General features: G+C 44.6%; 1 protein-coding gene across 2 annotated transcripts; it reads right to left on the bottom strand.

Annotated features, from left to right (window-relative positions):
- Window positions 1-45,382: 45,382 nt before the first annotated feature.
- On the bottom strand, window positions 45,383-117,199 carry GLCAK (glucuronokinase G). 2 transcript variants are annotated; one of them, XM_086493913.1, is made up of 6 exons: window positions 116,927-117,199; window positions 65,319-65,468; window positions 47,090-47,278; window positions 46,884-47,000; window positions 46,651-46,811; window positions 45,383-45,943 (listed from the first exon to the last, which is right to left on the bottom strand). In XM_086493913.1, the coding sequence occupies exons 1-6, from the start codon at window positions 117,128-117,130 to the stop codon at window positions 45,718-45,720; spliced, it is 1,047 nt and encodes a 348-aa protein (XP_086350039.1). In that variant the 5' UTR covers window positions 117,131-117,199; the 3' UTR covers window positions 45,383-45,717. The 2 variants fall into 2 exon arrangements, with proteins under 2 accessions (XP_086350039.1, XP_086350040.1); XM_086493914.1 differs by lacking the exon at window positions 65,319-65,468.
- Between the last annotated feature and the right edge of the window lie 4,697 nt (window positions 117,200-121,896).

Raw genomic sequence — 121,896 nt, forward strand, 5'->3', positions numbered from 1 at the left:
TCCAACGGTCACGATCAACCGGTGATCGTGAGCCATTGATCCCACCTCCAAATGGAGGTGTCAATTAGTAACGAGGGGTGGCCTACACCTTCGAAACCAAGCCAGGCTTGCAACTCGTCAGGCGTGTCAGGTTGGTGAGTAGGAACCCTGTGTGAATGGTCATGCAAGTGTGTTCTACAGCTTCGAAACCAAGCCAGGTTTGTAGCTCGTCGTCAGATGCGCATCGTGTTGCTTGCCTATTGGTGCTGCACGTCAGGTTGTTGCTTGGGTGGGGACATGTTGAGAAGCTAATGCTCCCCCCCACAGGGGTACCCCTCCCCTCAGGGGGGACTGTCCAGGAAGGCAAAAGGTTAGGGCTAGGGCTTGAAGGGGGGGGGGGGGGGGGGGGAGAGAGAGAGAGAGAGAGAGAGAGAGAGAGAGAGAGAGAGAGAGAGAGAGAGAGAGAGAGAGAGAGAGAGAGAGAGAGAGAGATGGATGTAGTGAGCACATGCATTAGATCTGCTCATATCGTTGGCCTCTTCCAAACGTTAGAGAACGAAGAACATCTTGCACAATGCGGACAACTTAGAGCATGGTCACGCGAGGCTTAGTTTTCCGTAAGCCTTGACCACTGCTGAGCATGGCAGGTACGGATCCGCAGAGGTTGACGGGCAGCAGTGGGTAGAGAGAGAGAGGTTGACGGGCAACAGCAGGAGAGAGAACTGGAGTAGTGACCGACAACTAACCGGCATAGTTTTGAAACTATGCCTAAAAAGGCATAGTTACAAAAGTGAGCCGGTGAAAACCTGCATAAGGCTGCTTTGTCAGAGGCCTGGTCGAGCTGTGTTCCTCGAAACTAAGCCTCGCGTGACCATAGCCTTACAAGCATCTACACTTGTCCACAAGCTTGCTAAAGCCTGACGTACGTTGCAGCTTTTGACAGAGCTCACAGAGGGATGTTGTAGAGTAGGTGCAGCCACTAGGATCGTCACAGCGAACGCAGGTGTCCAATCGAACGATTCCTTGAGAAGGTTGAGGAGTCGTTCACTTGAAACAGAAGGTGACTGCAATAAAGCCAAAAATATGGCGGGCCTCAGCACTTTTCGAACGTCAAACTGAACAAACACCTTTCACGTGCGCACTGCGCGCGCGCGTGCGCGCACACACACACACACACACACAGCTAATTTTTTTTCCGAGAAAACGATCCTTCTATTTGTTAATAGAATTGCCCATAGGGCTACAACCACCTCTACTAGAGAGGGCTACATCAACCATAAGGGGAGACTCTCCCAATAAAAAACAACATATATAAATGAGGGCTAAATCAAGAGATGGGAGGCGGGAAAAGCCACACAAGTGAAAGGTAGTGCCATCTGAGCTCACCCCGGATTACGGTGAAGAAAGGCCCAGGGTGCCAGAGTTGAAGGAACTCCTCTTTGCGCTCCCGCATGCGGTCGGAGCTACCCTGAAGTCTCTCGAACTGGCCCCTGAGAGTATGAATCAACTCCATCCAAAAATCTCAAACAGTCTCCGCTGGTGGCACAAGGCGAGCCTCGAAGATGCGGAAGCAGGGGACCCGCCAAATGAACTAGAGTGTCAGGCCACAAATGAGCTCCCAACACACACCTCTCTCACTACACCACTCCTATGGGGTAAGCTCTATAGCAGGCTAGAGTGCAAGTCGACCCCCCTGTATCACTATCATCCTGCTGGTGGAGGATAACTCAAACTGTAGTGCAGGACCCGTGAGAGTAGACCAAGCAGCTACTCCCCAAGTGTACTGTTGTGTTGTGGAAAGAGTTGGCATCAGCCGAAGGACCCAAAGCCATAGGGCAAACCTAATGTGCCATAAGGCAGTCCCACAAATAGTGACGATGAGTCTCTAAAGGATGGTCACAAGCTGCACATGCTTCCAAAAGGCCACTATGTATTAGCCAGCTCCCCACTGTTGTAGCTCTGTGTACAACTAGCCACTGGAACAAAGTGACTCGCCGCGGCTGTCTGGCGTCCCACAACCTTGCCCAAAAGGCTGACAAGAACTCAGTTGTGAGACCCTCCTCTTGCCAATGAGGTGCTACAGCAGGACGAGCCTCTCTCTGTGCTGTTAGTATGTGACCGTCCCAATCGAACAGTGTACTGAAAGAAAGGGACCCCTGGATGGTCGGTTGAGGAGAAAGGGTCCCTCCAAAACCACCTCCAGGATCCCATTGCACTTGCGCTAGTGGACAGCTCTCCCAAGCCCAAAGCCTCCAATGGCCCGTCTCAACAGCTGCTAGGTTAGGATCGATGACACAAGTCCTCCCGTGGATGCCCACTACTCGGATCCTCTAAAAACAACACTCTACAACCTCTGGAGCCTCTACTGAGACTCTGTGTAGTCGACCATTGCCCTGTATCTTGAAGAACATGGATGGCACAGTCTCTGAGTAAGCTCGAACTACGATGAGGACCTCCAGTCGCGTGAAGGCCCCCATCCATATGGGAGCTATTGTCTCTAGAGGTGTGAGCCACTCAGCTGGTACTACCTCTATGATGTCCTGACACATGCTTTGCATCCCTCTCATGCCGTGCAGCTGGATGCTCTGTAACTTTTCTGGCAAACGTGAGAATTGAAGCCAGTCACCTAGAGTGCGTGTTGGACCCTTTGCCATGGGACCCCAAAAAACATGAGGCCTACTACCAACCAAGTGGCCTCTCTGAGTGCTCACCATGGGGTTCCAAACAAGGGGCTATCTCAAGCGCTCCTCCGTGCAGGTGGGCTGGTGTTGTTCCAGGTCTCTCCACAGCTGCTCCCAAGAGCGAAGCAGGCTCACAACAAAATGGTCCTCTAGTCTCCTGCTCATACCAACTATGCGCATCTCTGTAAAGATCCATCTAATGGAAGGTCTCCAAGAGCCTCCTGCCTGAGGCACTCAAGCTCTAAGCCGCTGAAGCAAAAACTCCTTCCAAGGCTCCTCCCCTGGAAGCAGTCCTATGACAACAAACAGAAGGGGATCGGGGAGCACCACAGACGGAGAGTGAGAGAGAGAGAGAAGGAGACACACACACACACGATGTGGGTGGGGAGACTCCAAAGAGTGAGCAGCCCCCTATACACTTATGCTATGTATAAGGTATACAAGTCAGTGGGCGCCCAGACTCTGGGCGACCGGTCAAGGCACATAGGCCTTAACCCCAACAACCTCCCACTTAAAGGCCAATGTGCCTTTAAGCAAGATCTACTAGTGTACAACTAATAGAAGGTGAGATATTCTCTCAACCTATGCCCACTGACTCTCGATGAGCTAGTGCATCCAGCTCTACTGATAGACAAACATCCCGCTGCGGAAGCCACACAGAGCTAGCTCCAAGCTCTGCAAAGAGTCTACAAGAGCTCATGCACTCCTGCAAGTATCGGTCCAATACCTGCAAACCTCCCCTATGCTCTATGCCGAGATCAGTCATCGAACAACTAATCAACCCTGCTGCAAATGCTCCCACTACAGCTGCTATGTCGGGCCTCGAGATCAGCATCTCGTACATGAGGACACCGAACGTTGATGCAACCCTGGCAACCTCTGCCACCTCCAACTCAGAACTCAACTCATGGCAATCGTGTCCCCTATCATAGAGACCATGGCACTCTGACTACGAGCTTTGGAGTGACTCCTCGTGCCTACCACATATCACATGTGTACCAAGAGTATCCATATGTCCTGAATCTGCATCAAGCTTTGGCATAAGCATATCAAGAAATGACTCCACAATAGCTGACATCTCAGCATCCATGTGAGTCATCTCTGTCATCACCTCTGATGACTCATCCTGCTGTGACTCACTAGAGCTGTCCCGCTCTACCTGTGCATCCGTAGACGAAACATGCACAACAAGGTCACTGCTCTGCACTCCATGCAAAGCATCCTGCATGATCACAGAGACAACACCGTCCCTCCCGTGATCCACATGCAATGGGTAACCTGTACCACTCCTGGCACCTCTCGCAATCACTAGCGAACCCAAATGCATCACAAAATCTCGCTCTCGTAGAGAAATCTGACATCCACAATCTCTAAGCTGACCAATCGAGATCAAACTCACTGTCAAATCTGGTACATAGCGCACATGTCGTAACAAGTAAGATGCACCACTCGGTAATGACAGTCTCACATCTCCTGCACCTGCTATCGCATGCACCGATCCATCGGTCAAACGTACACTGCCAAGCATCCCGCTAGAATGGCTACAAAACCATGCACGATGCGGCATGACATGAAACATAGCATCTGCGTCTAGCAACCACTGCGAAGGGAGTGCACTATCCACATGTATAGCATCTCGTGCATAGCTCGAGGTAAAAGTGACATCCCCGTCACTAGTATACTCCGACACTACATGTGCCTCAACTGTCAAAGCAACTGAGTCCATGGCATCACTACATACATCTCTGAGACTTCCATGTCTCCTACGATGTCGCATACGATGAAAACAACGCCGTCTAACGTGTCCAGAATGACCACAATACCAACATATCACCTGTCGGCATACTCGTGAATGTACATGTCTCACACGAGTCCTTGATGACTCAGATCTATCATACATATCATGTAATCTGCGCCAAAGTGCTCTCGAAGTAGCCTCATACATAACAAGAGTATATACAGATTCCACAAGGTGCAAAGAGAGCATAGATAGTGCCATCTCCTCTAGCTCCTGCCACTGATCGTCAGACATGTTTGAAGGTCTACCTGCATCACCACTCAATGGTCGATGCAACCCTCGCTGTGTCAATGCATCAAGCATACACTCTCTCCATGCCGCAAAGTCTGAGCCATCAAACACGCGCATCTGTGAGAGGTCACAATCTGATCGATCACCTGTCTCTGCCATGAGCACAATGTAGCAAACCAGAAAGCAAAACCACCTCACCAACAACACCTGGAAATTGTCTACAAATATGGCCAGAAACACAATGTAAAACCTGTGAGACACACTCCAAAATAGAGCTCCCGCAATGTCAACCAAATCAGCCCTAAACTGGCTCGAATCGCATCAACAAAAGTCTGCAAATATGGCTCAAAACCTGATGCAAAGTTGCACCAATAACCGTGCAAAACCTTGCACAAAATCACAAGTCAATATGACTTAATCGCGCATAAATATCTGACAAAATTTTGGCAGAGTCTCCTTTGTAACTGGAGCAAAATCTCAACAGTAAACCTCAAAGAGACAATAATATATGCCACGATGGCCAATCCAGGAATAAACTCGACCGGAATCACCTCACAAAGTCATACATATGAGCATACGCGCTCTTGCCGGAGTACCACTCAAATAATCTCAGCCATAAACAAATACACAAATCCATATATGGCATACATAAACCGCCAAGACCATGGCAACATAGCTCACTCTCGCATGAGTGGCTCTCTAAAAAAATGCATATCCAAAAACCTGTGTGCACCTATGAATTTGCTGGTTGTTGCAGAAAATACTCCGTGTGTGTGAGATATACCAAAAACAGTGTTTTTGGGACCCGAAAGTGCACAAATAAACCTGCTGCTGTACCTGCTGTAATTCAAAGCATAATTTCAGCAAATAGACATCACCATCGCGTCCGGAGCGTGCCAAAACCTTGACCTAGACTCCTGGATCATGTAGATCTGACTCTGCGTGACGGAGCTACGCAAAAAACTGCGTTTTAGAGCCCGAAAATGGCAAAAACGAGCTGCACACAGTTTTGAACCTGCTCCTGCTCCACTCTGCGTGATGCAATGTCCTCTCAATGCAAGCTCCAACGCAAGAGCTCTGCCACAACAGCATCCAAGCACTCGAATGTCAAGCTCTCCTCCGTCGAGCACTTCTCTAACGAGCTCCACTGAGCTCAAAAGCTCCTCTCACCAAGGAAGCCACAACCGCCTCCTCGACCAAGCTTGACCACACCAAGCTCCTAAGCTCCAAAGACAATGCTCCTCAAGCTAAAATCACTCTCCGTGAAACTCCGCGATCGAACTCCACCGTCGAGAGCGAGCGAGCTATCGCCTCGAAGCTCTCAAAGCCGTCGTGCTCTCCGCGGTCACCATAGCTTTGATACCAATAGAAGGGGATCGGGGAGCACCACAGACAGAGAGTGAGAGAGAGAGAGAAGGAGACACACACACGATGTGGGTGGGGAGACTCCAAAGAGTGAGCAGCCCCCTATACACTTATGCTATGTATAAGGTATACAAGTCAGTGGGCGCCAAGACTCTGGGCGACCGGTCAAGGCACATAGGCCTTAACCCCAACACAAACTTCCCAAGCAGGGATCTACTCTGCTGTGTTGGGTCTATGATCCCCAACCAGTTCTTGATCAGCCTCTCTACCTGAGTGAAGTAGGAACTCGAAAAGAGCTAGCAAGATGTAATGTACCACATAGTAGCCAACAACACCTGGTTGGCCACTACAACTTTGCCTGCCAAAGAGAGTCGTGCCGAACTACAATGTAGCAACTTCCTCTTGATGGACAAGAGGAGGGAAGCAATTTGCGGCTCGGGAGACAAGTCCAGGCTAACCTGATAGCCCAAGTATCTAATTGCAGTCCCTGGTGGAATCCATCTAAAACCCTCACTTAGAAGCCAATCAAGCGTAGGAGCACTGCCAACTCAGAAAGCCACTATCTGCCTCCAGTTGATCAGTGTGCCTGATGCACAACAAAACGTCTGTAGAGCCTGCTCACACCTATGCAAGTTGGCCTCCTCGCCCTCCAAGTACAAAGTTGAGTCATCTGCAACCTCAGCATCCAATAGCTCATCGCCCTAAATAGGGAGCGCTAAGGCACGTAGACCAACCTATTGTGAAACCAAGAATCAGCTTATCACCTCAGCATAGAACAAAAAGAGCAAGGGGGCTAGAGGACAACCCTATCTAAGCGAGCGTGTGAGCATGAAACGATCTCCTCTACCTCCTACCAAAAGCACCTGACTATGTGCACGTTTGTAGAGAGCTAACACACCTCTAATCCAAGTATCTGAGAAGCCCATCCTGCGTAAAGTTCCCTATAAGAAATTCCAGTCAACTCTGTCGTACGCCTTCTCAGAATCGAGAAGAATTATCACCAGATCCTCACCTTGGAGGCACGCGAGGGCAGACACCTCCCAAAACGTGAGGATGTTGTCAAGAATACTGCACTCCTTGACAAAACTTGTCTAGGTCCCAGGTATAATGCTCTCTAGAAGTGGTTGAATCCTCAAACTCAGAGTCTTGGCTAGAATTTTGTAGGCACGGTTGAGGATGGTGATGGGCCGCCACTGCCGAATCTCATCCAAGGAGCCACCCTCCTTGGAAATGATGTAGATCAAGCCCTCACTGATGTTGTTAGGCATCTCTCCTATGTGCAAGATGTACTAAAAAGTGTTGCAAAGGTCTAAGCCAAGCAAGTCCCAATACTCCAAGAAAAAACTGGGAGTCAAACCATCCTCATCACGACAACTGTCTGGGGAAGTGCTCTGAGGGCCGCATGGAGCTCCTCTAGCTGAAGAGGCAGCTCAAGTCTCTGGCGCATCTCCTCAGTCACAAAACAAGGCATCTTTGCCCAAATCAGCTCTCTACATGCATCCTGATGCTCTGAGTGAGGCTTTGCTGACAACAAGTCACGGTAAAAGTCAATACCAACTGCACGCATATCCTCTCGCTCTGAAGAAATTGACCCACCAGGTCTCCTCAAATGGCTGACACTGGTGTGCACATGATGGGGTCCCACTGCCTCAAAGAACACCCCAGTCACTCTGGCACCCACCTGGGTCCACTGAGGTGCATGTCGATGGAAAGCAAACTCATCACGACTCTCCTCTATGCTGGCAAGCTCCTGGCGAGCCTGATGCAGCTGCTCCTCCAACCAAGGATTGTCTCGGCGTTCCTGCATCGTCTGCAAGGAAGTAACACCCCATTGGAGACACTGCTCCTCCTCCCTCGCTGTAGCTAGGCATGCTGTAGACTCTTGGAGAAAGAAACGACTAAGCTAAGCAATTCTAGAGGCCACTCTATCAATAGGAGAGTCCTATGTGTCCAAGCCCTCTGTCCAAAGATCTAGTACTCGCTCTCTGAGCTCTGAGTCCAACAAGATCCTCTCAGTGTAGCATTGTACTCCCCCTCCTCCGTTTATCGATCACAGTATCATTGGTGCATGGCCCAAAAAAGATGTCCTAGCCAAAATGCAAACTGACCCACCCAAGTCACAAATGTGGTCACTAGTGTCGAAGCTATCTATCCAAGATAGATTCACTCTTTCCACTTTGCGGTCCGAGAAAAAGAAGGCCAAGCTGTGTGGGGGCCTCACAAAACCAGAGTGCTGCCAAACATCTGAAACCCTCAAAAGTCATACATAGCCTGAGAGAGAGCTATTGTGAGCAGCCCTGCATAAAAATGGATCCAATTAAGTGCACTGTGGGCATCATGTGCACTGGGGCAGTTGGTGGGCATAGGCGTGCTCTACTCAACATTCTTCTCTTCCACGCCTTTTGCATTTCTTCCCTCCTCATTGCCTTAGGGGCGTGCACTACTACTGCAGCCTTTCATGACAATGGCATTTACCAGCTACATACATGTGCTCTAATTTCCATATGCCCTCTTAAAAGTGAGTACTTCATTGCACTTTCGATGTAAGAGTCTTTGCAGGGGTCACATGGGTCAAAGTGTGTGTGAGAGAGGCATACATACATACATACATACACACGTGTATTTATATGTATGTATGTGTATGTAGAGTAAACCTCCCATGAATGTGAGGGTACAACTTGCTCTCAGCAGCTTACATTGATGGGCCATCCTACCAATGTCTCCAGTGTCATTCTTTGGGACATGTGGTTAGGGATTGCCATAAGCTTGCTTAGAGGAAATCTTTTCAATTGTCATGAATCACTTCTAGAACAAGGATGATATGGTCATCTTCAATTTCTGGCACATATGAAGAAAAATCTGGAATAGGTGAATCTCCTTGAACATACAATTTGAGCCAAGAAATATGAAAAGTGGGATGAACGTTTCCCCATGAAGGTGGAAGTTCCAAGTGATAATTGACAGTTGAATTCCCATTGAGAATTTTAAAAGGTCCATAGAAAAAGGCCAGAACTTTGAAAAAGCTTTCACATTTTTGTAGCAATGAGGTGTCACATACAACAAAGCCAAACAGCAATGAGACGTTACATACAACAAAGCCAAATCTCCTTCTTGAAAATCTGCATGTTGACGATGTTTGTTGGCCTATTTTTGATACTTCCGTTGCACATGGAGCAATTTATCTTGAATTTGCACAAGCACATCTTGCTTCTCTTGACCCAGTTGATCTGCCAAAGCCACTTTGTGATGCAAAGCAAAGTTTGACTCACAAGAAATGTTCTTTTTATCTTGTGAGAGCTCACAAAAGACCTGTGAACACAGGAGCTTAGTGAGCTCTTAGAGCAAACCTACATTACAAATATAAATAAAATAAAATTTCTTGTGTGAGCTTGCAAAGCACACACATGTTAACACTATATATCAACAAATACAACATTTTAAGTGTATTCTCATAGCTCACAATTATTATGTGAGGTTTTTTAACACAATAACATATCATGGAAGAGGACCAATCAACATGTAATACGTACACACAAGTTAGAGGACCTTTTGTTACATGAATAACATTTAAAAAAATTAGATGGTCTGGCAATTGAAATTTTTTTTGAAATTAATGCTAAGAAAATAGAAACTAAAAAATACAAAATCAAAGAAAACATGAAGTAAATAAATTGTAAACATGTATATGTGTATTTCAAGTCAAAACCTATGACTACATACATGTGTTTGTGTGTGTAAGTGGTGCACAAAGAAAGTGAGAGTCTAGAGAGCAGAGAGTTGAAATCCAAGAAGACAAAATCATGGGCTCACTAAATATCACATAAGTAACCGAATGTCCGAGTTTGAAATTAAACAGGAGTCAATAAAATATATCTCTAACCAGTGCAAGGAGTTGTGGGAATGATGAATTTCTCCGAGATAAAAGCATGAAACCAAATACAAGTGCCTTGCGAATGCAAGTTGGGATTGTATATGCGCACGCTATAAAAAATGTGCATTTTCTCTCTCTCTCCCTCTCTCTCTCTCTCTCTCTCTCTTTCCTAGTGAAGATGATTCTTAAGTGCAAATTTAAATGTAATACTCAAAAGGGAGACTTGTTACACAATGTTGTTAAAGTTTGTCTCGTTGTATGGGTTGCCTATTCATGCATACAAAGAGCTCTTGGCATGGATTTCCTATTCATGCTTCGTATAGCAACCGATGCGAACTTAAAACAATATTGTGGAACAAGTTGCTCTTTGGAGTTATACATTTAGATTTGCATTTGAGAATCATCTTCACTAGGAAAGTTAGAGCACGCGCGCGCGCACACAAACACAGAGAGAGAAAGAGAGAGAGAGAGATGCATGTTTTTGATAGCGTACACATATACAATCCCAACTTGCATTTGCTTTTTTGGGCTACCAGTTGGCAAGGCATTTGTGTTTGGTTTCATGTTTTTATCTCAAAGAAAATTCATCATTGTTATGACTCCTTGGCTTTTCTCATCACTAATTAGAGATATATTTTATTGACTCCGGTTTATTTTGAAAGTCGGACAATCAATTACTGATGTGATATTTGAGTGAACACATGATTTGTTTTTCTTGATTTTCATTCTCCTCTCTCTAGACTCACTTCTTTTGTGCATTATTTACACACACTTACACAACGAACACGCATATGTAGTCATAGGTTTTGATTTGAAATATGCACACATACATGTTTGCAATTTGTTTACTTCATGTTTTCTTTATTTTATTTTTTTAGCTTTTATTTTCTTCACATTCATTTCATTTCTTTTTGTTTTAATCAACAAATAATTTCATTTCTTTTAAATGTTATTCAAGTAACAAAAGACCCTCTAATTTGTGTCTATTTGTCACATGTTGATTGGTCCTCTTCCATGATATGCTATTGTACTAAGAAAGCTCACAGAACAATTGCGCGCACAGGCCGTGCGATGTGATCTATGAGAAAATACACTTGAAATGTTGTATCTGTTGTTGTTGTTGTATGGTGTTGATATGTGTGTGCTTTGCAAGCTCACACAAGGAATTTCATTGTAGAATATTCTCATGGGTATGCTCTAGGAGCTCACTGAGCTCTCACATGCACAAGTCCTTTGTGTGTATGGATTTAGACGGAACCTCCTAACTTCATAGAGTCGATGCTAGCTTTAATTTTTATTAGCAACCCTTGGTTATGCTAGGTGTAGTTGTAGTCCCTCCCGTGTGACAAAGGTCTCAAAAGAAGTGTGCTCTCTCTTTTATTATTTTTAAAAAGTGCTTATGGGCATGGGCAACGGACATAATTAAAGCATAAGAAAGACTTGCAAACCCAATAAACCTTTGTGCTTACTTAAATTGAAAGAATCATCAGGAGTTCAATTGTAGCTAAAAAAAAATCATTGACATTTTTAGTTTGAAGTCTTCTAAAATAGGGGTTAAACAAATCATTAAGGGTTAGCTCTAGTTTAGGCTATATTGTGTTTGTGACGCATGGCTTCTCTCTCTACAGAATTGCATCGTCTTTCCTATACACAATCAAGAATATGATGTAATCTCCTAAGACATTCTATTGGAGTGGATCTTTTGCTTAAATTTATACATGCAGACAATGTTGTGGGAATGAACAGGGAGGATAGAGGTGGTGCTGCAGTAAGGGTGTGTGTGTGTTGTTACCATATACATGTGGTAGCGATGTGCGCACTTAGGACTGCTGGGGCATTTTTTCCCTCACTAGGTCTGTAGGGAGTTGATGCTTTGTAAGACCGAGTGTGCCAAAGAAGTAGGTGTAAAACTCCTTGCGACTCCAAAGTGCCGGTATACTAACCAAAGCTATGCTACATTGAAAGCAATGAGTTATTACTTTTTCAATGCTAGCTTATCGATTGTTTACGAGTTTTTAGTGTTTAATTTGTCTGTTGCCTTTTCTTCTTTTAGAAGAATTTTGTAACACAGCTAATGCAGAGGATGTGAGGTAATTTTATAACTATTTTTGCTCCATCTGTGCTATGTTTATTTTGTTCTCTTTTGAATTTCTTTTTTGGCTTTTGTAAATAATTAAAATATGGTCAATTTCTCGTTACATTCGATTAGGGCTCTTTGCATCTGCTGCAATAAATTTACTTGCAAATGCTGAAAATACTTCAGTAGACGTTGTTGGAATAAATTTACTTGCAAATGCTAAAAGTACTTCAGTAGAGACGTTGTTGAAGGACATACGCATATTTGGCACTCATGTGTTTTCTTCGCTGCTCAAAAATCATGTGCACGGTCTCTTTGATGCCTCGATTTCCTTCTAGCTTACCTACCGGTAAAAGATGAAAGCTTTGACTTCAGTAATATGAGAGATTTCCTGTACATGGTTGTTAAAGCATTGATTTTGAAAGCTACGGAGGAGGAAATGGGAAATGATAGGCTTCAAGGTGATTCAAAAGTAATCCATGAAATTGCTTTCAAGCTTGTCAAGAAGTTGTTCTCTGAGAAAGTTTCATTCTCTTTCAAGGTCGTATGTGGAATGTTTTCTTCTCAAGCCATTCATAGTGAAAAAACAAAAGAGGATGTCATTGATTTAAATTGATTTAAGTACCCATTTATGAGAAAGAGCTTTTAGTTGTTCTACATGCGCTAAACACATGGAAGCACTATTTATTGGGAACTCCATTTATTCTACGAACCGACCATCAAAATCTCAAATACTTCATGACGCAAACCAAGCTTTCCTCATTGCCCTTGGCTATGGTGATTGTTTGAATCTTTGTACTTCAACTTTATTGGCTTTTTTGGAAGATCGTACCTTTGTTCTTGAAGAAGGACGATGCTGTAAATTTTATTTATTGCCAAAGGATATATCTTTAATGAGAAGTTAATATTAATATGGTATTTTTTTCTTGTTCATTGTTTTAGATATGTGTTTATTTTAATATAATCTTAGTGAATGTGCTTGGAATGACGTGAAGCTTTATTCTTCACTAGTAAGGCCGCCCGCCTCCCTCCCTCTCTCTCTCTCTCTCTCTCTCTCTCTCTCTCTTTGCGTCGCTGTGCTCTTAGAGCTGTAGGCCACACCCACTGCTTGAAGGAGCTTCTGACACGTGGCAGTGGGAGGGAGCCGGAATTCCCTCCCCCATTATCCTTAGTATAGATACTTTAAATGGGAGGTGAGATGCAATCTGGTCGAAAAAATCATTTTTCTCAACAATAAAGGTGATATGGCTCTGAGAATCTTTGTACTGCTAGATATGGTCCTTCAAGCAGATTCATAATGGATGTTTTTTACGTAGTTTTTGTTTTCATCGAGTCTTATTCAAGATATGGCATAAACAAACAAAGCAAAGCTTTGAAGTGTATATTGTGCATGTGTTATTGCATATTCTCAATAACGCTATCTATCTTTTCACACATGCTTACATGCATGTGTGCATGCCCGAGCTTGCCCGCATACATACATTTGCTAAAACACATAAATATGTGTGTGTTATGTACGTTTATTGGTCTAATCATGTTGTGAATTTTAACGGTTTCAATCCATGCTAGCTGGATGTAAGGCTCTTGCATCATCAACATCTGCAATCATAAATCAAGTTGCTTTTTCTGATCATAAATCAGGTTGTTTGTCCTAATTGCCTCAAGGGTTTCTATATCTGCAACAAAATTTATGGTCAAATTTTCATATTAGAATGATATACATGAATTTTCTACTATGTTTAGCCATCGCTCGTGGATAAAGAGCTACGACCATGGCTTGGTTCCCTTTTTTTGTGATGAAAAGTGAGGGGAATAATGCAATTTATTAGAATGATCTCTGGAAATTTCATGATCGGTGCTTCAGTTCGTATTGTTTTCGCTTTGTTATTGTTTGGTACAAGATAAGATTTTCGGATTCTTTTTAGTCATACTTACATGTTAATTGCAATAGAAGTATTTCCAAGTCATTTAGGTTCTATTTTCCTTACGTGTCCCTATAATTCTTAACATCATGAGCATGTGCAGATGATAGCTAGATCACATACCTGGCTAGATTCAGTGGGAGGCAGAGGGTTGTCGATCCCCTCCTTCAGGGCCAACAACCCTAGATATGCCATGCCTCATCTATAGGACCTCATGATGTCATTGTAATCTGCAATGTGCGAATCATAGGCAAGATATGTCTAAATTGTCTTGTGATTGGCACTTTGATGTCCACTCATACTAACATGACAGATTGCACCTTAGACAAGTTAGCACCACATGTTGGTAGAGACCATTAGGTAAGTAGTCTTGGTTAGTGGGCATTGCTATAGAACATCCCTAGAACTTGTGTGCGTGTGTGTGTGTGTGTGTGTGTGTGTGTGTGTGTGTGTGTGTGTGTGTGTGTGTGAGAGAGAGAGAGAGAGAGAGAATTATGTTCTATGTCAGAGTCGGAGGGAGCAAAGAGTCTTAGTTGATCACAGAACGTGATGCAAAACATACCTAACGAGGAAAAGACTGGGATAAAGTGTTGTTCTCGTACTACAGAACGGTTATGCAGAGGACATACATAGATTCACATCAACCACCTAGGAATAAACTAAACATGTACAAAGTGCATTGGGTATTGTAATATATAAGTTGAATTGTTGAAATGTGAGAGAACAAGTGTGTGTCTATTTGATATATAGATTCGATGATTGAGATTGAGCATACACTAGTGAATAAAACATGTGTCTAAACTAAACTAAAGGAAGCACTGAAAAACTCAAAAAATACAGAAAGAATCAACAGACTATAAAAATTGAATTGCACTACCGACCTAGTAATTGTGTACGAGTGTGGTCGAATTGTCCAAGCCAGAGCACAATGTTTGAATCAAGTTACATAAAAAGTAATGTGAATAGTTAAATATTTCGTTGTGCAATTAAGCGCAAAGTGAAAATGCCAATATATAGTGCACGTCATGTAGAAGTGCCATACAAAAATATGGTGAAGAGTTGGCACTATGATCTCTCCAAAAATTATAAGAAACATGCCCTAACCCGTAGCATTTATGTATTGGCCAAGCAAACACATAGGCATGGGAAATTGGATGTAGATATCACACCTTATAGTGTTGTCGAACTTGAGTCGTGATTGTGTAGTCAAAACGTCCATTGTTATGAATATATGTCCTACTTGTCACACACAAAACATGAGTTAACAAAAATGCTAAAGATGCAAAATATACATTAAACTTAAAGAGAAACAGAGCTAACAAGCTAAGGACATACATATTGAACCTCCTTCAGTATAATGTTTCTATGATACAAGGTCATCATTTTGATTTTCTCTTACAATTGTCTTCTGAAAATTGTAATCTATATCTACATTGTGTTAGAAACTAGAGAGTTGTATGGGGTGTTTTGTCCCAAGTAATATAGCTTGTCTGTTTTATATCTACTAAGTATGGTTCACAGCTAGCTACTTTGGCTATATATTTTGATCAAAGGTTGACACTTGATTTTCTCCTCTATGGGGAATTGGGGGTTTGGTAACTCACTCTACTCTACTCATAAATAATAGTTTCCTTGGCACCTAAAGGGGTAGGTATACCATGTTCTCTTCATGTGTATTACTGTTCCCATAAGGACAAGAATACAATATATAAGTGTGTTTTTAAACTTTACATGTGTGTAAACCTTATAGCTTTCTCTAGAAAGAACAAGTTGACACTGTGGTGCGTATGGATTTTTACATACTTTTTATGTCGAGGAGATGGATTTGTTCTTCTTCTATTTGCGACATTGATAATAAATATGCTATCATGTTGATACCTGTCTTCCACTAGATCGATCTAGTTTTCACTGACACGTTCCTTTGGATGGTGGCAAGTAAAGCGGTCGCAGATAAAATATTGGCTTCAACTTTGAAGTTTTTTTTTGAAGTGTGTAAGAAATTTTTTGACTATTGTCTTTCATTAAACAAAATCAAGACAATTATACACAAGCTTAATTTGTCACATCATATATTGCATTTGAGAACGAATATGTTATGTGCTAATCACCCTCAAATCCTTTTTTATAGATATATCCTCAACCATTTATATTTCTAAACAAATATAGTAATATTCTTAACCCATTACTTTTATAGATGTACGCTCAACCATATATATTGTTTAAGCATCTAGTGCAAATTGCATGTAAAATTAATTAAAAAATATAAACCTTGTCATGTGAAAGTGGCATTTATATTAGTCGATTGTCCATAATACTTTGAATCACATTGCTCATGAGGCGATGCATTCTCTCTCTCTCTCTCTCTCTCTCTCTCTCTCTCTCTCTCTCACACACACACACACACACACACACACACACACACACACATATTGTAGACTTATTTCCAAAATTCAACTAAGTTGGTGTAAACACACGCTAAAACCTCACGCCCTCACTTTATATATACATTTTTTTTTTTTTGCTTATTTCATGAAGATTTCTTACTCGATTTTACACATTTGCTCACCCTCCTACACGGTGGCTTTCTTGAAGCTTAGAAGAAGCACTTTTTTGCATGCACATTTTAATTGGTTTAAACATGGAGGCTGAATGGCACTTACAAGATCAAGTGCATACTGGCAAGATGCAACCCAGTAATGGGTGAATGGGTGGTTGTGGTATTGCACTATTTAGAGATAAGTGATTTGATTAATCACTTAATGGATCTAAGCTATTATACATCATGTCATTAATGCTATCGCTATCGACACCAAGCACCCCTCTTTCCCCTACACATGTGCTCTTTTTGTGCTTTCTCAAGTATGGACACTTGTAAATTCACAAGAAGATTTAGAAATTTTCTCATGTAGGAAAACTGAGTCTTTCTCAATGTTTTTCATACAATGCATAACATCATGAGCTTCTGCTCCAGAGGCACCACATACCTAGCTAGGTACGATTGGGGGCAGTGGACACCCCCCCCCCCCCCGGGCCGGCGGTCCCTTGCCCCCAATCGTGCCTAGCTAGGTATGCGGTGCCTCCCTCACAGAAGCTCATGATGTTGACATAAGTCGCAATGTGGGAAATATTGTGAGAATTTGTCCAAAACTTCTTGTGATGCATGCATGTCTTGGTATATTTGATTAGAAATAAATAAATAAATATATATATATGCAAAAAGCTTGGTATACATACACCTATGTGTAGAATAGCAATAGTATATTGTGGCTACTTGGCTTGCACTTTGTGATAACTCTATCATTTGAAGGTGAGAATGTAGCATTTGCCCTATGTATGGTTTGAATGTTTGGCTTGGACACTTTAAAGAGTGGTGTAAAACTAGTCATACACGCACTGGTAATATTTCTCACTATATGGGTTGTGTAATTTGGGCCATGGATGGATGGTGCTTTGGCTTTCTATGCTTGGCTTACATAACAAGGTACTCTTCTGAGCTGCTCTTTCTAGATGGCATGTCTGAAAGAATAGCTTGTCTAGTTGCTACTACTTTTTGATTGAGCTTTGAATGAAGCGAGAATTGGATTGTTCTAGTGTATTTTGGTTAGCTAATCATTGAGTGTGTTACATTAATGTACATAAAATATTAACTAGGGATGAACTTTGTAGTGGATCAAAACACATATGCATAAGTGCGTCTAGTTTTGGATTAGTTTAAATGAGTTTTGAAATGGACAAGATAGATAGTGTTTTGACATGTATATATGGGCTCATTATGGCACTATCTAGGAATGATAGGTAGGTACCACTAGCTTGTTAATGTTTTTATGGCAAAGGAGGTCGCACACATACTCTCTCTCCTTGTTTGAATTTCTTTGGGACAATGGAGAGCAGACACATAATGTCTTTGAATTTATGTGGTCTTCTTAGTTAAGAGAGAGAACACACACATATTCTCTCTATATTTTTCAAAGTAACTTAACATCTCTATGATAGAGGGTGTGCTAGAAGAAAATGTGTAATGAAAATGGCCTATGAACTTTGAGCATAGCGAAATTAAGAAATTAGGTGAAGCACTTTTGAGAGATTACTTTGTGAGCATATCACGTGAACTTAATTGATGGTAGCAACATATGTTAGGAAATAAGATGTAGCTAAATAGATAATTGAGTAGATTACTTAATGGAGAGAGACATATTTACATACACGAGATTAGAGAGAGAGAGAGAGAGAGAGAGAGAGAGAGAGAGAGAGAGAGTACACACGATATACGTGGTTCATCCAATGTGGGCTACGTCCACGGGAAAGCAGCCACTCAATGGCTTTAGTACTTCAAAACAAGAAGTAGTTTACGAAGGGATTATACCCTTAATGGAGCTCCCGCCTTGCTTCACTCTCACCACCTCACACTCACCATGTTGCATCAACTTCACACTATATGAAATGTGTGTAGAAATGGCCTCCTTTTATAGGCCAAAAGGGCTACCCTCTCTTATGAGAGGCAGCCATGTGTAGCCGCCCTTATGCGAATAACTCCAAATTGGACCCTCCAATCCGTCCATGTGTGGCCACCCTTGAGAAGACAAGTCTGCTTTTGAATTCGGCCACCGGCCACCGGCCATTGACTTCCGACCAGCGGCCACCGGCCATTGACTACCGGCCACCGACCAACCGACCGGTTGTTTTCCGACCACTTTCCGGCCGCCGTCCGGCCATAATATTCCGGCGAGGGAAAAAAAATCTCGCCCCCGAGGCCCCTAAAGTTGCCCCCGGTTTTTGACTGTGAAAATTTTGGTTTCCGGTGAGTGATTTACCTTCACGCACAATGGCTTCTCCTCATAATGGGGGCCTTACAAATGTGCGCTTTTACCACAGAAAATTACAAGGGTAAATCAGGCTCCATACTTAACAATCTCCCACTTGGAGACTGATCTCCAAACCAAACCTGTGAACTGCTTTCCATCCTGGCTTCTTATCCTTGAATGCCGATTGAAGATGAGCAAAAGCTCAACTTCTCCTTGTTGACCACCTTTGTGAACATGTCTGCAGGATTTTCACTTGTATGCACCTTTTCTAGCTTTAGCTGTCCCTCTTCCAAAAGAGTGCGTATGAAGTGATATCTCACCTCAATGTGCTTTGTCCTTGAATGAAAGGCTGAGTTCTTCGCAAGATGGATAGCGCTTTGGCTATCACTATACAAAACACAATTGTCTTGTTTGAATCCAAGCTCTTCTAAGAATCTGTGAAGCCACAAAATTTCTTTGCTTGCCTCCGTCATTGCTACATACTCTGCTTCCGTGGTAGAAAGTGAGACCACTTTCTGCAGCTTTGAAGCCCAGCTTACTATTGTGCCTCCAATCGTGAACACATAGCCAGTAGTGCTCCTTCGAGTATCTTTGTCACCTGTCATATCTGCATCAGTATACCCTTCTAGAAAAATATCAGTTCCTCCAAAACACAAAGCATTTGTTGTTGTCCCTTTTAGATACCTAAGTATCCACTTCACAGCTTGCCAATGCTCTTTACCTGGGTTGTCCATGAACCTACTCACAACTCCCACTGCATGTACAATGTCTGGCCTTGTCCAGACCATAGCATACATTAGAGAACCTACCGCTGCAGCATATGGAACTTTAGACATATAGGCTATCTCCTCTTGTGTCTTTGGAAACATATCCTTCGTTAGTTTAAAATGACCAGCCAAAGGTGTAGAAACTGGTTTTGCATTTTGCATTGCAAACCTTTCTAGTACCTTCTTGATGTAATCTGCTTGAGATAGCTTTATTGTCTTCTTCGTCCTGTCCCTTGATATTTTCATACCAAGTATCCTCTTTGCAGCACCTAAATCTTTCATTGAAAAAGATTTAGACAGCTCCTCTTTTAGGTCTTTGATGTCCTGCATGTTAGCACTTGCAATCAACATGTCATGAACATACAACATTAGGATGATGAATTTCCCATCTCCCAAATTCTTCGTGTAGACGCAGTGATCCGAGTTGCATCTTGTGAATCCATGATCCAACATCCATCGATCAAACTTCAAGTACCATTGTCTTGATGCTTGCTTTAAACCATACAAGCTCTTCTTTAATCTGCAAACCATTTTCTCCTTACCTTTTACTTCATACCCCTTTGGTTGAAGCATGTAGATTTTCTCCTCTAAATCACCGTGAGGGAATGCCGTATTTACATCCATTTGCTTGAGATTTAGATCATGAGCAGCCACAAGGCTTAAGACAAGCTTAATTGAGTTCATTTTTACAACAGGAGAAAATATTTCATTGAAGTCAATACCTTTCTTTTGAGAAAAACCTTTTACCACAAGCCTAGACTTGTACCTTTTCTTCCCACCTTCTTCTTCCTTCACCTTGTACACCCATTTGTTCTAAAGTGCCTGCTTACCTTTAGGAAACTCAACCAACTCCCATGTTTGGTTGCGATGTAGTGAGTCCATCTCCACTTGCATGCTCTTTGTCCATTCTTCTTTGGATTCATGTTGCATAGCTTCTTCATATGATTCCGGCTCTCCAGAATCTGAGATCAAGAGATGGTTGAAGGAAGGAACAAACCTTTCTGGAGGTCTACTTGCTCTTGTAGATCTTCGGGGAATAGGTTGAGGCTCCTCATTTGGTTGACGTTGTTGCACATTGTCACCGTTTGCAGTCTTTGAGTCTTCACTGTCCTCAAGCTCCATGTACTCATTACCTGTTTCTTTTGTTTGTTTTCTTTCCAAGTAATCTTTGTACATATTTTGTTCGTTAAAAATTACATTCCTACTCCTTAAGATTTTACCATCTTCAGGATTCCATAGACGATGCCCAAAGTCACCTTCTTCATAGCCAATGAAGAAACACTTTTTGGACTTTGCATATGGCTTTGATCTTAGGCTTCTATCTATGTGCATGAAAGACTCACACCCAAACACTTTGATAAATGCATAATTCACCGGTTTACCTGTCCATGCCTCTTCTGGAACTCCCCCATCCAATGCCGTTGAGGGTGACCGATTGATTAAGTACATAGATGTACTTACAGCTTCCGCCCAAAGCTCAAGCGGTAGGCCTGTATGTAGCCGCATGCTTCGTGCTCGCTCCATGATTGTCCTGTTCATCCTTTCCGAAATCCCATTTTGTTGAAGTGTCCTTGGGGTTGTCCTTTGCCTCCGAATGCCATTGCTAGCACAAAAGCTTTCAAAAGCTTGGGTGCAATATTCACCTCCATTGTCGGATCTGAGGCATTTAACTTTGGTTCCTGATTTATTCTCCACAAAGGCTTTCCACCTTTGAAATATGGAAAACACATCGGACTTATTCTTCATGACATAAACCCATGTTTTTCTAGTCGCATCGTCTATGAATGTTACATAGTACAATGAGCCACCAAGTGATGGTGTACTTGCAAGACCCCAAACATCAGAATGAACCAACTCAAGTTTTTACTTTTTTCTTTCATTTCCTGATTTTTGAAATTTTACCCTCTTTTGTTTACCATAAACACAATCTTCACAGAACTCTAAGTCCACTTCTTTCAAACCTGGTAGAAGCTTCTTCGTTTGAAGGATTTGCATTCCTTTGGCACTCAGATGCCCAAGCCGGTAGTGCCACACCGCACTGTCAACTTCTGTAGTTGTTGCACAAGCTGAAGGCTGCATGCTGATAGTACACAAGTAAAGTGTACCGACCTTTTCTCCCTTGGCAACCACCAAAGATCCCTTTGAGATCTTCCACCGTTTGTTTCCGAATGCAATCTTGTGACCTTCATCATCCAATTGTCCTGTAGAGATCAATTTTTTTTGAAGAGAAGGAACATGTTTAACATCTTTAAGCTTCCATTCATTTCCGTTAGTAGTTTTGACAGAAACTGTACCTTTGCCGACAATCTCACAAGCTTCATCATCTCCCAAGTATACATACCCAAAATTACCTTTGATGTAATCTTGGAAATGTTGCCTGTGTGGTGTCACATGGAATGAAGCCCCGGAATCTACTATCCAGGAATTAGACACATTGTCTAATGAGAGAATTAGAGCATCTTGCTCTACTTTACCTGCCACATTGGCCTCCGATGTTGGCTTGTTGTCTTGAGACTCAGTCTCCTTCTTCTTCTTAGACCAGAAATCCTTCTTGACGTGGCCCTTCTTGCCGCAGTTCCAACATTCAAGAATTGACTTTGTGCGTGACTTGCTCCGCCTTGAGCAATTACGACCCTTTTGGTTTTTGAACCTCTCCTTAGGCCTTCCTCTTGTTTCCACTGACAGTGCAGCACTTGATGATTCTCCTGTGCTTCTCCTTCGTATTTCCTCGCTTAGGAGAACACCCACAACATCATCAAACTTAAGAGTATTAGTGCTAGAAATAGAATTACTTACAACCATCACAAGGCTGTCCCAACTATCCGGTAGAGATGATAGTATAAGGAGAGCTCGCACTTTGTCATCGAAATTGATTTTCACCGATCGAATTTGACTTATGTTTGTGTTAAAGTCATTTAGGTGTTCTGCAACTGAACCATTCTCTACCATCTTTAGATTGAACAAGCGCTTCATAAGAAATACCTTATTGGATGCCGATGGTTTCTCGTAGAAGTCGTCAAGTGACTTCATCAAGTCCTCCGTGGTCTTCATCTCCGCAACATTGAAGGCCACCGTTGACGCCAAGCTTAACCGGATTGTTCCTAGTGCCTTTAGATCAAGGACAATCCATGCTTCATTTCCCATTGTTGCGGGCTTCTTCGCAAGACCGCCTAGTGGCAAATAGAGGACCTTCTGGTCGAGATAGTCTTCAATTTGCATCTTCCAATGTTGGTAGTTTTTGCCGTTGAACTTCTCAATCTTGAGCTTCCCTTCCTCCCCCATAACTCCCACTCAATTCAAGGAATCCTTTCCTTGAGATAATTTAGCTACGAGCAAACCTTGCTCTGATACCAGTTGTTAGGAAATAAGACGTAGCTAAATAGATAATTGAGTAGATTACTTAATGGAGAGAGACAGATTTATATACACGAGATTATAGAGTAGAGAGAGAGAGAGAGAGAGTACACACGATATACGTGGTTCACCCAATGTGGGCTACGTCCACGGGAAAGCAGCCACTCAATGTCTTTAGTACTTCAAAACAAGAAGTAGTTTACAAAGGGATTATACCCTTAATGGAGCTCCTGCCTTGCTTCACTCTCACCACCTCACATTCACCATGTTGCATCAACTTCACACTATATGAAATGTGTGTAGAAATGGCCTCCTTTTATAGGCCAAAAGGGCTGCCCTCTCTTATGAGAGGCAGCCATGTGTAGCCACCCTTGTGCGAATAAGTTCAAATCGGACCCTCCAATCCACCCATGTGTGGCCGCCGTTGAGAAGTCAAGTCCGATTTTGAATTCGGCCACCGGCCATTGACTTCCGACCACCGGCCACCAGCCACCGACCTACCGGCCGGTTGTTTTCCGACCACTTTCCGATCGTCGTCTAGCCATAATATTCCGGCGAAAAGGAATATTCCGGCGAGGGAAAAAAACATCGGGGGCTTCCGGCCCCGAGGCCCCTAAAGTTGTCCCTGGTTTTTTACTGTGAAAATTTTGGTTTTCGGTGAGTGATTTACTTTCACGCACGATGGCTTCTCCTCATAATGGGGGCCTTACAAATGTGCGCTTTTACCACAAAAATTTACAAGGGTAAATCAGGCTCCATACTTAACAACATAAACATGGTACTTAGTTAACTTGGCATAAACAATACTTTTGCAAGAGAGAGAGTTTAGAGAACATGACAATAGTTGAGGACCGGATTCATATGGAGCCGGTCCCCCCTCCAATAGGCATTTGTATTATAGTTTCTCCCACCAAGAGAGACTTGGTACAATATAATTTTTGTGTTTCTTGTGACCTACGTGATGCAATGAACATGGAAAGCTTCATGCATCACAAGCATAACATAAACTTGTAGAAAGCATTAACTATCCCAAGCCTTAGTCCCAAGGCCTCAAACACATTCAAAGATGGAGAGAGCTAGCGGGGAATGAGGGTAAGGAAGAGGAAGAAGAAACATTATATAGGAGAAAGAAATAGTTCCTCACTTATCATTACTCTTCTTACTAGCATACATAATAGAATAGTAATGGAGAGGGAGAAGATAACAAGCTTAAGCATTGAATCATGGCTCTTGGTTGGATTTGCATTCCATAGCCAAGAGTGTTGATGTAGGCTCTCACTTCTCACAAGCTTGGAGAAGGAGGTGGTGTTCCTCAACTTTCACCAAGTGAGAATGCCCTTGAAAATGAGTGTGTGTGTGTGTGGAGTATATCCCTCTAGCACCCCCCTTCCTTGCTTTGGGCGAGTGGTGACTTTTCTACATGTTTCAAGCTCATTGGACCCCTCTACCCCTAGCCAATCACATGCAGTCAAGTACAAGGGTAGTCTTTTGACAAGTGTCCTCCTTACCCCTTAGAGAGAGAGCTTGAAAATATCTAGATATTTGTTGGATGGAAGTAGAAGCTCATTGGACCCCTCTTTAGCCCAACCAATAGCATTCAAGCACACCATGTGCTTAAGCTTAGTGAGAGTCTGACATGTGTTCCATGTGCCCTTTTAGAAAAGGGGTGCCCCTTGGGTGAGTGGAAGGTTAGGTCAAAGATTCCCCTAACTTTGGGACTTTGATGCATAGGAAGCTTCTGAAGCAACTTCCTCATTAAGTGTGTAGGGTCTCTTTTTGACTCAAGCATCTTACCCCTCATGCATAGGAAGCTTCTCAAGCAACTTCCTCATTAAGTATTACAAGTACCTCAAGTACCTTAGTCATCAACCATGACAAGCACCTTAGGTGGAGTTCCCACCTCAAGCTCATCCCTAGCTTGCCTAAAGTCAAAGACAAGTTTAGGTCGGGTTCCCACCTCAAGCACAGCTCTAGCTTGCTTAAGGTCAAAGACAAGTTTAGGTCGGGTTCCCACCTCAAGCTCAGTCCTAGTTTGCTTAAGGTCAAAGGACTTTTAACACTAACCATTGGAGGTCTTTAATGAAGTTAACTCTAAGGTCTTTTAAGCTCCATTGGTTAACCTTGCTCATTGATAGACCATCTCTCATTGTGGGCCCCTTTACCATTGGCCCCGTGTTGAGATAGATCCGTAAGCACATGTCTATATTCTAACCCTTGTTCCCGTTTATTATCCCACATTAAATAATCAGTTTAATATGAGAAAATCATTTGGGTTGGTTAGATATTAGATATTTAATTACAAAAGGAATGTTGGGGTATTTCTATCAAGATTATATTAATGATGTGCTCTTTGCTCTACCTCTACTAATATGGCTTGGTAGAGTGGACGATATAATGAAAAGATAGATTATGATTGATGCTAAGATGGTACCCATTATAGTCTTAGGGTGTTCACCAGTTCAGTACCCCCTTATATAACGTGCATTCGCGACGTATTAAAAACCCTTCTTTTATCATTTTTAAATTAATAAAATGACCTTTTATTTTAGATTTTTTTTTCAAAATTGAATATAAAAACCCCTTATTTTAACGTATCTCTCTTAAATTGCCTAATTTTTTTTCATTTTAAAATTCCTCCTTTCGAACTCACGTTATACATTAACATGATTACATAGTGCACCCCCAAGAATATAGGATACATGGATGTTGATTCATCACGGCCAAGTGGTCTAGTTGAGTCTCTGATATGCAAGGATACTTTGTCCTTGCTTCTCACCTCAACTGAGAAATAATTGGGCTTGTTGGAAAGATAGCCCTTCCAAGCAGTACTTGCTTAACCTACTTCCTTTCTAATACATTTTTCCCTTCCTTCTAAGAAATACTTGCTTAACTTACTTCCTTTCTAATACATTTTTCTCTTCATAAAATGTCTCCAAGTTCATAAATAAGAAAAGGGGGGTAAGTTATAGATTGGATACTATCTCTTAACCTTGGGGGCATGAAACCACCCATACATGAGATCTCTCAAGTCTAGCTAAGGAGTGTCTCTTAGATACGTTGATGCTCATGGTGTGCATACTCATATAAAGCAGGAATTATTTGTGGGCCAAGGGAAGTGGTACGTGCAACTTTATGATGATGATGACATGGTGATTAGAGTAGTATTAACAATCTCCTTTCTCATTTGGTTTTTCAAGAACAAGGTATGTCAGAGGGCATCTTGTGTAGCATATAGATTGGGTCCTTGATCTATTTAGGTACCTAATACTTGTTTTTCTTTAGTAGTCTAAATAACATAGCCATTGAATGATGTACAAGGGACTCTAGAGGCAATAGTGATATGGTGTGCATGGATACTTCCTTTGTCTGATTTATATTGCTACATTAGTATATATGGAAAAAGGGGCTATATGCCCTCTTGCTTGGTTTCTTGTACATTAGAATGCAAGCCTCGATGGAATTTTGGAAAATCTACCCCATATCATGGGCTTTTGACCTATGGTAGTGAGACTTGGTATGTTCAAGTACCTAGTACTTATTTTTGCGATATTTAGATAACTTGTTATTTAAATGATATATAGGAGGGTTGAGGGTATGAGAGCTATCTATTGATTATATAGCATAGATATCACCTATCTTTGACTTATATTGCTGGATTATAAATGGAAAATGGGACCCATGTGCCCCTTTTGCTTGGACATTGAATAGTTCACATGTCCATGAATCAAGGGCATGGGTAACTACTGGCATGGACATGTGGGTCATTGACCCCCAAACCTTTGGAATAAACCATGATCTTTGCGTAGATGACTTATGGGCATATATGCATAAAGTATGGATGATGGTAGGTGAGGGAATCTGACTTAGCACACCATTTTTTGGTAGAATGGTTGAGAGCATTTTTCTTCTGATGTTGTTGTAGTGCTCTAGGACTCATTTTAGCTCAGTACTGTTGATTGAAAGAGGGTACAACCTTGACTAGTTTTTAGTCACGTTCTCTCTCTTAACTGCTACTTTTGTGTCTCTCTATCTCTCTGTTTTTCTTTGATGTTGATGGAAGTCTTGGATTTTCTATATGATGCATGATGGATTATGCTTCTCACCTTATGTAGGTTGTCTCTTGGTGATTGATTGTTATCTCTATAGGCAGTTTTGGCCTAGTAAAATGACCCTCATATATTCTTACAAATGTATAAATAATTATATTTTAGCATGTGAAAGGTTCTTGGGCCTTTATGACTTCTTTTTTGTTTTATTTACTTTTTGCTTTCTTTCCAATGTGTCAAAAATTGATCACTTGTATGATGGACATCTATGATATGTGGATGAGATCGTAAAATGCATTAGAGCTAACATCTTTGTTTAGTCGTTTAGTCTATAGGTAACAGGGCTCTCCTTACCGGATAGATTTTCAAATGTTTGATGAGACAATGGCAACCCCTAATTTCTTAGGAAGCTTATTATTTTTCACCATTTGTGGAACAACATTCCTTTATTTTTCATCACTTGTATGTACTGGGTCTAGTCGCACTTTCGTTAATTAATTAAGGCTCAAGATTCGTTCGCGACTAAAAACTTAAGTGATTTTGCGTGCCACTTCCGCTTCGAGCCTGCGTCCGCCCCTTCCCTCCCCCCCTTCCTTCACCTGCGGCAGTCTTGTCAACACACACACACACACACACACAAAGACTCACATAAACACGCTGCGCCATCTCGGCTCCATGCTGTTGGAATTAGGGTTGCAGAGAAACACACACAGCTTGGAGAAGACGAAGGAAGCTCAAGGCACACAATAGAGAGTGTATTCCTTAGTGTGCAATGGAAAGATAGATAGCCCTAGAGTGATGGGCGTATATACAATGCACGGGGGAAAAAACCTCCTAAAGAGGGAAAAAATGCCCCGGCGGTCCTAGTGTGTTCACACACATCACTACCACATGTATATGGTAACAAATCCCCCCTGGAGTGATGCGGTGAACGAGAGCTGGCACATGAGTAAAGGGAAGTGCCATGCCCTGAGGACAGGATCAGTCCACAAAGGGGAGTAAGCCCAAAGCTTTGCGGAAAGCTTCAAGCTTCTCACGAGACAATGCCTTTGTGAAAAGATCTGCAAGGTTGTCCTGTGTTGGCACATAAGCCAAGCTGATCTCTCCTGCTGAGAGCCTCTCCCTGACATAGTGGTAATGCACCTCAATGTGCTTTGTGCGAGCATGAAAAACTGGGTTCCTCGCAACTGCCAATGCGCTCTGACTGTCAGTGTAGATAGTGTTGGCAGTGTCCTGTCCAACACCCAAGTCAGCCATAAGGCGTCTGAGCCATACACACTCAACCGTAGCTGTGAAGACTGCCCTGTACTCAGCCTCACAACTCGAAGTGGCCACAGTAGGTTGCTTCTTGCTCAACCATGATATACATGAACTACCAAGCATGAAACAAAAACCACTTGTGGACACTCGCGTGTCAAAACAACCAGCCCAATCTGAGTCCGAAAAAGCATGTAAGTCTGGCGGCAATGATCCCCCCTTGGGATAAAACAAGCCAAGATGTAAAGTGCCACTAAGGTAGCGGAAAATCCTCTTGACAGCCTGCCAATGCTTAGACCCTGGGCTATGCATAAATCTGCTGACCTGCGAGACTGCAAACTGAATATCTGGCCTCGTGTTGCATACATAAATGAGGCAGCCAACAGCAGTTTGGTAAAGAGTGACATCAGCAGGATCGCCAGCATCATGTAGACTCAACTTCAAACCTGTTTCCATGGGAGTGGCAATAGGTTTGCAATCCTCAAGTCCAAACTTACATAGCAATGTCTCTATGTAACTTTTCTGACACAAGGCAATACCACCATCACACTGCTTAAACTGTATACCCAAGTAATGATGCAACAGCCCCAAATCTTTCATCTTGAAAGTAGCATTCAAATCAGCCTTAAATTCAGCAATATGTCTCTCATTTGGTCCAGTGATCAACAAATCATCAACATAAAGAACCACAATGAGAAATACATCATCCTCACGCTTTACATACAATGTGCTTTCTGTTGGACTGTTACGAAAGCCTCGTTTAACCAAATGAGTGTCAGCTTTCTCATACCAAGCACGAGGAGATTGCTTCAACCCATACAAAGCCTTCTTACATTTGCACACTTTGTCCTCTTGTCCTTTTATGACAAAACCGCGAGGCTGCGTTACATAAACTTCCTCAAATATGTCACCATTCAAGAAAGCAGTAACAATGTCTGATTGATGTACATCCCAACCAAAATGAGCTGCCAATGCACATAGAAAACGCACAGTAGTCATACGACAAGTGGGAGCAAAAGTCTCTTCATAATCTATGCCTTTTTGTTGTGCATAACCCTTTGCAACAAGTCGAGCCTTATGGCGATCGATCTCACCATCCGGCTTGCGTTTCAACTTGTAAACCCACTTCGTACCAATGGCCTTTTTGCCAGGAGGCAAATCACATAAAGTCCATGTGTCATTCTCTATAAGTGCATCATATTCTGATTTCATGGCAGCAATCCAATTTTCTGAATTCTGTGCTTCATCAAAAGACAGAGGCTCCTCAACATCATGTAAACTAGACACAGCCAAAGCATAACAATCTGATGCATAAGATGCATGGCGAGAGCCTGAACGAGTACGACTAGATAAAGGTGCATCCAATTTACTGTCACGCAAAGTGTGCACCAGCCATTTTGGCATACCTCTAGCCTGCTCATTTTCAGCCCTTTCCTCATCAAGTACATCATGTACATCTGCATCAGTAATAGGCTGTTCTAAAACATTTTCAGAAACCCCCATAGGCTGTACATTTGCCTCATTGGAACTTACATTCGTATTTCCACCACTGAAAAGAGGCAACAAAGTGTCATAAATGTCCTGTGAGCTTACATTACTGTCTCTAGTACATGACAGCAAGGGTTGAACAGAATCTTCCACAAACACTACATCCCGTGAAACCAAAATACGTTTTGTTTGCGGATGATACAACCTGTAACCTTTGCTTTCAGCACTATAACCAACAAAAATACATTTGACAGCCTTATCATCCAATTTTCTGCGCTGCACTTGTGGCACCAAAGCATATGCCAAACAGCCAAAAACACGCATGTGCTCAATAGAAGGTTTTCTATCATGCCATGCTTCATATGGAGTAATAGACTGCAAAGCTTTCGTAGGACACCTGTTAAGTACATAAGTGGCACACATGATGGCCTCAAGCCAAAAAGAATGCGGTAAAGCTTGACTTTTGACCATACATCGTGCCATTTCCGTTAGTGACCTGTTTTTCCTCTCAGCAACACCATTTTGCTGAGGTGTATAAGGCACTGTACATTGGTGTTTTATCCCACGACTAGCCAGAAATGCATTAAATTCATGAGACATATACTCCCCCCCTCGATCGGAACGGAGGGTGCCCATAGTACATTTTGAGACATTTTCAGCCATAGCCAAAAATTGTTTGAAGCACATAAAAACTTCGGACTTCGCTTTAAGCGGAAATACCCACGCATGCCTGGAGTAATCATCAATGAAAGTCACGAAGTACAGGTAATTGCCCAAGGACGGAGTTTGCATGGGCCCACAAACGTCACTATGCACAAGCTGCAACCTGCATGTGGCCCTAACTGAACCATCCTTTGGAAACTTAGAACGCTGCATTTTACCCAGAATACAGCCTTCACAAACATGTTTGATAGGTGCTTCAAGAGGCGGCAAAGAAGCAACCATATCAGATTTCTGCAAACGCAGCAAACTGGCAAAATTCAGATGACCAAAACGTGCATGCCAAAGTTTTGCATCTGAAATAGCCCTTGAATCTGCAACAGCATTTGCAAAATTTTGTCCACACTTGTCATACAAAGTGAGCTTATACAGCCCACGGCACAAAAGCCCAGATGCAACAATTTCATCACCAAAACTGAGATCATGAACTGTACATCTGTCATCCACAAATTTGACTACAAGTCCAAGTCTAGCAAGTGCGGATACAGACAAGAGATTCTTCTTGATCCCAGGTACATAAAGTGCATCAACAAGTGTGAAGGAACTGCCATTAGCAGCAGTGAGCACAATCTTTCCAACTCCCTGAACTGGATAAGAGGCGTTGTTGGCACAAGTGACTGAATTCCCATGAGGGATAGACTCGAGAGAGGTAAACAATTCACGATGTGAGGTAATGTGCTTTGTAGCACCACTGTCGAAATACCACACATGTGAATCTGCAGCAACTGACAAGCATGCATCATGGACAGCAGGATTGTAAGTGCACTCTGCGCTAAAAGCCCATTCTGCATCAACATCAGCATCACAATCTCCTTTCACAGAAGACTCAACAATGGCTGCATTTGTAGTGGAACCAGCATTTGCAGTGGAACCACCCTCTTTCTTCTTAGCCTCTTTGGCCTTCAACTTAGGACACGACTTGATCAAGTGATCATTGGCTTTACAATAATGGCAACGCATCTTCTTTTTGCCCTTATCACCAGAATTGCCAGACGAAGTGCTGCCAGCAGAAGCATTAGGAACAGAATTTTTGCCACTCGCAGCAGAACCATAAGAAGTGGCTGCATTACTGTTACCACCCTTTCTTTGAGAAGCAATAAAAGCCTGTTCAACTGCACGCTGCCTAGTCCTGTTTTTTCTAGAAAGTGACTCTTGCAACAGCAATGTGCATAATGCATCAAACTTGACAACTTCAGGATTTCCTTGGGTCATCAGTCTCCAAGTACTAGCAAAAGTCTGGTAGGAATCTGGTAAGGCATCAAGAACAGTCTGCACAAGGGAACTGTCAGAAATGACTTCACCTGCAGAAATGAGTTGCTCATTGATATCCTTGACACTAGCAAGGAAAGTGTCCATATCATCTTCCTCATGCATAATCTTCGACTCTAGCTCTTTACGCAGCAAAGCAATTTTAGCCTCATTGCGGCTTGCATAAAGACCTGCTAGAATATCCCAAGCCTGTTTTGCAGATTTTGCTGAACGGATGTGAGGAATAATGGTGCGCTTCACAGACAACGCAATCAATGCATGAGCCTGCGCATCCTTAACATCCCAACGAGCTTGTTCTGCTGTAGGCAAAACAACTCTAACAGCTGCAATCCTTGCAGCAAGACCTGCAACATCCTCAATATCGCCTACATCTTCAGAACCAGGACGTACATCAATGCCCTGCACAATGTTCCAGACACCTTTTGACACAAGAACGTGTTGCATCATATAAGCCCACATAGGGTAGTTGTCCCCATCCAACCTGTCCTCAGCAGCAAACATCTTGAACACATCTGTGTTGTTGTTGTCAGCCATGGTAAATGCTGCACCTGATGTGAAAACTGCCCGAAAATAGGAGAAATGGAGCGGGAACAACTTGTGCTATATAGCACAAACCGTAGAAGACTATAAGGCACCTGTTATGCAGAAAACGGCACTGACAGAAAATCTGCACAAAATGACGAAATAACCTGTGCAGTACTGCCCGTAGTGGAAACGGTGGCCGAAATGAGCCCAAATCAAAATTCTGAGCAGACCGAGCTCTTCGAGCTCACCCAAAATATTTGTCGACCTGCGAATGCTTGCCAAAGCTCACTGAAATCGGAGAAAGTGAGCAGGCGTGTGCTGGAGCAGCTGGCGACTAAGCCCGGGAGGACGTGACCTGCTCTGATACCAATTGTTGGAATTAGGGTTGCAGAGAAACACACACAGCTTGGAGAAGACGAAGGAAGCTCAAGGCACACAATAGAGAGTGTATTCCTTAGTGTGCAATGGAAAGATAGATAGCCCTAGAGTGATGGGCGTATATACAATGCACGGGGGAAAAAACCTCCTAAAGAGGGAAAAAATGCCCCGGCGGTCCTAGTGTGTTCACACACATCACTACCACATGTATATGGTAACACATGCCCGCCGCAGAACTAATATGCGCAGATTTCCGTCTCAAAACTAGAGATAGAGGCACAGAGACAGAGAGAGAAAGAGAGAGAAAGAGAGAGAGGCCTGCGCATTCTGCTCTGCACTATGATTCTCCTTCGCCTCCCTGATTTTGCACTTGATCGTCCATCTTTGCAGTTGAACACCACCCTTCGCCCGTCTGCATGCACTGCCCTACGATGTCCTCCTGTTGGCACCTCTCCTCGCCTGCACCCTCCCTGCCTGGACGCGATAGCGCAACGGCAATATATATATATCTCTCTCTCTCTCTCTCTCGTGCCTTTTTCCCTCTCGTCCGCGTGGCATGCGCCTGCTTTTTCACTTCCTAGTTATGCAACGGATCTCTGAAGATCCCCCTTAACTTGACCTGCTTACAAAATCGTAGCAACATAGTGACAATTATTAATGTACAAAATTTGACCAGTTATTTGTCTGTATTGTTTGGTTTATGATTTAATGTCATCTATGTATAAAATTAGGTGATTAGTTAAACAAGGACACACACACACACAAAGCACAAGAAGGTGTACACATGATATAAATTTCTTAAATGCTACCTTATGACTTTTCTGAAATATTGTAGTAGGAAGGTCATGAACAACCTACACCCACAGATCAGTGTTCGGGAAGGTCTTTTTCCATAGATGGCCATGTTTCTTCTTCTTGAAGATGAAAATTGGAAGTACTAGAAACATAATTACTAAGAAGATGAATACTTCGTAATTTATCTTCCTGCTCCTTGGTTTCAAACCGGCTAGCCTAGATTTTGAATCGGCTCTAGGCTAAGTTGAGGCAAACCTTTCCCGTACTAGCCCGATAGTACTTCACAAGAAGGAAGTAGCGACAATAACTGCTACTACAAATCCACACTTTGCTAGTCAAATTGACACCTCTAGTAGAGGTACAATAGGGATTGAATCAATGTATTTTTGGGAGCATTCCCTAGCTTGATTAATTGGCTATAAAATATTTTGAGTAAAATTTTCAAATGTGTGCCAAATTTATAATAAATTTGTGATCTGCCAAATTTATAGTAAATTTGTGATCAAAATTACTTTCACAAATCCAGTCTAAGCCAAAATTTTCAATGAATTGCAAATAAATTGAGGTATTTTCCTAGATTTCTACATGGTTTCATTGATTTATAAGAAGTTTTTTGGAGAAAAAAGTTTTAAATTTGGCTACAAAACTATAAATTTATTTATATATTGGCAATACCCTCACCAACAAGGGTTAATAAATTATGTTGATACAGAAAATAAAAGCTACATATACCTTAGCGATCATATATGTGGAATTCTATCCCTAATTATAACCAAAAACTATGGGTTAAAATTATGTTTTTAGCCAAATTGGCAATACATAGCCACAAAAAATCAAGGCTTAAATTAGATTTAACCTAGGCGCGGCAAATGGCAATATATAGCCAAAGAAAATTAGATTTAACTTGGGGCACGGCAAGTGGCGATATATAACCCGAGGCACAACAACTGGCTATATGTGACCCAGGGCAACATTCATATGTTGTATATGTATGGATAGTCCCACACTTAGCAAATTCAAGAATGTTTGTTTAAGGAGAATCAACCAGGATTCTGAGGGAAGGGGAAGGAAATGAAAGCCAAGAAGCTAATGCAAGGGTGAGGGCACATGGCGACAATGTCAGCGCATGGATTGGGAAGCCGCGAAAGATGTTGAGCACAACAACGTACGCATTGCAAGCACGCGCTACACAGATTCTTTGAACAAGAGATGCATGTGTCTGTGGTGATCATGGTGAAAGAGCGAGCCATGGAAGAGTACAAAAAGTGTTGTTTTTTAAATGAGCGTGTTACTATTTCGTCAGCAATGAGGTGGTGTGGTTAGCGCAGTAACCTATATATCTTGAGGTCTAGAGATTGATTGCCAAAATGATTTTGCTTTGCGTGCACTACTCTTAAGAGAGAGGAAATCAAGGAATCTCAAGAGATTCCTCCTAATGAAATGTGAGATAGAAGAGCCAGTAGTAGCTGTAGCTACTATGATCAAATAGCATGGATATGCTCAAACTAGCTTTCAACATGCACATGTATCATATGCAAATGAATGTGACACCTCTAGTAGAGGTACAATATGGATTGAATCAATGTATTTTTTGGGAGCATTCCGTAGCTTGATTAATTGGCTGTAAAATATTTTGAGTAAAATTTTCAAATGTGTGCCAAATTTATAATAAATTGTGATCAAAATTACTTTCACAAATCCAATCTAAGTCAAAATTTTCAATGAATTGCAAATAAATTTTATTTTAACGAGGTATTTTCCTAGATTTCGACATGGTTTCATTGATTTATAAGAAGGTTTTTAGAGAAAAAAAGATTTGAATTTGGCTACAAAACTACTTATTTATTTATTTATTGGCAATACCCTCACCAACAAGGGTTAACAAATTATGTTGACCACCACAAAATAAAACCTACATATACCTTACATAATGCTTACATGTTTGGCGATAAAAAAATATAACAAAAAACTATGGGTTAAAATTATGTTTTTAGCCAAATTGGCAATACATAGCCACAAAAAAACAGGGCTTAAATTAGATTTAACTTGGGGCGCGGCAATTGGCAATATATAGCCAAAAATAATTAGATTTAACTTGGGGCACAACAAGTGGGGATATATAACCCTGAGGCACAACAACTGGCTATATGTGACCCAGGGCAACATTCATATGTTGTATATGTAACCCAGGGCCATGAATTGGATTTGACCCAGGGCAACATTCATATGTTGTATATGTATGGATAGTTCCACACTTAGCAAATTCATGAATGTTTGTTTAAGGGGAATTAACAAGGATTCTGAGCCCAAATACAATGCTGCTTTGTTTCAACAAGGGTCCAACAATATTACTTGGAACCTACTCCCAATTTTTCTATCACCATTTTTAGATAGAGATTATCCAAATCATAGTCATAGCCCCCAAGGCATTATTCTAGTTATATTATACTCGGTCTCCTATATTTGCAGATTTCCTAATTCTTTTCTTTCGTAGGGAAGATAAGGTAGAAAAAGTTATTTATCATGTCCTCTTTCTTTTCTTCATTCTTTTCTACAATTGCTATCTCCAATTATTTTTACACAACTAGAGAACTTTCTCTTCTTGATATTCCCATGCCATTTTTGTCAATACCTTACTCTCTTCCTACAAAAGTTCATACAAAAAATCTATATCTGGCCAAGGATAGAAACTACGCTCGCATACCACTTGTGAGGGCCATGTCAGGGACCACCGGCTGTACCATCTCCCAATGGATACACCATGATCTCCGACATCCCTCCTGCTTGAGACCGACACCAAGACGAGATTCGTCCTGCTCTTCAATGCCAATTCAAGGAGGTGATAACATTCACTTTCTCATGTATGGATCCCTTAGCTCCGAATCACCTTTGCTTACCAGTCCAACTTTTCAATGAAAGTCATCAGACTAAATTCAAAGTCAACCTTTCAGGGTCAACTGGTGGGAGTTCTCTAGTTCACCCTTGGTTCAAGGTCATTGACACTTTTTTTCGGTTATGACCGTACAAAGCTATCAGTGCGTTCCCGTAAGATGAGTGTATATATTAACCACACACATTCCTCGTTCTCAAGTTTGATTCCCGCTCCGTAAATCAAAATCCCTTTTCCCGTTCTTGACTTAACTTTATGGATAACATAAAAACTAGGTTCAACTTTTCGGCCAACAAATTAACCCTCCGAAATCCAACCACCCACCGAACCATTTGATAAATACACCTTCCTAAGGTAGTACTAGGATACTAAAAAACAATATTTCAATCATATCAAACCAAGAATACATTTCAAGCATTTGAAAGCAACATGCAAACTGTTGCACACCCTTGCAAGTGTGCATTTATCATATCATTCCCATCTTTTTTCTTTTTTACAATATTTTAATTTTCTTTTTTTTTAGTATTATCAAAGTTATCTAGTTATCTCTCAAGCAATCACATATACTTCTCCACGCCAACAAGCCCAACAACCCCCTCCCCCCCCAATAAAAACAAACCCAAAATAAAAAACCAACCCCACCGCACCCATTATCACAAAAAAAAATAAAAATGGTGATACCATTGGGTTACATCTCTCTATTGTTATCCTCACTTTGTCGTGTTTTTGTCTTGGGGCTTGTGCCAATTGAGAATATAAAGATCCTTTTAGAAACAAGGTGAAAACTCACTATGGCTTACATAAGACTATTGAGAAGTGTTTCATAATAAAGGCCTCTTTGTGAGAGGAAAGAATAGAAAGTGACACTAGTATTTGAAAACACGCGGTATCAAATTAAAAGATTATGTTTTTTGGAAAAGAAAGTGTAACAACAACCAACTATTTAGTTTACAATATATTACAAAAGCATAGAAAATAATGTTTGACACAATACCTAATGCCCCTCTTTAAAGAGAGGTACACAAATGTCAACACTCTCTCACAAGTGCATAAAAGAAATAATTTAAAATAAAGTTTCTCATCATTAACTTGCCATGTGGCATTAATCGACAAGCTTTTTCCAAGGTCCATATTTGCACCCAAAAATCCACCCTTTACTAAGGACTACTTATGTAGTCCAAAAAGAAACCCATAAAGTTTCACATTCATTTACATATGATACATGTCCATGTTGAAAGCTAGTTTGAGCATATCCATGCTATTTGACCCTAGTAGCTACAACTACTGGCTCTTCTATCTCACATTTCATTAGGAGGAATCTCTCGAGATTCCTTGACTTCCTCTCTCTTAAGAGTAGACTAGTGCACGCAAAGAAAAACCATTTCGGCAATCGATCTCTAGACCTAAAGATATACAGGTTACTGCACTAAGCACACCTCCTCATTGGTCTTGCTAATGAAATAGTAACACGCTCATTTAAAAAACAATTTTCGTACTCTTCCATGGCTCATTCTTTCACCATGATCACCACGGACACATGCATCTCTTGTTCAAAGAATTTGCGTAGATCGTGCTTGCAATGCGTATGTTGTTGTGCTTGACATCTTTAGCGGCTTCCCAGTCCATGCGCTGACATTGTCGCCGTGTGTCCCCACCCTTGCATTCGCTTCTTGGCTTTCATTTCCATTCCCCATTCTCGAGCCTAAAGAAGAGTATGAGGATGGAGTTAGAGAAAATTTTAGACATGAAGGAACCAAAGCTGCTACATAGAGAATAGTTTAGGAGGTTTTGGTCCAATGGGAGGGCTATCCCACTGAAGGTACTTCCTAGGAAGATCCCGAACATATTATTTCACAGTTTTCTCATCTTTTTGTAATGAGATTTTTCCTAGAATATAAGGATAAGGATGAGGTGAGTAAGTAGCTTGTTGAGAAAGTTTTAATAAGTAAGATAAGTTATCAAAATAAGTTATCAAGATAAGTGAAAGCACTTATCAAAAATGTGCATAAAAAGAGGGCTTCTCTTCTCATTTTTAAAAATGCACGCTTAAGATTAAGCTTGCGAAAGCCATAGCCAAAGCTTTTTCACACACACCTTCTACACACACACACACCTCCAACAGAAACCATGGCCAAAATCCTAATCAAGTTTGTCAAAACTTGATCTTCTTCTTCACATTACTCTCTCCCTCTCCTCTCTCCTAATTCTCAATCTTTCCATAGCTTGAATACTTTTGTCTCTTGCCATTCTCTCATTCCAAGTGGTTTCCAAGTGGTCTAATTAATTGGTGGTCTCCAAGTAAGGTGAAAGAGTCATCTACATCAACATACTTCTTCAATACTCTAGGAGAAGAATCTACCATATACACAAGGTAATGTTTTTCTTGTTCTCTTCATGCTATTCTACTTTCTTGGAAGAGATTTATTCTCATGCTTACTATATTCATGTTTAAGCTCTCATATTTTTCATAAGCAAGCCTTTTGTTTGGGAAGAAGAAATAACTTCTTGATTTTGTTTTCCTTCTAATTATGATTCATTAATAATCATAATTAACCACCTTGCTAACAACTAACCACGATGTTATTTCAAGTTCCGTTATTTCAAGTTGCTTAGACTACCAGAATAATATGGCATAGAGAGAATAGAAAGCACTCTCTTTAACCCATAGGTGACTGCAGGTCATAACTATTTAAATAGTATGCATGAAGAATGGTTATTAATATCTTAAATTATCCCTTAATCTCCCGCATAAACCTTTTTATTGATTTTTAAGTTACTTTTATACTCTTACCTAAATAATTCAAAGGCAACTAAGTAAAGAAATTGTTTTTGGAACTAACTTTATTTTCACAAAAAAAATTTATAATTTTTCCAAAAGAAATGCTCTCATGAAAGACTCACAACTTTTTCTTAATTTTGTATTAATTATGTGTGTAAAAGTATAGTGACCTACTTAAGATTAATATTTAATTCTTCCAAGAAGGAGTTGAGTTTTTAAGGGTAATTTATTCATAACCAAAGGAGTTCTCTTTGAAAGAGGATTTTCCTTCCAAGTAAGGTTATCCTCCCTTCCCTCTTGTCAATTGGAACACCCCAAATAAACCTCTCCTAGCTACAAAAATAATCCTCTCCATGGTAGCGAGGTATGCCTAAATCCCATTTCAAAGAGAAATTTTTAATCATTCGTACTTCATTGCATGTGCATTTTTCACTACAATAACATATCCACTCTTAGGAATATCGCATTCTCACTCTTGCACTACCATTCATTGATGGGTTCTACTCTTACACAATCAAGCATCGACTCTTGCATAATCATTTAAAAGAAGTTACGATTGTAACTTGGTGCACTCTAAAGTTCTATGTTTGCAATTCATGGTCCACACTAGAGCAAGAATCATCTTGAAGAGCATATGCATTGCTCTTTTCAAGTTCGTATTCTTTCCAATTTGTTTTGCAATTGCGATATGGGGGGACTCCCCGTAAGGAAATAAATTCCTGGAAGTGACGATAATGTTGCTTGAACATAAAACTCCCATCGCTTCCATGAAGATGCCCCATGGATGGCAAATGATGCAAAGAGACCAAAATGAAATTCGTCAAAGTTGGGATTAACTTGAAACTTACGTCAAGACAAAACCTAAAACTCCCAAGAGACTCATTGTATTTCTTAAGGTCTTGTTTGAGTAGACATTAAAAGAAAATAGGAACTAAGGGATTATAACTTAAGGAGCTCACTCTAAATTTCAACTAGGACTAAAAACTTTACCGAGAAGATTTGATGTGGATAGCCCCAGCATAACATAGAAGATTTAAGTATGAACTTTGTCTTATATATTTGGAAAAGGTCGGTACAAGTGTTTACTTGTGGGATGCAACGGGAGATTGTCCTCTTCGGCTAGAACTGATAAATGTTGGTCTATGTTTCGAGCTCGGGTTTATTCATTGCCCTAGAAATAGGATATAATGGGGGTGAGTTCCGGTCGAGTGATAGGAACCTGCGGATATGTTTGAAAATCGGCCTAGTCCAGGTAGGCCTGATGCCAACGAGAAAAGGAAGAAGGAAATTGAATCCATGGAGGGATCACGATAATAGAGGAGGATGTGATTTAATTAAGAAACTCTTTTAATTGTTTGGTAAAAAAGAACCGAAAAGGCTAGGAACCTAAATGGGCTATTCCGCAATTTTCCTCATCAGTCGGACCTTTGCCCTGCTTCTCGGATTATTGATTTAATAAGAATCTAGAGTAGATTATTTTTGTAAGCCTTTCCCACACAAGATAAAGAAAAATAAAAATTGGAAATTGTATCAGGGCGTCGCCTCCATACGTAGCGGAGAAGACAGAATACCCAAGTCCTGGGCGAAGATAGGGATATGCAAGTATATGTGATTGCTTGAGAGAGAACTAGATAACTTTAATAATACTAAAGGAAAAAAAAAGAAAATATTATAAGAAGGAAAAAGGTGGGAACGACCTGATAAACGCACACTTGCAAAGGTATGCAACAATTTGCATGTTGCTTTCAAATGCTTGAAATATATTCTTGGTTTGACATGATTGGAATATTGTTTTTTAGTATCCTGGTACTACCTTGGGAAGGTGCATTTATCAAACCGTTCGGTGGATGGGTGGATTCCGGAGGGTTAATTTGTTGGCCGGAAAGTTGAACCTAATTTTTATGTTATCCCTTAAGTTAAGTCAAGAACAGAAAAAGGGATTCCGATTTATGAAGCGGGATCAAACTTGGGAACGAGGAATTTGTGTAGTTAATAAATAGACTCATCTTAGGGGGAACGCACTGATGGTCGTGCAAGGTCATAACCGGAAAAAAAGCGTCAACTCCCACTAGTCGACCCTGGAAGGTTGAGTTCGAATTTAGTCTAATGATTTCGATTGGAAAGTTGGACCGGTAAGCAAAGGTGCTTCAAAGCTAAGGGATCCATACATGAGAAAGTAAATATTATCACCCCCTTGAATTGGCATTGAAGAGCAGTTTAACCCTCACGGCTCACGGACATCATGTCACCTACGATGGATGTTGTATTAATTACTTGGTAGAGTCAGGTATCGGGCTTGTCGGTCCAATAGAAAAAGGGTAAGAGTGATCGCCGATGAGAGGCGCACTCTAACTGGAACATTCAAGGGATTAGTTGGCTAAGCATGGGCGTCCAAGTGTGAATGGGGTTAAAAGTCAACTAAACCAAAAATTCACTCATTCTCTCATTTGTGCAATTGAAGAGTGCTTTTGCTCCATCTCCATCTTCTTCTTCTTCATCTCCTTGTGTGTGTGTGTGTGTATGTGTGAGAGAGTGAGAGAGGGAGATAGAGGGAGTGTGTGTGCGATCGAGCATTACGAAGGCACGACAGCGGGTGAAGCGGTTGAGCGCGGCATAGCGACGTCTCCCTCTTCTTCGCGACGAGGAATCCTCCACGACAGGAAGCGTAGAGCGGTGAGTGACACACCAACGCCATCTTTGAGCTTACTAGTTTAAGCTTGTTGTGTGCTTGGAGCCATTTGTGGCTCGCGCACGGTGTATCGGCAAGTTCCTTGCATTGACACGTTACTCCGATTTAGGCATCTCCTTGTGTGTGTGTGTGTGTGTGTGTGTGTGTGTGTGTGTGTGCGTGAGAGAGAGTGAGGGAGAGAGAGAGAGAGAGAGAGAGAGAGAGAGAGAGTGCGATCGAGCATTGCAGCGGCACGACGGCGGCGAGGCGGTTGAGCGCGGCGTAGCGGCATCTCCCTCTTCTTCGTGGCGAGGAATCCTCCACGACAGGAAGCGTAGAGCGGTGAGTGACACACTAACGTCATCTTTGAGCTTACTAGTTTAGGCATGTGTGTGCTTGGAGCCATTTGTGGCTCGCACACGGTGTATCGGCATGTTCCTTGCATTGACACGTGCGACATACGCGCACAAGCAGGAGGAGTCATGTCTTGGTATCGGTCTCAAGTAGGAGGGATGTGAGAGATCACGGTGTATCCATTTGGAGATGGTATAGACATTGGTCCCTGGCATGGCCCTCACAGGTACAATGTTCCCGTGGTGGCAACATGTCACTCACGGAAAAACTACCCCAATGCGGGAAAATCTCCAACGGGTACTCCTTAGACATCTTGTTCCCCCCAATGTGGACTACCACGTTCTAACTCATTTTTTTCACTTCCCCAAACTGGCCTCATTGGCTGTAGATATATCCCAATCCACTCATTTGATACTAGAGATTCCCTCATTAAATCTTGAAGACTAGCTACATTACTCCACCAAAAGGATTAATCCTCTTTGTTTGAGAGGATGTTCCCAAATAAAACCCAAAAAGTCCCCAAAGGGCTGGTCTAATGGTAAGGCTTTGGCCTCTCAACCTATAGGTTGTGGGTTCAAATCCCTCGGTGGGTCACAAATCTAGAGGGACACCTTCTGCTCACCTGGTGTTCACATTGTTGGGGATCTTGCCTCTGGACACTTGAGTGCGTCCTCCTCCTGGGTGAGTCTCCCAAGGAGGAGGTTCCTAGCTGGTTGTTATTTCTCTCCGTTGTTCCCAGCACATGGTGCATCAAATAGGTAGCCATGGTGATTCCTACGCACGGCTCTTGCCCAATGGTACGCTACCCTTGCCCGACCATGTAACATGGCTAATATTTGGAAGGGATAAGCACCTCCCACTGTGGGCCTCTGGTGTTTCAAAAAAAAAAAACAATCCAACGAAATAGTCTCCATGAGAAGCCCTCGACCAATGATCATGCAACTATGATCACGTAGGGCTAATATGAAGCCAACATCATTAATCTTGTTCAAAGCTAAACCATGCCATGATTATCTACCTAGTATACCTTCTATGCAAAAAAAAAAAAAAGTAGCCATCAATCAAGAAGTAGAGGATGGATATAACATATAAAGTCCACCTTTTTTAGAACATTTTTTTTAGGTTGGGTTTTTTGGGGTGTGGGGGGGGGGGGGGGGGGGGGGGTGAGTTGTTTATTATAATTGAAATTTTTGGACAAGTTTAATGTAGCAAGTGAGCTTCCTCTCTAATTCTTAACACTGGAACTTGTAGATCTTCTCAAAATGTTGGGACTCTCAACACTAGGGTTTTGTTAGAGGGGCAAGTATCCAAGGGTGCCTTTATGGCTTGTGCAAAGGAACTTCTATTGATGATATTGTTCAACGTCCAAAAGGAATCATTCAGTGTTATGAGCTTGTGGCATGGTCTTTCAACCAACATTACGAGATTATATCCTAGCCTGTGATCAGAATCCTCAAATGGACAACCACATTATTGTTAAGAGTCAAGGCCTTCTAGGGTTGCAAGGTGAATAGAGTCATGGTTTCCAGCTCCAATGGGATTGCTTCTCCATTGGACATCCTCAAAGTATATACTCCCTAAACAAGCCTTACAAGGCCATTGCAAGAACAAGCACTTAAGGGGACGGTTACGGAGCAAGCTCAACAAAGCGAGATTTTTTTTTTCATCCCACCACCACTCCCATTGCCGCCCCTTAGCACCCATCACCACTCCACCCTAGCCCGCCGATGGTGGTTAGTGGTGCCAGTAAGAGCTTACTGCCACCATGTGCTGACCCCACTCCTACCACCACCCCACCCATTGCCGCCCCTCCCTCCAGTGGAGTAGCCAAGGACCTCCTCTCTCTCTCTCTCTCTCTCTCTCTCTCTCTCTCTCTCTCTCTCTCTCTTATTCTCTCTCTCTGTTTGGCTCTCTGTGTGAAAGAGAGAGAGAGAGAGAGAGAGAGAGAGAGAGAGAGAGAGAGAGAGAGAGAGGTGGAGGGGGGGAAAGGGTTGGGGGAGGGGCAAAAATTGTGAGAGGGAGAGAGTGGTGTTTTTTTTTTTTTTAAAAGAGGGAAAGAGAGCGAGTGCAAAGGAAGCTTAAACCAAAAATTAAAAATTAAAAAAAATCCTCCCAAAAGTAGTCATATCGCTAGTGCTTTTGGAAGGATTGTTTTTCTTTTTCTTTATTAAGCCTCCCTTGCACTCCCTCTTTTTTTTTCACCAAAAAAAAAACTCCACTCTCTCTCTCTCTCCTTGCCTCCTCCTCCTCCTCTCTCTCTCTCTCTCTCCCCCCCCTGCCCGCAACCCCTCTTCCCCTTATCTCTCTCTCTTTCTCCCCCTCTCGCTATCGCTCTCTCTTTCTCTCTCCCTCTCTCTCTTTTCCAAAAAACAAGAGGCACTAGTGATACCGCAAGTGCCTCCTTAAAAAAAAAACACTCCCTCCTCCTACTCAAGGGCGGGAAGAGAAAGAGGGATAGGGGGGGGGGGGGGGGGGGGGGGGGCAGCTCACTGTGGAAGGGATGGTGAGGGGCAGATGGAAGAAGGGAGGGCGGTTGCTAGAGGAGGAGATGGAGGAAGGGAGGGCGGTTAGAGAGGTACATGGAGAGAGGAGGTGGAGGAGAGGGAGGATGTTGGGGGAGGAGGAGCAAGGGAAGAGGAGGAAGCACATGGGCGACAAGAGGAGGAAGGGGAGGTAGGGAGGGCGGCCCTCCAAAAGCACTCATAATTTCTTCCCCTAAATACAAAAGGCCATGTGGCCCCCTTGTAAAGACCTTCCATTGCTGCAAGCTCTTTTTCATAGTACTCATGTTTCCTTCACCTTCATGGAAGACGCCATGTCCTTTCTCATAACCATTTTTTATCGACTAACTCCATAACAAGAGCATGCACAACCATGCGAGGCTACAAAATCACCAACTAATAGCATAAGTTATACTGATTATGTGGAATAAATAAGCAAGTGTTGCGTATCTTACATTCAAGAAACAAAGAATTGCTGGAAGTTTCCACATGCTGTACGAATGCCCTTGTACATCGTACAGCCGTATGGATATATATACATAGAGTCCACCTTTTTTAGACGACCAATTTTGTAGGTTGTGGCATGAGTCTTTGGTCTTTGTGCCACCTAGGTCATTTTTCACAAGTTTTTAGACCCCTTTTGACCTTAGCCTTACATTTAGTCTAGATGTTTTAATGGATTTAAAGAGTTCTTTTAGAAAACACATCATACTTATCAAATTGTAAGATATAATTTGAAATACACTATCTTTCCATATGGTTTCATACCGTAGTTTACCATACGGTGACAACTACGCAGGTTATTCCCTTGCTTAGAAGAAAGAAACTACAACCTTTGGAACAACTAATCAGCAAGAATCTCATGAGCAATAACTTCCCATGATCACCTCTTCAAGAAGTAATCCAAATTCTATAGATAGTTGTTCAACCAAAATCTTATTCCAGAAATAATGATGGCTACAAAACTTTGCTCAAAAATAATCTTATTCCTGAAATGATGATGGCTACAAAACTTTCAAGGTCTTACTTTCATGGTTACATGTGAAAAGAGTTCTGTAAGTACGATGACAGCTATGAGAGCTTCATGCAAAAAGACTCATGACCACAATAACGAAGAAGATTATCAACAAAAGATGAGGTTGTTTGTGGCTGCTTGATTCTGGGAAAAAAACAACACAGAAGGTCGATTCTGGCTGAAACCTAACTACTTGGCTCAAAAAAAGCTGGAGCCACCAGTGCTTTCTCCATGGTAAATTCAGCTACCCTGCATGCCTCTTCTAACCTTTTGACCTGATCTGGTCCATCTGGGCAGAATGCTATAACTGCACCTCCGCTTCCAGTGAACTTACAGGCTGCCCCTACGCTGCGTGCCACCTCAACCATTCGAATGTTTATGGCTCCAAGTACATCATCACCAAACATTTGCCTGTACAACCAGCCGAAAAAAATGACACACAAAACTTATTTTCTCAAAAAGACACCTACCGCAACAAAACAGGTAGTGCACTCTTCTTTAGTGACAAAAAGCATACAGGCTTGCCCACCATACACTAATAGATTCAATCTCCTTCACTTTGACAGAGGAGTATTTTAAGTGCTCGTCTTGAAGCAAGTCCAATTTGTATCATACATCAATGGTCAGTTTCTAGTAATGCTACTTGCCCCTTTCAAAAAAGGGCCATTGGTACTATGTGGGTTTCCATGCTGAAATGTGAGCCTGATGGCAATGTTGATTGCTGTAAGGCTAGACCTGTGGTGAAAGGCTAAGCTCAAAAGAAGGGCATTGATTTTGATGAGACTTGTGCTGCCACTTAATGTATGCCTACCATTTGTAGCATTTGAGCATTGGCAACTCAGAATGATTAGGATGTCCTTGTCATTTCGTTCAAAAACAAACTTGTGTAGGACCGCACATTGGTCCACCCTCTTTTTCATTCTGTAGGTATGCGAAGTGCACATATATACAAACGTCTCAAACGTGAAGCGAGTTCAAGTTCGCTGTGCCAACCATGTCCTTATGCCCATCTTTCAAAGTAGCCTATAACTGAATGTTACACCAGAGATGGACATCTAAATTAAAAAAACCTTGAAACATCAATACGTAAGAACAAAGGATTGGAACAAGAGAACCACCTGCGCAAGTCAAAGTTCAAGTTCATAAGCCTAGCAAGCTCCTGACAGTCATGATTTTGCAGAACGGATCGACCTTGAAGCGCTAATTCAGCTACCTGCTCCATGCAGTGCCTGATAGACTTGTCTCCATCCACCCATCTTCGTCTTACCGTGCTATGAACCTGGCATTTTCACAAGCTCTATAAGGAAGAAAAAAGGAACTTTAATGAAAAGAAGAGAAGAAATAACAATGCCTTGCCAGAGTCGCTTGGATTTGCAGTATGGATTAAGTAGAGCACTGGAAGCAGAGATACATCCATGGGTGTATATAGCCCGTGTCCTGTTCTCTCCATGACATGCTTGTCGAAATCCTAGAATACAATCGAAAATAATAAATTCCTCGGTACACAAAAAGAGACTTCACCCTGTTGTCGAATTCCAAGAAACAAGAATTACTGACCATATAGACAAGGCCACCATAGACCTGTACTACACGATCTTGCAAGCCTGCTACAATTCCAATTTCCTCCTCAGCGCTCAAAATCAAGGTTGGTCGTTCTTGAACTTTCACCATGTTGTTTATATTGTAGAACTCCAGCATGCAGTTCAAAGCAGCACACACAATGGCACTGGACCCAGATAGACCAGCCTGGAGTAAATACAACCAACCACATTTATTGGTCACCGCAAAAGTTATCCTAACAAACTGAGACAACCGTTATCACTTGATAATTATCCTCAACAAATATACCTTCCACGGCTGGACTAATCTGGGCAATGAGAATGTTAAATAAGTTCGATGCAACATTTCGTCCAGACAATTCATGATCATTGTAGAAAGGTGTATAGATTAGATCAAGCTCGCTGTTGCGCCCAACCCCCAGAATTGCCTTCACGATACCCTCCTCCCACACCCATCTCCTCTTTTGCGCTGATCCCCCCTTCTGCTGAACTTTCGCTTTGCCTTCTGTTGCTTTCCAACTCGTCGCCCTTAACTTCGACTCGCCCTTTCTCTACAGCAGCAAACACAGAATGGCGGCCCCTGCTCCACCTCAGAGGGACTCTACTGCAACCCCTCGTCCCCGACACCACGGAGCCGACCCTTCAATTTGCTCTTTCGCCAGAAGAGCCAGCGAGCTTGATGGCCAGCTTCAGATGTGCTTGAGGAGGAGGCAGATCTTCCGATCTCAATTTGCTTCCCATGCCTGAGGTGGGAGCACCTTCACTTACTTTCAAGGATCGGTTTCATGATTGGGACAGTTTTGGAGACCCCGCCCACTCCAGCATCAGTTGTGGCCAAGGCCGCAGAGTTACCCACTGTGCGGGTTCTTGTTCGGGACACACACTCTCCTAAAGGTTCTCGGGTGAGTGGTGGTTGGATTAGACAAAGTGTGAGGTATTTGGGCCTCCCGAAACAGTGCTTCATTTGCAAACAGATGGGCCACCTTGCAAGGGCCTGTCCATGCAGGAGTACATGGCCCTCCATCGAGCTCCAAGGTCCCCCCAACCAGGGCTTCAGAGACGCCCAAAGATTTAGTTTCAACAAGGACAGATGGCCAAACTCAGAAGGGTTGACACCAGGTCTGTGGCCCCCATCGACGGGCCGAGCACCTAGCCCTAGTGGCCGTTTCACTGTTCCTCGTTAGGAGTGGGTTCATACGGGAAACCACTTCGAACCTCTACAGTAAGAGACCGCCTCAGACCTTCCAACTCCACCTCCTTTGTGCGGGAGGATCCACCCCACCCTTTCCAATGCTCCCACCTCCTTTCTCCTCCTCCAGCTGCTGCATCTGAGCACATTCCTGATGCACGCCATTCCTTGGAAGCTCTTTTGGCATTCAGAGAGGTGTATGTATGACTACTGCCAACTCATGGAAGCAGGCCATTGTGGGCAAAGGTATTATTGTGCCAGGAAGGGCCCAATGGGTCACCATGCAGGTAGCCTTGTGGGCTTCTTGAACATCTACACGCCTAATCATACGAGTGCACGGGCTCAGCTTTGGTCACATATTGTGGAGTCCTTGCCGCACGCAGAGCAATGGTGCATTGGGGGAGACTTCAACATTTTGGAGGACCCCTCAGATAGGATGGGGGACAGCCATGCTACAGTTCACGGGGCTGAGTTGGCTGGAGCGTCTATGTATGACTTTGACGATTTTGGATGTATGGCAGTATGCAGGATTTGTATGGCCCTCAGATAGCCTCTCTTTCTCTCGCTTTGACTGCACAGGAGGGGCCGTGAATCTATCTAGGATAGATCGTTTTTACGCCAGTGACCGCATCCGTGACATGGGAGGATCAATTTGCGTTTTGGGAGGGACTACTTTCTCCGATCATTCGTCAGTGCTTCTTACTAAGTCAAATAGATAGAGGATGGGCAGTGTCATGCTGTACATCCTAGAGAGGATTTTGTTGGATACAAAGCTCATAGAGAAATCATGAATCAAGTGAAAGACCTTCTTGAAAAGGTCTCATCCAGCCTAGTACATCACCTTACAGTTCTCCGGTTTTACTAGTACTAAAGAAAGACGGATCTTGGAGAATGTGCATTGACTATAGAGCTCTCGATAAAATCACCATCAAGAACAGATTCCCGATTTCAAGGAGCGATGATATTCTTGACAGACTTCAAGGGTCCTCTTGTTTCGGTAGGATTGATTTGAAAAGCAGATATCATCAGATCAGAATCGCTCCGAGAGATGTCTACAAGACAGCCTTTCGGACAAGCTTTGGTTTGTACGAATTTTTGGCGATGCCCTTTGGACTTACAAATGCTCCCGGCTCCCACAACTTTCAATCGAACGATGGATAGGATTTTTCGAGTGTATCGATCGTTTGTAGACACTTTCTTTGATGCCATTATAGTTTTCTTCAAGAATGAAGCAGAGCACCGACACCATCTGCTACAGGTCTTTCAGGCATTGCGTGATCATAGAGTGGTTATTAATGCCAAAAAGAGTAAGCTTTTCTCGCCGGATATACATTTCTTGGGACACATCATCTCAGCAACAGGAGTACAGATGGACCCGGCCAAAATTGAGACTATCCGCGATTGGCCTGACTTGAAGAATGTTCATGAAGTTCGAAGCTTTTTGGGCTTGTGCTCTTATTATCGGCGGTTCATCCGGAAGTTGAAGAGATAGCTTCACCTTTGCAATTATTGACTCAAAAAGGAGTCCCTTTCGCGTGGGGACCAATAGAGGTGACTGCTTTTCAAACACTCAAGGAAAAATTGACTATTGAACCAATGTTGGCTTTGCCAGATTTGCAAAAGCCGTTCAAAGTTTATTGTGATGCTTGTGGTCATAGTTTGGGAGCGGTCTTGATGCAAGAAGGCCATGTGATTGCTTATGAAAGCAGAATGTTTTCAAGGCCACAATTAGTAGCACAGATCTATGAGAAAGAGCTATTGGCAGTGATCCATGCTCTTACACAGTGGCGACACTGTCTACTTGGAGCCGATTTCACAGTTTTTACAAATCATCAAAGTCTACGCTACTACTTGTCACAGAAGCAGCTTTTGGAAAAGCAGGTGCGGTGGGCTAACATCTTGTCACAGTTCCACTTCCAGATAGTCCATGTTCAGGGACATAAAAATTTAGTGGAAGATGCTTTGTCTTGGAAGCTCCTAGTCTTGGCTATTTCCACGATTCATCGCAGAAGCTTTGAGGATGTGATTGACCAATACGCCACAGATCCTGACTTTACCGATATTTTTTACTTGGATACAGAATGGGGAGACACTTCCAAGGTATTCCATACGGGATGGCTATTTGACGAAGAAAACGATGTTGTGTGTTACACTGCCTTTGAGAGAAAAAATCTTGACAAAGTGCCATTGTCCACCTATTACGGGTCACCACGGCATCGATACCACCTTGAAGGGTGTGGAGCATTACTTTTATTGACCGAGACTCAAAAAGGATGTGGGCGACTTTGTTCGTAGTTGTTTAATATGCACACTGGTCAAGTTTGACAAGCATAAGGCACAGGGATTACTCCAATCTTTACCCATTCCCACTCGCCCCTCGGAAAGTATTGCAATGGATTTCATCTTTGATCTCCCGAAGACACAAAGTGGGCACGATGGCACCTGGACTGTCATTGACAGATTTAGCAAGCAAGCTCACTCATTCTAGTAAAGAAAACAGTCAAGCTGGACCATTTAGCGAGACTGTTCATTACTCAAATATTTCGGTTACATGGCATGCCTGAGACCATAGTCTCCGACAAAGATCCCCGGATCATGAGTTTGTTTTGTAAGGCTATTTGGGAAAACATTGACACGCACTTGCAATTCTCGTCATCATTCCGTCCGCAGACAGATGGGCAATCTGAGATAGCTAATTCAGTGGTTTTGGATTTATTGAAGTCTTACATCTCTGATCAAAAGACTCGATGGGAAAATTATTTACCTTTGGTGGAATTTGCCTACAATAACACGGTTCGCTCTTCGACGGGGAAGGCGCTATTTGAGGTAATCTAAGGTGCTAAGAAGGTCCCTCCTTTTCTAAGCACTAAAGACAAGATTTTTGAAGCCGATCAGTATACGGGGGACATGGACACTGCATTTGCCAAGATTCGAGAGGCTCTAGAGAAGTCTCAAGCACGGCACAAGAAGGCAGCGGATCGACATCGACGCGACTTGAAGTTGAACAAAAATGATTGGGTGCTTTTACGCTTTTATGTGCCTAAGGAAACGAAAGGGAAAGGAGCGGCTTTTTCCAAAGTTTAGCATGAGATATTGTGGCCCTTTCCAGATTAAAGAAAAGATAAATGATGTATTCTCACGTGACACATCCAACCCTATGTGTCCGTGGACAAGCTACACCACAGCAGGCTTCAGTCAGTCCTGTCAAGTCTAGATTAGCACTGATCTGGCACTTTTGTGAGTCTATTCGTAGACCGTGCATGCCCAGTCACTTAGCATAGATGCATATCCTCTGGTTGCACACAGCATGATCAACAGTATTCCCTTCAGAATCCATCAGATTCAGTTAGGGGATTTTTCCAGTGCATTTAGCCTATTTTCCCTATTTTTGGTTATTTTCACTTATTATTTTTAAGTGACTTTCCAACAAAAGTAGGTACGGCAATTTTGCTAAGTTAATATATAAGCAAACCCAAGTTAGCACTTTCTGGCAGAAGAGGCAGCAGGAGCTTCTCGCTCAACAGGCAACTTCTCAGCACTACCCCCTCAACAGCCCCCAACGTTTTCTAGCGCTAGACCAACTCCCCCTTTCTTGGCGTTTTTTCCCAGTCTTGCATGATCGTCAACATCATCAACATCCCAGTTGTTTGCAGATTCCTCCCATCGCCACCAATGGACAGCCCTAGCGTTTTTCAGCCAACAACGCTGTAGCCATCATTAGCGTTTTTCAGCCAAAAACGCCAACAAGCCTCTGTAAGTTCTTAGTGTTTTCAGCCAGCAACATCAGCCCTAAAACGCAGATCTGCAGCAGTCAAAAACGCAGATTTCAACAGATAGAAAAACGCAGCAGATTCAGCCTAAGTGATTGCAGAAGTTCCCCCAATTTCAGCCCATAAAAACGCAGCCAAAACAGTCATTTTCAGCCACCGAAACAGTCCCGAAATTCAGCAGTTAGAAGATCTCAGATTTCAGCCATCAAGTCGTCGTCGGCGGCGGCATAGTCCAATTGCATCAGTCCATTGCATACGCATTGTACCACTTGGTGCAATCAAAAAGTAGACCACTCTCGCCGACGAGAGTGGGGCCTTCGGAGGAGGGTTTTACAACGTCTCCGGTGTCGTATCTCTCTTCTCTCTCTATCTCTCACTCTCATACACTTGCACGCACCGTGTCCATTCACTTTGTTCATGATCATAGCACTTTCCATTACGAACGGAAGGCTCTCCCTTCCATAAGAATTAAAAGGAACCTTGAGCACAGTTCGGAGCACTCATCTTGAGCAAAGCGCAAACAATCATTCCGTTGCACCTAAAATTGGTATCAGAGCTTTGGCAGTGTTCTGTATCACTTAAGGAAAGAACCATAAGAACCACAAGAATTTTTTTTGCTTGTTGAGGACGCACGAACCCAAGTTCGCTTGGGCGTGTCGAATCCTAATCGTGTTTTGTTGAAGAATGACAGGAATCCCAAGAAAGAAGGGCTTGTCCAACCTCCCCTTGTGTCTCTTTTCACTCATTGAGAGCGGACCGTGCACTTAGCGGCCGGCCAATCGACGTGAGGTGGGAAAAAGCAACCTTGGTGTGAGCGCAAGGCCGCCAAGGGGTAGAACTCGAGTGAAGAGAAGATCCTTCTCCAACGCGATTTGCAAGCGAAAGGAAACCTCAAGAACCTCAAGACCCAAGAACCCAAGAACCAAGACCCTCAAGAACCCAAGTTCCTCGTGAACTTAAGAACCAAAGATCATAGTGCATGGTCGTCACCCGAAGCGGAATGGATACTTCGCATACAGGTGATGAGCATGAGAGAGGCGGCGAAGATTTTCCCCACCAGGAGACTTTTTCGACCCTCCCTCTTTGCCATCTACGCCATGAGTTGTACTCACTCCTATGGAGATGATGGTCAAGTCGATGTTGGACATGATGGCACAACAACAAGAAACGAATCGAGTTGCATTGGCACAACTCGCAAGCAAAGCAGAACAACAAGAAGCTAGGGACCGTGAACGCGACGAAAGAATTGCAAGACTTGCCGAAGAGCAAGTAGCCAAGGACCGCGAGCGTGACGAAAGAAACGCCAGACTTGCCGCACAACAAGAAGACAAGCGCCTTGCTTTCGAACGCGAGCGCGACGCAAGAAAAGAAAGAAAAGAACTAAGAAAGGAGGAAGCGGCATCACGAAGCACGGCTTTGGAGGCCGAGCGTGCAGCTCAAAGGGAGCTACGCACTCAAGAATTGCTTGCCCAAGTCCTAGCCTCGAAGACCGAACCACCCAAAGATTGTGGGAGTTCATCAAGCGGCGCAAGCCACGACACGGATTCCAACCATCCAGTCACAGAGAAGTTGACTTTCAATAAGTATGACGGTAAGATGGATGCTACGGTGATTCATTCTTGGTTGCATCAATTTAATGCTTATTTTGCGACAACTAAGAAGACAGGAAATAGCAAATTTTTTACGGCAGCTATGTACCTTGCCGGTGATGCCATCAATTGGTACCACGCATGGCAAGAGGCACAGCTACCCGCGCACCTAGAGGAAGCCGACGAATTCACGTCCCTCTCTTTTAGTTGGGTTGATTTCCAAGACAAGCTCAAGGCGCGGTTTATGCCACCTTAGTACCTCGCACGATTGAAGGACGATTGGCACTCTCTCAAGCAAAATGGTATGCCAGTCATGGCTTTTTCTAATCGTGTTTTGCAGCTAGGCACTCAGTTACGCAAATCGGATGATGAGCGCAAAGAGGCTTTTCTCTTTGAATTGTACGAGTATATCAAGTACGATGTCGAGGTACTCGATCCAATCGATCTCAACAAAGCGGTAGCGATTGCTCTCGCGCAGGAGATGAAGCAAAACAAGGGAAAGCCTAAGGAGAACAAGACTTCCACAAGTACCTCGCAGATTTCTTAGAACCCTCAGAACGGTAAGAATGGTAAGAATGATAACTCTTCTAACCAATCTTCCAACAGTCTCTCATCAAAGAATTCTTCCAATGAATCTAAGGGTAAGGCTAACACAATTGCTAAACCTAAGCTTACTCCATATGAAAAGGTAGCACAAGGAATTGTAGGAGGATACATCACGTCGGAAGAACAAAACACTTATTCTAAGGAAGGTCGTTGTTTTCATTGTCACATTAAGGGTCACATAAAAAGAACATGTCCTAAGCTTGAATCGAATGAATCTAAAGAACCCACAGCACCCACTTCCTCTGTCAATGCAATGAATAATAACACGAGTGTGCCCCAAGTTTCTGAGGACCCTCCCATTGATGATTCTCTCATTAAATGTTATGGTCGTACGTCCGGGCACCGTTTTTGTCATATTGTTTGACCCAGGTAGTATGCATGATGTGATCAGTTCCTCTCTTGTTGAGAGAGCCCGCCTCGAAGTTAGTCCGAGATCTCCTATCGAGGTCTCTGGCTTTCGTCCTGGTATGGACGCTCTCATCACGGAGGAGTGTCTTGATGTGTTGTTTGCAATTCAAGAAACGGCCTTCACTAGAAGACTTGTTGTTTCTCCTCTCTCAGGATGTGATATGATTTTGGGCATTCGATGGTTTCGTGATACTAACGCTCACATTGATTTTGAGGCTAACACTTTAACTCTCAATGCCAAAAGTGATTCTCCTACTGTCCTTCATGGGGAGGACATAGCTCATTCTCCATCTCTCATTGCTAATATGCAGGACAAGGTTGAAAGGATTCAGGATAAGGAGATTCTCTCAGTCTCTTCTTCTCCAAAGCATGATACACAGGATTTGCATGATTGTGTGAAGCATGATGATGATTTGAATGATATTGCTAAGCATGATGATTTGGATGCCAATGACAAGCATGATGAATTACATGAAGATGATGTGATTGTTCACAAGGATGATGTGTTAGTGGATTCTTTTCCTAGCGAAGCTAACCTCGTTGTAGATTCGATCAATCACAAAGATCCGATCTTGGCTTTCGAGTCGAGGTCCAAAGAACCCCCACAGGACGATTCGATCATTCAAGAAGAACCGATCTTGGCTATCGAGCCTTGGTCCAAAGAACCCTCACAGGAAGTATTATGTGTTCGCATGATTGATACGCAAGCATTGTTCGAGTGTTTCATTCGTGATCGTTTCCTGTATTTTAGTCAGCATCGTTATGTGATCCCTTTTCCTAGGCGTGACATATTGTATGTTGAGCACGTTTCTCTCATGGATGAGCACAAATGTATGCGGATTTTTCGTGAAAAGCTGAAAAGTTTGTATGTAAGGAAGTCACATTCCATGTCTCTTCCTTGGCATGACACAGTTTCCGAACAAGCACATGAAAGTATGAGCACCAAGCATGGGCATTTCCGTTGTGCATTGCCACAGTTGATTGCTCTAGATCATAAGAGAAAGATTCGATCTCATTGTTTGTATGTGTTTGATGAACGGGTTGTCACTCCGTCTCTTTGTTCATCTACATTGCATACACAGTCTTTAGAGAAGACAATATTTTTTTCCTTCACTTTACATGTAATGGGTATGTTCATGGTTTTGTGTTGGAGATGGTTTCAGGAATTTTCAGCCATGGAAATTCTTGAAGACGGAAGAAGCAGGACTCTAGACGAAGTTGAAGCATCGAAGGAGCCACAGAAGACTTTGTGTCGCTTTCGGCGCGGCCCAAAGAAGCAAGCTTTGCAGACCTTTATGAAGTTCAAGTACCGCATGACCCACACATCAGAGTGGGCCCGCGAAGAGTCCCTTCCAGGATTCCGGATGCTATTGGCGATCTCCCTCCTCCCTCAACGCCATACAGTCCGGTACCAGTACCTCACTTTGAAAAGGAGGGGATGTCACGTGACACATCCAACCTATGTATCTGTGGACAAGCTACACCGCAGCAGGGTTCAGTCAGTCCAGTCAAGTCTAGATTAGCAATGGTCTGGTACTTTTGTGAGTCTATTCGTAGACCGTGCATGCCCCGTCACTTAGCATAGATGCATATCCTCCGGTTGCACACAGCATGATCATCAGTATTCCCTTCAGAATCCATCAGATTCAGTTAGGGGATTTTTCCAGTGCATTCAGCCTATTTTCCCTATTTTTTGTTATTTTCACTTATTATTTTTAAGTGACTTTCCAACAAAAGTAGGTAGGGCAATTTTGCTAAGTTAATATATAAGCAAACCCAAGTTAGCACTTTCTGGCAGAAGAGGCAGCAGGAGCTTCCCACTCAACAAGCAACTTCTCAGCAGTACCCCCTCAGTAGCCCCCAGCGTTTTCTAGCGCTAGACCAACTCCCCCTTTCCTGGCGTTTTTTCCCAGTCTTGCATGATCGTCAACATCATCAGCATCCCAGTTGTTTGCAGATTCCTCCCATCACCAGCAGTGGGCAGCCCTAGCATTTTTCAGCCAACAACGCTGTAGCCATCATTAGCGTTTTTCAGCCAAAAACGCCAGCAAGCCTCTGCAAGTTCTCAGCATTTTCAGCCAGCGACACCAGCCCTAAAACGCAGATCTGCAGCAGTCAAAAACGCAGATTTCAACAGATAGAAAAACGCAGCAGATTCAGCATAAGTGATTGCAGAAGTTCCCCCAATTTCAGCCCATAAAAACGCAGCCAAAACAGTCATTTTCAGCCACCGAAACAGTCCCGAAATTCAGCAGTTAGAAGATCTCAGATTTCAGCCATCAAGTCGTCGTCGTCATCGGCATAGTCCAATTGCATCACTCCACTGCATACGCATTGTACCACTTTGTGCAATCAAAAAGTAGACCACTCTCGCCGACGAGAGTGGGGCCTTCGGAGGAGGGTTTTACAACGTCTCCGGTGTTGTATCTCTCTTCTCTCTCTATCTCTCAGTCTCATACACTTGCACGCACCGTGTCCATTCACTTTGTTCATGATCATAGCACTTTCCATTACGAACGGAAGGCTCTCCCTTCCATAAGAATTAAAAGGAACCTTGAGCACAGTTCGGAGCACTCATCTTGAGCAAAGCGCAAACAATCATTCCGCTGCACCTAACATGTATCCTTCAGACTTAAGTTGCCAGATACTTGGAAGATTCACAATGCATTTCATGTGAGTCTGTTGAAACCCTTTAAAGGTGAGGTGCCAAGTTGATGGGGAGCCTGATGGTCAACCCCAAGTGGAAGAGAGCGAGGAGATACTCGTTCCAGAACAGATTTTGGCACACAATGAAAGAAAAGTTAAAGGTAAAGTGATTTGGCGGTTCTTAGTGAAATTAAAGAACTATCCGGCATCGGATGCGAAGTGGATGGAGGAGGAGGACCTAGCTGATACTCCTTAGATTTTGGAACTTTACCTTGAGGCTTTCGGTTTAGCTGCGTCTACTCCGAAAGATCCCGTGGCTCAACAGGGTTGAATGTAATGCAGAGGGGACTGCACAAGAGGAGAGATACTCCGTTTCTTTGTCACAGATTACCTCGATGGAATAGAGTCACTAATTTTCCTTTGGATTTCACGGATACTGTTGTGTTGACAGTATTCTACTGTATGACTTTATGAAATGGGAATTCCCGTAATTGAACATGAATGATTTGTACTCTCTCATGTGACTTGTTTGATTGTAGGAACTGAAAAACGAAATGATTGCAGCATTTTGGTCTTGAAAATCTCCATAGACATGATTGCAATAAGGATTAGTTAATCTGACATCAGTGAGGTCCGAGATGGATCTAGATGCGATTAGTAAATACGTTGCTGGCAGTCATGGCCTAAGATTTGGAATGAATTTTCATGTGATTGAATTGACCTGTCATGTGATGTGACGTGACTGCCGTCTTTGTACAAGTGCTAGATGTGTCGTGCCTAGTGCGTCGGTACTTAGAGTCAATGTCTACTAAACTTGTTTATGCCCTCTCTGTTTTGCAAGCGTAATCGAGGGCGATTACAATTCTTTCAAGAGGGGGGGTATGTCACAAATTAATGACTGGCATGACCACCAAAGAGGTAGATGACGTGGCAGGCTGTATGGCAACATTACGGACACCCGAAATTCGCGTTGACATGCCACGTGGACCAACCGTAAGGATTTCTGCTTTTCGCACTGACATGCTGACGTGGCATATTGTACGGAATTCCTAAAAGTTACGCTGGCTGTTTTTGGCAGATTCTAGAGCCAGTTGCTTTTGGGACTCATTGCTTTTGAGTTTAATTGCTTTTGGGGGCTCTGCTTTTGGCATCCCTTTGTAAGCATAAAAGGAGCCCAACAGCCTCACTCTTCAGAGCATCTGGACGCAGAGTCTGAGAGCTAAGGACCCACGGGAGCTGTACTTTGCTCAAAAAAGAAATACCGAAACACCAATCTTTGGGGTCAATCTCTCTTGGCACGGGACTATGCCAAGCCATGTCGACTCAATTGAATTGTGATTTGTTTGTGAAGTGTTTTAAGTGAATCCCTCTCGTGTCGCGACAGATTCTAGACTTGGGATGTCCAAGTTTGTTACACCAAGGCATTCTTGCAAATTGGTGCCTAGGGCACTTCTTCACCATGGTTCATGGCGCTCCTAGATGGCATACCATACACCCATGTGGTTGTTTCCTCCTCCCATCTCTTGATTTAGCTATCATTGTACATATCTTGTCTTTTCATTGGGAGAGTCTCCCCACATGTTGATGTAGTGAGGGGCAAATTGTAGCCCATTGGGCAAGTTTCTTAACTAATGGAAGCATCTTTTTCTTGGGGGGGAAAAAAATTCGATGCATTGTTCACAATCAAACTTTCATGTTAAAAAGAACAAATCTAGACCCAAAGAGTCCGAGTACAAAAACCACATGTGTTTTTTAAATGTTATGAACTCTTTAGAGCTCATATTGGGGCTTTCAACAAAGTATCTTGAAATACTGATACACACTCTTGCATCACACTAAGAACGCCTCAATACCTAATTCATTTAGCTCTTATCATTGAAAGATGTCAAATATAGTGATCCATATAATATATCTCATGCTATTGTCTCTTCTTTTGTACATCATGAAGCATTGTACAACACATTGCAATCTTCGGAAACACCATGTGACCGTACCTTCACTACTTACTTAAATGGGAAGCATCATAAATAGCTTGGAAAATTGCTATGGCATGTGTTAACCAGATCTATTGCAACTCTTTACGATATGATGGAAACTTTATCATTACAAAGAAGCGCTTGCTATTGCCCGCATGTCTACCCTCCCTACTCTTGTTTCTTCATTACTCCTCACCAAGAATTGGCCAAGGGCCCTAAAACCGAGAAGAAGAATAAAAAGGTTTGCCAACTTACAAGTTTTCTCCAAGTGGCCTAAAATAATAAAAAGGCTTCCTAGCATATTAAAATCAGCCTGCACAACTGATGACATGGCCCAGTTGTATGGACACCAGCACTCTGCGCTGACAATGACGCGTGGCAGCGCTGTACAGCTTTTTCGCATTTTGCACTAATAAGTGCCACGTGGCAATTGTAAAGATTTTCTGCATTTTTTGTACAATTTGGGGCAAAATTTGAGCATCGGCTTTTTGAATGCAATGCTTTTCGGATTAAGTGCTTTTGACCTGATGCTTTGGGGCTCTGCTTTTGGCATCCCTTGTAAGTTTATAAGTGCCCCTTGGGGCCACTCTTTGAGGTATCTGGACACAGATTTTGAAGAGTTGGACCCATTGGGAGTTGTACCATCTTGAAGCAATAATAAAGAAAGACCGAAAGGGGCGTCAATCTTTGGGGCCAACGCGTCTTGACTCGGAATTTCATTGAGTCGTGTCGCCTCTCTCGAATATTTGAGTGTTTGAAGTGTAAAATTTGCAGTTATCTCTATGTTTCCGTCCGGTCCCTCGCCGGAAGTGACTACACTGGTATCAAAGCTCAGCTTGCTCCCTTTCCCTCTACAAACCGGAGCACGATCTTATCGACATGGAGGGAGCATCGAGAGATCACACCGCCGAAGGAGGAAAATCCACCGAGCCCATCCACCCAGAGGCTCCGTGACGAGACACATGTCCAATATGTGGTACAACAATTGGTATATATAGCGAGAAAACAAAGACAGAGACTGACGGATGACAGGATTGACTTGGAAGCTTTCCAAAGCTATTTGAGTACTTTAAATCCCCCTGCTTACCCTGCTATACCACCTGAACCTTCCCAAAATTACTCCTCTCTTTTACTTGACCCTTCTCGAAATCACCCGACGACTTCTTCACGACAGAACTCTAGAGATGTCTCTCAGTTTCTAGGAGGCATTTCAAGAATATGGCTTCAAGAGAGCGACCACGTGTGGTTTTCGAAGTACCACTACAAATCCCCATTGCACAACGCCCTATGTTCCCCAACCACCTACCGCACCAACCTATTCATCAAATGGGCACTATCACCATTACTATTATTACTCAGCACCTCATGTTGTAAATTCAAACCCAAAACCCTTCAAGGATGGTAGTGCCCGATTAAATTTTTCACCTTCTAAGGCCTTTAAGATTCACACAATGCTCTCAAGTTCTTACAACAATTTGACGTACTGCTCAATAACGGAAATTTTACAGAAGAATCCAAGTTGCTACAAGTCACTTCTTTTCTCAAAGATAGTGCTTTGACATGGTGGGCTCCCCTCAAGAAACCGAATAGTACAAAGACCATATGACTTCAAACTCGCTTTCTACCCAAGCTTTCTTGATGAGACATTTGTAGTAGATATAATTGTAGCATGGTCAAGTTTCAGGATGTACCCTTCGGACACTTTTCCCCAATTTACAACCAAAGATTTTGGGGCGCCTATCTGCCAATTTCCACCTTTTGAGACATCTTTTTGCGGAACAGATTGAGAAGTACATTGTGGGCCTACCCTTTCCACTACGAGATTACTGTATAGGGAAAGTGGTATCAAATATACAACAGCTTATGTCACATGCAAGAGTGGGCTATCACAATATGAAGAAAGAATTGGTATTCACTGACATTACCGCCCCTTACCATAAGAGAAATCCAAATCCTTAATCCTTCGTCCAAGATACCCCACAACCGCGAACTAGGACAGTTGCCCCAACACAGTTACTCAACGATTGACTCCTTAAGAGATGCAATAGTACCGATCAGAAGGAAGGTGTTAAAAATGTGGCCTTCACAATCATATTCCCTGGGACTGCCCGGAAAATTCCAATCTAATGGCAAAAGATCCTCTACGTATGAATGCACAAAAAACAAGAAATCCCGACCCTCAATTGGATTGATTTCTAATTTGATAGATGTTTCTACTGTCGACGCATCCAATGAACCATGTAAAGCTATGGAAAAAATCAAAGATCAAGATGCCCTTATCCTCTTCAATTCAAGCTCCATGCAAAATTTATCTCCCCAGAATTAGCTGCATTGAGGAATATGCCAAGGAGACACAAATTGAAGCACAAATGGCTAATGGAACCTACACGTCATCGACACCATTGATCAAATCATTTCGTCTACAAGTTCAAATTGAAGCACAAATGGCTAATGGAACCTACACGTCATCGACACCATTGATCAAATCATTTCGTCAACTGGATATGTAAAATGTCAACTGGACATTTACATATCCAGTTGACTTCTACATTACGGATTTGGGAGTTTGTGACGTTTTACTGATGTGCCGTGGTTTTGCAAGTATCATGCCCTATTTGACGTCAGGGCCTATTTGACGCCAGAGAACGAACTATCCAACTGAAGCACAAGAACAAAAAGTTGTTATTGAACTTAAGTAATCAAGCTACTCAAGGAGCGACAACAGACTGAGGAAAGAACTATGAATAAAGATCAGTGATGAACTGAAAATTCTTTGTAAAAATCTATGATTAATAAAGATTATGATTATGATAAAGATTATGATCTTGCGTGCGTGCACACACCACAAGTAGGATCCAATGACCTTTTATAGGCATTGGCTAAGATCTTGGGTGTGTGATCGACATCCAAACAAGATCCAATGACCTTTTGCAGACGTTGGCTAAGATACCGATCATAAGACAGATCATCAAACGCACCCAAGGTGTCTACAGCTAGCTTTTATGTGTGCATGGCCATCATGACACAAGAATGCATGGCTGAATGATCGATTTTAACTTGCATGAATGATAATGTAAGCATTTTCTTGTAACTTGCAATCAAGGACGATTGATTTGATTTTAGAAGGCGGTATGTGACCAATTTTAGGGTTAGGGTTTCTACGTCAGGGTCATAGACACATCGGTCCAATGCTTTCGTTTGACCCGTTCCAGACTCACTCTCCCTAAGAAGGTGGTCTATGCAAATCTCTTGGTCAAAGCCAGAATCCTTTGTGTCGCGAAAAGTTCTCTCTACGTGGTGCTTGCATCTATGACTCTCTGCATGGCTCTAGGACATATAAGTGACCTTTGAGTCTTGGACTAACTTTATTGAGTTTTGCAGGAATCAGCCGAGGGGCCTAAAACCAAGAAGAAGAATAAGAAGTTGTAAGGTTTACCAACTTACAGGTTTTCTCCGAGTGGCCTAAAATAATAAAAAGGCTCCCTAACATATTAAAATCAGCCTGCACAACTCATGATGTGGCCCAGTTGTACAAACACCCGCAATTTGTGCTCACAGTGACACGTGGCAACGCTGTATAGATTTTGTGTTTTGCGCTGACAAGTGCCACGTGGTAGTTGTACATGTTTTCCGCGTTTAATGCATTGTTTGGGGCAGAATTCGTGCGCCAGCTTTTTGGATGTAGTGCTTTTAGGATTAAGTGCTTTTGACCCAATGCTTTTGGGGCTGTACTTTGGGCATCCCTTGTAAGTTTATAAGTGCCCCTTGGGGCCAATTTTTGAGGCATCTGGACGCGGAGCTTGAAAAGTTGGACCCATCGGGAGTTGTACCAAAAATACCGGAAGGGGTGCCAGTCTTTGGGGCCAACGCGTCTTGACTTGGAACTCCGCCGAGTCGTGTTGTCTCTCTCAGATATTTGAGTGTTTGAAGTGTTAAAGTGCAAAGTTTGCAGTTATCTCTATGTTTCCATTCGGTCCCTCGCCAGAAGTGAATACAAAGAAAGAATCCACACGAGACGTAGCGTGGCGGAGTTTCACTGCCAGACGGCACTAGCCCCAAACCCTGGCGCCCCTTGCGATGTTTCTTTATATTGCTCTAACAAGGTACAAGCTCAAGGACTCTCCTCTACTTCCCCACAAAGTGGAATGCCAGAGAGAGTACCCTCAGTACATATTTAAAAGCTCTTGGCCTCTCCCAAAACCAGTAAGTAGTGCTTCTAAAAGCTTCAAGATTAAAATCTGGTGTCCAAAAGCATCTCAGTGTCAATCACGTAAATCCATACTAAAGGCAACAAAAATTTTGGGGCTGCCCGTACAGCCTACCACATCATGAGCTTTGCGTAGGTTTTTTCAGTGTTTAGGCCCCTCGGCCGAGTTTTGCATGTTGTTTTTAGGATTAGGATTTTAATCCTAACCCCCTTTGTCTTCAATTTGGGGCTTTAGGGCCTTGGTCATCTTCTGCAAGGTGGTCTGTCTTCTTCTATTGGGGTTTAGGCCCGTCGGCCGTCTTCAGCAAGTTGGTCGAATTTTCAGGGATTGCCACATCACCAAATTGTGACAGTGTACAAAGCTTGGGCAGTCCATGCTTTATCCACCTGGCATGTACTTTTTGTACTGCCTCCGTATTCAAAATGCAAGGACTCAATGCACAATGCACGTTTGTAAGCTGTGCTTTAACAGCAACTAATAATAGTAAACCACCCCAAACGAGCTAGGGTTCTCCCCATATGGCGCCTTACAAGGTGTACAACACATAACAAAGGTAGGCAAAGCTGAAAGGTGGTCATTGAGTGTATAATAAGACATTCTTCCTATCTGGATCCAATAACACAATTGATCTAGGCAAGAGCAGTCCCCCTACAAGTCTGACTCTCATCTTTAGTTTGATCTATGGCAGATAAGCAGTCCCCCAACAAGTTACTAAGAAAACAGGCATTAAATGCTAACCTGGCCGCTGCTAAACTCGACTACTATGCCTGTAGCCTCTAGCTTCTTGCTTCCGACTAAGTCTTTTGGGAACAAATCTAAGATAGTACTGGCCTGGATCTGCAAAGAGCTGAAGGGCTGCTACAAAAACATAGGTCTTTACCTCCGTAAACAGCAGCTTGGCTAATCTAGCGCTATCCTGCAGCAAAGAAAACGCAAATAAATGAGGTTAGGGCTGGCTGGTTCAACGTTGCTAGCATTGAGGTTTTGCTCCATAGATGCTTGCCTCATCAACACCCCTCGCTCTCTCTAGGGCTAAAATCTCCTATTAACTCTCAAACGCATTGATACTTCTTATCACTTCAACTAGAGAGCAAGTACAACAAGGAGCAATTGACTTGCTATATCGCTCATCAAAGTGACCCCTGCATGTATGTTAATCAAAGCTCTCAATGGTTAGAACGTGAAGTATGTTTTCAAGGATGCAACATCGGTCCTCCATCCTAACCTGAGAAAAGGAATACTGTAATCTCAATTCTAGTCTGGGTATAAACCTGGCAGTCATGACATCAGGGTATTTCTACGAGTGCAGGAGCTGTGATGTAGTACGGGAGTAATGTATATGTGGCCTTGTGTACCTTTCATGTGCACGTCTTTAAGTGAATGGTTAGACCATTAGTGAACTTTTGACACTTGACACACTTGTTACAAAATGGCAGCTTCAATTATGAATCACTATCATGAGCCCCTTACCAGGGCTCCTCCAAAAAGGCCCGTCTCCCTCTTTCTCAATTCTGCACTGTGTTACACAAGAAGGGCATGCATCATCTTGCTTCTCATTGCATCCTCTCCTCGGAGCCTAATTACTCTTATGTATTTAAGTCTTAAGTAGCTGCTGTAATTACACCATTATCTGAAAAATGAGCTTATTGATCTCCCATGATATTTTCAAAAACCAGATATTTTCAACTTGTGTTTTGCTAGTGTCAGGATTGTGTGTGCTCATAAATTTTCAACTTTGTGTTTGAACTAAATCCTTCTCTCTCTAATATCTACCCATACATAATCAAAGCCCAATTATGTAATAAGGTTAAGATGAAAGGATAAATTGCTTTCACCTGCCGTGGGATATTCGTGTCATATGAAAGAGTGAAATTGTCAGAATGTAAAGAAATGTCATGTGAGGAGCAATATTCGTAAAACTTCTTGCACAAAGCCAAAAGCAAACGAACACCCCCATAATAACCTTCATCTTGTACTCTCTTTACCTGAAATGGTAAAGATTTTCATGTCAGACATTCAAACAGTAAAGTAGCTGGGAACAACGTTTTATCCTCTTACGTAAGGATGTGCAAGAGATAGCCAAATAACACCAAAACATGACTCAAAACTGTCAGGGTGCACAAAAGAAGCAGGGGGGGGGAGAGAGAGAGAAATGAAATGAATTGATATATTAGCATCTTCAAAAGGCCAAAGAGACCTGTGAGACCAAAAAGTTACGAAGTCGTGAATTGATACAATATCTGAGTACCGAAAAGAAAAGACTATAAATGGTTTTTAACAAAGGTAATGAAAAAGCTACTGTAACATCCTAAACTGTTGGAAGTGAGCTAAGCAGCTAACTGGAATTGTGTAGGGTATGAGTAATAGCTGATACAATGAGTGAAGGGCTGATACAATCAGTGATACAATCTCAACCGAGATGAGTGGATAATGTGCGACCATCAAGTCATAGGATATTCATCATCGGTCGCTGGCAGATCTCATCAATGTCCTCCATGATCACTACTCTGACTCAGCGTCTCGCATGCCGAGTTAGAATGGTCTGGATTCTCTGCTGCAGCCTCAGTCGATGTGAAGCTGCTCCATTGATCTCCCTAGCTCAATCGCTCAATCAATCAACGTGCAGGTGATATCTGAGCTTTGATGTGAGAGCTGCTCCTCAGGCTGCCTAGTGGCCGGTCTAAAGAAATCTGCAATCTGCCTCTAAGACTGGCTCTCCCTTAATCCCCTCAACAGGCTCTCTCCGTGTCTGCTCAACTCTAGCAAAAACAGCCCAAGACATCTCCGGTCCTGGTATTTCATGACTCCAGAAAGTGGTCCAAAACCCTCTTTGAACAGGCAATGACAGCGTCCACATATCTCAAAGTGTACCGAGCAATGATATGTGTAGCGCAGCTCTATATCTAGCACCAAATGGCATAAGTGACATATCTTGGCCTTTGCTGGTACTCTTGCTCCAAACCTACCAGTCTCAACCTGAAACTTATGTGAAGATGTGAGTATTTGACGAATAGCACACCGTATCCCATGAGATAAGTGTATATCCATATCTGGGCCTAGTCATAAAGCCATCCTCTGTGAGTGGGAGAAGATACTATCAAAGGAGGCAACGGAAGATGCGATGAAGACAAGAACTAGCTCGTAATCTGGTGGACACTTCGACTCCGATCTAGAACATCTACAATGCCACATACATGAACGAGGCACCAATGGAGAAGAGAGATCACTAAGGTAGAAAAATACAGGACATCTGGGAATGAGAGAGAGAGAGAGAGAGAGAGAGAGAGAGAGAGAGAGAGAGAGAGAGAGAGATCTGGGAAAGGCTCTCCATGCTAATAACAAGCTGCTCATACAAGTGACCAAGAGTGGTCTGGCATACAACTGACATGTCTAATGGATAGACCTGAGGTACACACAACTACAACTACTACTGACACTTCCAACTGCTCCTACACATGAGACATGCCTAATGGATAGACCTGAGGTACACACAACTACGACTATTACTGACACTTCCAACTGCTCCTACCCATGAGACCACTCAAACGGTCTCCACACGGACTGCCCTAGCCTCCTGAGAAAGCGAGGCTCTAGCAGGATCTCCTCCTAGCAAGAGAACAGATATGAGCGACATACACATGCCTCATGGCAAGGGTGCCATCTAGAAAGCATAGAACATCTCCACTCTGCTCTGCATCAAGATGATCATCGTCTCTATGTGGGTTGCTCTAAGAAGAAAAACGCAAGGAGAAATCCCCCCATCATCTGCATAGCAGTGCAGCCCTACTGTTGGGTACAACAAACGCTAGGGCTGAATGGGAAAACGTTGGGTCTGATCTGTAGCAAAATGTTAGGCTGATCTGCACCCTTTGCCCATCGCCCATCCTAGGGTTTCCCCGTAGGGGGGGCATCCTACTCGAGAGATCAAGTATTAAGAGAGACACATGGAGTTCAATACTTGTCGACAATCATATGTCTTGTGAGCAATTTGACTCTGCAATTGGATCTCTACAAGTAGTATAGTTAATAAATATTGTAATAATCATTTTGAGTTATTGATTTATCTAATTTTCTTTTGGTTGCTTTCGATTCCCCTGGAAAAGAAGACGGACCACGAAGCTGGAGTGATCAATCTCAGAGGGTTTCGTAGATGAGGATATATGCAACAAACTCCGCAATAGAAAATTATCTTGTAGTATATAGGATATAACCGTTACCCTTGAAAGACGTCCAATAAGTAAAATGTTGTTCGCAGAAAGTAAATCTAGATCTAACAAGAATCTCCTCAACTCAACCGACTCACAAATTGCACAACCAGCATCTAGAGAAGGTATTGTTGCTGACAGCTCCAAGAGAATGCATCAAAACTAAGGGTAAAGGCATAAACTACTACTATGCGGATCATTTCCCAACTCTAAAGCATGGTTACCGGGGATCGCCTATATGGGGCCTTGGAACGCCGGAACGGCGTTCCGGCCGGTCAAAAATTCAGGGAACGCGTCGGAACGGACTACCGTTCCGACAGGCAGGCCATCACCGGAACGGACCGGCTGGAACGGGGCGGAACGGCCGGAACGGCAGCAACGGGCAGAAACGGCAGTTTTTCAACTTTTAAAAATATAGCTGTTTGGGAGATTTGGGCAGCCAACGGCCATTTAAATTTTACAGCCCTATATAAATCCCCCCTTCCTCCATTCTTCACCAAAGCATCAAGGAAGTTTGAAGGGGGCCATCTCTCCCTTGCTCTCAACTCTCGAGTCTCGACTCTCAAGCCATAGGGGCCTAGCCTCTAGCTCTCAAGCCATAACCTCTCTCTCTCTTGGGCTAACCCTCAAGGCTCAAGGGTCAAACTCTCTCTCTCGGTCTCAACTTCCAAGAGGTGAAGCCTCTCTCTCGAGTCTCAAGCTCTCTATCTCAACTTCTCATTGCTCAAGCCTCAAGCAAGAACGGAATCAAGCCTCTCTCTCTCTCAAGCCCTCTCTCAAGCTATCTCTCTCTCTCAAATCCTCAAAGATCAAGCTCTCTCTCTTTCACGGATAATCCATGGCCTCTTCTTCTCGTTCAACCCCCTCCGTTCATGCGGGCAACACTCAAAAGGCGAAGGAATGGTCGTGGTGGGATGAAGTGACCTCGGAGGGCACCTTGTCGGCGGCGGGAGGTTCTCGTGCATGGGGATGCAAGCTATGCTCTTACACACGGAAAGGGGGGCATGACAAAGTGAGGGCACACTTTCTTCGAGTGCCGGGACATGAGGTGAAATTTTGTGCCAACGTAACCATCGAGAAGAGGAAGGAGCTCGAGGAAAAGGATCGGCAATTTAACCATAAAGCCAAGCCGACACGCAAAGGTATTGATCCAAAGACCCTCATTTTCCCTTCTTCCTCTCTACCCGGTGTAGGTGTTGGTGCATCTTCACAAGGTCCAATTCGTCGCCAAAAGACCCTTGCCACCTCTTGGGACCCAAAGAAGAAGGAAGAGGTGGATGCGGCCGTGGCCCGATTCTTCTATCACGACCATATCCCATTTGTCGCACCGAGGTATGTTCATTGTTTTATGATTTATCAATCTTCTCTCTCATTTCTTTCGTTATCGTCGGTTCCACTTTTTTGATACTAACCTCTTCTATGTTTGATCGAAATAGGCCGGAGTATTGGAAAGTCATGGTGCAACGGATTGGAGAGTATGGCATCGGCTATGTGCCGCCATCTTCAGAGGCTCTCCGAACCACCTTGCTCGATCGAGAGAAGGCTATTGTGGAGCAAGCAACCCTCAACATTCAGCGTCTTTGGGAAAAACATGGCGTTTCCCTCATTGCCGACGGGTGGAGCGATACAAGGAAGAGATCTATCCATGGTCTCGTCGCATACTCCAGTGGAGAGATGTACTTTGTGCACTCTCATGATGCCACTGAGAGTGGCAAGTCTGCCGATGTCCTCTCTGCAGAGTGGACAGCGGCCATAGAAACCATCGGTGAGCAACACGTGGTGGCCTTTGTCACAGATGGGGAGGCATCAAACAGGGCAGCAGCAGCTATCATAGAGGGCCACTATCCGCATGTGACAGTATGCTTTTGCATGGCACACTGCTTGAACAACCTTCTAAAAGACATCGGCAAGCTAGACTGGATTGCTCCAGTCATTGCTGATGCAGTGAAGATGGTTACTTTCATCAACAATCACAACTTGGTTCGGAGTGAGTACCTCAAGAGGTCGGGCGGCAAAGTGCTTCTAAAGTATTCAGATACCCGCTTCGCATTCAACTTTCTTCTTGTACGCAGGCTGTCTGAATGTCAAAATGCGGTCCGACAGGTCTTCATCAGTGATGAGTTCACCACCTCCCCCTATGCAAAGACAGTTGCAGGGATTTTGTGCAAGGATAAGGCAGAGGATCTTGAGTTCTGGAAGGAGCTCAAGAGTCTAGATGCACAGGTAAAACCGGTGGTTCATTTGCTTCGAGTTCTGGATGGCATGGATCCTTGCATTCGCAAGATTTATGAGGCAATGGACCGCATGATTGAGCAGCTTGCACAGCTTGAGCCGAACGCAGAGCGATATGAGGAGATCCATGCGCTTTGCAGCTCGAGGTGGAATTCATATGCCTCTCCTTTACACGGGGCAGCATACATGGTGGATCCAGAGTTACAAGGTGCAGGGCAAGAGACAGATAGGGAAGTCATGAACCAATTTACAGAGATCTTAAACAAGATGGTTCTAGACAGAGATGGGCGACGCATTGTCAGAGATCAGCTGAGACAGTACAGAGAGATGCGGGGGTCATTTGGCAGTCCAGATGCTCAGATTGATCGCAGGAAAATAGGTTCAGTGCTTTGGTGGGAGGACTATGGCTATGATGGCCCTGAGCTTCAGAGATTGGCGATCCGTATTCTCAGCCAGTCAGTTAGTACCTCATGCTTGGAGCAATTGTGGAGTACCTTTAGCCACATTGCTTCCAAAAAGAGGAATCGGCTTGGAGTGGAGAAGGCTAATGATCTTGTCTTCGTCAGCGCAAATTTGAAAATGCTTTACAAGAGTACAGACAAACAGACAGATCCTTTTACACAGTGGGAGATGGAGCAAGAGGCTTCTCAGGCGGATGGAGATGCACATCCACCAACACCAGGTACTTCATCTGTGGCTGAGATCGAGCCGGACCTAGACCTTGATGATGAGGAATGGGAGGATGTGCATGATTTACAGCCGGCTACTACGGATTGGGAGGCCTCTCAGGCTAGTGGCTCTTGAGTCTTGAGTCTTTGCCATTTATCCTTACCTTTTTGTATGGCTACTTGAGCCTTGCCCTCTTTGCCATTTGTAGCTACTTAGTACTAGCATCTTTATGGTATTTGTCACCTTCAGTCTTTTGGTATTGTGGTCACTGAAGTCTGGTTTGAACTTTGCCCCCCTTTGGTTTTTTTGTAGCACCTTGGCCGCTGGTGGCCCTTGAGGCTTGTTACTATGTTAGCCATAATTAATTCCAAAGTGTTATCTCTGACTACTACTCTTGCAATTATTTGAGAGCATTGTGTATGTACTATGGAAATTGTGTTTGCTCATTGTTGTTCATTTGGCTATGTACTCTGGGCGCCTCACATCCCAATCAAGTCATAATAAGGTTAAATGGTCTTCGAATCGTGTTTTTTGTGGGTATTAGAGTCAAAGGACTCTAATACTACTTGTATTCAAACACATAACGCTAAAAAAAATAATATTTGGGTGTTTTTTTAGCCTACCGTTCCGCGCCGTTCTCGTTCCGGGCCCATTCCCGTTCCCCCGTTCCGCAGGGAGGCCCGTCGCCGTTCCCGTTCCGCGTTCCGGGTAACTCTGCTCTAAAGTACTCCACCCTCGAGGAAAGAGTCGGAAACCTGTGCACCTCCGATCATATACCACATGCCAAAATCTCAAAGCTGCTACAGGAAGTCCAACGAATGGGACAACCGAGGCTACTGAGAAATCAACCATCCAATGAGGAAGAACCAAAGAACTCCACCACCCACCACATACAATGATGAACTTCAAACTATATCAAAAGGAACTTCATCGGAATTGAGAGTGAAAACTGCTACTGATCCTTATCTATCAAGAGCACCGCTCGAGAGAATATCACCCTACTCTCAGAGCCAATCGGGAATAACATCCAACAGAAAGGAACACATCAAAACTAAGACTAGAGCTAATACGGCACCCAAGCTCTGCAAGAAAAGAACAAGGTGTTGTAGAAAGCCACCAAATAGACTGTCAATCTTGTCCGCTGCACATCAAGCCACTGGTACTGAAAGGAAGCAGTCCGCGGAAACTTACTCCCAAGCTGGCTCCACATCCCCTCTGAAAGGAGAACCCCCGGACCATGGATAACTACCATAACTCTCCAACAATCTCTACATGTTCAACTGGATCACTAGAGGTAGGTGAATCCGAAAGAGAATATACCTGTGGAACCTGGAATGTCACATGACACATCCAACCCTATGTGTCCATGGACAAGCTACAACATGATCAGGGTCCAGTCAATCCAGTCAGTATAGATTAGAAGTGATCTGACACTTTTGTGAGTCTATTCGTAGACCGTGCATGCCCAGTCACTTAGTGTAGATGCATATCCTCTGGTTGCACACAGCATGATCATCAGTATTCCCATCAGAATCCATTAGAATCAGTTAGGGAATTTTCCAGTGATTTTAGCCTATTTTCCCTATTTTTGACATTTTTCACTTATTAATTTAAGTGACTTTCCAACAAAAGTAGGTAGGGCAATTTGGGTAAGAAAATATATGAGCAAACCAAAGTTAGCACAAAATGGCAGAAGAGGCAACGGGAGCCAAGCTCAACAGGCAACTTCTCAGCAAGACCAAGCCTTGGTGGATTCCCTCCAAGCAGCAGATCCTCCCCATCCCTCAGCCCTAGCGTTTTTGCTCCATCGCCAGCCTCCACATTGCCTTGGCGTTTTTCAGCAGGTACTGAATTCCAGCCCATTGCATCTGGCATTTTTGCATGATTGCCGGCGTGCTGTCCCCTCAGCGTTTCCAGCCTTAAAACGCTGCAGATAAGCCTCAGTTTCAGTCCCAAAACGCAGCCCATCTCAGCGTTTTTCCTCAGCTACCACCTGCGTTTTTCAGCCCTCAAAGAGCAGCAGATTCAGCCCGGAAAGACCATCAGTTTTCAACTTAAAGTCACCTCAGTTTTCAGCCCTAAACCTGCAGATTTTCAGCGTCAAAGACCCACAGAAAACAGCCCCAAAATCAGCGTTTTTGGATCAGCCGCAGATTTCAGCCCATAGCGTTTTTGGACAGCAGTAGAAAGATTGCAGATTTCAGCCCCTTAGGTCGACTTCGTCATCCCCGTCGTCATCGTCGACATAGCCTAGACTTGCACCAATCACTTGCATTCAGTTGTACCAGTTTGTGCAATCATAAGTAGACCACTCTCCCCGACGAGAGTGGGGCCTTCGGAGGAGGGTTTTACAACGTCTTTGGTGTCGTATCTCTCCTCTCTCTCTATCTCTCTGTCTCATACACTTGCACGCACAGTGTCCATTCACTTTGTTTGTGATCATAGCATTCTCTCATTAAGAACGGAAGGCTCTACCTTCCATAAGAACAAAAGGAACCTTGAGCACAGTTCGGAGCACTCATCTTGAGCAAAGCGCAAACATTCATTTCGCTGCACCTAACATGGAACTAGATCTAGGACAATCAAGAAGACCGTCTCCCCACTATGAAGAATGTTCGGGCTAACTGTAACTAGTTTCTGGTCCAAGAAGGACCACTATCCACCTGCACGAAGCAACATGCCCGTCTACGAATAAGGGAAGCAGGTGTGTCCTGAAGGGTAGTCTCTAGGGATCAATTTGGGAGACAAGGCATAGGAAATCATGCTTAGATGCACTAAGAAGAGCAACCATCACACCACCAATCCGAAAGACGAAGCAACCACCAAAGTGGCTTAAGAAAAACATCTACCAAGGTACTAACTGCACTGTGGGGTAAAGCACACCATCCAAAGCCACAAGAAATGGGCAAGGAAACCAGGAACTAGAAGACAGCGTGCATGGCACTCCACTGAATGAAGCACTAGTAGTTAACTGAAGATAATAACCTAGAAGGCTCCTCTGAAAGAGAAGTATCCTCAAAAATATCCTCTAAGGTAACAAACTAACTCAACCCCACGTCGGAATAGACCAAACACTGTCACTGAAAGCTCTAAGCTAAAGCTGAGAACTCCCCCAAAGATAGGAAGCCCCATTCTTACTCAATGCTGGAAAAATGGAATAAGTACCACCAGCAAGAAATCTGAGACAACCTAGAGTAAGATTGCTTCCTTTGTAACTAAATAGCAAAAAACCTAAATCTCAAGGAACTTGTCACACGCCTGTGACAAAGTTCAGTTCAATGGAGGCGGTTTACCTTCCGGACATGGCCTTCAACCTCCTCTTTGTGTCGAGTTTGGACTCTCAGGGAGCTAACGTACACTTAGGGAGTGGCACAGTGACCATTTCTGATTCTACGACATGTACTGTTCTTGCACGCGGTGAGCGCAATGGTTCCCTATACCGTCTCACTGCCCTTCTGTCTCGGACCACGAAGTCTTCTTCTCTATGGCATGCACGATTTGAACATCTATGCTATCAACAACTTCAGCACGCTGCTAGGATCTCTATGGTGGAGGTTTACCAGCAATACACTCCTCATCAGGCGTATGCAAGGCTTGCCAGATGGTCAAGCAACACACTGTTTCCTTTCCGAAGCAGGCATCCAACCGAGCTTTGACACCACTCGCACTTGTTCACATTGACCTATGTGGCGCGATGAGCACTCCTTCATTTTCTGGCTAAGTTTTTGCTTGTGCTTGTGGATGATTTCAGCAGGTACACTTGGGTTTCGTTCTTGAAGCCCAAGTCGGAGGCTTTCAGTTTCATTCGAAATTAGAAGATGATGGTCGGAAAGGAGGACTTGCACGTCCAATGTATTCGCTCAAACAGAGGGGGTGAGGTGAGTTCACCTCGAAGGACTTTGTACAGTGGTGCAAGTCAGAGGGCATCCAGCACCAGCTGACTACTCCCTACACTCCTTCCCAGAACGAAGTTGTTGAGCGGAAGAACCGGACTATCATGGAGATGGCTCGTGCGATGCTTTCACATGCTTCTTTACCTCGGATTTAGTGGGCGGAGGCATGTAACATGGCGCTTTACATCCAAAACCGTTTTCCTACTCATGCTTTGCAGGACATGACTCTCTATCACGCTTACTACGGGCGCAAGTGTTGCTAATTGGACTATTTTCTTTTTTTTTAATGATTAAATCTCTTTTTTAGGATATTTTATTATATGCACTAAGAACTGTTAAAAAGATTGTAGCTACAGGAACTGCCATCAAGAACGGACAACTCTGATGTGTCATTTGATGGGTGACGGTAAACATCGCGAAGGAGTTTCCGTAAGTTCGGTGGAAAGGGCCGGGTTACGAGTGCCCCTGATGCGTCACATGATGGGTGACGGGTGCATCAGTAAGGGGGCATCCCGTAGGCTAAGGAGGAAATCCGAACTGAGTAAGAAAATACGCGTAAGAACGCAAGCACAAGAATAAAGATGGGTTCAATGAAGCTTCTTACGAAGAGCAGGAACAATCACGGGAAGGCAGACGCTTTCCCGCGAGGAATCTATGTTTGCATTGCATTCGTGCATGTGGTTGCATCCAGGGACGCCTGGGAAGTGTTGTGAAATGCATTGGTTTTAACTTATAAGGTTTTATTGAGTTTTTGGGCAGGTTCATACCAATTTTTAAATATGCCGGCCGCCCACTTAATAAGTGGGCAGCCACTTAGAAGATAAAGCAACAAAACCAGCCAGCGAAATTCTCTCTCCCTATTTCGGGTAGAACAGCGCCAAAAAAAAAAACGGCCGCGATCTCTACGCGAGCAGCTATTCGTGCCGTGGCCAAGGATCTATAAAAGCACCACATGCCCTCACTCAAAGGGGGTACCAACGTCAGCAAGAGAAGACTCTGCCGCAAGAGATCGCGAGACTACGAAGCACGGAAGTCGCTTTTTCCCGCGCAAGAGCGACAGGTATCTATTGTGGATTCGCTCAGCTTGCAGAGTTGCAACAAATTTTACTGTTGCCAGACGTCCAAAAGCTTTTGGGCGGAATGAAGAAAACGAATGGAACTGATGCACTCAAGCATCAAGACAACACTGTTGGCTTGAGACCACAGGAGGCAAGAGAAGAAGAACGTGCCGAGGTGCACAAAGGATCTTCGCATCGTAATGAACGGCCTACTCCAAGGAAAGGCCAGGAAAAAGCGCTCTCTTTGCTAGACGAGAGCAAGGACATCTCTATCTCATCTCCATCTTACTCTCCTGATTATACTTCTACTTCTCGATCATCTCGTCAGAAGGAGGAAGCCGCTACTACTACTACTCTTCATCAACCTAAAGATAAGCCTCGATTCAAGAAGCATGGTCGCAAGTCTCAACATCGCATGAGAGTCTTCAAATCGGGCGACAAAGACATCAAGTTCGAAACCTACAATGGACGGAGAGACATCTCCAAAGCACTGTCCTTCATCAGACAGTTTGAAGTCGCCTTTACCAATGGGCACTTCACAGAAAGATCCAAATTACGCCATGTGGGGATGCACCTCAAGGAAACGGCAAGTAATTGGTGGCTAGCCAAGATTCTGGAAGGTTCTCAGGCCAGAACTTGGGAGAGCTTCAAATCTGAATTTTATGAACAATTTCTTCCACCTGACTTCGAGCAGGACATACGAAAGGAATGGGACTGGCTTGCCCAGAAGGAACATGAAAAAGTAACGACCTATGTGGACAAGTATTGGTCGGTTCTTCTGAAGGTCACTCCCTTCATGAAGATTGCCGACGAGGAAAAGAAAAGAAAGTTCGAAGCGGGTCTCCAGCCGCAGCTTCGAAAGAGTATGAAGGTGTATCCGCATGATACTCTTCAGAGGATGATGGAGTCAGCAATCATTGCTGAGGATTTGCACTCAACTGGGACGCCCAGAAAAATGGAGCACAGCACTTACCGTGCAAGACAAAGAGGGGTCTACGACGACCAAGGGGGCCAAGGAAGAAAACGTCCTCCATCTAGGGACGATGATCATTCTTAGAAGCCAGAGGGCACTGGCAAGCGAACTAAGTATCTTTCTCCTACTCAACTTCAAACTTTCAGAGAGGAAGGAAGGTGCTTCTACTGTGGCGAGAAAGGACATATGAAACCGGATTGCCCGCTAAAGCAGCATCGGCAAGAACAAGCCTCTACGAGGCAAGAGAAAGCAAGGAAGGAACCCGCACCACCAAGCTCGAACTCAATTCCAGATGTTCAAGGAAACACAGAAACGGAGAAAGGAAAGCGTCAACTTTTGAAGGGTTGGGGGTCTTTGAACAACCAGCGAGTACTGATTCTTTATGATCCAGGATCCACGGATAACTTCATCTCCCTGGATACTGCGGAACGTTTGTGCCTCACACCGTCTCAGCTTGGCACACCGGTTACATCCGGATCGGCATTCGAGGGGTTGACAACCAATGCAACTCCCGTGCAAGGACAGCTCAATCTTCGGATTGGCGAGTACAAGGACCGCGAATCATTTTTGATGACACCCATCGAGGGATGTGATATCATCTTGGGTATGCCATGGCACTTTCACATGACACCTATTCCCGATTATGTGGAAAAGACCCTCACTTTTGATCATGGGGGTAAGAAAATAAAGATTCAAGCTGATGCAGGAGATTGGCAGTTCCCAATTGTAAGCCATATCTCCATTAAGAAAGAAATGAAGAAGTGTGTTTCTGCTTACTTGATTTTTGCAAAGGATAAAACTAGTAGGGACTCTCTCTCTAGTCTAGAAATTAAGCGTCTTCAATTTATTGAAAAGTACAAGGATTGTTTCACGGAAACACTTCCTGATGAACTCCCTCCGGTACGCCCGGAAGATCACCGCATAGATCTCATACCGGGTAGCTCGCCTCCCAATCAACCCCCTTATCGGGTAAGTCTTGCTCAGCAAGAGGAAATTTTGAAGCAAGTCAACGAGCTTCTAGAGAAAGGGTTAGTACGGCCAAGGGCTTCACCCTACTGCTTTCCAGTTCTACTGGTGTAGAAGAAAGATGGCACGTTTCGAATGTGCATAGACTATAGGTCTTTAAACAAGATCACAATCAAGAATCGCTTTCCGATCCCTCGGATTGATGATATACTTGATAAGTTGCAGGGTGCAAGTGTCTTTAGTCGCATAGACTTAAAGGGTGGGTATCATCAGATACGGATCGCCCCTGAGGATGTCCATAAGACTGCTTTCCGCACAACCTTTGGACTATATGAATTTTTGGTAATGCCTTTCGGCTTGACCAATGCTCCTGCGACCTTCAATCGCATGATGGACCGCATTTTCAGCCCGTATCGAGCTTTTACGGGAGTATTCTTTGATGACATACTCATCTTCTCTAAGTCAGAAGAGGAACATCGGAAGCACTTGGACTTAGTGTTTCAAGAATTGCGAAAGCATGAGTTGCATGTGAATGCAAAGAAGAGCGAGTTCTTTCTCTCAGAGATACACTATCTCGGCCATATAGTCTCTCACAATCAAGTGAGTATGGATCCTGCCAAGATCCGAGTGGTAGAAGATTGGCCTATTCCCACTACGGTACATGATGTATGTAGTTTTCTGGGATTATGTTCATATTATCGAAGGTTTATCCGAGGATTTGCTCATGTAGCAGGACCACTTCATGACTTGACAAAGAAGAAGATTCCTTTCAGATGGGGATCGAAACAACAAGGAGCTTTTGATCGGCTCAAGTACTTGCTAAGCCATGGACCTATTTTGATAGTGCCTAACTTAAGGAAACCATTTGAGGTTCACTGCGATGCTTCAGGCGATTGCATCGGAGCAGTGTTAAACCAAGAAGGCCATGCAGTGGCTTATGAAAGCAGACGGCTTAAGGATGCAAAGTTGCATGCATCAATCTACGAAAAGGAACTCACGGCTGTGATTCACGCCTTATCCAACTGGAAGCACTATCTTCTAGGAGCGGATTTTGTGATCAAGACTGATCACCATAGTTTGCGATATTTTCTTACGCAAAGGAAACTATCTCAGAAGCAGATGAGATGGGCAAACTTTTTGTCTATGTTTCACTTCCAGATCCTTCACACGGCTGGGAGTAAGAATGTGGTCGCAGACGCATTGTCTAGGCGGCCAAGGGTGAACGCTATCACTTCGGTGTATCACCAAGAATTAGAAGCACTACCGGATTTGTATCCGAATGATCCAGACTTCTCCACCATTTGGGAAAAGCTACATCGTGGAAAGAATGAGTTTCCCTATTCCATTCGGGACGGTTATCTCTACCACCATCAGGCCATATGTATGGCGGAACCATTAAGAAAGAAGATCATGGATGAAGCACACGCTTCGCCTTATGCGGGTCATCGGGGTATTCTCTCTATGACCTTAGCAATGGAAAGATATTTCTTTTGGCCTAGCCTTAAAGCAGACATTGATAAGTATGTCAGGGAATGCTTGGTTTGCCAAAAAGTGAAGTATGATCGGCATAAGACGCCTGGGTTGCTACAACCATTGCCTGTGCCTAATGAACCCTGGGAAAGTATTGCCATGGACTTCATCATGGACCTCCCTAGAACTCAAACTGAAATGACGCAATCTGGACCATTGTGGACCGGTTTAGCAAGCAAGCACACTTTATACCAGTCAAGAAAACGATCAAAGCAGATCATATGGCTAGGGTCTTTCTAGCACAAATCTTTAAGCATCATGGAATGCCTAAGTCTATTGTGAGCGATCGAGATCCTTGCATGACAGGAAATTTTTGGCGTGCCTGGATGGATAATCTTGGTACAAAGCTGAATTTTTCATCTGCCTACCATCCTCAAACGGACGGGCAAAGTGAGATAGCCAATTCCACAGTATTGGATATGTTAAAAGCTTATGTGTCAGACCGGCAATCTGACTGGGAGAAATATTTGCCTCTTGTCGAGTATGCGTATAACAATACCATACACTCATCGACGGGGAAAGCACCTTTTGAGATTCTCTATGGTAAGCCTTTGCTTCCACCCATCCTTTTAACTAAGGATAAGATCTTTGCAGCAGATGAATTTGTCCGGGATTTGGACACCACCTACGGGCAAGTTAGAAGAGCTATTCTACGCTCTCAGGAAAAGCATAAGAAAGCTGCAAACAAGCACAGAAGGAATCTAGACTTAACAGTCGGACAGTTAGTCTTACTCAAGTTTGAGAAGGCAACACTTAAGAAACAAGCGTCTCATAAGGGAAAGTGGTAAAACTTTCTACCCGTTATTATGGGCCGTTTAAGATTACTGAGTGTCGCTTTCCGATTAGAGCTACCGCCTAATTGGAAGATCCATAATGCTTTCCATGTCAGTTTACTCCGGCCGTATGTGGGACCGCCTCCAAGTCAGCCTAGTGCTGAGAAACCTCCTGAGGGTGAGGAAACAGAAGAAATTCTCCAACCGGAGCAGATAGTAAGTCATCAGAAGCGGTCTCTCAAATCCGGAAAGATAACACGGAAGTATTTGGTTAAGTTTAAGAACTATTCGAATCTAGATGCTCAGTGGATGACGCAGGAGGAATTAGCAACTTATCCCGAGATACTGGAGGTATATGTCCAAGCACTACAGTTGAGGTCAACTGTTTAGAAGCCAGAGGGATGTTGCTAATTGGACTATTTTCTTTTTTTTTAATGATTAAATCTCTTTTTTAGGATATTTTATTATGTGCACTAAGAACTGTTAAAAAGATTGTAGCTACAGGAACTGCCATCAAGAACGGACAACTCTGATGTGTCATTTGATGGGTGACGGTAAACATCGCGAAGGAGTTTCCGTAAGTTCGCTGGAAAGGGTCGGGTTACGAGTGCCCCTGATGCGTCACATGATGGGTGACGGGTGCATCAGTAAGGGGCATCCCGTAGGCTAAGGAGGAAATCCGAACTGAGTAAGAAAATACGCGTAAGAACGCAAGCACAAGAATAAAGATGGGTTCAATGAAGCTTTTTACGAAAAGCAGGAACAATCGCGGGAAGGCAGACGCTTTCCCGCGAGGAATCTATGTTTGCATTGCATTCGTGCATGTGGTTGCATCCAGGGACGCCTGGGAAGTGTTGTGAAATGCATTGGTTTTAACTTATAAGGTTTTATTGAGTTTTTGGGCAAGTTCGACCAATTTTTAAATATGCCGGCCGCCCACTTAATAAGTGGGCAGCCACTTAGAAGATAAAGCAACAAAACCAGCCAGCGAATTCTCTCTCCCTATTTCGGGTATCTATTGTGGATTCGCCATACGAATTGTTGTCGCGTGTTTGTGTGGTTTGTTTTGCAAGAATCTCCCGTCTTACGGGAAGCCCTTCACGGGAAGTACGGCTTCACGCCTAAGTCACTTACGGGAAAGTACGGCTTCGCGCCTAAGTCCCTTACGAGAAGGAACGGCCTTGTGCCCAAGCCCTTTATGGGAAAGCACGACCTTCGGGTCTAAGATTACAGAACGGAGGGGTTTCCTCGGGTTCTCGTGCTTGTATACGAATTCTCCCTGAATAAAAGAATACTCTTAACGGGGGGGGGACCAGCCCATCTTCTGGTCCCCAATACTGTGTCGATCTTCTCCCTTCTCTCACATTTGCAAAGTATTTTAATTTTCAGATTTTCAAGTGCTCGTGTACGCTCCCGTTTTGTGACAGCAAGCCCTCCATCTCACACTTTCGAGTTTTTGGGTGTCCGGCCTTTGTCTATGTGCCAAAGGAGAAGCGACAGAAGTTAAGACTTCAAGTCGAAGAAGCTCATCTTCCTGGGGTATTCACGAGGTCTGATGGATACCGGCTTTATGATCCTGACGCCAAGACCACCACAGTTAGCCGTGATGTGACTTTCATGGAGCTTTTCAGCACACCTGCAAAGGGGGCAGCATCCAAGCCTATACCTTCCCTACCTTCTTCTCCTCCACCTCCCTGACGTGACCCTAACCATGTCCCTATCCTTGTACCCTCTACACTACAGCCAATTACTTCACCTAATCATGCCATGTCAGATTCCGATTCTGATGTGGATGATGGTTCTCCTTTGGTGGAGGCGGTCCCACCTCGCGAGGAGAAGTTAGTATCTGGTTGGCTTTACTCTACGGTTTCTTCCTCTGGAGTCACGAAGTTACCAGACTCGCCAAAACGTGGACAGCCTCGACGTTCTGCATGCCTCAAGGAGAGGCAAGTTTATGACGGCGCAGAGTTCGTGAACTTTGCACTCATGTCCCAGATTCTGGCTTCATCAGTTGAGCCTTCCTCGGTGGAGGAAGCACTCCAACATGATTGCTGGAAGCATGCCATGCAGATAGAGCTGGACACTATCGAGCGGAATAAAACCTAGACTTTGGTTCCTAGGCCCAACAAGCGGCAGGTGGTTTCTACGAAATGGATTTTCAAGGCAAAGTACAAGGCAAGAAAAAAAAAAATTGAATACTACTATGGCGTGAAGGTGCTCGCTACTATTAACGCCCCCCCCCCCTCTCGCTGCCCCCCGCCCCCCCCCCCCCCCCCCCCCCCCCCCCCCCCCCCCCCCCCCCCCCCCCCCCCCCCCCCCCCCCCCCCCCCCCCCCCCCCCCCCGGCTGCCCGCTCGCACCACCATCCCCCCACCCGTTGCCTCTAGAGTTCCCGCCTCATCCGCTCCCCCCCCCCCCCCCCCCCCCCCCCCGTCTTCCTCTTTCCCAAAGACTCCTGCAATTGGCTCTAGCAGCATTGTTTCTTTGGACAGTGCTCGGCACGCTCGGTTGCAGAGTCTTTTCTCCGTCCGCTTCTTCGCCACAGCAGTAGACACAGATGGAGGCTCCAGCTCCGCCATAGAGGGACTCGTCCGAAGCCCCCTCACCCGACCCCGCTGAGCCCACCATTCAACTTGCTCTTTCACCGACAGAGCAAGCGAGCCTAGCCACAGAGGTAGAGCGCTTGCAAGCGACTTCTGTCATATGCAAGATTCTCGGCACCCAACCTAGCAAAGGAGAGCTGCGTGACATTCTCCAGGCCCGCCTTCTCGCAGAGGTGGGCAAGATCTTGGACGTATAGATACTCGGACGAGGTTACTATCAGATCGAGTTTGAGACCTCCAAGATGGCGTCCAAGGTCATCGCCATGAATCCATTGACCATCCGAGCAGCACGAGCCCACTTTCGACAGTGGAGACATGGTTTCGGCCCTACTTCGGATGTTCTAGTAGAGGAGCCAAACATCCCCATCTCCGTCTGCTTTCCGGGTTTGCGGAGAGAGTACTTACCACTTTTGTCCAGGATCAGCTCAGCCATTGGGACTGTCCTGGAGACACCTCGCACGGCAGCCTCAGTATCTGCCAAGGTGGCTGGCATTCCCTCAGTTCGCATTTTGGTCAGAGACACTCACACGCTCCCGAAGGTTATTCTTTTGCCACGGGTTTAGACAGAGTGTGGAGTATTCGGGCCTCCCGAACCAGTGCTTCATTTGTCGACAGATGGGCCATCTAGCAAAGGCTTGTCCACGGAGGAGGCCTCGACCTACACCACAGACTCAACCCCAGCCTGCAAGGGCTGGCCAGCAGCCACAGACTGAGACAGCGCACACATGCAGAGCCACCCTATGAGCCTGGGGCTCCAGCAGAGGAGGGATGGCAGCAGGTCCGTGGTCGACGAGGACAGGGGCCACAGCGACATCCTCGCACTCAGAGTGGTCCTCAGGCGCCTACTCAGCAGCAATGGGTTCCCACGGGGAACCGGTTTGGTCCTCTTGAGCAGGATGAGGTCCCTGCTTCAGCCCCCACCCCAGCTTCACCCTTGACAGCCCCTCCCCCCCCAGAGTTCCCCCCCTCCTCATCATCCTCCCCCTACCCCTCTACCTCTGCCGCTCCCCCCCGCCCCTCTTCTCCACCCCCCCCTCCCGCTTCAGTTCCACAATCGACCCAGGGGGCAGGGCCTTCTCCAACTGCTAGGAGATCTCTTGGTAGCGCCTTTGCCACGAGTCGCTTGGCAAGAGAGGGACATCCTTTCTTGCGGCCCCCTCTACATGTACAGACGTCTCCCCTTGCAGCTATCTGAAACCGGCCCGTAGGGCGGTAGGCGTTGGCTTTCACCCGAAATTCTTTACTTTAGACACACACACAGAGCACTTTGCAAAGGAGACCTGTAACGGGAATTAACACTTAATCACACACACGGCTCGGAAGCTAGAATGCTCCGAGCAGACACCGACAACCTGTAGGCCCCAAAATTGACGCCCCTTTCGGTATTTCTTTATTCTTTAGGAGGGTAAATTACAAGGTAAGGTCCTGGGAATCCTTCACGTGTATCCACCTAGATACCATTTGATTTGACCAATTCCCCTGCTAGAACTGATTTGGCCAAACAACGCTGATTTTGCACCTGTATGGTGAGGTTATGACCCTCACCAGTGCCTGCTTTGGAGTAGCAGCTAGCTACCCTTGTTCCTGCTCAAGGAGGCTCTTGCCTCAGCACAAAAGCATGAACCCACATAGCTGTACATCAGTCAAATGAGGAGCCCTCTTGTGGGGCATCACATAATTGCACGTAGGGGAGAGAGAGCAATGTGTAGTGTGCAGGGTATCACTCCTAGCACCACACTGTACATGAGAGGGAAACGAAGCACTCCATAGCTCTTAACCTGTGACAAATTGCAAATGAAGCCTCTCCCTTCTCTAAATTCAGCGCCAATTCTTCTGCAAGAGGAAACTCCATGAAAATGTGACACTTGGCGCATTTACAAGTATTTTCCCGTTTCGGGTTCGCTGCTTAAAAATATCCTGACCCGTTGCCCAATTGACTTCGAGGCAGAGTTGTAAAATGTTCCCCTAGTCATACCGGAGGTAATGAAGCGAACACATTTCACGGCCCAAAATAGCAGTTTCCTAAATTTTAGGAGATGCTTCCGTTGGGCTTCCACTCGTCTTCTGACCATCTATCCTCATTGGGACCGTATCCAAAAGTGCAATGTGTCTCGACTGTCGGATACTTTTTGTTGGTAGTTCCACCTTGACTTTACGCCTTAATTGAGTTCACTTCCTAGTATCCACCAACTTGCTAAGTACGACGGGGGGACCTATATGATCTTGCTCTGAGCCTAGACATCCTCTTACCATACGAATTCCAATGCCAACCACTTCTCGTCTGCGGGTGAAACTACCGTTAACATTGGCCATACAATGTCCGACCGTTTGCTACTTCAAAAAGAGGGTCTCAAATCAAATAAAATAAACCCCATTGGAAAGAAACCAACAACCAAGGTTAGCAGTTGCCACATCTTTGTGACATGGTTAATAACTGCCACGTCCTCGTGACATACCCCCCTCTTGAAATCGCAAACATCCTCGATTGCATACCATAAATACACACCACTGATGATCTTGTGCTATCAACGCTCTTTTATCATCGCATGTATCCACAAGAATACATAGATGCAAATGACTTAATGAGACCTTCATACTTTTGCCATTTTCATCTATGGCACTGAATTCATATGTACATTTGATGTACTAGCTCTATCATTACCCCTCCTTTGCACACGTTGGGTTGGGGCATAAGTAGGCTGTAACCCAAAGGCTTCAAGGTAAAGCTGCAATACATTTGGTGACTCTAACAGTTCATGCTCTTCCATCCACTTTGCATCCATAGGCGGATAGTTCTTGAACTTCACCAAATAGCGTCTTGCAACTTGTCCTTTAACTTTGCTGTCGTTATGTGCCAAAACTTGCTCAGGTACCAGGATCTCATCAAGTTCCTCAACTTCTGGCTGATCCTCATCTGGCATATCTTCTAGCACATCACCCACGAAGGGTCTTAGAAAACTCACGTGAAACGCATTATGAATCTTCCACGCATCAGGCAATTTCAGCCTATAAGCCACATCGCTGATCTTGTCAAGCACTTGAAAAGGCCCATAGTAACGCATGCTGAGCTTAGGAAACAGCCGTTCCTTGCCCTTCATCTTCTTTAACCTTGCCTTTTCGAACCTTAACAGAACCCAATCACCAGGTGATAGTAGCAATTCACGACGGTAACGATCAGCAGCCTTTTTCTGCTTTGCCTGAGTCTTCTCCAAGGCAACTTTAATCTTCTTGTACATCTCATCCATGTTCTCAACATATCGATCTGCCTCAAAGATCTTGTCCTTTGTATGCAAAATGGGAGGAACCTTTTTGCCGCCTTCAACAATTTCAAAAGGTGCTTTGCCAGTAGACGAATGCACCGTATTATTGTACGCATACTCAAGCATAGGCAAATACTGTTCCCACTTGCCCTTATTATCTGACACATAGCATTTCAGCAGATCTAAGACAGTAGAATTAGCCTCTTCTGACTGTCCATCAGTTTGTGGATGAAACGAAGACGAGAACTTGAGCGTAGTACCCATGTTCTCAAACAATCCTCTCCAGAACAAACTGGTCATGCAAGGATCACGATCACTGATAATCGATTGTGGCATACCATGATACTTAAACACATTGTACATGAACAAGCGTGCCATCTGATCAGATTTTATCTTCTTCCTGACAGGGATAAAATGGGCCTGCTTGCTAAATCTGCAGATAATGGTCCATATACCATCACTCCCTGTTGGCGTCCTTGGAAGATCAAAGATAAAGTCCATAGCAATGCTTTCCCATGGCTTATCCGGAATCGGTAGTGGTTGTAACAACCCTGGTGCCTTTTGCCTGTCAAACTTGACCTTTTGGCAAACTATGCATGCTCGCACAAAGGCATCCACATCTCTCCTCAAGGTAGGCCAATAGAAGAATGTCTCTACCGCTTTAACTGTTGCATCAATGCCATGATGCCCTGCATACGGTGGGACATGACTCTCTTCCATGACCTTATGTCGCAGTGGCCTAGTGACACAAAGTCTGCCATGCATCATCATAAAACCATCTCTGAGGAGGTAGTGCTCGTGATGTTACCCCTCTTGTAACTGTTCCAAGATCCTTGCAAAATCTTCATCAGCAGTATACTGTTCCTTCATGTCATCTAACTCATGATGATAAGGAATTGACACAGCTGAAATTTATGGCTTTCTTGATAACGCATCAACCACAACATTCTTCTTGCCTTCCACATGCATAATCTGGAAGTGGAACATGGAAAGAATGTTTGCCCATCGCATATGCTTTTCGGATAACTTTGACTGTGTCAAGAAGTATCGCAAGGTCTGATGATCTGTTTGGACAACAAAATCAGCACCTAAGAGGTAGTGCTTCCAGCTAGAAAGCGCATGAATCACGGCCAAGAGGTCTTTCTCATAGACTTGCATAGTCCTCTCTGGCCCTTGCAAAATTCTGCTTTCATAAGCTACTACCCGTCCATCTTGCATTAGCACTGCTCCGATGCTACTACCACATGCGTCACACTGGACCACAAATGACTTCCTGAGATCTGGCAAAACAATAACTGGATCTGAAGTCAACTTTTCCTTTAAGAGACTAAAAGCTGAGATCTCTTTTTGGGTCCATCTGAAAGTGACCTCTTTCTTTTGCAATGCGTGAAGAGGCGATGCTATCTCTGCAAAATTTCTGATAAACCTTCTATAGTAGGAACACAATCCCAAGAAGCTTCTGACATCGTGCACAGTCTTCAAGTCTAGCCATGTCTTGATAGCTTCGACCTTTGCGGGATCCATTCTACCACCATCCTTTGAGACTGTGTGGCCCAGAAAGTGGATCTCTTCGAGGAAGAATTCACTTCTCTTAGGATTGACAAGTAACTTGTGACTGTGCAACTCTTCAAACACAAAGGTCAAGAGACGCCTATGCTCCTCTTCATTCTTCGAATACACTCTCATGTCATCGAAGAACGTGCCAACAAACTGTTTGCGAGCGGAAAATCCGGTCCATCATTCTGTTGAACGTGGCAGGAGCATTTGTTAGCCCAAACGGCATCACTAGAAACTCATAAAGACCAAATGTCGTTCTAAACGCAGTCTTGTGCACATCCTCTGGCCTTATACGAATCTGATGGTACCCACTCTTAAGGTCTATCCTGCTAAAAATTGCAGCACCCTCTAAACGATCGAGAATATCATCAATTCTAGGAATAGGGAACCTATTCTTGATGTTATTCTTATTCAACGCACGGTAATCAATACACATGCACCATGAGCCATCCTTCTTCTGCACTAGGAGCACTGGGGAGCAAAAGGGTGAAGAACTAGGCTGAATCAGCCCCTTCTCTAATAACTCCTCAACCTAGCCCATAATCTCTTTCTGCTGCGCCGCACTAACCCTGTAGGGAGGTCTATTTGGTGGGCTACACCCTGGCACCAAATCTATCCGATGGTCCTCAAGTCTCTCTGGCGACAATTGCGACGGTAATGAATCAGAAAAACAGTCACTAAACTTTTGCAAAAATGCTAACCTTTCTTTATCTAACACAGATAAATTTGACTGATCACTATCTGAGACATCATGTGCAAAAATCAAGTACACAGAAAGATGATTCTTTATTACAGAAGTGATAGCAGAAGCAGATACAATAGGGACTGACTCTCCTTTAAGCTTTACATCCAAGATGTGAGTTTTGCCCCTATGCTGTACAGTGATCTTTTTGTTGTAGGCATCCAAGACTCCATGCACTCGGAACATCCACGGGATCCCCAACAAGGCGTCACAACCTTCCAGCGGCATGATGTAAAACTCTTCAGTGTCCACATACGAATGAATATGCAGACGCAGTTTTCCAATGATGGGAGTAACACACTCGGAATGGCCAGGACATGCCAACCCTGCCTCTACTGTGTACCCCATCTCTTCAACTCTGATGCCTAGCTTCATAGCTAACTCTGGTGAGATAAAGTTGGCTTTGGCACCTGGATCAAAGAAGATGGATGCCGTCTAATCCCTAACTTTACCCCATGCCCTGCATAATTCACTGGCATCTGTGCTGGGCCTGTCACCCACCATGTCTGGCACTAAACCTGCCGTGGGTTTTGTCTTATTGCCTTTCTGGTCTTCTTTATCCTCTGAGTCAGCTGGCCTTTTCCTTTGTGGACAATTGATAGAAAAGTGACCAGGCTGCTCGCATATAAAGCATTTGTTCTCAACCATTAGGACCTTCTTTTCCTCAAGCGACTTGCGCACAAAAGGCTTCCTTTTCTGTTTCTTTGCCTGCGCTCCAGAACTCCCGGCTGAATCCTTGTCTTTGGCGGCCTTTTCTGACCCCTGTGACGCATCAGGAGCCGTTTTCACAAAGGGCTTCTTCGCTGAATTTTTCTTTTGCTGCCCTCCTTTGTCACTACTCGGAAATCCACTGTCCTCTCCTTTCAACAAGGCAAGACCAATGTTCGCAACTTCCATAAGCTGAGTAAGGGTAGCCACTCTGTTCTTTGTACAGTAATCGCGAAGCCCTTTAGGCAGCCCACAACATTACTTCTCTATCTGCTCTGTCAGTGGCACAAATCTGTAGGAGGTCACTGAGAGTAACGCTTTACAAAACCTCCTATTGTACTCCAGCAAGCTCTTGCACGAAGCTGAAGTAAGCTGGTGCCAATCTGTCATGACGTCGGCTTCAAATTCATTTGACAGCCAAGCAGATGCAAACATTTGCTTGAAGTAAACCCAAGTGGCGGGTGCCTGTCCTTGCATTAACAATGTCGTCCACCATGTAAGCGCATTGTCCTTGAAGAAAGTGGCAGCTTTCCTGACCTTCGAGGCCTCTGTAAAATTCCCTCATAAGCTGTATCAAACTGCCGGAGGAAAGTGAGGGCCTGTGTCTTATCCTCGAAACCACTGAAGGTACTGAACTTTACCGCTGCACCACCTTCTTTGTAAGCCTTCGGCTTCTCTAGTGCCCCCAAGTTGTCATACGGGATGGTCTGCAACATGGGCACTGTAGTAGGCATGATCGGCACGTGTTGGCCATTCACATTTTGCGTCAGAGGTGCGATATCTAGCTGCTGTCCAGAAAAACCAGCCATGCCAAAATGACCCTGTGGCACCCCAAACTGGCCCTGGTTGCAGTGGAAACCTTGCTGCATGATCGGCACGTGTTGGCCATTCACATTTTGCGTCAGAGGTGCGATATCTGGCTGCTGTCCAGAAAAACCAGCCATGCCAAAATGACCCTGTGGCACCCCAAACTGGCCCTGGTTGCAGTGGAAACCTTGCTGCATGCCGATACTACCATACATGGGGTTTGGCATGATGCCTTGCATACCCCCGAACACTGTTCCTGGCATGTACGGCTGACTTCCAGGCGCATAACCAACCATACTTTGGAGCACTGATCCACCCCCGAAATACCTAGGATGTACCGTGGGTGGTGGAAAAACTGAGTGCATAGCCTGGTATCCAGCTCCCTGTCCATTCAAGACAACATGCTGGCTCTGAAAGGTGGCGGGCTGAACTTGCATAACCTGTGGAATAGGCGTTCTAGCCACCTGTTCAAGCACGGGAGGAACCTGCTTTGGAGCCCCCGACTCCGCAACATGCGAGTGTTCCCTTTCCTCCTGCGCCACATGAAGTACCTGGGCTTGAGCATCAACAAGCTCCGTATGCGGCGTAGGTTGCCTATTTTGCTGTTGCACTGGTGGCGCTTGCAAGAATTCCATAAACCTTGGATTCTGCACCAACTGCGAAAAGACATTCACCGCGGCAACTAACTGAGTCTTGAACGCATCATCCTCAAGTTGCCTAGTCATAAAGCCCTGTACTACCGGAGGGACATTCACGTTGACAGGAGGTACAGACTGACGTGGCTGTGAGCTCTCGCCAATCTCAAAAACCATAGGAATCTCCTGCCTGTCCTTTGAAGAGGAACCCTCTTCCATAATTCCCTTCCCCTGTCAGCCATAGTGTAATCCCCGCGTTCCTGCACTGTGTCTTTATCCCAAAACAATCCAGGCTCACTCTTTTAAGGAAAAAGTGATTGATGTCCTGGCGACGGAACCATGAAACCGGCCCGTAGGGCGGTAGGCGTTGGCTTTCACCCGAAATTCTTTACTTTAGACACACACACAGAGCACTTTGCAAAGGAGACCTGTAACGGGAATTAACACTTAATCACACACACGGCTCGGAAGCTAGAATGCTCCGAGCAGACACCGACAACCTGTAGGCCCCAAAATTGGCACCCCTTTCGGTATTTCTTTATTCTTTAGGAGGGTAAATTACAAGGTAAGGTCCTGGGAATCCTTCACATGTATCCACCTGCACATGTATCCACCTAGATACCATCTGATTTGGCCAAATTTCGGCAGCATAACAACCCCAAAACTTGCGCGAAACCAATTCCCTTGCTAGAAATCACTTGCACTCGCGTATACCCTCTGATTCCTGCCCAAAAACAGTAAATTCAGCACGCTGTATTTACTGGTTTTTGCCCTGTTTTCAGCCCCAAACAGTCCCCTAGCTGTCCTCTGCCAGTGGGGCACGATTCCCAAAGGTTCTGGCGTCCGTATGGCTGAAAAACAGTAAACTTACAGCGCATACACAGCGCTGATTTTGCACCTGTATGGTGAGGTTATGACCCTCACCAGTGCCTGCTTTGGAGTAGCAGCTAGCTACCCCTGTTCCTGCTCAAGGAGGCTCTTGCCTCAGCACAAAAGCATGAACCCACACAGCTGTACATCAATCATATGAGGAGCCCTCTTGTGGGGCATCACATAACTGCACGTAGGGGAGAGAGAGAGAGCAGTGTGTAGTGTGCAGGGCATCACTCCTAGCACCACACTGTACATGAGAGGGAAAGGAAGCACTCCATAGCTCTTAACCTGTGACAAATTGCAGTCAGATACTTTTTGTTGGTAGCCCCACCTTAACTTTACGCCTTAATTGAGTTCACTTCCTAGTATCCACCAACTTGCTAAGTGCGACGGGGGGACCTATATGATCTTGCTCTGAGCCTAGACATCCTCTTACCATACGAATTCCAGTGCCGACCACTTCCCGTCTGCGGGTGAAACTACCGTTCACATTGGCCATACAATGTCCGACCATTTGCTACTTCAAAAAGAGGGTCTCAAAACAAATAAAATAAACCCCATTGGAAAGAAACCAACAACCAAGGTTAGCAGTTTCCACATCTTTGTGACATGGTTAATAACTGCCACGTCCTCGTGACACTATCCCTCGCGGTCCGCCGAGCATTGACATCCGGCGCCGATGGGACTTCTTCGACGACAACTTTACTCGTTTTCTCAGCGACCCCTCAGCAAACCATGAGGCAGCCTGCTTCAAGGTCCATGTTCTGTTCCCTACAGCTAGGGGGACAGAGGCCTTGGACTCGGCAATTGGCTTCTCCTTTCCCCTTTGCGGCAGGGACCAGACTAAGTGGACTCTCGACTTAGTGTTGGGATGGTTGCACACACAGGTCCTAGAGTTCTCTCACCACATGGGAGAACTAGGAGTTACAGACATGCTTCAGACTTTGTGGCCATTTGCCAAGTTTGCAGACACCTCCAGATACAGCAGGATATAGACACATTGTGGTTTACTTCTTTGCCGATACACAGTGCTTGCCATGTTATGTATACATTCATGAGGACTCCTCGACAGAGGAGGTTGCTTTACGTACGGCTCACTCTGCTTGGGCTTGGGCTAGGCACTCGTTGCAGTCGGGCCTATCTAGAGGACGCTCGGATGCTGATTACTCCCTAGCCAAGCCAGCCTCGAAGATAGCCCGTCTAGCGGCTGCGGCAGTATCTGTTCTCTCTCGCTCCCCATGAGGATCGTCTCATGGAACGTACAGGGACTAGGTGGGCCCCAGTTTCAGCTTCAGCGGGGCCGACTGTGTCAGGAGCTTCAGCGCTGCCTTGTGGGAGGAGAGATTGATCTCCTTATGCTTCAGGAGCACCATCTGTGTGAGAGCCGCATTAGACATTGTGGTCAGCTCTTGCGTGGACGATCTGATACTTTTTGGTCAGCTGCTTTTGGACCTGGAGGCATCCAGGGTGGGGTATGTATGACTATTGCGGACTCTTTGCAGCAGGCCATTGTGGGCAGAGAGATTATTGTGCCAAGCAAGGCTCAGTGGATTACTATGCAAGTTCAGGGTTGCCTTGTGGGCTTCCTGAACATCTATGCGCCCAATGTGGCGAGTGCTCGAGCAGAGTTTTGGTCACAGATAGTTGAGTCTCTGCCGCAGGCGAACACTGGTGCATACGAGGGGACTTCAACATGTTGGAGGAACCTTCTGACAGGATTGGTGGTAGCCATGCTATTGTGCATGGAGTTGAGCTGGCAGACTGGGAGAGGTATTGTATGACTGTCTCGGATGTTTTGCAGCACTCTAGTTTTGTGAGGCCCCCAGACAGCCTTGCCTTCTCTCGTTCGGACCGCAGAGTGGGAGGAGTGAATCTATCGCGGATAGATCGCTTCTACACTAGTGACCATTTCAGTGACTTGGGAGGGACAGTAGGCATTCTGGCAGGGACTTCCTTCTCGGACCATGCACCAGTGATCCTCACAGTGGCAGACAGGCAGAGGAGTGGGAGCACAATGCTTCGCATCCCAGGGCTGTCGGGGTGGAAACCAGGCGGGCGAGCAGACCGGGGGGGAGGCAGCAGGCTGAGGCAAATGGGAGCGCTGGCGGCAACAGGAGGGGGTGACTGGGGCGGCAAGGCAGGAGGGCAGGGCGGGGCAGGCAGCGGGCGGGCGGGGCGAGCGGGCAGGTAGCACGGGGGCAAGCTGCGCTGTCAAGCAGGCAGGCAGGTAGCAAGGGCAGCTCTGGGGGGGAGTAGCGGGCAGCGCTGGGGGGAGCAGCAGGCAGCGCTAGGGGGGGGGGGGGGGGAGGGGAGCGATGGCGTGCGAAGCGGCAGCGAGCCGTTTCCCCTCAACCTAACATTCTATAAATACAATGGCTAGGGTCTTGTAGTCATTCATTGTGTATTGGAGCATCATTTGCAGATCTCTCTCTCTCTCTCTCTCTCTCTCTCTCTCTCTCTCTCTCTCTCTCTCTCTCTCTCTCTCTCTCTCTCTTTCGGCGCACGTGGCTCACACCCTCTCTGCTGCTCACTCTCACTATCCTGAAAACATTGCGGGTGAAGCTGGAAGGTAAGGGTGTTCGGAGGTATTTCCAAGGGTTGCTTGTCGATGGAAGTGGTTGCATGCTACATGCTAATGTGAATGCAGAGGAGGGTTAGGGATCCTTTCTCCAACTCCTTCCCTATCCGCATACAAGGCAAGTAGACCTTGGTACTCAAGATCTTGATTTTCATGTATCCGATGTCGATCTTCGTTCAAAGACATGGCAATGAAGATGGGAGCTGGTATTGGATGCTTGATACAGGATGCTGAGAAGCTAATAAGTCCGGGGTAGGACGTGAAGCTTCTTTAAGGGGAAAAAAAACTGGAAGAGGTTCTTTGGGTTCTTGATTCTGTTTGGGTTCTTGGTGGTTCTTCCCTTGAGTTCTGAAAGCCGAAGTATGCACAGAGCTCTAATACCAATGTCAGGTGAAACGGAAGTGTTTAAGGATTTAGCTCGGATCTAGTACTCTGCACAAACACAAGGGACACTTTACTTCACTTGAAAGAACTGAACTTAACTGAATGAAAGAGAAAGAGACAAGAGAGAGAGAGAGAGAGAGAGAGAGAGAAAAGAGATGACACCGAATGTCGGGTCCCAAACCCTCAAGGGCCCTCCTTGCTTTGTTGCCGGAGCAAGTACGTTCTTAATTCTTGAACAATGTTGATACTATGTCTAAATACTGAGGTGCTGATGATAATGGGTATTGATGCTACTGATGCTGGGTATTACTCGGTACTAATGGATACTGAGGTATTGAGAGGTTCTATGTCGACGACGATAATGACGACGACGGGTATTGTTGGGTCTATGTTGACGACGACGATGCTAAGGCTGAATGCCAGAATTTGCTAGCGATATCGATGGCAAAAGACTGCAACCAATGACGAGGCTAGGCTGAAACCTACAAGCGCTCCAAGCTGAAAAGGCTGGCTGTTCTGGCTGAATAACGCTGATAATGAAGGGCTGAAAACTCGGGTCTTCTGGCTGAAAAATGCTGGTCCTAAGGGGCTGGTCATGCTGAGAAAACGCTGGACTGCTACTCGTTACTGCGGCACGGCTTGGTGCCCTACAATGCCCGGGTCTTCTGCCTTCTCTAAGCGCCCAAGGGCTGCCCTTTAAAGGTGACACAGGCTGGGTTGAGCAGGCCTAAATGAGACCCCACGACCATGCTGAAAATAGACTGAAAAATTACTTATTAATAAAGAAAGGCAAAGAGGTGGTTCACGCGGTACAACACCTATATGCTGAAATGATTGAACTGTGCAAGAGAGGGTATGCAACTATGACTAGCCTGGGCATGCACGTCCTGCTAGAGGCTCACAAAGTACTAGGCTAGGTCCTAAGCTAATGACTCATGCTAGAATGTAGCAGAAGCATGTCCACATAGCGGAAGTGAAGTGCGCAAGTGACAAGTCTCAACTGATTCTTTAGCTTTCTCTGCTTTTCCTGACCCCTGGGAAGCTTTAGGAGTCGCATTTGCAAAGGGCTTCTTTGCTAGATTTTTCTTTGACTGACCCCCTTTCACGTTGCCCTGGAATCCACCATCTTCTCTATCACAACTTTGTCACACACACACACACTCTCTTGCGAGGCTGGAATTGCTGACGTTGTGAGGATTCTAGGTACTAATCCTTTATTAAGTACTTAAACTCATGATTAAGACTTAAGAAACTTGAACTGTACTCGAGATAAGACTTAGAAGACTCTGTGTTTGATTGATTGAATGTGTGATACAAGGGCTCTTTATATAGGAGACGAAGAGACATAAATGAAAAGACACGTCTCTTGGTGAAGAGACACGACTTTAGACGTAAAGACATCCTTTTAGCGAAGAGCTGCAACCATTGGGCGAAGAGTCGCACCCGTAGAGCAAAGGGGTGTGCCAGTCGTCGAAGGAGTGTGGCTTTTGGAGAAGAGACACGTCCTTTGGGTGAAGGGGTGTGACCATCCAAGCGCAGGGGTCCTCGTTGGCATGGCACTTCGTGTATCTACAACTAGAAGTAGATGTATTGCTGTTAACATAGTCACAATCCTGACATTCCCTCCCATTTAAAATGAGAGCCGTCTCAAAGAAATGACTTCTGATGTTGATAGAACTCTGGAAAAGCATTGAATATTCGAAAATCTTCAGTCTTTGAGTTATCTGAAGTCTTTGTCTTGAACCTTTGCTTCTTGCGAAACCTTTTTGCTTTGACTGCTAAATCCCATGTCATTGCATTATTCAAAGACTTTTTAGAGGAATCTAGCATAATCAGGTTGACTGCAAGAAGAGATTGTCACGTGACACATCCCAACCCTATGTGTCCGTGGACAAGCTACACCACAGCAGGGTTCAGTCAAGTTCAGTCAAGTCTAGATTAGCAGTGATCTGGCACTTTTGTGAGTCTATTCGTAGACCGTGCATGCCCAGTCACTTAGCATAGATGCATATCCTCCGGTTGCACACAGCATGACCATCAGAATTCCCATCAGAATCCATTAGCATCAGTTAGGGGATTTTTCAAGTGACTTTATCCCATTTTCCCTATTTTTTACATTTTTCACTTATTTATTAAGTGACTTTTGTTGGGTAGTCAGTAGGGCAAATTGGGTAAGTTAATATATAAGCAAACCCAAGTTAGCACTCCACAGCAGAAGAGGCAGCAGGAGCTTCCCGCTCAACAGGCAACTTCTCAGTAGTACCCCCCCTCATGACCACCCATCGCCATACCTCCCACTCTTGGCGTTTTTGTCCAGATCAGCCAACGCTTGATGCTTCCCCCCTTCTGGAGGTAATTTCCCTGCAGATCAGCCCCCACAAGCCAGCGTTTTTGGCATTGGACCACCAGCAGCCACAGCGTTTTTACTTCAGCCTTTCAGCCTCAAAAACACAGCAGACTTCATCAGCAAGGCAGCGTTTCCTTCAGCAAGTGCAGCCAAGTTATCCCAGCTTGATGAGGAATCACTAACGCTAAGGAGGGCTGCCATACCAACGTTTTTAAGCGTCCAATAGGCCTGCTGTCCAGCGTTTTTCAGCAGATGCTTAAAGCCATAAAACACAGCCTGAAGGTGCCTAACATCAGCGTTTTTTGTCTTCAGCAAGATCCCCGACAAAGCCTTCAAAATCAGCCATGAAACAGCAAGAAAACAGTCATTTCCAGCCACGAAGACAACCCCGAATTCAGCCCTAGAAGATCCCAGATTTCAGCCAAGTCGTCGTCGTCGTCACCGTCGTCGTCATCGACATAGTCCCATTGCATCTGCATTATAAGCATTTGTGCAATCAAGTTAGACCACTCTCGCCGACGAGAGTGGGGCCTTCGGAGGAGGGTTTTACAACCTCTCGGGTGTTGTATCTCTTCTCTCTCCTTCTCTCAGTCTCATCCACTTGCACGCACAATCCAATCACTTTGTTCGTGACCACAGCACTCTACAAGACGGAAAGCTCTCTCTTTCCATAAGAACTAAAAGGAACCTTGAGCAGTAAGGATCACTAATCTTGAGAAAATACAACATTCATTCCGCTGTACCTAACATTGGTATCAGAGCTTTGGAAGTGTCCTGCATTACTCAAGAAAAGAACCACAGGAACCACAAGATTTTTTTTTTTTGCTTGTTGAGGTCGCACGAACCCAAGTTTATTTGGGCGTGGCGATTCCTAATCGTGTTCGTGTTTTGTTGAAGAGTGACAGGAATCCCAAGAAAGAAGGGCTTGTCCAACCTCCCCTTGTGTCTCTTTTCACTCATTGAGAGCGGACCGTGCACTTAGTGACTGGCCAATCGACGTGAGGTGGGAAAAAGCAACCTTGGTGTGAGCGCAAGGCCGCCAAGGGGTGCGCCCGCAGAAAAGGGTAGAACTCGGGTGGAGAGAAGATCCTTCTCCAACGCGATTTGCAAGCGAAAGAAAACCCCAAGAACCCAAGACCCCCAAGAACTCAAGAACCTCAAGAACCCTAGATTCTCACGAATCAAGGACCTCAAGAACCCAAGTTCCTCGTGAACTTAAGAACCCACAAGAACCCACGACTTCAGAATGGTCATCACTCGAAGCGGAATGGATACTTCGCTTGGAAGTGATGAGCATGAGAGAGGCGAAGAAGAATTTTCCCCACCAGAAGGTTTTTTTTACCCTTCCCCATCTACGACACTGATTGCACTAACTCCAATGGAGGAGTTGGAACTGTTGTTTATGAAACAGACTTTACAACGCAAAGCAAGAAATGCAGTAAGAATGGCAGCCATAGCGCGTGAGCGTGAGCAAGCACGCTTGGAAGCCAAAGAACGACAAGCCACATTGGATCGTGAATTCAAAGAAATGGAACGCAGACACGCAGAGAACCAAGCAAGACAAGCAAAATTTAATCGTAAGAACAAAGCCCTCAAAGAACAGAGCGATCGACAGAACAAAGAGATGTTGCGACTTTTTTCTCAAGTACAGGCGTACTTTGCACAGAATCAGGGAAAGGAGACTCTCTCAGTCTCTTCTTCTCCAAAGGATGATACACAGGATTTGCATGATTGTGTGAAGCATGATGATGATTTGAATGATAATGATTTGCATGATGATTTGAAGCACAATGATAAGCATGATGATTTGGATGCCAATGATTTGCATAATGATTTGGATGACAATGACAAGCATGATGATTTGCATGATCAAGATGTGATTTCTCACAAGCATGTTGAGTTGCATGAAGATGATGTGATTGTTCACAAGGATGATGTGTTAGTGGATGCTTTTCCTAGCGAAGCTAACCTCGTTGTAGATTCGATCAATCACGAAGGATCGATCTTGGCTCTCAAGCCTAGGTCAACAGAACCTCCTCAGAAAGAACCCAGTCAAGAAGAACCCCTTCAGGAAGAACAGATCTTGGCTCTCGTGCCTAGGTCTCAAGAACCATTACAGGAAGTATTATGTGTTCGCATGATTGATACGCACGCATTGTTCGAGTGTTTCATTTGTGACGGTTTCTTGTATTTTAGTCAACATCGTTATGTGATCCCTTTTCCTAGGCATGACATATTGTATATTGAGCACGTTTCTCTCACGGATGAGCACGAATGTATGCGGATTGTTCATGAAAAGTTAAAAAGTTTGTATGTCAGGAAGTCACATTTCATGTCTCTTCCTTGGCATGACACAGTTTTCGAAAGAGCACATGATAGTATGAGCACCAAGTATGAGTTTTCCATTGTGATTTGCCATAGTTGATTGATTTTGATCAAACAGAAAAGCTTTGACCTCAGTGTTTGCATGTGGTTGATGAACGGGTTGCCACTCCGTCTCTATGTTCATCGACATTGCATACACAGTCTTTGAGAAAGACAATATTTTTTTCCTACACTTTACATGGAATGGATATGTTCATGGTTTTGTGTTGGAGATTGTTTCAGGAATTTTCAGCCATGGAGATTCTTGAAGACGGAAGCAGCAAGACTCTAGACGAAGTTGAAGCAAGAAAGGAGATTCAGAAGACTTTGTGTCGCTTTCGGCGCGGCCCAAAGAAGCAAGCGTTGCAGACCTTTATGAAGTTCAAGTACCGCACGACCCACACATCAGAGTGGGCCGGCGAAGAGTCCCTTTGGGCCGGCGAAGAGTCCCTTCCAGGATTCCGGCTGCTGTTGGCGATCTCCCTCGACGTCATACAGTTCGGTACCAGTACCTCACTTTGAAAAGGAGGGGATGTCACGTGACACATCCCAACCCTATGTGTCCGTGGACAAGCTACACCACAGCAGGGTTCAGTCAAGTTCAGTCAAGTCTAGATTAGCAGTGATCTGGCACTTTTGTGAGTCTATTCGTAGACCGTGCATGCCCAGTCACTTAGCATAGATGCATATCCTCCGGTTGCACACAGCATGACCATCAGAATTCCCATCAGAATCCATTAGCATCAGTTAGGGGATTTTTCAAGTGACTTTATCCCATTTTCCCTATTTTTTACATTTTTCACTTATTTATTAAGTGACTTTTGTTGGGTAGTCAGTAGGGCAAATTGGGTAAGTTAATATATAAGCAAACCCAAGTTAGCACTCCACAGCAGAAGAGGCAGCAGGAGCTTCCCGCTCAACAGGCAACTTCTCAGCAGTACCTCCCCTCATGACCCCCCATCGCCATACCTCCCACTCTTGGCGTTTTTGTCCAGATCAGCCAGCGCTTGAAGCTTCCCCCCTTCTAACGATAATTTCCCTACAGATCAGCCCCCACAAGCCAGCGTTTTTGGCGTTGGACCACCAGCAGCCACAGCGTTTTTACTTCAGCCTTTCAGCCTCAAAAACGCAGCAGACTTCATCAGCAAGGCAGCGTTTCCTTCATCAACTGCAACCAAGTTATCCCAGCTTGATGAGGAATCACTAACGCTAAGGAGGGCTGCCATACCAACGTTTTTAAGCGTCCAATAGGCCTGCTGTCCAGCGTTTTTCAGCAGATGCTTAAAGCCATAAAACACAGCCTGAAGGTGCCTAACATCAGCGTTTTGTGTCTTCAGCAAGATCCCCGACAAAGCCTTCAAAATCAGCCATGAAACAGCAAGAAAACAGTCATTTCCAGCCACGAAGACAACCCCGAATTCAGCCCTAGAAGATCCCAGATTTCAGCCAAGTCGTCGTCGTCGTCATCGACATAGTCCCATTGCATCTGCATTGTACGCATTTGTGCAATCAAGTTAGACCACTCTCGCCGACGAGAGTGGGGCCTTCGGAGGAGGGTTTTACAACCTCTCGGGTGTCGTATCTCTTCTCTCTCCTTCTCTCAGTCTCATCCACTTGCACGCACAATCCACTCACTTTGTTCGTGACCACAGCACTCTACAAGACGGAAAGCTCTCTCTTTCCATAAGAACTAAAAGGAACCTTGAGCAGTAAGGATCACTAATCTTGAGAAAATACAACATTCATTCCGCTGCACCTAACAGAGATTGATCTTCAAAATTCTTCATGCGATGTAAGATTTCTGGTTCAAAATCTTCCAGTAACTGCAAAATATTTGGGGAAGAGGAAATCTTCTCAAGGTACTCTTTAGATGGGGTAACTTCAACTTTAGTAATCACTGGAGAGGATTTTGGCTTGAGATTGTAATCATCTTCCAAGAATGAATCCCAAAATTCTTCAGAATCACCTCTAGGAACTGTCACTTCATGACTTGTAATTGGCATATCATCATCCAATAAAGAATCAAAGAAAGCATAGTCGTCTTCAGACTCGGAATCTGCAACTATATCTTTATCTTTGTCTTCATCAATTGATTCAAGAGAAGTTAATGAATTCAAAAATTCATCAATATTAATATCTACATCTGTATCGGAAATCATATTCTCTTCATAATCCACCGTATCATGTCGCTTGACTAGTACATGTGAGGCTTGAATCACTCTTTCCGCATGAGAAAGCCAGTGTAAAGTCAATTCACGTCCATCTTTGAACAAATTGATAGTATGTCCTCGAAAGCTAATTGCTGGATCATATTGGAATAACCAATGCTGACCAAGAATCATGTCGTCATAAGATAAAGGCATGACAACGAAATCCAATTGATCTGCATAAGTTTGAATCTCGAACTGCAACTGTCGAATTGTCTGATCACAAGTTAAAATTGATCCATCTGCTAATTCCACATCATATAAGTGAGATGTCTTCTGAGTTGGTAAGCCAAGCTGTTGAACTATCTGAGTGCTGACGAAATTATTCGAGCATCCGTTGTCCACCAAAATATTGATGGAGTGACCATTGAGTAGTCCAAGAAGGCTCAAAACTTGCTTTGAGAGAGGCTCCAAAACTGAAGAATTGCATTGAGCATGCTTCATAAGAATACTCGTATCCTCTGAGACACGAATCATATTGACCACAGATTTTCCTTCATCCTTAGCAGAATCTGGTTGTTCAAAATTCGATGATGTTTCCGCGTTGGAATTTCTTTTCAAATTAGACCAATTTGGTCTCTTTGGACATCGATACCATCTATGGTCACCACTGCAAATTGTACATAATCCTTCCTTCTTTGAAGTCGAAGATCCATTTGACGAAGAGCCTTGCTGAGGATTGGAATGCCGATCTTGAGAAAAATCATGTTCTTTACCACGATCAAGTGGAGGAACATGTGAAGAAGATCTGCTTTCAGATTGTCGATCTTGAGAATAGAACCTTGAAGTTGAATAAGGTTGCATTGCTTGCTGTCTGAACTGAGACTGATGTTGCTGACTTTGGCTATAGTTGTCTCTGCGATCGCGCTGTGAAAAGCGAGCGCTATTTGAAGATATGTTACCAGGGAGAAAATTCCGTGTAGGGCGTCGATTATCGCCAAGACGCTCCACATAGGCAATTGCAGCATCCAAAGTGGTAGGGTTGTATTTGTGCACATCGTCCTTCAAGTTGGGTTCGAGACCTGTGATGTACGCGACTTTGGAACTCTGTGATGTACGCGACCAAGGAACCTGTCTGGCTCAAGCGGCGAAGAGAGGACCGGGCATGAAAATCCGCATTTGCAGGTTCGAACGCCTTGCAAATAGCACGCCGGAATTTATCCCAAGAAGGTGTGTGTTTACCGTCAGCAACCCATCGTTGCCACCAAAGAAATGTTGTGTCCTTGAGCAGAGAACTAGCAAGTGCAACTTTTTTACTCTCGACCAAGTCGTATTCGATAAGTAAATCTCCATTTTGAACAGCCATTGGTCCACACGCGCTTGTCGCGGTGACCAATGTATGCTTCCGACAATTTAACATAAAGCTGCTTCTTCTGTGCAGCATTAAAATTTTATTAAGTAATTGAAGTTCGCGATTGTCTACCTCTTCAGTTGGATCTGGTTCGTTTGGTTCGTCCATTGAAGCTTCGGAATAAGGTGTTGAAGATGCTGCATTAGTAGTTCGAGAAACAGCAGGTCGACTTCGAGAAGTGTTTTCTGTGTGCATCTCATCCAAGCGAGTGTGAAGTGATGCGAGGCTTATGGAAAGTGTGGCCATCTGCTCCTTGATAAGAGTAAGGGCATCGTCAGATTGACCACCTCCATCCTGAGAATTTGGCATGGTTACGCCTCAAAAGGAACTCGAACAGGTGCAAGTTGTAGGTCGGGAACAGGTTCTGGGACGGGTTCTGGAGAGTCCGGAATAATAATAATCTCGGGTGCGGGTACGGCCAATTGTGCGGGCTCTGGAGTATCCGAAATAAGAATTACCTCTGGTGCCGGGAGTGGGTGCGCCGGCAAAATTGCGTCGAGAATCTCATCTATGTACGAGAGATAGGGGACTGGAACATCGAAAGCATCGTCGGCCACGATGGCGAAGAATCCCGCACGCGCACCAGGCAAAGGCCAGACTGTGTAGCACGGAGAATTGGCAGAACAGGGGGCGACAAAAGTTGCTCACGTTGGTGGCAATTTCTCATGGCGCTGGCTGTTTCACTCGCCTGTAGTCTTTATTTTTAAAAAAAAAAATTGGTACCCAATGGGTGCCCACTTAATTATTTGGGCGGCCGGCCAATGCCCTTTAAAATTTTAAAGGGTGGCCCTATTATATAACTTCAGCGCTGGCTTTAAAAAATGTACGCTGGCTGGGTAGGAATTTCAACGCAGCTTTGCTTATTGCCTTGCGTAGCGTTTTTTTACGAAGGGTTGCCATCGTTGGCTGGCTGTGCTAAGTATGCCCCTTGAGACGGGTGCCCTTTGGGTGAGTTGTACCATGCGGAGGGTCACCAACGAAGAGACACCGGCGAAGGGGTGCAAAGCAGCCCGCATAAATTTCAGCCCGCCGGAGCAGGAAGTTCGCCAAGGGGTGCTCTCGAGTACTCACAGGTACACCTTATCACTTGAAAAGGCACACACTTCCACTCTTATCCATGCAACAGCACGCGAATCACGTATGCACACAGCCATGCTGCTCTTTCTGGTTGACTGTATTATATATTTTTATATGAGAACATAAGTAATTTATGTTACCTTGTGTCGAGATGTGTGCGTAGGCCACCATTCTTCCGATTCCATACAACGCTTGGAAAGGGGGGGTAGAGTGTAGCGTCAAGGGTGAGAGGCTCACAACCGTAGGGTCCCGGGAAAAAATTTTACTATGATACCACTGTGAGGATTCTAGGTACTAATCCTTTATTAAGTACTTAAACTCATGATTAAGACTTAGGAAACTTGAACTGTACTCGAGACAAGACTTAGAAGACTCTGTGTTTGATTGATTGAATGTGTGATACAAGGGCTCCTTATATAGGAGACGCAGAGACATAAATGAAAAGACACGTCTCTTGGTGAAGAGACACGACTTTAGACGTAAAGACACATCCTTTCGCTGAAGAGCTGCAACCATTGGGCGAAGAGTCGCACCCGTAGAGCGAAGGGGTGTGACCAATCGTCGAAGGAGTGTGGCTTTTGGAGAAGAGACACGTCCTTTGGGTGAAGGGGTGTGACCATCCAAGCGCAGGGGTCCTCCTTGGCATGGCACTTCGCGTATCTGCAACTAGGAGTAGATGTATTGTTGTTAACATAGTCACAATCGTGACAGACGTGGCTGGCAGGCTGTACGGACGCCCGCGTTTTGCGGCATAATTTGTGAAAGCTTTTGGCTGCTTTATTGGCTACGCAATTGAGAGTTAGAGAGAGAAGCTCTTGCTTTTGCTTTATTTTGGGGCTCAAGAGAGCTTGAGAGAGAGAAACTCCTTTTGCTTTATTTTTAAAAGCTTTTGAGTTTTCCAGCTTTTGGCGCTCTACTTTTAGCATCCCTTGTAATCTTTAAATAAGCGGGTTGGCCTCTCACAACTCAGAGCATCTGGACGCAGTCTGAGTGTGAGCGCCTCCCTGCACTCTTGTACTTTGAACACAGATTAATACAAAAAGAAATACCGGAAGGGGCGCCAGTCTTTGGGGCCAATATCTCTAGGCACGGAACTCCGCCGGGCCAGTGTCGAATCAATTGTGAGCTGTGAACTGTTTGAAGTGATTATTCGTGGTGTCATGGTAGATTCTCGACTTGGAGTGTCCAAGTCTGTTACAGTGCTATCAGAGCATAGCCGATTTCTCTTCTACGAGAAAACCGATCCCTTTTTTTTCCGCGGCACTTATGGATCCAAGTAAAGATCAATCGACTTCCTCGGCATCCGGCGATGCGAGAAGAGATCACAACGAAGATTCACGCGAGGAGTATGGCCTGCCTCGGCCTACTCAGGCGGAGCTCGAAGAGATGAAGCATCAACAATTGATCGGCGATGCAACAAAGATGATGCTCAATTTTGCGAAGGACCCAAAATTTGCAAAATATATGAGCGAGACCTCTTTCGATGAGGTGCATACGCAGTGGAAGAAGACCACAGAGCCACCCTGGAAACCCGCTCTCAAGAAACCTCCTACTCCCAAGAAGTATACAAAGAAAGAATTAGAAGAGGTGATTGATGCACGAATTGCTCAGCTTTTTGACGCACAAAACAAAGCTAAAAAGCACGACAAAAAGCAAAAGAAAGGCACTGACTTTCCGGGTTATTAGGGTCGTCAGTCTACAATTGAAAAGGCAAGAAAGCAAAAGAAGCGTGTTCAATTTGAAGGAGTACCCAGTTCTTCTTCTTCTTCTTCTTCTTTTGACAGTTCTTCTAGCTCACCTGACTCGAGCAAAGAAGACAGAGAAGGCAAAAAGCGAAGAAAAAAGCAACGCTTCGAAAAAGGCGAAGAAGCCTAAATCTCGCCTCGTGGTTGACAGTTCTACAGAGGACTCATCTACAGACAGTTCGGACTCTGATGACAGCAACTTTTACGCAAAGAAGAAGAATTTTTATAAAGCCAACCAGTATGACTTTCTGGAAGACAAAAGCAAGAAAGTCCGAGAGTTTAAGGAAGGTGGACAATCAATTAAATTTGACACGTTTTCTGGTTATAGAGATGCTTCGAAGGCTTTGTCTTTTGTATAGCAGTTTGACATCGCTTTCGCGGGAGGGCATTACTCAGAGCACTCTAAGATTCGGAGAGCTTTTAAGGGGAATACTCGAACTTGGTGGTCCACGCTTCTATTAAACAAGACTACGCCAGTTAAATGGCTGAAATTCAAGAGGCTTTTTATTTCTTCTTGGCTGAATCGAGAGTATGAATGCGATATACGAACTGTTTGGAACCATCTTCGGATGACCAAGAAGGATACAGTGGACGCTTATTGCGAGAGATTCTGGAGCTCTTTTCTACCCGCCTCTTCATTTAAGAAGATCTCATTCAAGGAACAGATTGAGCGGTTTACCTTGGGTCTTCCTACAGAGACCCGAGATCACTGCTTGGAACAAAATTCAGCTTCCATTCAGGAGTTGATGAGTCATGCGAAACGGGGTTTTGCCATTCACTCAGGCAATTTGACCTACCCCACCGATGAGATCATGACACAAAGAGCCGAACAGACTTCGACAAATGAAAGTAGAAAGAGAAAGAACAACCTAGAAAAGAAAGATGCACAACCCAAACTCGCTCCTCAGGAGAGAGCTCGCTATATCAGGGAAGGGAAGTGCTTTGGATGCGGGGATATTGGACATATCTCCGCGAAGTGCCCTAAAAAGGCACAGAAAGAACAGAACGACAAGGACGACAAAAGGCCTGAGAGTTCGAGAGCAGCTGAGGAAAGTGGAAGAAAAGGCAAGATGAAAACAGGACTGGTTCCAGATTGCGTGGGTACCAATCCTAGCACGTTGGACGAGAGTACAGAACTTTGCCGAGCTTGGGGCAAAGTGAAAGACCAAGAAGCCTTGATCTTCTTTGATGGAGGAGCCAAGACCAACTTCATTTCACAGGAATTGGCGGCGCGGCTCGAGATCACTCTCGATCGGATGGGACCACTTGCGGAGGCAATTCTAGCGGCACCCGACAGGGACGTAGCCATTACACCTGTCATTGGCAAACTTCGATTGCATTGTCAGGGGTATTTGGGGCATGAGGACTTTTACATAATGCCTTTGGAAGGTTGTGACATATGCATGTTACAAGGCATAGAAACATAAAGCCGCCGATGAACACTCCTCCTGCATAACCTAACAAGGTCCGGGCCGGGAGATATTCAATGACTCACTCATCACTCCTCCCGCATAACCTAGAAAGGTCCAGGCCGAGAGATACAGAGGCCTTTTACAACCAAACGCCCCCCAGACCGCAGCCTACATCGTTTGGAGGTGCAAAGAGTAACCACTGCTCAGATTTCTTAATACTCCTCCCGCATAACCATCCAGGTCCGGGCCGGGAGTCACAACAATACTTTCACCGTAAATAACCACAAGGGTCCGGGTCATGAGTAAAAAGAAACAGCACTTTTCAATCATTCAATACTCCCCTCGCAAATAACCACAAGGGTCCGGGCCATGAGTATGAACAAGCATTCTCAACATAATTTGTCACTACTCCACCCGGGAGTAAAATCACCAATCATTGAAACTAGTATTAAAACCAGAGTCAAACAATTCAAATCGGCACCAAGACAAGTTCAAAACAGATACCATCCATTTCAAACAAATTTCAAATCGGATCACCAAACAAGTTCTCAAACAGATTTCAAACTTAAAAAGCAATCTCGACATCAGTCGAGCTCGAAAAGTCGACTGACTTTCCATTCTGAAACCTGCACCAAAAAATTAGGGTTAGGTTTATTCCATAGGATCGTAGCCGAGCACAGCATGGTCCATCATCTCTTGGACAGAAAGTGTTTCTTTGGCGGCGATGGTAGTCTCAAGAGATAGCAATCACACTGAACCTCCAAGGTCATCTGCTCGTGAAGAGACATCCACTGAGAGATGTCGAGAAATTTCAAGTTATAATCTGCTAGGGTTTCCATGGCAAGCATTTCAGGATAACCCACTCTACCAGAAGTTGCACTTTGAAGGAAGATGTCAAAAACCATATAACTTCAGGCAAAAAATTTCTTGAAAGCTTGCTAGGTACTTGGAGTATGCTGCTTGGTAGCTATCAACATCTACATAGCACTGCCTCTGAGAAAAGCACTGCCTCGAAACAAATCTTGGATCCTTCTCTTGTAAGTGATCTTTATGGCTTATGCCCTGTAAGACATGAGCGGTGAAGACAAGAGCACGCATGATGCGCGATGAAGTAAGGGTGGGAGTGGCTAATAGGTCCGGGCTGGAGGGCGAAGATACCTCAAATAAAAATCCAATAGCTCTGTCTGCTCTTTTGTAGGACCAGTATGCTTTCAGAAAAGCACACACCTTATACTCTGATACCGCTGTCACAAGACGGGCACCACGTGCCAATAGAAAAGAACAGACTGAATAGACTTTTAGCACTTCAATAACAACTGAATTGAGAGAGATGACACACGACACGGAGTGGCGAAATTCCACCCTAGAGAGTATTGGCCCCAAACCTTCGCGCCCGTTTCGGTATTTCTTTATATTGCATCAACACAGTACAAGCCGGTACTCCAGACTCTGCACCTTCTCTAGGAAGCATGCCAGAAAATGAGCCCTAACCTCATATTTAAAGGCCCTAGGCCCCAAAAGCAGTTTAAAGTAAAAAGACTTCAAACTCAAAGCATCTGGTCCAAAAGCAAAGCCAAAAAGCTGCCAGCGCAATTTTCGGAAATCCGTACAGCCTGCCACGTCATCAGCCAACGCAAAACGCGGAATTCCTACAGCCTGCCATGTCATCATGTCAGCGTGATTTTCGAAAATCTGCCACGTCATCAACAGCTACGCAAGTTTTGGGGTGTGCGTGTGTGTGGGTCTTGCTTTATTTCCTTGATGTCACTTGGGACCCCATCGGATGGGGTCCCCATAAGTTGGTAGGACTTCTTCTTCTTTTGTTGTTACTTGTTCTTCTTAGGGTTTAGGCCCCTCGGCCGGCATCTGTAAGTTGGCTCCATTCTTTAGGCTTTGGCACGTCAAAAGTTTGTTACACAAACCCTCCTCTGAAGGACCCACTCTCTATGGCGAGAGCAGTCTACTATGGATTGCGCAAATCTCTACAATGCTTGGACTTGCCGACGATGTCGACGATGATGAGGGCAACGACGAGACGGGCCAAAATCTGAGAACTAAAATCTACAAATCTTTATCTACTGAATTCTGACACTATGTCGATGATGATGTCGATGGCGATGATACAACGACAACACGCTGAAAACGCAGATGCTGAAATCTGCGTTTTTCGGGCTGAATCTGCAAACGCTCGTTGATCTGACCGTGCGGCGAGGATCTGCTGCGGGAAGGTGAGATCTGTGAGGTTCGGGGGTCTACTGCGGGATATGACTGCTAAAAACTGAAATCGCTGGTGCAAGGGATGATCTTGTCGTGATGAATCTACAAAACGCTAGGAGGTAATCCTGATGCAAAAACGCTAGGGCTGGTTCTGTCCTTGCGGTGGAAATCTGCTAACGCTAGGGCTGATCTGTCTTCTTGCTGCCGCAGGGCTGATCTGCACTACAAAAACGCCAGGAGCTGAATTGCATGCAAAAACGTTGGGCTGTCTATAGCAAAAACGCTAGGTCTTTGCTGATGGGGGTCCTGCTGAGAAGTTGCCTGTCGAACGCGGAGTTCTTGCTGCCTCTTCTGCCAGAAAGTGCTAATGCTAGGTTTCTTTATCTACTTGCTTAGTGAATTTTCCCTACCCAGTTCCCAACAAAAGTCACTTAAAAATAATAAGTGAAAAATGTCAAAAATAGGGAAAATAGGTCTATGCAATGTAAAAATGCTATTGATGGGTTCTGACTGTAATCTGATGATCATGATGTGTGCAACCAGAGGATATGCATCTAGTCTAAGTGTCTGGACATGCACGGTCTGTGAACAGACTCACAAAAGTGCCGCTAGGCTAACTGAACCCCTGTCATGAAGTAGCTTGTCCACGTACACATAGGGTTAGATGTGCACGTGACACTAGCGTTGCTCCCGCCTAGCCCCCCCTCCCCTGCGCTACACCCGCCAATCCCCCCCCCCCCCCCCCCCAAACCCTCGCGCTACATCTGCCCAGCCCCCCTCCCTTCACGCTGCACCCGCCTAGCTCCCAGCCCTCGCGTTGCACTGTCTCCCACCCCTTCGCCCGCTATATCCCCCCCCCCCCAACTCCCCTCCCCCGTGCCATCTCCACCCGCATTCACGTGGAGAAAGTGTGCCCTCAATTTGTCGCGATTCCCTTTCTGATAGTGTGAGCAAAGCTTGAATGCCCACGCGCAAGCATCTCCTACCACTGGCAAAGTTACCCTCCAAACTCACCTCATCCCACAGTTTACAAACAAAACGTTTATAACTGTTAAGCGGAATTATTGCTGCGAAACGAAATTTAAATGTCCAACCACTATCCGCCTGTGCTGTCTATTCCGGCAATCCGACCGTTTCGACCCCATTCCGGCCAATGCCGTTCCAATAACATAGGTTGTCCTAGAACGGCAACCCGATTCGAGCTGTTCCATGCACTCTACTATGCCCAAAACACCATTCAGGCGTTCCTAAGGCCCATTTTCTGGCAAATGTAATCACACAGTCTCAAGGAAATCCCAAAGGCCATACAGCCTTCACGCATGTCACAAACCTGTCATGAATGCCAACTCTAATAAGCAAACAACATATTGTCCTCCAACCCAGCTGTGCATAAGGACAATACCCAAAAGCAATGGCACAAGGACTCTTACTTTGTAGAACATCGCTGACAAGTCGGGTCATGGCCAATACGTGTAGCCCAAGTGCCAATAGGTAATCCTACATGTGCAATCATCCACAAGAAGTAACATATTCGATGGCTGACTTTGAGACTCCAAATGCGTGACCAAAATTGTGGCTAAAAGGTAGGAGAAATGCGTTGCTCAATCAAGTGCTCTGACAGTATGAACGTGTTGCTCCCTCAGAGAAACTGCCTCCATTGTACTTAAAGAAAGAAATGGGCTCTCCATCAATATGCTCAAAAGGCCACTGCCACTCACCAAGATCCCATACTAATTCTGCCAAAGTTCATCCCAAATTCACAACCTCCAATGCGCTACCTTCTCTATGGAGAAAGTTGGGTCAACACAAGAACGCCTCCCCAAGGAACCCACTACTCGAATAGGATGTCAGTGAACGTCCAAACGCATATCAAGTGGTATCACACCCTGAAAGACTAGCCGTCAATGGTAGCCATGATGATCAGTCTGTTAAAAAATACAAGAGTTCCATGAAAAATGTTAGGTGCAACGGAATGATTGTTTGCGCTTTGCTCAAGATGAGTGCTCCGAACTGTGCTCAAGGTTCCTTTTGTTCTTATGGAAGGTAGAGCCTTCCGTTCTTAATGAGAGAATGCTATGATCACAAACAAAGTGAATGGACACTGTGCGTGCAAGTGTATGAGACTGAGAGATAGAGAGAGAAGAGATACGACACGAGACGTTGTAAAACCCTCCTCCGAAGGCCCCACTCTCGTCGGCGAGAGTGGTCTACTTATGATTGCACAAACTGGTACAAATGGTATGCATGAGACTGATGCAAGTCTAGACTATGTTGACGACGACAACGGGGATGACGAGGCCGACCTAAGGGCTGAAATCTGCAAATGTTCTATCTGCTGAATTCTGACTCTATGTCGATGACAATGTTGATGACGACGATGCGACAACGACGTGCTGGAAACGCAGATGCTGAAATCTGTGTTTTGCGGGCTGAAACTGTAAACCTCTCGGAAATTGACCGTGCGGCGAGGAACTGCTGCGGGAAGGTGAAATCTGCGATGTTCGGGACTTTATCTGCGGGTTCTAACTGCTGAAAACTGAAAACGCTGATGTTCCTTGCTGTTCCGTTGCGGTAAAGCTGAAAAACGTCGGGGCTGATCTGCAAACCAAAAACGCTAGGGCTGAATTTATGTTGTTGTCGCCAGTTGCTCTGCAAAATGCAAAACGCTAGGCTGCTCTAAGGTTCTGCTGTCGCCGGAATCTACAAAAGCAAATCGCTGACTGATCTGTGATGAAAACGCTAGGTGATGGCTCTGCTCCAAAAACGCTAGGTCTCCTGGGGGGGTTCTACTGAGAAGGTGCCTGTTGAGCTTGGCTCTTGTTGCCTCTTCTGCCAAATAGTGCTAGCTCTAGTTTGCTTATATACAAACTTAGCAAAATTGCCCTACCTACTTTTGTTGGAAAGTCACTTAAATTAATAAGTGAAAAATGTCAAAAATAGGGAAAATAGGCTAAATGCACTGGAAAATTCCCCTGATGGAATATGATGGATTCTGGTGGGAATACTGATGATCATGCTGTGTGCAACCAGAGGATATGCATCTACACTAAGTGACTGGGCATGCACGGTCTACGAATAGACTCATAAAAGTGCCAAATCACTTCTAATCTAGACTGACTGGACTGACTGAACCCTTGTCGTGTTGTAGCTTGTCCACGGACACATAGGGTTGGATGTGTCATGTGACATCCCCTCCTTTTCAAAGTGAGGTACGGGTACCGACTGTATGGCGTCAAGGGAGATCGCCAATAGCATCCGGAATCCTGGGAGGGACTCTTTGCCGGCCCACTCTGATGTGTGGGTCGTGCGGTACTTGCACTTCATAAAGGTCTGCAACGCTTGCTTCTTTGGACCGCGCCGAAAGCGACACAAAGTCTTCTGTGGCTCCTTTAATGCTTCAACTTCGTTGAGAGTCGTGCTTCTTTCTTCTTCAAGAATCTCCATGGCTGAAAATTCATGAAACCACTTCCAACACAAAAACATGAACATACCTATTCCATGTAAAGTGAGTGGAAAAAATCTTGTCTTCCTCAAAGACTGTGCATGCAATGTAGATGGACAAAGAGACGGAGTGCCAAACCGTTCACCATGCACACGTAAACAATGAGATCGAATCTTTTCTTCGGATCTAAATCAATTAACTCACAATGGAAATTCCCATGCTTGGTGCTCATACTTTCATGTGCTCTTTCTACAACTATGTCATGCCAAGGAAGAGACATGGAATGTGACTTCCTTACATACATATTGTTCAGCTGTTCATGAACAATCCGCATACATTCGTGCTCATCCATGAGTGAAACGTGCTCAACGTACAATATGTCATGCCTAGGAAAAGGGATCACATAAAGACGCTGACTAAAATACAGGAAACGATCACGAATGAAACACTCGAACAATGCGTGCGTACTAATCATGCGAACACATAATACTTCCTGGGAGTGTTCTTTGGACCTAGGCTCGAGAGCCAAGATCGGTGCTTCCTGAAAGGGTTCTTCCTGAGTGGGTTCTTTCTGAGGGGGTTCTTTTGACCTAGGCGCGAGAGCCAAGATCGATCCTTCGTGATTGATCGAATCTCCAACGAGGTTAGCTTCGCTAGAAAAAGCATCCACTAACTCATCATCCTTGTGAACAATCACATCATCTTCATGCAACTCATCATGCTTGTGAGAAATCACATCTTGTGAGAAATCACGTCTTGATCATCATGCAAATCATCATGCTGGTAAGTGTCATCTAAATCATCATGCTCATCATTATCATTCAACTCATCATGCAAATCACTGTCATTCAAATCATCATCATGCTTCTCATAATCATGCAAATCCTGTGTGTCATGCTTTGGAGAAGAAGAGACTGAGAGAGTCTCCGTCTCCTGAATCTCTTGCATCTGTGCCGGTACTTGAGAAAAGAGTCACAAGAACTCTTGCATGTGTCGGTCACGCTGTTCTTGTCTTGCCTTTCTATCTGCTTCTCTTTCTGCTTTGTCTTCTGCGTGTCTGAGATTCATTTCTGCTATTCTTTCTGCATTTCTTGCTTCGCATTCTAACTTCATTTCCATACACATCTTGTCGAAAGCCTCCATAGGAGTTAGTGCAATCCTTGACGTAGATGAGGCAGGGGGAGGGTCGGAAAAACCTCCTGATAGGGAAAAGTCTTCTTCGCCTCTCTCATGCTCATCACCTCCAAGCGAAGTATCCATTCCGCTTCGAGTGATGACCATTCTGAAGTCGTGGGTTCTTGTGGGTTCTTAAGTTCACAAGGAACTTGGGTTCTTGAGGGTCTTGGTTCTTGAGTTTTTGAGGTTCTTCTTTCGCTTGCAATCTGTGTTTGAGAAGGATCTTCTCTTCACCCGAGTTCTACTCCTTTCCACGGGCGCACCCCTTGGCGGCCTTGCGCTCACACCAAGGTTGCTTTTTCCCACCTCACGTCGATTGGCCGGCCGCTAAGTGCACGGTCCGCTCTCAATGAGTGAAAAGAGACACAAGGGGAGGTTGGACAAGCCCTTCTTTCTTGGGATTCCTGACACTCTTCAAAAAACACGATTAGGAATCGACACGCCCAAGTGAACTTGGGTTCGTGCGACCTCAACAAGCAAAAAAAATTCTTGTGATTCTTGTGGTTCTTTCCTTGAGTGATACAGAACAGTGCCAAAGCTCTAATACCAATGTTAGGTGCAAGCGGAATGATTGTTTGCGCTTTGCTCAAGATGAGTGCTCCGAACTGTGCTCAAGGTTCCTTTTGTTCTTATGGAAGTTAGAGCCTTCCGTTCTTAATGAGAGAATGCTATGATCACAAACAAAGTGAATGGACACTGTGCGTGCAAGTATGAGACTGAGAGATAGAGAGAAGAGAGATACGACACCAGAGACGTTGTAAAACCCTCCTCCGAAGGCCCCACTCTCATCGGCGAGAGTAGTCTACTTATGATTGCACAATCTGGTACAAATGATATGCATGAGTCTGATGCAAGTCTAGACTATGTTGACGACGACGATGGGGATGACGAGGCCGACCTAAGGGCTGAAATCTGCAATCTTTCTACTGCTGTCCAAAAACGCTAAGGGCTGAAATCTGCAAATGTTCTATCTGCTGAATTCTAACTCTATGTCGATGACGATGTCAATGACGACGATGCGACAACGACACGCTGAAAACGCAGATGCTGAAATCTGCGTTTTCCAGGCTGAAATTGTAAACCTGGCGGAAACTCACCGTGCGGCGAGGAACTGCTGCGGGAAGGTGAGATCTGCGAGGTTCGGGACTTTATCTGCGGGTGCTAACTGCTGAAAACTGAAAACGCTGATGTTCCTTGCTGTTCCATCGCGGTAAAGCTGCAAAATGCCGGGGCTGATCTGCAAACCAAAAACGCTAGGGCTGAATTTATGCTGCTGTCGCTAGTTGCTCTGCAAAATGCAAATGATAGGCTGCTCTGAGGTTCTGCTGTCGCCGGAATCTGCAAAAGCAAATTGCTGGCTGATCTGTGATGAAAACGCTAGGTGATGGCTCTACTCCAAAAACGCTAGGTCTCCTGGGGGGGTTCTGCTGAGAAGGTGCCTGTTGAGCTTTGCTCCTGTTTGACTCTTCTGCCAAATAGTGCTGGCTCTAGTTTGCTTATATACAAGCTTAGCAAAATTGCCCTACCTACTTTTGTTGGAAAGTCGCTTAAATTAATAAGTGAAAAATGTCAAAAATAGGGAAAATAGGCTAAATGCACTGGAAAATTTCCCTCATGGAATCTGATGGATTCTTGTGGGAATACTAATGATCACGCTGTGTGCAACCAGAGGATATGCATCTACACTAAGTGGCTGGGCATGCACGGTCTACGAATAGACTCACAAAAGTGCCAGATCACTTCTAATCTATACTGACTAGACTGACTGAACCCTTGTCGTGCTATAGCTTGTCCACGGACACATAGGGTTGGATGTGTCACGTGACAACAAATGACAATTGGCCGCCAGAAGGTGCAAAGAAAGCCCACTATACCTCATGAGAAGGCAAAGTAGCACGTCCTCCAATAATGTCACGCAAGTCAAGAGGAATAGTAATATCAATCTTGAGCATACACGTGTATCATATAGAGTGCATCAGACAATATCATCTACATAATCCTAGTCCAACACCTGACCAAAGACATAGCAAGACTGCACAACTATGGAGTGTAACCTCTCAAGGAACTTGAACCTCACCAAAGAATAGAAACAAATATGGGGCTAGTGGGCATCCCTCACGTACACAACGAGAAAGATGAAATCACCGCCCAAATGTGCCTCTAATAGTAACAGCACTAGAAGCAAAACGATAGCGAGATACAGCTCTTGTAATCCACTGTAAAGAAAAACCATCCTCTACATAGTGCCCTCCCAGAAACACCAATCCACTCGATCATATGCCTTCTCCAAATTGAGAAGCATAAAAGCCACTGGCCGTCCTAACCGTCGTACTCACTCAGCGGCCTCATGAAAGTAACAATATTGTCCAAAATGCATCACAGAACCAATTTGAGAAGCATGAATGACGGCAGGCAAGAAAGGCCTCACATGTGCACTGATCATCCAAGCCAAAATCTAATAGACAAAGGACATGAGTGTGATCAACCTCCACTAGCCTAAGGAGGAATCTCCGCTTTTCGGTATAAGAGAAATCAACCAAGATGACATAGTTGGAGTCATCATTCCTGTATCAAAAATACAATGCAAACCCGGGAGCATAACAAGGCTTAGTACATCCCCATATTGCAAGAAATACTAGCACGTCAAACCATCCTCACCAAAACAAGAGTCACCATCAATACCAACTATTGCATTATGCATCTCTTGCACAGAGAAAGGAACCAAATCAATATGACATATGCCCTCAGTAACCACAGATTGAACATGAGACCAAACCTCCTCTCTAGCATGTGAAATAGCATCAAGTCATCGGCTTAGTAGTAAACAAAGTGTCGTAATCAAAAGCAATGTCAAGAACCTCTTTGAAATCCATGTGCAAAATGTCTATCGAGCCATGCAAAGGCTTCACTTGGCTCCCAAAGACCCCACGGGGCACTCCAAAAAATGTGCAAAGAAAACTTTATTCATCCTATTAGCCTTGGATATCCATGATACGAAAGTGTGATAAGAGAATTCAGATCTCTCCGAGTGAATTTGATTGAGAGTCTCTTTAGAGTCAGTGTCACACTACCCTAAAAAACATCACCCAGAAAATCCTCAAGATGTCTATGGATGCATCCTAAACTGTTCTCTAACTTCCTCTCTCTGCAAAAATAGCATTGCGTCTCGTCCCAGCTACATGTCTGCAAGCCTCAGATGACGTTGTGCAAGACGTAGCGCTCGATCCAAAGAGGAAGGGCTTGAATAACAGGCCTTGAGTTCAACTCGTCAGATAGATCTTTAAGGTCTCTTGGGATAGATTCCTACGACGTTAAAATTCTCTTCTCCTCCTCCTCCTCCTCTCTCTCTCTCTCTCTCTCTCTCTCTCTCTCTCTCTCTCTCTCTCTCTCCCCCCCCCCCCGCCCCCCCCCCCTCGAGTAATTTCTGCCTTTGCTTGATTTAAAGCCAGCAAAGTCAGCCATTTCGTATTTCTGGTTTCATGCTCAGCTTGCTAAACCGTACATAGAGAAATCCTCCAGCAAGCTTATACCTGACACCAGTTCCATCTGAGCCTCAATAACGCTCAGGATGGTGCATTGGCAGGTGAGCATAGTACATGGGGCAAAAACAATCACAAAATTGAAGCAGGACATAGAAGAAATGCAGGTTGAGAGAGTTACCAGCTGAGGGAGGGAGGAGAAGCAGTGGGGATCGTGGATGGGATGGGGCTGGATGACGAGGGACGGGGACGGGGTGAGGGTGACTTCAGCCCAGTAGTTGGCCAGCCCAAACGAGATAGTCCTTCCAAAGTAGGCATCGCTGGGATTGCCCAACAGCCCCACACGGGCATAGGAACGGTGCTTGATCGCGTCTTGCTCCCCCATAACAAACTTTGGGGAAAGATGGCGGCGCGTGCGGCAGAGTGATGCACGGACGAGGCAGCACGAGGCCTGCCATTAATTATATATCAGTAAGGTGTCGCAAATGTTTTAAAAATTACCAAAATACCCCTCTAATTTGTGAAAATTCTCAAAATACCCTTCAAATTTCAAAAATTTCCAATATACCCTCATATTTTGTCATAAATTCCCAAAATACCCCTGGTTGTTAGAGTAAATTTATCCAAAGATAAAAAAATTTGTAGGTTTTTAAGAAGATTGATTGTATATCATACTAAAACTAGAATTTGAGCTGGTTATGTAGGCTTTGGAGATGAATATCTTCATTATTTTTAGACATAATTGTCTTTTTTTGGGAGTAATTTGTGACAAATTACATGCTAAGCACTGAAAAACGGATATCCATTGTCAAAAAAGAATAAAGATTAGGAAATCGTGAACAATCCAACTAAAATAGATACAAGGGTATTTTGGGAATTTTTGAAAGTTGAGGGGTATTTTGGGAATTTCCACAAATTAGAGGGGTATTTTGATAATTTTTCCTAAACATAATATGGCGGAAGGGGGGGCCTTCCTCGTGACTATTTGACACCCCCCTTGTCAGGTGGGATCTACGGTCCACCATCTTCGAACAATGTGGACCGTCCATTTGTTCTCAAGAATAAAATGATTCTGATCGGTTGAGCCCCACCACCTACACAATCGGAGGCCATGACTCTCCCATTAAGCTATCGTGCGCCACTTGAAATGGAGGTGTGAACATAGAATCATATAGCAAAAATGACGAGGTGGGCATCACATGGTGTTCACTTGGAGATCACTTTGGGATGGACGGGGTCACACTGCAATCACTTTGGGATAGTCGAGGTCACACTGTAATCACTTGGTAATGGGTGGGGTTGCAAGGTGATCACATCTTGATTGGGATTCACACGAGGATCACTTGGCGATCACTTGATGTTCACATCAAATTTACTTGGGGTTCACTTTAATTGTGATCATATGGTGATCACTTGGGGATTAAACCGCCATCAGACGGTGCAAAACCGATCCCACCGCCCCCAATCAATAGGGACCGTAGATCCCACCCGACAGAGGGGGTGTCAATTAGTCATAAGGGGGAGCCTTGCCACTTGTCCGTAGTTGCGAGCCGAAGGCCGAGCCGAAGGCTAAAGACAAATAAAAAAGTAGCTGGCTGAGGAAAGAGCACACGCGCAGTAACAGCTCCTACCAATGGTGGCGGCTCTGCTTGGCTTTCAAGCTCATTTATGTGCTTGGTGACGGCACATTCCTTGCTCCATATTCCCTGCTCCGCAAAGTACTCCCACCCCCACACACAGAGAGACGCAGAGACACATGTCGACGTCAAGGCTTTAGAACATGCGCTTGCTCCCTTGGTGATGAGGTTGGTGTGTGTGTGTGTGTGTGGAGCATTCATGCAATCACCGCGACTGTTAACCCTCATGCACATTCCTATCACCTAAGACGGACACCGTATTATTTATTTGGTAGAGTCAGGTACAGGGCTTGTCGGTCCAATAGGAAAAGGGTAAGAATGATCGCAGATGAGAGGCGCACTCTAACTAGAACATTCAAGGGATTAGTTGGCTAAGCATGGGCGCCCAAGTGTGAATGGGGAGAGCTCATATAAAAGTCAACTAAACCTAAAATTCACTCATTTTCTCATTTGTGCAATTGAAGAGTACTCTTGCTCCATCTCCATCTTCTTCTTCTTCATCTCCTTGTGTATGTGTATGTGTGTGTGAGAGAGAGAGAGAGAGTGCGATCGAGCATTGCGACGACGGCACGACAACGGCGAAGCGGTTGAGCGCGGCGCAGCGACAGCTCCTTCTTCTTCGCGGCGAGGAATCCTCCATGACAGCAAGCGTAGAGCGGTGAGTGACACACCATCGCCATCTTTGAGCTTACTAGTTTAGCCTAGTTGTGTGCTTGGAGCCAGTTGTGGCTCGCACATAGTGTATCGGCAAGTTCCTTGCATTGACACGTGCGAGACACACGCGCACATTTTTGACACCACTGCCGGGGAATGCCATACACTAAGCTTTAATGGCACTCTGTGCTTCTTTTCTGGTGCAATTTCAATTGTAGGAAAGGTAGGGAAGGAAGGTGTATGTGTTGAGAAGAAGGATTTTGTTTTTGCTACTGTGTATTTCTTTGTTAATGAAGTTTTGAAAGGTTACTGTGTTTTCTTTGTGTAAGGTTTTAGTATTAAGGTTCTTAGTTCTGTGTAATGCAAAGTACAATAAGTAGGAAGTAGATCTGTTAGAGCTAATGAAGTGTGTTAGTGTGTAACAGTAGGTGTATTAATTGTAAGTAGGTAGGTAGAGTGTGTGCGTGCTCGCGCGCAGGCCGTGGCAACCTTATCCCAACAAAAATAAAATAAAATTTAAAGGTAAGACTGGGATCACGAATATCTCCCAGACCCAAGCCCAAGCTCACGCTCAAGCTTAGGCCTCAGTCCCCTTTAAAATTACGTACTTTAGCTTCACAAGTAGCTAAAAATCGACCTTTTTTTTAGGACGAACGGAGCTTCAGGTGACAGACTGTTGTACTATAAAGCACACCGCGACCCTCTAAGTAATACGCTCGTTTTGAGCTATGACACACTTTTAATCAAAAAATCGATCATTAAAAAACATTAAAAAACGAGTAAAAACGAACACCTAAAAAAGTAAGCGGTTAACCTTCGAGGCTATTCGCCGACGCTTGTAGGGTGTCAAAGGCACATGCATCTGCGCTCTGATCGTGTGCTAGAGACGGAGCAACTAGAGAGAATTTCGACTTACGCAAGTTTTCATTATCCACCTAACTTAGGTTCTGGGCCCTCGGCGGGGACCCAAGGTAGTACAAACCAAAACCCGAACATAGTGGCTAGTGACTCTTCCTTTGACTACGACGTCATGGAGGGTTTCCCAATTCCTAATCCCGATAGCTCAAGCCAAGACATGCATGCCATGGGTCCACGGTCCGGGCCGACCGTGCTTAGCCGCTTAAAAGAAACCTTTAGTAGAGCCACTCGCTCCGAACATGGAGCTAATGATGTAAATGAGGGGGGTGGGGAAGTAAATTCGCCATTCATGACCAACATAGACTCTATGCCCTTAGAGAGTGTGCACGTGAATACTCCATTCACTGCACCCCCTGACTCTTCAGAGCTATTCCCCTCCGAGGTTATATTACCTGATGGTAGAAGCCTTGCCGAAGTGCAATCGGTTGAGCGGTATATCCTTGCAACAAGGGAAAAGGAAATCGAGAGCTTACGCAAGGTGTAGCAACGAAGAGAGTTAAAATCGAAAGCTCCTATGTCAATATCTTTGCTAGGAGAGAAATCGAGTGCTCCTGACTTAACAACCGTTAAGGGCCAACCCCTAGAAAGCAACATTGCATCTAGCTCAAAGTACACCCCTAGCACCTCAATTCTAGATGGAGCGTTCTTAAATGAGAACTCGGAGTACGAACTACAAACGAAAACTCTGATTAACCTATACACAGGTCACACCTATCACATGGGTTGGTTAGATATTCTACAATCCACAATGGGTGCTACTAGTGTGGAGGATCAACAACAAAGAGTTTGTGAGCTCATCCATAGGGTCGTTGAGTTAGACACACAAAACAAGGGGATCAACATGCCTTCAACGGGTCTCATGAGATTCTTGGATACAGGAAAGACTAAACAACCGACCTTATCGCAAATGGAGACTCCCTCGGTAAGTCCGATGGATCCCCCATATGTTGTTTCGCCAGGGGTCTCATTGCAAGCTGAGCCTACAAGTGATAGCTTTACTTTTACTAGTCTAGCTCATCTTTCTCTTGATGACACCACGGCTACCATGCCTACCCCAATGATGTTCATGCCAAGAAACACGCCATAGACCTCATTTGTTAGTAAAGCACCACTACATGGTAGCTCAATGCCTGCAACAGTACCTACAAGTGTGTACCAATCCTATACACCCATGGGTCCTCGTACTCATGTAGTCCCTACCCCTCCCATTGTTTCAACAACCTATGCTCCACAACCACAACCCCAAGTTCTTATTTCCATGGGACTATACCAGCTAGCATTAGCATGTCACATACGAGGTCTGCTATGCCTAGGGCCACACATATGAACTTTGGGCCGCCACATGGCACAACACTGTACCCAACGTGGAACCCAAAGGCTTCCTACGCGCCAAGCCCAATGCCAATACCTACTCCACATGTAGTCTCTGGAGCACCTTCACCCACGGTGCCTGCTCACTTAGGTGACTTGGCAACATTTGCTCAAGCTATTGGTCGATCTATTGCTGAGAATATGCGTAACACGCCTGATAGAGAGCCTAGAAGTAAGGCAGTACAAATAGCCAAGCTCACACAAAAATTTAGTGGAGACGGGGATGTGAGAAAGCATATCGAAGTGTTTGAACAAATATGCGATTCTCTAGGAGAACACAATGACCTGCATAAGAGTTGCTTTAAGCCTAACCTTAAGTGGAAAGGCAGGGGATTGGTATAGAACCCTAAGGGTGGAAGAAAAAACGATTTACCCTACTCTTAGGAGATTGTTCTTGAAAGAATACATACAAGAGGGAGTACTTTGGGGTGTAGCCTCTCAGCTCCAGAAGCCCAACGAGAGGAAGGAGAATCGGTGAGAAACTTTATTAGTCGACTGAAGCATTTGAATTCTCATTGTAATCCAAATGAGCGCTTCAATAATAATCAATTGCTTGATAGATTCATTAGGG

The sequence above is a fragment of the Adiantum capillus-veneris genome, chromosome 21 (assembly GCF_014529385.1).
Source record: "Adiantum capillus-veneris isolate H3 chromosome 21, ASM1452938v2, whole genome shotgun sequence".
Lineage (NCBI taxonomy): Eukaryota > Viridiplantae > Streptophyta > Polypodiopsida > Polypodiales > Pteridaceae > Adiantum > Adiantum capillus-veneris.

Coding starts and splice junctions, on each gene's coding strand:
- GLCAK (XM_086493913.1), bottom strand. CDS start 117,130: ATGGGGGAGCAAGACGCGATCAAGCACCGTTCCTATGCCCGTGTGGGG. Junction 47,279..65,318: donor ACACGAATATCCCACGGCAG/GTGAAAGCAATT, acceptor TATTTACTCCAG/GCTGGTCTATCTGGGTCCAG. Junction 46,812..46,883: donor ATCCAAGCGACTCTGGCAAG/GCATTGTTATTT, acceptor TGAAAATGCCAG/GTTCATAGCACGGTAAGACG.